Source organism: Mauremys reevesii, linkage group 9, assembly GCF_016161935.1.
Source record: "Mauremys reevesii isolate NIE-2019 linkage group 9, ASM1616193v1, whole genome shotgun sequence".
In the NCBI taxonomy this organism is placed as follows: domain Eukaryota; kingdom Metazoa; phylum Chordata; order Testudines; family Geoemydidae; genus Mauremys; species Mauremys reevesii.
In genome coordinates, this window is record NC_052631.1 from 62,018,306 (window position 1) to 62,145,045 (window position 126,740).

The 126,740-nt window shown below is 48.7% G+C and overlaps 1 protein-coding gene and 1 long non-coding RNA gene across 3 annotated transcripts; one reads left to right on the top strand and one right to left on the bottom strand.

Annotated features, from left to right (window-relative positions):
- Positions 1 to 1,135: 1,135 nt before the first annotated feature.
- Positions 1,136 to 75,397, top strand: ARHGAP36 (Rho GTPase activating protein 36). The gene is made up of 11 exons (XM_039489845.1): positions 1,136 to 1,172; positions 22,079 to 22,235; positions 31,371 to 31,433; positions 34,859 to 35,115; positions 37,571 to 37,766; positions 45,379 to 45,434; positions 49,089 to 49,239; positions 58,597 to 58,745; positions 60,740 to 60,916; positions 68,087 to 68,184; positions 73,836 to 75,397. The coding sequence occupies exons 2-11, from the start codon at positions 22,100 to 22,102 to the stop codon at positions 74,095 to 74,097; spliced, it is 1,545 nt and encodes a 514-aa protein (XP_039345779.1). The 5' UTR covers positions 1,136 to 1,172; positions 22,079 to 22,099; the 3' UTR covers positions 74,098 to 75,397.
- A 6,285-nt stretch (positions 75,398 to 81,682) lies between these two features.
- On the bottom strand, positions 81,683 to 86,391 carry LOC120372220. 2 transcript variants are annotated; one of them, XR_005584798.1, is made up of 4 exons: positions 86,310 to 86,391; positions 85,706 to 85,788; positions 83,860 to 84,109; positions 81,683 to 82,952 (listed from the first exon to the last, which is right to left on the bottom strand). It is a non-coding gene; the product is annotated as an uncharacterized LOC120372220 (long non-coding RNA). The 2 variants fall into 2 exon arrangements; XR_005584797.1 differs by having other exon boundaries at positions 85,706 to 86,380.
- Between the last annotated feature and the right edge of the window lie 40,349 nt (positions 86,392 to 126,740).

Below are 126,740 nucleotides of genomic sequence, written 5' to 3' on the forward strand. Positions count from 1 at the left end.
GCTCGTGGGGCTCCGCGGCATGCTGGCCTCCCAGGATGCCGGAGCCGCGGGAAGAGGGGACCCGCCGCGGGACTGGGGAAGGGCGGCGCAGCGCTCCGCGCTGCTTGGGGCAGCCTACTTTGTAGAGCCGCCCCTGCCCCCAGCTCAGCCAACTGACCATCTCATGCACAGCCTTATCTGTCAGCTCATGAGTGCTGAGGAAGAGGAATCTGCCAGCAGATACACGGCCAGCAGGTTGGTCAGATGGTGTGATCTGTTGGGACAACCAATTATGAGGTTACTGTCAAGGCTTTGCCTGTGAAGTACACTGTGAACCAGATTGTTATGAACTGAAAAGCAGTGAGAAAAGTATGGGATGGAAGAAACATTATAAGATGGAAGAAAGAGAATTGTGGGAAATTGCCCCAAGCTCCCATAATTCCCTGAGTGTAGTGCTGGTATCCCACAACACACTGGCATAGTGTTCCACATGGCAGTGTGCAGGACAATGGCACAGGGAACAATAGGATGCCTAGCCACAGTGTGCCATGTCTTTTGATGACACAACCTCATGCAGTGAGGATGTGCTGCGTCAGCCAAAGCAGCCACATGCGTATACTCTGTCGACGTAGTGACGTCAGCAGATGTATGGCCGCAAAAGTCCTGCTAGTAAAACTTTCTAGTGTAGAAGTGCTGCTTGCATGTCCTTTGCTGCTGAGTGCTCTGTGCCCATTCCTTCTCAGGGAGCAGAGAACAGCCCTAATAAATTTCTAAACATAGCATATAACCCTCCAGTAGCGCGACTGCAATCAACAGTGACTGCTGAAAATCAGCCTATTATGAACAATACTGGCCATTTCAGGAGGATCTTGTAAGTTCTTTGTGCCCATGAATTAATAGGATCTTTGCCCGTTCCCTAATTTTTTATGGCTAATGGTAAGAAAAGAATGGGAGCAATTAAGACTGAGACCAGAAATGAATAATGATCCCTTTGCCTAAGGAATAAACACCAGTAGCCCTGCGAGCTGTAGTTCTCTTTTAAGCTAATCCTCCCCTCTTCTACACATGATGTTTCTGGCTTTTATTTGTCTTGGCAGGAAATTCATCTCTTCTCTTTCCTTTCCCACCCCCTTCTTTCTCTGTTGCCAGATGCTGTTCTTCCCTGCCTCACTTCTCATCCTGCTAAAGTTGGGGTAAGCTCATCTAATGCACGCTGCATGGTGTCTGGGGGGAACGGGGTGGAGACAATGGTTTAAAGCAAGCATCTTAACAATTTCCAGAACTTCACCTTGAGAAAGGAGCCCAGATGTAAGTTGTGAGCTGAAAATGAAGCTGTAAGGTAAACAAAACTCCTTTGTTCCTGTTTGTACGGGGGTGGGGGGGGGTATTTAGCGGCTGAAGGGCAGTGGCAAACGCAACGCTGGGTAAACTGGTCTACAAACAGCTTTGGAAACAGAGGAACTGATGCATCTAAGAGTTTGCTGTTTGATTTAATGAATCTCACAAAGATCCAGCCCTAAAAACAGGTGGAGAGGATTTCATTGTAAAGAGGAGAGAGGTTGTAAATTTCGCTTGGAGGGAAAGATTTGCTCACATTCATCAAACTGAAGTTTGCAGTGGATACTTAGCACTTCTGCTTTTAAAGCTTCCAGGGGCTATTCAGCCATTCAGTTACAGACTAATTAAAGCCTCAGAGCTTCTTGCACACTGTGATGTGAGAGCTGTGCTGCCAGTTAGCTGCTTGGAGTTTATTCTCACCCAATTTTATATCTGCTGGACAAAAATGAGCATCACCGAGCTCGGTGAACATGGGAAGGCAAATGGGAATTTCTTCTGATGTCTCTTTCTTTGCTGCAGGGCTAATGGGGGCTGGAGAGCAGCGCAGACTATTATGGGGTGAACAGAGGCATAGATATTAAGGCAACAAGGTACCCTTAGATTATCTGGTCTGAATCTTTTGTATATCACAGGTGACAGAACCTCACCCAGTGATTCCTGCATCTATCCCAATAGCTTGGATAAAATGGGTATGCTCAATGCGCAGCCTCTCATGTGGGTAATGGGGCACACACTATGGTCAAACTATAACAGGACTGAAATGTTGTGTTCCAGGTTGCAGGTTAATGGAGGTCAGGTGGGTTAGGTCACCGGTGTATCCTTACTGGGGTTACCAAGGGTTTAGGTGGGCAGGACCTATGCACTAGCTCTTACAGAGCTGCTGGGGCTCATGGAGGCAGGCACCATAGTGCAGTCTGTTACAGGGTTAACAGCAAATGGGGCAGGCCCTGGCAGGAAAGCTGTTTTTCAACTTTCCTTGTTACAATGAGTGCCTGACTGTGTTCTCTCTAGTTCAGATTGCTCAAGAGTTTCCATTATAGCCTCCTATTTTCACATGCAGATAACTGGGACTATATACAGAGTCTGCTGCAGCTGGCCCCAAATCTATACTTGTTCTTTCCCCCACCCTCCTCTCCATAGTCTGAGCACCCTCCAGTTATGCAGCAAGTGCATGACTAACATCTGTCACATGTGGTTCATTCTGTCTTTCAGCCTCTTCCCAGGGGAAGTGTGGGTGCAGTGCAGTATTTTGGTTTTGTAGGGTGCTTTTATTATTCTTATATGCACATGCTGCTCTGTGTTTCCATTAGCAAAGGCAGGTTGGAGCAGTGTGTCGTGCACTGAGGAGATTAGTGATGATCCTTAGCTCCTGGAGGAGTTCATTTCTCCAGTCTCAGACCATCCCCAAAGAAAGCTCTGTCTCATGCACAGACTAGCTTTACCCTTGCAGTGGCCCACGGGGGCCTTGGGTAGAAGGAAGGTGGTTTCTACAGGGTAGAAGTTTCTCTCTGGTGGCTTTAAAGGTTATAAATAGAGGAATCTTCACTGGGAAGTACATCTGGGGCAGTATGATGAAGTCAAGAGGGTATCAGGATGGACATTGACTGGCCAGATCTGAGTAGTGGATCAATGGAGAGACAGGCAGCAGAGGTGGATGTGATAGTAGTATACCACTGTGTCATCGATTCTCTTTAGGGTGAACGGTTGGTCTACACTAGTGGAAGCATCATTGCTAGAACAGGTGAAAAATTCTCTAGCCTGGTGCACTCCACTGGCTCCTGAGGCCAAAATGCCCTTCCCAACCCAGTGTGCTCCACTGGTTTCTGGGCCCAGTGCACAATATATCCTCGCTGAATAGCCCAATATCTCCCTTCTGTTTTGGGCAACCAAGTTCCTCTAAAGTAATGTGTGATTTCTCAAGGGGCTGACTCAGGAGATATCTGAGCCATTAGCGATTATCTTTGAAAACTCATAGAAGATGGGAGAGATTCCAGAGGACTGGAAATGGGCAAATATATTGCCAATCTATAAAAAGGGGAATAAGGACAACCCAGGGAGCTGCAGACCAGTCAGCTTAACTTCAGTACCCGGAAAGATAATGGAGCAAATAATCAAGCATTCAATTTGCAAACACCTAGAAGACAATAAGGTGATAAGTAATAGTCAGCATGGATTTGTCAAAAACAAATCATGTCAAACCAACCTAATAGTTTTCTTTGACAGGGTAACAAGCCTTGTGGAAGGGGGGAAGCAGTATACATTGTATATCTTGACTTTAGTAAGGCTTTTGATAGTGTCTCACATGACCTTCTCAAAAACAAACTAGGGAAATACAACCTACATCAGTGGTTGTCAACATGTGGCCCGTGGGATGCTTGTGGTCCAATCAGTACATAGCTGCAGCCCATGTGACATCCTCAGTGCCATACAGGTAGTATTGGATACCATTCACCCTACAAACCTGAAGCCCGTTGTCAGGCCTGTGCCCAAGACACTTTCGGGTGCAACAGCACCAGAAGTCCACTGTAATCCACCTAGAGAGAGAAGGCCTCCTAATAGCTGGATCTTTAGCTAGGGCTAACCCATGGTTATGGGGCAAAATAATCCCTGGGGTTTAGCCTGGAATGGAGGCAGTCTACCCTCCTTCTCTAGTTTAGTGTTTGTTTTATTTAGGGGATGTTCTCATTAATGGGGGAGGAATATATTGTATATTTGGTTGTCGTGGTACTAGAACCTTGTTGTTGCTATGGCAACTGAGTTAGATTATTAGGGGGTAGCCGCCAGTTTTGGCTGGTTTGGTTAGTTCAGTGTGTGGCAATAAATGGCTGCTTTTAAGGTTTACAGCTCTTGGTGTCTCAAGTGATTTCTTCCTAAAACTGCTGCCCCCAAGGATACAACAGAAGTGACTGCCTAGGAAGGAGTACTGAGGAAAGGGATCTGGGGGTTATAGTGCATCACAAGCTAAATATGAGTAACAGTGTCACACTGTTGGGGGAAAAAAGTGAACATCATTCTGGGATGTATTAGCAGGACTATTGTAAGCAAGACACGTGAAGTAATTCTTCCACTCTACTCTGTGTTGCTAAGGCCTCAGCTGGAGTATTGTGTCCAGTTCCAGGTGCCACATTTCAGGAAAGATGTGGATAAACTGGAGAAAGTCCAGGGAAGAACAACAAAAATGATTAAAGGCCTAGAAAACATGACCTATGGGGAAAGATTGAAAAAAATGGGTTTGTTTAGTCCGGAGAAGAGAAGATTTGGGGGGTGGGGTGGGGGGGAGAGACAGACATAACAGTTTTCAAGTACATAAAAACTTGTTACAAGGAGGAGGGTGAAAATTGTTCTCCTTAACTTTTGAGGATAGGACAAGAAGCAAAGGGCTTAAATTGCAGCAAGGGAGGTTTAGGTTGAACGTTAGGAAAAACTTCCTAACTGTTAGGGTAGTGAGGCACTGGAATTGCTTAGAGAGGTTATGGAATCTGTCACTGGAGGCTTTTAAGAACAGTTTAGAGAAACACCTGTCAGGGATGGTCTAGTTATTACGTAGTTCTGCCTTGAGGGCAGGGGACTGGACTAGATGACCTCTCGAGGTCCCTTCCAGTCCTTCACTTCTATGATTCGTCCCCTGCCATAAAAGAGAAATGACAATTCTGATTAGGCTAATACAAATATGAGTATTTAAATAAAGGGATGCAGCTGGGCAGGATAACCACATTTATTACACTGCTCTGTCCAATAGTGACCGAGGGAGGCTCTCCCATCTACTAACATCTTCCCCAATATTTACAGTTAGTTGCCAAGTTATCTTTATACATATCCCTTAATTCTAAAGTATAGAATTTTCTCCTTTGCTTTTCGGGAGGGAAATTCCTAGGAAGGTAGTCTGGATATTCAGATTTGTAATAGTTTATTTTATACTCTGAGTGACTCTGGTTGTGTTATGGAAACAAGCATCTCATTCCCATGCAATGCCACTTCGTGTGCCTACCCAGCTGTTTCGCTACCTCTCACTTTTTCAGAGACTCTTCTGGCTGGGCTAATACTCCTCTTCAGTTGAATATGAGGAGGGGTTGTGGGCAGCCCTGACTTGTAGCTGGTTCTAGCTGAAAAAGATGTGATGTTTTCCACTAAGGAATAGAGGCTTGCGGGGAATTGTGTTGTTCTGTTTCATAGATTAGCCTCCTACATCCAGTTTTTTGCAGTGTGATTATCATAAAAGGCAATTACACCAAATGTAAAGGCCTTTGTGGTATGTGTGTTATCACTGTTGATGGGTTGTTGCAATGTTTTGAGTGGGGAGTTCTGTTAAGTAGCTTACTCAGATCACTGGCTGCTTTTCTCTGTGACAAATCCTGCCCCAGCAATTGTAAAAGCTGTCCCAGGAGATCCGCTATTACCTTTGTTAGAATCTCTGCATTCCTGTTTGATAATGACATAGGCGGACATGCATCGCATAGGGCCTTTGTGTGGCTTTGGCATTAATATTGTATGTGCTTCCCCTGGGAAGCTAGTAAGTAGGTTGCTATTCCCAAAGCTATTTTATAAACATATTCAGCCTGGTTTTTACTGGATATATTCAACCTTTTTGTATTAGTCACTGCTGAATCCATCCGATCTTGGGGCTTTACCTCTAGTCAGAATTTTAATGGCATTTCTAAGAGCCTCCTGTGTGATTTGCTCATAGAATAATTTTATTTTTGTGTTAGGGGTTAAGTAGCAAAGGTCCAGATTTTCAAAGGTATGTAGGCACCTAAAATGCAGATGGTGCCTAGTGGGGCTTGTAACAGTGTCTAAGCAGGCCAGGTGCCTAACTCCCCTTGATTCCCATGGGAGTCAGCAGCCTAATCTGCCCATGTGCTTTTTCAAATCTCACTAGGAACCATCAGCATCTTTAGGTGCCTCCGTACCTTTGAAAATCTGGCCCAAAGTTTCCAATTGCCCTTTTTATGTCTCTATTCACTCAGAGGAGGAGAGTAGCTTTTGTAATAAACTTGAACTATTTGAAGAATGCCTTTAATTTTGGTTATGAATTCCCTTGATTCTGTTTAAAGATAGAATATGCAGTTACTGGCTTGCTTTATTTTCGTAAGATTAGCTAGCAAATGCTGCGATTTGCTGCTGTGCTTGAAATAGCTCTGCTGTTGGATCATATAACTATATTGTGGCTTTTGAAAGACTGGGGAGTCAAGAGCCTTTCTCAGGACATCCAATCCCTTTAGCTTGTCCCTGCCAAGGTTCTCATAATAGTCTTTTTCCAATTTATATAATTTTACTAAGTCTCTTTAACTAACTAACTAATTCAAAACCCCTATCAAACCAGAACATAAGAATGGCCATATTGGGTCAGACCAAAGGTCCATCTAGCCCAGTATCCTGTCTACCAACAGTGGCCAATGCCAGATGCCCCGGAAGGAATTAATAGAACAGGTAATCATCAAGCGATCCATCCCCTGTTGCCCATTCCAAGCTTCTGGCAAACAGAGGCTAGGGCAGGGCCAGCTCCAGGGGTTTGGCCGCCCTAAGCAGCCAAAAAAAAAAAAAGAAAAAGAAAAAGAAAAGTCACGATCGCGATCTGCAGCAATTCAGCGGGAGATCCTTCGCTCCGAGCAGGAGCGAGGGACCCTCCACCGAATTGCTGCTGAATACCTGGATATGCCGCCCCTCTTGGGAGTGGCCGCCCCAAGCAACTACTTGCTAAGCTGGTGCCTGGAGCTGGCCCTGGGCTAGGGCCACTATCCCTGCCCATCTTGGCTAATAGCCATTGATGGACCTGTCCTCCAGGAATTTATCTAGTTCTTTTTTTGAACCCTGTGATAGGCTTGACCACACACTATACTACACACCCCATTCTCCTCTGAGGAAGCGCATGAGAAAAAGAGTGAACTGTTCATGAAAGCTGCTAATCATTTTGCTCCATGAATGATTGGAAGGTGCTCTGGGCTAGATCACAAACTGCTTCTAAGTCCACCGGCAAGGCACCACGGACATTCTCAAGAGCACTGCTCAGCTAGGTGCCCAAGGTTTCACTGGCAGTCATGGACTAAGCCACCTTAGATCTAGGCCCCAGCAGGATTCTCAAACGAAGCATTTCCCCTGCTTATCTTGCCAGCAGGGCCCATTCCTGCAGGCAAAATCAAAGCATGCCTAAGACTGATACCTGTCATAAAAGGCAGCTGGGGCAGAGCAAGTGAGGTGTGTGCCCAAACTTAGAGGTTAGGCCACTTACTAGACTGTGGGAGATGGAAGTTCAAGACCCTATAAAAATAATTAAACATTTGTTCGAGCAAAGTGGAACTGCTCCAGCAGGAAAGATTTAGAGACACGTTCCATGGTATACTCTGTAGCCTGTTGGTCAGGGCACTCTCCCGGGAGGGGAAGAACCTTCATTTAAGTCCCACCTGCAAAGCAGGGACATGAAAGCAGGTCTCCTACGTCCCAGGTGAGCGAGGATTTCACTTAGCATGGTGGCTGGAGGTTTACTGTTGTGGGCTTACCCCTCAGACACTGTGGTGTTAAGGGTAGTGTTGAATCTGTATAGAACAGACTCTTTGAGCAATTTATTTTTAATTAACTATTTCACAGTATTTTTCTCCATCACAGTTTTTAACTCAAGATTTTTTTATTTCTTTTTCTTTTAACTGAATATTTTAACCCTTTTTGGGGAAGCATTCTTATTGAGTGACCTCTGTTCTGGCAAGGGATGTTTTTCTGTATGGCTGATGATGACACTGCTTCCATTCGGTGTATGTGTTCTCAATTTTAACTCCATCTGCATCAAATTTTTGGGGTGGGGATTTTCTTCTGAGTTAGTGACATGCCTTGGGATCAAGGCAGGGAGAAGCTGAGGCACCTTATGGAGCCACTGACTTCCCTACAGCAATGAAACCAGGTGAGCAAGGAGGTTCTATAGAGCACAGGGATCCATGGTGAGGCAGGGATCAAGGAACCAGGAGAGTTAGGAGCTTTCCTGAGTCAGCTTCTGAGTCATTTTCCCACTTCTCCTCAGGCTCCAACATCCCACATCTTGACTCCTACTTCCCCACACAGCACTGCATACTTGTGAACTTCCTGAAGTCCACAGGACCTGCTGCAGACTTTAGTAGGACTGCGCATAAGCCCAGTGTAGACACTACACAGATCCACAGCAGCTCCTCCTCCTTGGTATCTGGGACTGGGAGTAGCCATAATGGTATGGAACTGGGGGAGCTTTAGGCAGGGGCTAGATGACTCAAGGAAGATGGGGGTGAGCCATGGAAACAGGAGAACTAGCCTGGCCAAGAAAAGGCTGTAGTGCCTAGGAGCTCTGCAGATGTGCTGAGCTGAAGTGAGGGGGGAGAATCTGGGAGTTTAGGATTTATGCAGGGTTAGAAGTGTTCCCGAGGCCAGAGGACATCCATGTGGCTGCCTATATGGGGCTGTATACTGCTGATGGCTGCCGTTTCCTACAATTCCCCTTTTCACACAGTGGCATGTTGTAAGGCGGCTCTTCAGAATGGAGTATTCCATGCTTCTACCTCATCCCAGTGCCAGGGAAACAGATTGAGGTGCTTTGACACAGTACGGTTTCTGCACAGGGAAATAGCACCTCATCAGTCCATCCGAGTTCTTCGAACCTGGACATAAAATTAGGGTGACCAGACATCCTGATTTTATCGGGACTGTCCCGATATTTACTTGTTTGTCCCATGTCCCGACCGAAGTTCGGTTGGGATGCGAATTGTCCCGATGTTTTGCCCTCCAGCACACAGGTGGAGGAGGCTTGTGCCCCAGCTCCATCCTGGCCCCACCCTGCCTCCGCCCCTCCCTCCTCCATTGGATCCCTCTGTCATAAACAGTTAGTTAAGGGTTAAGGCTTGTTTTTACCTGTAAAGGGTTAACAAGCAGTACCTGTGAATACCTGACCAGAGGACCAATCAGGGACAAGATAATTTAAAATCCCTGTGGAGGGAAGTTTTTTTCCTGTGTCCTTTGTTTGAGTGACTCGCTAGTTGGAATTAAAGGAGTCCAGACGTCTTAATCAAGTCCTCTCAGAGTTCTGCAATAATTTCTTCTATTCAAGCTAGTGAGTATTAGAAAGGGAACTAGTATTTTTATATTGTTATTTCTGTATTTGCAATTGTGTGTTTTGCTATAGAATTTCCTTAATTCTATACTGTTATTGCTTTTACTGAGAAAGAAGGGAGGGGGAATTCTCTCCAGAGATTGATAAGTTTAGACCCTGTGTATTGTTCCATCTTGGTATTACAGAGATAGTTTACTTTTTTTTTATTCTTTAATAAATCTTTTCTGTTAAGGACTTGGTTGATCTTTCCTTGGGTGAATTCTCAGGGAAAGGGGAGGAGGGAGGAGGACGGCATCCCTCTGTAGTTGAATCCCGGTATCTCTCCTAGGAAAAGGGAGGGGGGAGGAAGCAGGGGGGAATGGTTTACTTCTCCTAGGTGTAAGAACTCCATGGATTTGGGGCTCTTGGGATCCCCAAGGATTTTGGGGAAGGACTGTGTCCCAATACACATACATTATTGGGTGGTGGCAGCTTTTACCAGATGTAAACTAGGATTTTAGTTTAGAGGAGTCCATGCAGGTCCCCATTTTGGAACCGAACAGCTCCAAGTGGGGGAGAGACCTATGACACCCTCCCCAAATCCCTGCCCTGGCCCTGCCTCTTCCCCAAGCACGCCGCATTCCTCCTCCTCCCCCGTTACTCCCAGGAGTGCACTAATCAGCTGTATGGTGGCGCAAGCGCTGGAGGGATGGGGGAGAAGCAGGACGCGGCAGCCAGCTCAGGGGAGGTGGAGGCAGAGCGAAGGTGAGCTGGTGTGGGGGGCGGGGCATGGAGCTGCCCACCAATTTTTCCTATGCTCCGGCAGCTCTTTTTTTTTGCTTTTGTTTTTGTTTTTTCCTCCGCCGCCAGCTCTTGGGGTTTTTGTTGTTGTTGTTGTTGCTCCTTCGGCACCCCCCTCCGCCCCCGCATCCCGATATTTCACGTCTCTCATCTGGTCACCCTACATAAAATAGTAGATCAAAGAGAACTGGGTGACGCTATTTATTCGGACTTTCAAAAAAATCCTGACAAAGTGCCTCACAAGAGAGCAAAAACAGGGCCGGCTCCAGCTTTTTTGCTGCCCCAAACGGCAAAGCGGAAAAAAAAGAAAAAAAAAAGATAAAGTGGCACTTCGGCGGCAGCTCTACCGCGTCGCTTCATTCTTCTGCGGCAGTGGGTCCTTCACTCCAAGAGGGACTGAGGGACCCACCGCTGAATTGCTGCTGAAGACCCGGACATGCCGCCCCTTTCCATTGGCCGCCCCAAACACCTGCTTCCTTTGCTGGTGCCTGGAGCTGGCCCTGACCAAGGGGATGGAGCAGTCTTGAGGAGAGAGGCAAAGTACCATCATGCAACTGGAACTGGCTAAGAGATAGAAAATAAAGACTAAGAAATGGGAGAAGCAGACAGATGTGGAGGCAAAGCAAGGGGAACAAAAAGTTGCTTCCATTTCCTTTTTTAAAATGTAGAACATTCCTTACAAAGTAGCTACATTAAAAGAAATGAAAAGTAAGGCCTGAAAAGTCAGGAAATGACTAAGTTACAATTGCCTGTGAAATCTTAATCCTGCCTCCTTGTGAGTTTGCCTTAGGATACAGCTTTTTTAAATTAACATGATCACATGGTCTTAAAATGAAAAGCCTGAACATAATGCTCTCTGAACATTTTGCCATAATCTAATTGTGGTTCAATAAACATTTTTTCAACCTTCTTGTGCACTTTAGCAGCTTCAGGAATTGAAGTGAATTCCTCTGCGCAGAAACAAGGGGCGTTGCTACTGACTTCAATGTCTGGAGTAATTCCCCAGCCCAATATTTGCTGCCTTCTGGCAACCAACTGATTCATCGATTCCAAGGCCAGAAGGGATCATCGTGATCATCTAGTCTGACCTGTGTAATGCAGGATGCAGAACTTCCCTGAAAAAATTCCTAGAGCATATTTTGCAGAAAAACATCTAATCTTAATTTAAAATTGCCAGGGATGGAAAATCCACCGTGACTCTTGGTAAATTGTTCAGTGTAACCAACTCTTGCAATTTTATCTGAGTTGTGAGATATTTGGTGTTTTTCTTAAAGCCATAGCTCCTGGAGCCATGTGACTTCATGGGAATCTCAACTTTCATTTTTTTTTAAATTGAAGTTTCTAGTCCTTGTGGTTTCAGAGAAGCCTGAAAATGTAACACCTAAATGCTCAACCTCCCCTGCCCCCAAAAGAACCCAAAATTTATTATTTTAAAAATCTGACAACTTTAAGCCAATCTCTATTTTGGGGGCCAGACTTGCGATTTTTCAATACTTGGGTTTGGCCATATTGTAACGTCTTATCTATATTTGGATCACAAATTAGGTATGAGCCAACAATGTGATGCAGTTGCATATAAGGTGGTTTGTATCTGGCAGCTGCAATGCATTTATTGTGAAAGAATTTGCACATACAGGTCCTGATGCTACGGGGGTGATCAGTGCACATGTGAGGGACCCCACTGAACTCCAGGTGCAAATTTTAACAGTAGGGGTAAAAAAACAACAACCTTTGAATGACTGTTCTGGGGATGGGATGGACTCACTGTCACGTGGAGTCTTTCAATCAGGATTGGTTGTAGCTTTCTAAAAGGTACGCTCTAACTCAGTGTTCCTCAGCGGCTGCGGCACGACCCACAAGTGACCAGGAAAGGCAATCGGGGGGGCTGTGAGGTGCAGAAAATTATTATAATTATAAAGCAAAGAAAATAAAATTTCCAGAATAACTTTGGAGCAGCCTAAACATTAAAAACCTATCTCGCTCCCCCCACTACCTGCAAATAAGGCCTTTCAAGACCAAATATTCTCTGGCAAGCTCTCAACATGCACAGGCTAGAATTGTTCTCATTGATACATTTTTACTCTGACTTTTATAGTAAATATAAGCAGGGGAACGGGGCTTGCAAACATTTTTGACTTCCAGTAAGGGGTCACCAACCTGGAAAGATTGAGAAACACTGCTCTAACTTAACCACAGGACTCTGGCTTGTGCTGTGCAGGAGGTCAGACTAGCTGAGTATAATATCCCTCCTGGCCTTAAAATCCTTGACTCTGTGAAAATTGGGCTCTACAGAGGCACCAGAGTCTGGTCATGTACAACCCACTGCTGGATCAGGACCATATCTAGTATCATCTCTCATATTCTTTCTATCCGAGTCTTTTGAGTGCAATTTTAGAGTAAGCCCACAATGGCCCTATGTTACTACATGAATATTTTTCTTGAAAAAGCCTCATCTTAGCCATGTGGGTCTGTCACAAATCTAGTCACACGGCATTTATGCTCTTTCTCGTGTCTTTAGATTGTTATCACTAGTGACTGTACCCAAATATTCCAGTGAACGGGGATGATCAGTTTGTCACACTTGTAAATAGCTCCTCCCTCAGTAGTTATTTTTGCACGCCCAGTCGGCTTGCTGTGTACATGACCCCACCCCTCAGCACTCGGCCCCGCACGCTCAGCAGACAGTATCTAAATACATTCTCTTGGATCACTTCAGCCATTGTTACCCTGACACAGGATGGAGCATTTCAGCTTTCTTGACAAGTGGAAGTTCAGTGTTTTGGAAGACATGTTGGTTGCAAATATAGCACAAGCTATTTGCTTATCTATTTAGTTTTTGAATCAGTCACAGTAAGGATGCTAATGATGCCAGTGCTGCAGAATCATTAATGCTGTTAGCGCTGCTGCTGTTGGAGCTCCAGTTTTAGCTGCATGAGCAGACGGTGCAGCTTGCTGATTCAGCAGACCACCATGTTATGCATAAAGAAAGACCACAGGCTTGGTTCGATGGTGAAGGCGCTCAGCCAAGTTTATTGTCAGCAAAGCATGGTACTAGCGCCCTGTCCAACAGGTCACAGGGACACTAACACATGTATGCCCATGACAAGCTAAAGCTCCATCAACTTAACAGGATGCTGTCCCCTCAGCCAATCCAAAGACACCCCTCCTATGACTTGCCCTTTTGTACATTGATACAAACAAGTTACATGTTATGCTCCTGATGTTAGTTACCACCCTTCTCCCTGTACCCACTAGTTCAGGAGTTCTCAACCTTTTTCTTTCCGAGGCCCCTCGCAACATGCTATAAAAATTCCACGGTCCACCTGTACCATAACTGGTTCTCTGCATATACAAGCTACATTGCTCAGGGTTCGGCTTCAGCCCCGGGTGGTGGGGCTCAGGGCCCTGAATTTCAGCCCCATGCGGTGGGGCTTCAGCTTTCTACACTGGGCCCCAGCAAGTCTAATACTGGCCCTGCTTCGCAGCCCCCCGGTTGAGAACCACTGCACTAGTTCAAACAAAACATCCTCATCTCTTATCCTGTCATTCTATCCATCTCTTATGAGGGATCGCTGCGTTCCTGTACAATCTCCTGGGAATTTGTTTATGTAATTACTTGAGAGATCTGTGTGTCTTTGTACCATCCCCTCCGGTCAGGAATGTGCTTACTCAGTTAGCCAATACTTGGTGTGTTACTATTCTGCCAAGGCCAGGCCTGCTCTGGTTTGCAGCCTTTGGTTCACACTGTTAGTTATGTCTACATCCTGGACTTGTCTTTTTTGGCCCAGATAAGCTTTATGTGTGAAATTGCTTAGTAGAGGAAACCTCTATGTAAAATAGAAAATTCTACTAACAATTAAGAAACAAATTAAAGTGATTTAAGACTATAAAATGGGACGAAAGCAAAGGAATAATGTAAATAATCCATGTATTTAGATAATATCTATTTAAATGAAGAAAAATCTTGATTTAATAAAAAAATACGATTTTAAATTTAAAAACAAAACCAGGATTCAAATGCACCCTGATGGGAAAGTATTAAGATTGCACATCTCTAGGATGAGCCATTTCCTTCTCTATCCCAGTATGTAGGAGGCATGTTGAGGGAGGGAGGGAGGAAGGAAGGGGAATGAATGGAGTGCAAGTCACTCAGGCAGTTGCAAGCTGTTTCTCAGCCTGTAGGAGGCTATTGCAAGCTGTCTTAAGTTAGATCAGTGGTCCTCAACCTTTCCAGACTACTGTACCCCTTTCAGGCGTCTGATTTGTCTTGTGTGCCCCCAAGTTTTATCTCACTTAAAATCAAAACCTTGCTTACAAAACCAAACATAAAAATACAGAAGTGTCACAGCTCACTGTTACTGAAAAACTGCTGACTTTCTCATTTTTACCACATAATTATAAAATAAATCAATAGGAATATAAATATTGTACTTACATTTCAGTGTATAGTGCAGGGGTGGGCAAACTACGGCCCGTGAGCTATTTGGCCCTGCTCCATTGCTCCAGCTGGGGCCCTGGGTTTGGGGGCCCCACTCCGGCCAGGGCCCTGGGTTTGGGGCCACACCACGCGGCTGGGCCCCACTCTGGCGTTCTGGCTGGGGCGCAGGGTCGGGGCCGCACCATGTGGCTCGGCCCTGCTCCGGCCGGGGCGCAGGGTTGGAGGCCGCACCACACGGCTCCCGGAAGCCGCGGCATGGCCCCGCTCTGGCTCCTACGCGATCCAATGGCCCCCTCCGGCACTCCAATGGGAGCTGCAGGGGTGGTGCCTGCTGATGGGGCAGCGTACAGAGCCATCTGACCACGCCTCCACGTTGGAGCTGGAGTAGGGACAAGCCACTGCTTCCAGGAGCCGCTTGAGGTAAGTGCTGCTCAGAACCTGCACCCCTGAGCCTCTCCCCATGCCTCAACCCCCTGCCCCAACCATGGTCCCCCTCCCACTCTCCAAACCCCTCTATCTCAGCCCAGAGCACCCTCCTCCACCCCAAACCTCTCATCCCTAGAGCCCAGAGCCCACACCCCCAGTTGAAACCTGCATCCTTTCCTGCACCCCTGTCCCATTCCTAATTCCCCTCATGCCCTCCGAACCCCTCGATCCCAGCCCAGAATACATTCCTACACCCCAAACTCCTCATCCCCAGCCCCACTCCAGAGCCCGCACCCCAATCCCAATGTTGTGAGCATTCATGGCCCATCATACAATTTCTATTCCCCAATGTGGCCCTCGGGCCAAAAAGTTTGCCCACCCTGGTATAGTATATAGAGCAGTATAAACAAGTCATTACTGTATGAAATTTTAGTTTGTACTGACTTCGCTAGTGCTTTTTATGCAGCTTGCTGTAAAACTAGGCAAATATCTAGATGAATTGATGTACCCCCTAGAGAGAGTTAATGTACCCCCTGTGGATCCCTGGGGCACCGGTACCTCTGGTTGAGAACTACTGAGTTAACACAACCTTGAGGTGGCATCAGGAAATGAATTCTCTTCATGGCACAGCAGAACTCTGTATGCTAAGAGTAAATGTCACCTGGGCAGTAAAAGCTCACAGGCACTACATACACTTGCCCAGCATTCAAACACTAAACCTAATACGCAACAGGACACCACAGTGTTAACAACCACTTCATTCCTTTTTACAGCCTCTTCACACTTGCACACAGGATACCTCCTAAACCAATACATCCCCTTTTCCCCTATCCATTGTTATATTTACAGGCTGCTGTCATGTGCACCCCATTACTGACAATCCCCAGGGCAAGAAGACCCCACTGCCCTGCTACTGACACAACCTATGCAATTCTCTATTGAAATGATGCTGAGCTATTGCCAGGCAAACTTAACTCTGCATTAACTAAGCTTTTTTGCAATTTAATTTCCTTGTTTTTTTTTTTAAACAGAAAGAGAAATGTTTGTCTGTAGGAGTTTAGGGTCATCTAGGCTTTGTCTACACCACAGACCTTACAGCATCGCAGCTGTTACTGCTGCATCTGCGCCACTGTAAGTTCTCCTGTGTAGCTGCTATGTGCCAACGGGAGAGAGCTCGCCCGTCGGCGTAATTAAACCGCCCCAATCAGTAGCAGGAGGTATGTTGGCAGAAGATGCTCGCCCGCCGACATAGCGCTGTCCACACTGGTGCTTCTGTCAGTGAAACTTACGTCACTCAGGGGTGTGTTTTTTCACACCCCTGACCAACAAAAGTTTTGTGGACAGAAGTGCTAGCGTAAACAAAGCCTTAGCCAGTTGCAGTTCTCACCTAGGTTTGCAGTTGATATGCTACTGTGCCTAGGTAATAATCAAAAGACCTACTTTTTATATGGTGCTTTTCACCAGCAGATCTCAAGGAGCTGTACATCCCATTTTACAGATGGGAAACTGAGGCAAGTGCTGCTCCTCCATCCTGTGGTTTAGTTACAGTGGAATGGGGATATTGGCTGTGCTTTGAAATGTTTGCAGGGTATAGTTGCTAACAGGACCAATGAGATAAATCTCATCTGTGGTCTGGCACAAAACCATATAACAGGTTGTTACAGTAACTGTCAGCAGGTGAGAGCAGGCTGGTGTGTCTCCTTCTCCACCCTCTGCCCACCATTCACCTCCAACACTTCTGCCGCCTCCTCCCATTCCTGTCCCACGAAGCCATTGGCTGGCCCTGCAGAACCCATTACCAGGTAAGAAGTTGCTCCTTGCTGTCTCCTGCCATGTGCTGCTGTGTGCAATATCACAGGCAGCAGCTCACTGGAGGCCTGCACCCTACTGTGGGTATGTAGCCGGAGCTACACACTGGGCCCCTCAATCCCATTACGCATCTTCATCTGGCACTCCTGCCTCTGCTTCTGTCACACTTCCCCAGCCATGTCCCTAGCCCCTGCCCCCAACCTGCTCCCTGCCAAACTGGGTCCCCTCCCCCACCCCACACAGGGGCATGAGTATCTTAACTATTCATTTTCTGGATTTCAGATGTTTAAATTTGTTACCTTCATTCCCTGCACCCCCAGATCCCAGCTCACGTGGAGGGAAAGGGAGAGGGGCTGAGACAAGAGAAGCAGGGTCCCCAAGATCCCAGAGAACACAATAAGTGGATTTATAGACTCATAGACTTTAAGGTCAGAAGGGACCATTATGATCATCTAGTCCAGGGGCGGCTCCAGGCCCCAGCACGCCAAGCGCGTGCTTGGAGCGGCAAGCCACTGGGGGCGCTCTGCCAGTCGCCGCGAGGGCGGCAGGCAGGCTGCCTTCGGTGGCTTGCCTGTGGAGGGTCAGCTGGTCCTACGGCTTCGCAGGACCTCCCGCAGGCATGCCTGCGGAGGGTCCGCTGGTCCTGCGGCTTCGGGACCTCCAAAGCTGTGGGACCAGTGGACGCTCTGCAGGCAAGCCGCCGAAGGCAGCCTGCCTGCTGTGCTTGGGGTGGCAAAATGTCTAGAGCCGCCCCATATCTAGTCTGACCTCCTGCACAATGCAGACCACAGAATCTCACTCATCCACTTCAATAACAAACCCCTAACCTATGTTTGAGTTATTGAAGTCCTCAAATTGTGGTTTGAAGACCTCAAGCTGCAGAGAATCCTCCAGCAAGTGACCCATGCCCCATGCTGCAGAGGAAGGCGAAAAACCTCCAGGGCCTCTGCCAATCTGCCCTGGAGGAAAAGTCCTTCCCGACCCCAAATATGGCGATCAGTTAAACCCTGAGCATGTGGGCAAGACTCACCAGCCAGCACCCAGGAAAGAATTCTCTGTAGTAACTCAGATCCCACCCCATCTAACATCCCATCACAGACCATTGGGCATACTTACCTGCTGATAATCAAAGGTCAATTGCCAAATTAATTGCCAAAATTAGGCTATCCCATCATACCATCCCCTCCATAAACTTATCAAGCTTAGTCTTAAAGCCAGATAGGTCTTTTGCTCCCACTACTCCCCTTGGAAGGCTGTTCCAGAACTTCACTCCTCTAATGGTTAGAAACCTTCGTCTAATTTCAAGTCTAAACTTCCTAGTGTCCAGTTTATATCCATTTCTTCTTGTGTCCACATTGGTACTAAGCTTAAATAATTCTTCTCCCTCCCTAATATTTATCCCTCTGATATATTTATAAAGAGCAATCATATCCCCCCTCAACCTTCTGTTGGTTAGGCTAAACAAGCCAAGCTCTTTCAGTCTCCTTTCATAAGACAGATTTTCCATTCCTCGGATCATCCTAATAGCCCTTCTCTGTACCTGTTCCAGTTTGAATTCATCCTTCTTGAACATGGGAGACCAGAACTGCACACAGTATTCCAGATGAGGTTTCACCAGTGCCTTGTATAACGGTACTAACACCTCCTTATCTTTGCTGGAAATACCTCACCTGATGCATCCTAAAACTCATTAGCTTTTTTAATGGCCATATCACATTGGCAGCTCATAGTCATTCTGTGATCAACAAATACTCCAAGGTCCTTCTCCTCCTCCATTATTTCCAGCTGATGTGTCCCCAATTTATAACTAAAATTCTTGTTATTAATCCCTAAATGCATGACCTTGCACTTTTCACTATTAAATTTCATCCTATTACTATTACTCCAGTTTACAAGGTCATCCAGATCTTCCTGTAGGATATCCCGGTCCTTCTCTGTGTTAGCAATACCTTCCAGCTTTGTGTCATCAGCAAACTTTATTAGCACATTCACACTTTCTGTGCCAAGGTCAGTGATAAAAAGATTAAATAAGATTGGTCCCAAAACTGATCAGTGGAGGATGGCTCAGACCCCTACAGAAGGATAGGACTCCCCCTGAGCCCAGAACACACATGTAAGGGGCAAATTCAGGGCTGATAGGGCCCCCACTCCTAAATTTCCAACTTCCTCTGCTACCTCAAATTCACCAGCCCCTCCCATCTTCTCCCCTTCCCTGAGCCCCCAACCCCTCTTCCCACCTCCACCACACATAGAATCATAGAATCTCAGGGTTGGAAGGGACCTCACGAGGTCATCTAGTCCAACCCCCTGCTCAAAGCAGGACCAAACCCAACTAAATCATCCCAATCAGGGCTTTGTCAAGCCTGACCTTAAAAACCTCTAAGGAAGGAGATTCCACCACCTCCCTAGGTAACCCATTCCAGTGCTTCACCACCCTACTAGTGAAAAAGTTTTTCCTAATATCCAACCTAAACCTCCCCCTCTGCAACTTGAGACCATTACTCCTTGTTCTGTCATCTTCTACCACTGAGAACAGTCTAAATCCATCCTCTTTGGAACCCCCTTTCAGGTAGTTGAAAGCAGCTATCAAATCCCCCCTCATTCTTCTCTTCTGCAGGCTAAACAATCTCAGTTCCCTCAGCCTCTCCTCATAAGTCATGTGCTCCAGCCCCCTAATCATTTTTGTTGCCCTCCGCTGGACTCTCTCCAATTTATCCACATCCTTCTTGTAGTGTGGGGCCCAAAACTGGACACAGTACTCCAAATGAGGCCTCACTAGTGCCGAATAGAGGGGAATGATCACATCCCTCGATCTGCTGGAAATGCCACTACTTATACAACCCAAAATGCCATTAGCCTTCTTGGCAACAAGGGCACACTGTTGACTCATATTCAGCTTTTCGTCCACTGTAACCCCTAGGTCCCTTTCTGCAGAACTGCTGCCCAGCCATTTGGTCCCTAGTCTATAGCAGTGCATGGGATTCTTCCGTCCCAATATCCACCTCCTCGTAATACCCCCTCCCTCACTTCAGACTGTGACCAAATGCACCCATGTATTCACACCCTACACACCATTGTAATAATCTCTATCCAGGTGTCAGCAAACTTCATTGGCAATTACCTGTCCAGTGGCCATTCTTTGGCAAGGAAGGGGGCAGGAAAATATTGAGGTGTATTTTAGCAAATAACAGCATGGAACCTCTTTAACCAGGAGATGCCATAGGAAGGAACTTTATGTAGGGGTAAACCTCAGGAAAATGCATTTCAAAGGGGGACTGGAGTATAAAATTGAGGGGCAAAATATCCTTGGGATTCCCTCTCTCTCTCTTGCTCGCTCTTTCACCTGAGAAGACAAAGGAAACAGCCCTTTGGGGGCAGATCCTGATTTAAGAATTTGGTCAGGTATGTTGCTGGAAATATGTGATAAGAATTTTACTTTGAACCAAGTCTCGTTTGTTAAATTTAGTTACTAGAAAACATTTATCTTTATTTCTTTTGTAACTGTTTCTGACTTTAATGCCTTGTACTCACTTAAAATCTATGTCTTTGTAGTTCAATAACCTTGTTTTATTCCTTAATTGAAACTAATCCAGCATTGTGAATTGTTTGGGTAACTCCATTTAAAGTAGCAGACTGTTGTATATTCTTCCCTTACAGGCAATGGAACTAAAATATCTAAACTCTCCAGGAGAGGGCTGGACAATGCAGGACACATGTTTTGAGGGGAAATTCAGGACTGGGGGTGCATTGGGGTCACCCTGCAAGTGGTAACCAAGGCTGAGTGTGACCGGTGTATTGCAGACAGGCTGCTGGAGTCAGAGTTGCTGGACCAGGGCTGTGGCTGTTCACAGACACTCAGGAGGTGACCTGTGAGGTAGCAAGCTGTTTGTGAGCGGCCCAGGTTGGGAGCTACAGCAGCAAAGCACTGTGAGGCACCCCAGGTTTCAGGGCAGGTGGTGACACAATCGCTCGTTAGTCTGGATTGCACCCCTGAATGAGAGACAGACCCAAACCCTTCTTCCCCTATTCCCACCTGTTCTTGCATCCCTGATCACCTTCCCCACCCAGGGAGCATGTGCTTATGTAGTTTGTTTTCAAAACAGTTTTAACATTTTCTGAATATTCTGCTGTATTCAGATTACACGTCACCAAAATAATAATTAAAAAAAACGTCGGTGGAGGCAGATTGGAGCAATATGCTTACTCTTTTACTTCAGAATTCTGCCCAAACTGGATTTGAACTTACAGTGCCAGTGGTCAGATTCAATGAGCCGAATATAACTCCTGTTACACAGAAGTCATTTTCCAGATGGTTAGCCTCTCTCTCTGCACATCTGTTAGGCATGCGAATAGGCAAATGAGCCTTCCCAAGTAGCTAAATGGAGAAGCAAACTCTTTTAATCTGATTTCCTCAAAGGGGCTGGTGGTTGCCAGGCACTCTGGTGGGGTAATCTTTGAGCAATGGAGACCCTGGTGTGAAGATATGAGCCCTGGTTTGCTCACTATCTGTGAGCAAAAAAGGTTACCAGAATCTGTCAACTTTTTTTAAAAAAGTTGTACCCTGGGTGCTGTATTTTGGGAACCCCTTGGTTAAATGCCCCCAAATTTGGATCACTGCCCTTACCTTGCACCTCGGTGAGGCATCCCAGATTTCAAGGCAATTTGATAACTGTACAGATTTTAGAGCATTTAGAACAGAAAGCTGGTTTTGACCTTAACTACAGCAGACCTGTTTCTTTGCTATAATAAAAAATAATAATGGCACTTACTAATAAAACAACACACTGCCAAAAAGAAGACAGTCCACTGCATATGCTTCTTCCCTTGGGAAGAGGATGAGAGAACAACCAACATGTGAGAGATGAATAGTCACATGGCTTAATGCCCTGCTGGAAGGTGCTCAATCTGTGGTATAAAACCGTGTATAGAAGAGAACTAAACTGGCCCTCTGCTGCGCTCAGGATCAGGAATGCACAGCTTGGCTGGACCCAGAGATCTGGGCTTGTACTGTAGTGATACATGTGCCCCAGAAGCCAGAGTTAAGGCTGGCTGCAGAACCTCAGCTGGCCTTCCACACTTCTGAGTGCTTCTCTTTGCAACCTGAACATCATTAATGCATTTTTTTGGTGTAATTGGGGGTAGTTGGGGTTGAAAGTTTCTATACAGTTGTCAGATTTTTACCACTCCTCTCCCAGGCAAAACAGTTTCGATTTCCCACCTTCCATGTTTTCTCATTTATATTTCAGGGGAATTTTACCAAAGCTTCTATGTTGGGACAGAGAGTCAGAATGCAGCCTGTGCCCCTGCATAGCCTCTCCGAGCTGGAGAGAGCCTGTCTGCAAGAACTTGCCTTTTACCAGCTGCAAAAAAAGAACATGATCAGTGGTATCAGCCTTTCTAAAGGTAAGGAGAGGAGACATGCCTTATCTAAGGGCAATGGACTCCATCAGTGGTTCTCAACCAGGGCTCCGGGGCCACCTGGGGGGCCACGAGCAGGTTTTAGGGGGTCCACCAAGCAGGGCTGGCATTAAAATTACTGGGGCCCAGGGCAGAAAGCCGAAGCCCCACTGCATGGGGCTGAAGCCTAGGGCCCCGAGCCCCGCCATCCAGGGCTGAAGCCAAAGCCTAAGCAATTTAGCTTTGTGAGTCCCCTGTGGCATGGGGTACTGAGCAATTTCCCTGCTTGCTACCCACTAACGCGTGCCCTGGCTTTTATATGCAGAAAAACAATTGTGGTGGCACAGGTGGGCCATGGAATTTTTATAGCATGTTGGTGTGGCTTCAGAAAGAAAAAGGTTGAGAACCCCTGGACTACATAACTCTAGTCATTGTCATTATCTATTACGGCTGCTGTTTTTAATAATAGCGATAATATATTGGTTGACATTTTGGACATCTCTGCACAATTGTTTCTTGGTTTTGAACCCAATTGTTACTGTTTTGGGTCACAGCCATCCTCACTGCATCAGCCCTGCTAATAGGACTTGCACTTCCTTTGGAGCATGGGAACATGACCTTGCCTGTTCTCTGCCTATGACATGATCCCTTTAATCTCACACAGATGTAAAAATTTCTGGCAGATTCTTCAAATGGGAACAAATTAATCCATGTTGGATGGGACAGATTATCTCTGCTCTGCTTTGGAGAATCCTGGATTTCAGCACAGAGTCTTGGTTCTAGGAGATTGATGCTTAGTTAGACTTATTAAAATACACAACTAGGAAATGTCACTAATACGATCTGACAGATAAATATAGCAGGTCCACAGAGACAGTTTCTCTGCATCTTGGCATAAATAGGAGCTGCCAGACTAAATGAGACCAGACCAGGGCTCCAGCTACTCAAGTATCCTGCCTCCGACAGTGGCCAGTGAAAGCTGCTGCAGAGCAAGGTTCAACAAACTCTATGGTGGCAGCTGTGGAATAGCCTGGTTGCTGGGAAAGTTTCTTCTTCACCTCATAAATTAGAGTTTGGTCGATGCGCTGAAGCGGGAGGGCTTAGAGCCCTTCCAAAGCATTTGGTTATTTATTTCATCCTTTCTATTACAAACCCTGCTGTTCTTAGCCATTAAATAGCCAGTCCTGCTCAGAACCCTACTAAGATCCTGGCCTCAATGGTATCTTGTGGCAGTGAGTCCCAAATGCTATTTCTGCATTGTGTGAAAATATATTGCTTTGTATCAGTTTGGAATCTGCTGCCTTTCATTCATGGCATCCCCTCGTTCTTGTGGCAGGAGAGCAGGAGTGAGGTGCACACACACAAGAAAGCAACATTAGAAACACTGAGCCTTAAGATGGCTCTGAGTAATCAGACTGTCACTTTGATGAGGGTACATGAAAACTCTGTGATCACAAAAGAAACCAGGAATGATGATTAGTGGAATACATAACCAAATTTTTTGTTGATTGGATTTTTACAGGTACCACTGGATATATATTAATAGTTCGACTAGGGTGTATAGTTACTGCATATGATCTTTTATTTAGGGTAAAATTTACCAATTTTTACCATGCCATTAATTGCTTCTCCCTTTCTGTAACATTTTCCCACAATAACTTTTTTATTTCCAAGGCAAATTTCCTTGCATGCCTTCCTGAATTATTTGAATAACTAACTGCTGACTTATTTCCTGGGCCTGTGTACAGGATACATTTTCTTGTATTGTATCCATAGTCCCTGCTAAAAGTAACAGATTCTTTTTTCCTTGCAGTTGCCATACTGGCGGTATTTTAGAAAATAATTGTTGCCCCATTTCTAATTTTGACAAGGATACACTCATGGACTTTTCCAATTCTTGTATTTTAGCTGTAACATAACTTCGTTTGTTTGCAATTACCTCTATGTTAGTAGCGTCCAGTACTTCAACTCCTAATCCAGTTTTACCCAAAGCAGTTTAATACACTTCTCGGGAGCCCTTTTTTTTAGACTACCCACCCCTTCTGGCTGCCAGGCAAATCCAATAACCTTTAGTAGTTTACACTGAGATAGTATTAGGGCAGCTATACCTTCACTGTGCCTTTATGTACTGCCCCTTATAGTAATCAGGGAAGGTGTTGCACTAGTTACCCATGTCTGGCAAAAAGTGTCTGTCAATTTTGCTACTTTGAATGAAAGATTCAAATGGATTTTAGTGGCATTATTTAAAACAAAACAAAACCAATTCACCTTAAACCTCCAAACCAGGAGTGTTGATTTAGGTCCTTAAAACCTCTCATATCTATCCATCCATCCATCCACACACAGAGATACATACATACTCTTCTGTTTAACATCCCTTACACTGCTTTAATTTGTACACAGCTGTACATAGATTACATTCGGGGGCAGTTAAGTTCCAACAGAAACCCCTTATGTTCTTTTAGCGAATTTTACTAAATTGTTTATAGTCAGATGATTTAAATCAGATTGTCTCTTTGCCTGGCTGATTTACAGACATTCCTTTGGAAAAGGGCCCATTTTTCCTTCAGAATGGCTGCAAAGAAACCAAGAATTCTTTTCTTATAACACTTTTCCTTTTTAACATTTTCACAACATTCAACTGCTTAATTCCCTCCAGCCTCTGCAGAATTAACTTCTCACTCTCTTTCCTTAAATCACTTGCTTATTTCCCAAAATGACACCTTCATTAGCTCAGATTTCACCATTTCAAGTATTGTTCCAGGGATCTGAAATCCCCAGGCCTGTACTTACTCCTTTCCTTACTCCTGCCACTATGCCCCTCAGGGCTCCCAACCTGTTTTCCAATCTCTTTATCTGCCTGCTTGTCTGGGCCTGATCCTGCTTTCCTTGCTGAACCGTCCTTTCCCATGGGCACAAGCTTTGTCCCACTACCCATTTAGCAAGGAGGGTGGGCGCCTCAACTAGCCTCCACCCCTCCTGGTCCCTTTTCTTCATTTCCTTTTTCTCTTGTTGTTCTGGGGTGGTCATTCTGCCAGATAGAGAGCGAACCTTTCTGACAGAAGGCTCAGGTACTCTGCTGTTATTTACTGTGTTAGACTCTATCATAGGGGTGGGCAAACTTTTTGGCCTGAGGGCCACATCGGGGTTCTGAAACTGTATGGAAGGCCGGGTAGTGAAGGCTGTGCCTCCCCAAACAGCATGGCTCCCACCCCCATCCACACTTCCCACCCCCTGAATGCCCCCTTCAGAACTCCCGACCCATCCAATCCTCCCTGCTCCTTGTCCCCTGACCCCCCGTCCTGGGACCCCACGCCCCTAACCATCCCCCTGGGACCCTACCCCTATACAACTCCCCTTCTCTCTGTCCCCTGACTGCCCCGACCCCTATCCACACCCCCACCCCCGACAGGCTCCCTAGAACTCCCATGCCTATCCAATCCCCCTTGCACCCTGTCCCCTGACTGCCCCCGGAACCCCCTTGCCTCTTATCCAACCTTCCTGCTCCCCGCCCCCTTATCATGCCACTCAGAGCACCAGGACTGGAGCCAGCCATGCTGCTGTGCTGCCTGGCTGGAGCTTGCAGCCCTGCCGCCCAGAGCACTGGCGGCATGACAAGATGAGGCTGCGGGGGAGGGGGGACAGCAGAGGAGGGGCTGGGGCTAGCCTCTCTGGCTGGGAGCTCAAGGGCCGGGCAGGAAGGTCCTGTGGGCCAGATGTGGCCTGCAGGCCATAGTTTGCCCACCTCTGCTCTACCAGTTCAGAACAAAAGACTTTAGGCTGCCCGCATTCTCCACCAAATTTGTTACCTGCACACATTAGGGCACCCCACCTTTTTCCAGTCTGTAGGGCTCCAGGCATAACCTGGTTAATTTAGGCACCCCCACTTTTTCCCAATTCGTAGGGCTCCAGGCAAAAAGCACCTACCCTTACCCAATCCGTAGGGCTTAGGGCCACCCGTACCCAATTTGTAGGGCTCAGGGTGTAACTAACCTGGTCAATTTAAGTACCCACACCCTTTCCCCAATACATAGGGCTCCAGGTGTACACTACTTCTGCAGGTGTGCAGGACCTTTTACCGGTGAAAGAGCCTTACACAGTAATATACTACATAACCTCTGTTTATTAACAATCACCAAAAAACAGACTGCACATGCTACACATACAGTGCTCACCGCTACCAATAAGACAGATGAACTTTTCTTAATGGCCAGTCAGAATCAGGTCCATCTGGGGGACTCTAGTTTCCGCACAGTATCATTGGCAGAGTGTTAAAGTCTGGCAGCTCTGATCTTTGGGGCTGTGTCCTAGAGTTGGTGCCCAAAGAACTTCCTTTTGGACCCCAGTTTATATAGTGAAATTTGAGTCCTTTTTAGCTGTACCTTAACCAGTCATTTTACTGTAATCTATCTAACCAATCCTAACATATTGTAACATAATTCTTTGATCAATTATATCCCACTACCCTAATTAACTTACACCTAACAACATTAATTATACAGCAGACAGAAACAATTAAAGAACCGGGAAGAGACCATACAGGTAAACAATAGGGAAGTGGGGACCATAATGACAAAACAATAAAGAAATGAGGATTGCACAACCACAACTATTGATAAGTGATTTCTTGACAGACAGAATGCTATCAAACTAAGTTTTGTTTCACCATCTTAAAATCTGTTTCTTTATCTAGTAATAGTGGTTGCTATTAGGGCGGGTGTGATGTTGCACTCTATATGAAAATATGCTAATGAGTATGAATATAATGTAACTGGAATATGCTTCATACAAAAGGTCTCTTGTAAGGTATCATTACAAAGCTTATAATCTACTGAGTGTGATCATTCTATCTGTATAAATGTATTATTCTTGTATCTGAAACTAGAAATATAAAATATAACTCTGAGGGCCTATTGTAATTATGCAAAGCGTGGGCCATTAATGATGGTTTGGAATCTTGATGGATCCCATCAACCAGGACAATTGACTGTAGATGACTCTGTTTACTTGTAAGTCTTCCTGTACACCTGTGTGCTGGCAAGTGGGTAATGAAGTCTTACAGTGACATGTGATCATGTCACCTGAACTGGAATCCATCTTTAACCTGGTGCTTTTCCATTTAGAAGGAAGGGTGGGAACCCAGAGAGGGACAAAGGATTCCTGCCTTATGTAAAAGATATATAAGTGGGTGGAACAGAATAAAGGGGGCGGCAATCATGAGAAATCCCCTAGCTGCCACCCGAGCTGGAACAAGGACTGTACCAGGAGAAAGGATTGTGCCCAGACTAGGAAAGCGTCCAGTCTGTGATAGAAGCTTATTGAAACATCTCTGAGGGCATGGCTTACAGCATGCTAGGAAGTTCAAGGAAAATGTAGTTCTCAGAAAGTCTGGAAGGTTCCACAATATTCTACAAAGGTCCAGAACATTCTAGGATGTTAATGAAAAATGAATCCACATATGGAATACCTGGAAGATTTTACTTAAAATATTCTATTTTCCCTCTTGTTGCTAACAACAAAAACAGCACCTCGAGCTCAGCGTCCCTCAATCCCGGCAGCCCAAGTGGTCGCCTGGGTAGCCTGCCCCTAAATCTGGCCCTGATCCATCATATCATCTACAAAAGAGTAAAACAAGAAACTTCCTCTCTAAACAACTCTGTACAGCTAAAGGAAGAAAATAAGGAGAAGTGTTACACTGGGAGCCTTGACTTGGGATGTTGCAGACACTCCTTTGGCTGTGTGCATAATAAACGATTAACAATGAGACACACCAGCAATAACTGGATGCAAAGCTCCAAACCTGGCTGTTCATGTTGTAACAGTAAACCAGAGTTTTTTCTTTAACTGGGCCCCAATCGCTTCCCCCTTTATTGACACAAGGAGGTGCAGGATAGATGGAAGAACCAGGAAGCTGGCCCCAGAGGGAGGAGCAGGGTGGGTTGGAGGGGATGTGGTGAATGGAATATGAATAGCTTTCTACTTGTTTCCCTCCCACTTTGAGCTGGGTTCAAATGTCTAGGAGTTCCTCTTAAAATCTAAGGCCTGGTCTACACTACGCGTTTAAACCGGTTTTAGGAGCATTAAACCGATTTAACGCCACACCCGTCCACACTAAGAGGCCCTTTATATCGGTATAAAGGGTTCTTTAAACCGGTTTCTGTACTCCTCCCTAACGAGAGGAGTAGCGCTAATATCGGTATTACCATATCGGATTAGGGTTAGTGTGGCCGCAGATTGATGGTATTGGCCTCCGGGCGGTATCCCACAGTGCACCACTGACCGCTCTGGACAGCATTCTGAACTCTGATGCAGTGGCCAGGTAGACAGGAAAAGCCCCGCGAACTTTTGAATATTTCCTGTTTGCCCAGCGTGGAGCTCCGATCAGCACGTGTGGTGATGCAGTTAAAAATCAAAATAAAGAAAGAGCTCCCGCATGGACCATGCGGATGTGATCGCTGTAAGGGCAGGCAAATCTGTTCTATCAGCGCTCCGTTACAGAAGATGAATTAAAAAACATTTTTAAAAAATCTCCAGACAGACGCCATAGCAGGGACTCAGCGCACTGCTGTGTGACAAGCGTAACGGAAAGCCAAGGAATCAAATGGACGCTCATGGACTGGAGGACTCAAGCTATCCCACAGTTCCTGCAGTCTCTCTGAAAAGCATTTGCATTCTTGGCTGAGCTCCAAATGCTTCTAGGGTCAAACACAGTGTCCATGGTGGGTCAGGGCATAGCTCAGCAATTTACACCCCCACCCACCCACCCCCAGAAGTGAAAGGGAAAACAATCCTCTCTTGACTCTTTTACATGTCACCCTATCTTTACTGAATGCTGCAGATAGACGCGATGCTGCAGCACTCAACACCAACATCCTTGCTCCCCCCTGCCATGGGTGGCTGATGGTGCAAAACGACTGGTACCCGTCCTCATCATCAGCCTATTGGCACATGGGGCAGTGCAAAAGGGCTGGTAACCATGCTGACTAGCATCCATCAGGTCAATCAAGGGCGCCTGGACCTAATTTTTCCTGGTAGATGGTACAGTATGGCTGATAACCATCGTCATCATAGAAACAGGGGGCTGAGCTCCGTCAGCCCCCACCCTTCATGTGTAAAAAAAAGATTCAATTGCCCCTGGACTAGCAGAGGGATGCTGGGCTCCTCTCCTCCACACTCCTTACTGTCCTGTCTGGACTATCATAGCAGCTGGAGGCTGCCTTCCACTCATTTCTCACTAACAAGTCAGTGTGTCTTATTCCTGCATTCATTATTACTTCATCACACAAGTGGGGGGACAATGCTATGGTAGCCCAGGAAGGCTGGGGGAAGAACGGAATCAACAGGTGGGGTTGTTGCAGGAGCATCTCCTGTGAATAGCCTAGAGCTCATAATTTCTGCAGGATCTGACACAGAGCAGCTGTGCTCTCTGATACAGTGGTTTTCTAGTACACTTGCCCATATTCTAGCCAGGACTGATTCTATTTTTAGATACCAAAAAGGAGGGATTGACTCAGGGAGTCATTCCCAATTTTGGCTTTTGCGCCCCTGGCTGATCTTAGCCAGGGGCACTTATGACAGCAGCAAATGGTGCAGTGCAAAAGGACTGGTAACCATGATCATCTTATTACCAATTTATGGTATGGAAGATGGTGCAGTATGGCTGGTAACCATCTCTGCTGTTATGCAAAAGCAAAAGCATGCTTCTGTGTAGCGCTGCTGAATCGCCTCTGTGAGAGGCATCTAGTACACATACGGTGACAGTCACAAAAGGCAAAACAGGCTCCATGATTGCCATGCTATGACATCTGCCAGGGCAATCCAGGGAAAAAAGGCGCGAAATGCTTGTCTGCCGTTGCTTTCCCAGAGGAAGGAGTGACTGACGACATTTACCCAGAACCACCCGCGACAATGATTTTTGCCCCATCAGGCACTGGGATCTCAACCCGGAAATTCCAAGGGGCGGGGTAGGCTGCGGGAACTATGGGATAGCTACGGAATAGCTACCCACAGTGCAACGCTCCAGAAATTGACGCTAGCCTCGGACCATGGACGCACACCACCGATTTAATGTGTTTAGTGTGGCCGCGCGCACTGGATTTTATACAATCTGTTTTGCTAAACCGGTTTATGCAATTCGGAATAATCCCGTAGTGTAGACGTACCCTAACACACATCACAGAATCAAGCACCCCCTGAGAAATCTGGGATTGAGCTGCAAGCGGCCCATGGACTGCAGGTGGAGAACCACTGCTCTGACCCTTCGTCAGTCCCTGCTGAGAGGCTAGCTTCTTCCGGAAGCTCATTCTTATCCCCTGCTGTCAGCTCTTAGCCCTTTGTTCTCAAGCTGGTCTTTGCTCAGCTGCCCTCCTGGGAGGCGAAGGGGGAAATCTTTCCTCTTGGTCACTGATTGCTAGGTATAAATGATCTGGTCACCGGGTCCTCCTATTGTCTCTTTTGGATTCAGCATCGATATAGGTTGTTTTCAACAGGTTCCAGTCAGTTCCTTAACAACCCATTCGTTGCACCCCCAAACAGCCAGGTGCTCCCCCCTCATGTCTCCTGTGCTGCCGCAAGAGCCAATTTAACCCTTCCCCCAACTGGATAGCAATGCTAAGTACAGAAGGAAGCTGAGGCACACACAGGATTCATAAGCATATTATAAAAATTCCCACTTTGTCACACCACTCAGCTCAGAGTTTGTGTTCAGTTCTGGTAAATCCTTGATGTACCACTTGGAGGATGTGTGGGTAGAAAGCTTATGGAACTGATCTCTCTCTGCAGCTTCTCTTCCCCCTGTTCACCACCAGATGTGGCAGGGAGCTCTCTACCACAGGGCTTATCATTAAGACACTTGCTCTTTATAACAAAAAGAGACAATAATGAAGAGTGGCCACAGGCTGCAGGGAAGAGTGAGATGGGGGATGGGAATTCTGGTAGGTCCTGGTGAAATGCAACCCCTACTCCTCTTGTATTTGGACACTTGAACAGAACCCTGTAGTAGCCCTTTTGCTGAGTATGGTGGCTTTATGCTGCAAGAGTGGATAGCACAGGGGTAGAAGGGCTGTGGATGTATTTGGACAGGCCGTGTATTGAAGATGACCTAATGACATGCAGACTCTTCTCACCCCTTCTCCTCACCAGCTGGACCCAAACGCAACAAATTAATCAGAAGGAAACTGGAGAACTCCTCCAAGGAGAAGAAAGGTGAGCAAATTCCACATTTCAGTCTGGCATTGTGCTCCTCAAAGCCATCATGGTCTTTAAAAATAAGCGAAGCCAAGGCACCCTATCTACCTGCATTCCATTGTGAATTTCTCCTTTGTGGCATGTTAGTGCCTCCCCTCCCCCGGTGTGTGCATGTGCATGTATAAGTATACGGTCATGGGTGCGTATGTGTGGGTATGGGGGAGTGCTGGTATGTGAACATGTTACTTCCCAGGGAGCCTGTTCTTGAGTCTCTCCTGCAATGGATTCCCCTTGAGGAGACTGTTCTACAATCCAGGTGCTCCAGCTGTTAAGAACTTTCACCTAAACATTCCTTCTTTCACTTCAGGCACTCGCTTCTTGTCCTGCCTCCAACCAAGCTTGCATACCACTGCACGACACTGACACATACACCCATAACTCTAGTACAGGGGTGGCCAACCTGAGCCTGGGAAGGAGCCAGAATTTACCAGTGTACATTGCCAAAGAGCCACAGTGATACGTCAGTGGCCTGCCAGCAGCTCCCACCACCTGCTTCCAGCGTCTCCCACCCACCAGCAGCCCTGTCAATCAGCACCTCCCTGCACCTCCCAATCAACTGTTGTGTGGTGTGCAGGAGGCTCTGGGGTGGAGGGAGGAGGAGTGAGGGCACGGCAAGGTCGGGGAGGGGGTGGGAAGGGATGGAGTGGGGGCAGGGCCTGTGGCAGAGCCAGGGGTTGAGCAGTGAGCACCCCCCGGCACATTGGAAAGTTGGTGCCTGTAGCTCCAGCACCGGAGTCGGCACCTATACAAGGAGCTGCATATTAACTTCTGAGGAGCTCCGGAGCCACAGGTTGGCCACTCCTGCTCTAGTATATGAGCGCGTCCCTTGGAAAATCAACAGCAGTGGCACAGGCCATAGAGTTTCTGGCACATCTCCTTTTTCAGGGTGGGTGGAGTGGCTCTGCTTGGGATAGGGTTTTGGTCTTTGGTTTGTGTTTGTCTTTTTATGGGTTTTGACTTTGAGGGACATTTGTTTATTTTATATTTGTGTGTGAATAAAAAGACAGACCATTCTTACAGGAATTCTTATAGGAATCACCTGGAAATCAAAGATTCCTCCTGCCCCAAACTGTTTTCTGGAGGTGTCTATAAATGGGTTTCCTCCATCAGCAGGGTCATAAATACAGTATTTCCCGGTTCCCTACTGATATATTCTCAGCACCGCCCTGTGCTCTTCTTGCCCTGCAGGAGCAGCGGCGGCTCCAGGCACCAGCACTCCAAGTGGTTAATCTATAAGAGTCCTGTGGCACCTTATAGATTAACAGACGTATTGGAGCATAAGCTTTTGTGGGTGAATACCCACTTCGTCAGATGCATGACACATGTGAATGGTCACTGGGGGAGGGGAGGGTAATTAGAAGAGCAAAAGTAGGTGGGAAGAGAGCTTGGGTCTTCTCAATGATTGATGTGTAATTGGAATGGATAGCAGTGGAGGGCAGAGAGTTTGGGGTGCAGGTAAGGGAGACAGGAGGGGTTGGGGGAGAGGGAGAAGACAGAGGGGTTTGGAGACTGTGAGGGGTAACGGAGGAAGTTGAGGGTTTAGCGGGTTACCTTGGGCAAGTCACTCAACCCCTCTGTGTCTGTTTCCCATCTATAAAATGGGGATCATTATGTAAACGTTCTTTGAGATCTACTGGTGAAAACATGATATCAAAATAGTGTCTTTGGATTATTACCTAGCCAAGGAGAGAATGACAATGGTCTAAATGATAAACCTTTCTGTCTCTGTTTAAAAAACTGGGCAAGTAAATGGCAAAAAACGTTAACCCAGAGTGAAGGTTGTCTGGTGATACTTCACGCCCCTCCAGAACATTGAACTCAGCAAAACTCTAACTTCTAACATCCAGGAAATAGAGTTAAGGGAAACGCCCACACAACCATGACTCCACCTCTTTGAGTGATGCCCTAGTATGCCCATAACACACACACTCCCGCTCTGCCTTGTCACTGTAATGGACAGACGCTACTTGCACTTGCTTTGCGCTCAAACACTGAGTCTGCTCCCTGACACCACACTTGTAAAATGTAACATCCCCTTCACACAGGATATCACCTAACCCTGTACTGTCCCCTCCCCATGATTAAACCCAGCCTGCTTTTATATCCCATCTCATGACTGAAAATTCCCAGGACAAGACCACCCCAGTGCCCTGCTCCAGACCAACCTCCATTGAAATGGTGCAGACTGGAACCTCAAGGTCTATGTGCACCTCTTTCCTTTGATCACACACATGGGGTGGTCTCAGACCCAGATCTCCTCATGTCACAGTCACAGTTCTCCCAAACTGCTCCAGTTTATTCCTCCACCATTCAGAACCACTACACCCAGCACACTGAATGCAGCTGCAGTGGATTTAGATATTTCCCAGTGGCTATTGCCAGCTTGAGATGGGGGGCAGAGTTAAGGCTCTATAGGCATTCACCTTAACTCAGTTTTGCTGAACTTCCATTCCATCACCTGGCAACCTTAACACTGTGTTAACAAAGTGTTTTGCTATTTCATTGGCTTTAAGGCAAAAAGAGGCCATTAGATGGTTTAGTTTGACCTCCTATATAGCAGAAGCCTTTAAATTTCATCCAGAAAACCCTGTACTGAGCCCAAGTAATTTGTGTTGCACTGTGTACCAGAAATGCATCCAGGATTTGAAGACATCAAGAGGTCAGGTGTTCAGAACTGAAGTCAGATTTTCCAATGTGCCCAGCACCCAATGTGCAACTGATGCACTGACCTCTCTTGGAAATCTGGCCTATCATGGTACTAGACTCTCAAAATTTATCTAAATAAAATGTTTCTGAGCCTCTTGAGGGCAAGAAAAATCTTGAACACATGGCCACAGTGTTACCGATGCAATGACACCTGCCTGAGTCAGTCACTCTGAGCGGGGAGTTGCCCTGTTGCATTGCCATAGGGTGTTAACTCTGAGCTCATCTGATTGGAGGATGCTCCCATCACCACCATCCCAGTATGTGGGCTCACCTTATCGTGGCTCTTCTGTGTTGGTAGGATTCCCTCCCCACGGCCCTCTGCTTTGTGGGTAGGAGTTAAACCCTTGTTCATTCAGAAAAGAGCCTGACTCACCTGCAGGCAGGGAGCTGTGGCCTGGAGGTTGGGGAGACCCCTGGCTGTTTAAAGAGGAGTGGTGGTGAGCAGCCTGCAGCTTAGCTGATGGTTCTTTAGTGTCTGGCTCCCCACTGCCCCTTGAATAGGGTGGGACAACAGGAACCCCAGATTGCCTGACTCTGCTTTTGTTGCTGCAGAGTGTAGTTCTGCTGTGCTGCGGAGTGCACAGGCTCCTGGCTGGAGAGCGGGACTGCTGCTACGTCTCTGTCTCGTTTCTGTCTGCCTACAGGTCACAGTCCCTAACTGTCTCGTGTTGTTACAGACTGTTGTCCCCAGGCCTTTGGGATCTCGCTCTCCCAAGTCATTGCCAATGACTGGACACACAAGCAAATGCAGGAAGCAGTGAAAGGCAGCCGCAGGGACTGCCTGGAGGTGGAAGCAACAGTGACTAAGTTTCGAGCTCAGTTTCAGAAGAAATCCCCTGTCGTCGGAGGCTGCGTGTTGGGGCTCGGTGGAGAGTTTGCCGATGAGCCGCTCTCTCCTACTTTCCTGCACACTGTGTCCCGGAGCCACCGAAGGGTATGGCTGCAAAACAGGTTGAGTGATAACTAAGCTGTGTGCTGGGAGCAAGCTGCCATCAGGCCGGGCAGGAGGGGGGGGGCATGGCACCCCAACCACTGAGGCTGTTTCCCAGGGGCCCTGGTTACAAGGTCAAGTTGTGCTAGCTTGGCCCTCTGGCTGCTTTCAGCCTTGGGTTGGCTTCTGTTGGGGAAACTGCGGGGCTTCCAGCAGCACCAAGTCCTGTGGGCTACTGTGTAAACACAGAATATAAAAGTCCCTGCTCTAAGCAACTTGCACTGTAAGAATAAGACAAGCGACAACACTGGATTCAGATGAGGGAGGAAAAGGAAACAGGCACAAACCTGTTCAGCGTGGGAGACTGCATGAAGGTGCTTCTTTGAAAATGTAACATGAGGGCGATGGAAGCTGGCATCATGGGTCAGTGATAGGGGGAGTCAATCTCTTGGTCAGATCTGAGCAAAGACAGGTGAGTGAGGGTAGGCCGTGCAAAGAGAGGGGTGACATGGTAAAGTGACAAGCCAGGTCTTTGCAATAGCACTCTGAATGGAGACTGGATTTACGGAAGCCAGAGAAGAGGATGTTTCAGTGGTTGAGACACAAGATGATGAAGGTCTGGCCAGGGGTTTTAGCTGTGGATGGAGAGGAAAGGTGGCTCTGAGAACTGCAGAAAGCACTGGTAAGTTTTAGATACGGCTTGGATGCGAGGCTCTTGACAGGGGCCCATGTCAAAAATGACACCCAGGGTATGGGTCTGAGTGACAAGAAGGATGGTGGTGTTGGGAGAGGAGCAACAGGGAAGAACTCAGAGAGCAAGGTTACGGGATCTGTTCTGACGGTCTGAGCTTGAACCGACGGCTGGATGTCCACGAGGAGGTGTCAGAGAAACAGGCTGAGAGTGCAGTTTGGACAGGCACAGACAGGTCTGGAGTAGAGAGGTAGATCTGTGCACCATCAGTACAGAGATGGCAGCTGAATTAGTGTTTGGTGATGAGATTACCCAGAGCTAAAATGCAGAAGGAGAAGAGCTGGGGAACCCAAGCTCTGAGGGCTGTGAGGAGCATCCCGTGGACAACATGTTGAGAAGCGATTGGAGAGGCTGGAGGGGTCACACAGAACACGGAGCCCTGCAAGCTGAGGGAAGACGAGATTTCAATGAGAAGAGCATGGTCAGTGGTGTCAGAGGTGGTCACCAGGTCGAGGAGGACAAGGATTCACTCAGCCTGTTGTAGAGGTGCAAGCTTTTCTGCCTGCTCTGCTGGGCTGAGACAGGGGGATACAGCTGGGCAGAGGAAGCATGTTCTGTTCCATGCAGGATGCTGATATCTTCAGTTTTGTTCTGATTGGGAGCCAAAACCAAACATTTTGAAATTCTCTGCAAAGTAAACAGAGCCCCAGGACCTTTTGTATGTTTGGCTACTCCAGAGCTGCAGATCCTGGACCCTGGCCTGATCTTGGTCAGGCTGTCTAGGCACTACTGTAATGTGAATAACTAAATCCAGCACATTGTACTGCCAGGAGATCACTTAATATATCAGGCGAATCTGGTAACTAGCCCACTTTCCTGCTGTCCCTGCTCCCGACGAAGCCAGTGTGTCACCACGTTGGCTGGTGCCTCAAGCCCAAGATGATAGAGATGGGCCTCCAGGGGGCAGCACCCGGCCTAGAAGGGCATTTTCTGATCCTGCTGCTGCTGCGTGAGTGTGGGCAAGGGCAGGCAGACAGCCCACTGTCCTGTCAGGGCTTCTATGGGTCTGGGGCAGAGGGAGCAACTATTACCTTGTTGTCACCCTGGAAAACTAAAATGGGGGGGGATATGGGAGCCAGCATCAGCCAGCAGCCCCCACAAGGACTCCAGGCCATTGAGCCTTTCCAGAAGATACTCCAGCCAAGTGGGAAAGGCAGAGCAGGGGTAGGGTAAGAGGGAAGTAACTCTTGGCTCTATGGGAAATTTCACTCTGAACAGGAGTTTTGCTGGAGTTTGGTTGGAATTTAGACTGAGGCACTAGCAGCTCTGGCAGCAGTAGGGGTGTGTGTAGAAGGGGGAATTCCAGCAGTGGCAGTGTGTATAAACAAGGGTTTGTCTGCACAGCCACTGGCAGTGTTCTTCCCAGTGTGGATAGATGGACACATGCTAGCTGTGTTCGAGCTAGCACACTGAAAATAGCAGTGTGGCTGCAGCAGCACTGGCTAGCCACCCAAGGATGTACCCGGGGGCTGGATAGGCTTGTACTTAGAGTACCTGGGATGGGAAAGCTCCCTCTGGCTTCTCACTTCCCTTGCTCATCCTGGGGTCACCCATACCTGGACTCTGTATTTTGTTGGCCAGGGTATGGAGTCTTGTGAGGGTTCATTTTAGTGCCGAGGTTCTGGGATTTGTGGGGGCACCGGGGGCTTATGAACTGAGGGCTCCGGGCACCTTGCTTACCCAAGTCACCTCTGTGTCTGATTTCAGGGGGGAGTGTCTGTGGACTCCATCACTGATTTGGGTGACAATACCTCCAGGCTGCTGGAAGCTCTGCAGCTGTCACATCCCAATGAGCTGGATCTCAGGAGAACCTTGGAGAGGAACAAGACGTTGAGCCTCAATCCCATCTACAGGCAGGTCCCGCGTGTTGTGGACAGATGTTGCCAGCACATTGAGGCATACGGTAAAGAAGCTTTTCCCTCTAACCAAAGGGATTTCTTGAGACTAATGAAATGACATCACGTTAGGCCCCCTGAAATCAGTGACAAACCCCCAGTGAGCTCAGGGAACAGGCCCGGTCCTTACCTTCTGAGCTTTGGTTTGCTTGCTTGTGGACTAGCCTTCCCTTTGGCCTTTCAAGGTGGGTGCAGCTCAGGCCTGCAGAGAATCCTAGGCAAGGCTTGGTGAGGATTCCACCTTTTTATTCTTATGAATCTCATTTTTCTCCCATTTAAATTCCTCTCTCCATCCCCCTGCTAGAAGTGGGGAGGAGACAGAGCCTCTCCAACCCCAAGGCCCATAAGAACCTCCGTTAGGGATGGACAAACTGGCTCAGAGTCGTCCCACAAATCTTCACCCCTTTGCTGGATCCAAACCAAGACCTTTCCCGAGTCTCTGATGCTGTTTGAGGTTTCTCTAGCCCCCAAGATTGATGCATTCATTGATCAACAGGGGACACTTTGTGACATTCCAGGGTACAATCCAGACTAACGAGCAGCCGTGTCATCCCTGCCCTGCAACCTTACAAGGTCTTGTTGAAGTAGCTCCCTTCTGGGTCCCTCACAAACAGCCTCCAGCATGCAAGCCACATCTGAGTGTCTGTGGGTAACGGCAGCCTGCCAGCCACACATGGGTTACACTCTGGCTCTCACCAGCTTTGGTTACATTGCAGGGTGACCCCAACACACCCCCAGTCTTAGATTTTTTCCTATAGAAATGTATGTCCTGTACTGCCCAACCCTCTCTTGGACAGGACAAGTTATATTAAATCCATTAATATTAAATCCGTTATTCCTTAACTTGGAGGTTAAGTCCATTAATGACTATTAGCCAAGATAGGTAAGGAATGGTGTCCCTAGCCTCTGTTTGTCAGAGGGTGGAGATGGATGGCAGGAGAGAGATCACTTGATCATTACCTGTTAGGTTCACTCCCTCTGGGGCACCAGTAGACAGGATACTGGGCTGGATGGACCTTTGATCTGACCCAGTATGGCCGTTCTTATGTTCTTTAAGGGCTTGTCTACACTACAGGACTATTTCGAATCTACTTAAGTCGAATTTGTGGATTCGACCTTAATAAGTCGAATTTGTGTATCCATACTAAATACACAAATTCGAACTTCTGAGTCCACATTCACGGGGCCAGCTTCAACTTTGGAAGCGGTGCACTGTGGGAAGCTATCCCACAGTTCCCGCACTCCCCGCTGCCCATTGGAATTGTGGGATTTCCCCCCAATGCATGCTGGGGGGAAAAATGTGTCGTCATTGAACCGTCAATCACGCCCTCCCTGTCTTCCTTGAAAGCACCGGCGGGAAATCTGTTCGCGCCCTTGTCTGGTCGGTTACAGCGCGACGCCACAGCACTGCGAGCATGGAGCCCGCTGCGATCATCGCTGCACTTATGGCGTTGTCAACTCCTCGCACGTTATCGTACACCTCTTCCACAGTCAGATGCTGAGAAACCGGGCGAGGAGGCTCCGCAGCACGGTGAGGAGAGTGGCGCAGACCTCTCAGAAAGCAGGTACGCCGGGCAGTGGAGATCATGGTGGCACTGGGTCACGTTCATGGTGTGGAACAGCGATTCTGGGCCCGGGAAACAAGCACAGACTGGTGGGACCGCATAGTGCTGCAGGTCTGGGATGACACAGAGTGGCTGCGAAACTTCAGGATGCGTAAGGGCACTTTCCTTGAACTGTGTGACTTGCTGTCCCCTGCCCTGAAGCGCCAGGACACAAGGATGCGAGCAGCCCTGAGTGTGCAGAAGCGAGTGGCCATAGCCCTCTGGAAACTTGCCACGCCATACAGCTACCGGTCAGTAGCGAACCACTTTGGCGTGGGCAAATCTACCGTGGGGATTGCTGTCATTCAAGTAGCCCACGCAATCGTTGAGCAACTGCTCTCAAAGGTAGTGACTCTCGGAAATGTCCAGGTCATCATAGATGGCTTCGCCGCGATGGGATTCCCAAACTGCGGTGGGGCTATAGATGGGACTCACATCCCTATCCTGGCACCAGCCCACCAGGCCAGCGAGTACATTAACCGAAAGGGCTACTTTTCAATGGTGCTGCAAGCTGTGGTGGACCATAGGGGATGTTTTACCAACATCAACGTCGGGTGGGCGGGCAAGGTTCATGACGCGCGTGTGTTCAGGAACTCTGGTCTGTTTAGACGCCTCCAGGCAGGCACTTTCTTCCCGGACCACAAAATAACGGTTGGGGATGTGCAGATGCCTACAGTGATCCTCGGGGACCCGGCCTACCCGCTAATGCCCTGGCTCATGAAGCCCTATACAGGCGCCTTGGACAGTGAAAAGGAACTCTTCAACTACCGGCTGAGCAAGTGCAGAATGGTGGTGGAGTGTGCTTTCGGACGTCTCAAGGGGAGATGGCGGACCTTACTGACTCGCTCGGACATCAGCGAAAAGAATATCCCCGTAGTTATTGCTGCTTGCTGTGTGCTCCACAATCTCTGTGAGAGCAAGGGCAAGACCTTTTTGGCCGCTTGGGAGGTTGAGGCAAATCGCCTGGCTGCTGTTTACGATCAGCCAGACACCCGTGCTGAGAGAATATCCCAGCGGGAAGCGATATGCATCAGGGAGGCTTTGAAAGCGAGTTTCCTCACAGAGCAGGGTAACCTGTGACTGTCCACTTGATTTTAAGAGAGCCTGATCATAAACCAAGTTTCCCCAACTTCCGAAGGACGTTTTAAAACTAAGGACATGTTTTAGTAATTAATAATAAATCTTTCGTTGACTTTGCATTTCTGTTTCTTCGTTGAAACATGGAAGCATTCTGTGCTGGGTAAGGTGTGCACTGATGGGTGGGTTTGCAGGAAGGGGCGAGGGGTGCCGTCTTTGGATAGGGGTTAACATGACGGCTGTGGGTTTGGGCGTTGGAAGGTGAGGGTGTGGGGGAAGGGTGAGTATCTGCCCCTGGATGAGGTCTCTTTTTGGGGCTCAGGGCACCGGGGAGGATCGTGACTACGGTCCAAATGCATGTGAAGGGAAGCCTGCCTTTACATTCGGGGATGGCAGGCACCAGGACCCTGCACAAGCATACACATCAAGGAGAGACCCGGGGCAGCATACACCACACAGACTGTCCCTGGTGCCTAGTGACTGCAGTCTGTGTGTGCCCTGCAGTTGACCCTGCAGCCAAGTCTGTAGCATGGCACTGTGGGCTATGCACTGAAATTACAATCCCCCCCCCACAGAACAACAGAAAGTCTTCTGACACCAGAAACGTGACGGAAACAGTCAGTAACACCAAACCGCTTTTAATAATGTAGTACACAGTGGGGGGTTTGAACTTGGAGTTGGGACTGGTTGATGCTGTAAGGAAAGAGCTTGTACAAATTTACAGCGCGAGAGTTGTCTTGAACATTATCGGTGTGCTGCGGTGCAGGGACAGTTCTCACGGCCCCTACCGCCCCTCCGTCTTGTAACTTTGGGTGAGGGGGGGACAGGACTTCTTGGCGTTGGAGGGCGGTTGCAGATGCACTGCAGGGGGGCTCTCTCCTCCTGACTGCGGTCTTGCAGAACATCTACAAGGCGCCGGAGCGTGTCCGTTTGCTCCCTCATTAGACCAAGCAGCGTTTGAGTCGCCTGCTGGTCTTCCTGCCGCCACCTATCCTCCCGTTCCAGGTGTGTGCGATGCTGCTGACACAGGCTCTCCCTCGACTGTCTCTGCTCTGCCGCCTCCGCTCTGGAGCTGGCCATCAGTTCCTGGAACATGTCGTCCCTAGTCTTTTCTTTGGCGTCTAATCTGAGCCAGCCTCTGCGTGGGATGCCGGGCAGTCTGGGAAGGAGCCGAAGCTGTGTGATGCGAAAAAGTAGGTGATTTCCTTGAACAAATACATGTTTGCCAACAGTAAACACAGTCTAGTCAGTTTCAGTTAAGAAGACCAAAGAGGGAACCAAGTCTCAGGAGATCTCGGAACTAGTCCGAGATTTCGGAATACGCTCTCATTGGCGGCGCCATTGCACTGGATAGCGCACAAGCGAGGAGAGACAGCTGCATCCCTCTTGCACAAAGTCCTGGTAAGCCTTACAGTACAGAGTGCTTATCAGTTAGTGCTTAGCTGTGCTCTCCTGCTGGAGGCAATGTGCAAAGCAGAAAAAATGACCGTTTTGCGGCACCTCCCGCCAGTGAACGGGAAAGATCACTGTATGCTTTTCCTCTGTGGCCTCCAACACGTGGCTGTTAAGCGAGGGTCATTCTTATGCAAAGTAAAACTCTGTTAAGCGAGGGTCATTCTTATGCAAAGTAAAACTCTGTTAAGCGAGGGTCATTCTTATGCAAAGTAAAAGTCTACCATTCACAATAGTAACAGTACACTAATTCCACTAATTAGATGCAGCACTTCCACAACGACATCACCCTGAGGCGTGTCAGGAGGACTCAGAGAGAGCGGATGCTCACAGAAGCCCTGCACAGACCAGGACCATACGCTGCCATGCTCGTCGAGGCGATGGTCCCCCTTTACCTGAGGATGGCCTGGCGCGGAAGAGTGTGCTTCAACGGAGCACCCAACAAGGCACCTCTACCACAGAACCTCCTGCTGAGGCTTTTCCAGCTGCTCTCTGAGAGCTTTTTTGAACTGTCCCCAGAGGACTATTGCTCCATTCCTATCTGTGTAGACCTGCTGTTTGTATAGTTTCATATTTAAAATTTTTTATATAGTATTTCTATTTTTTATATATATCCCTGTTTCTTAAAAAAATAAATGTTTCCCTGTTTGTAGCACTTACCGCCTGATCCTTCCCCTGATTCCGAGTCCGGGTTAACGGGCGGGGACGGTTGGTAGGGGATCTCTGTGAGGGTGATGAAGAGATCCTGGCTGTCAGGGAAAGCGGGAGTGGGTTCGATGTCGCCTGCGCCGTCCTCAAAAGACCCTTCCTCATCTTCCCCATCGGCGAACAGGGAGGAGGAACTGTCCCGGTACACTATTCCGTCCTCGGAGTCCACCGTCACTGGTGGGGCACTGGTGGCAGACCCACCTAGAATGGCATGCAGTGCCTCGTAGAAGCGGCATGTCTGGGGCTGGGCTCCGGAGCGTCCGTTTGCCGCTCTGACTTTTGATACCCTTGTCTTAGGTCCTTCACTTTCACGCGGCACTGCATCGCATCCCGGCTGTATCCTTTCTCTTTCATGGCTTTAGAGACCTTCTCGAAGGTCTTCGCGTTCCGCTTGTTGGAGCGCAGCTCCGAGAGCACAGACTCCTCGCCCCACACAGCGATCAGATCCTGGACTTCCCGGTCAGTCCATGCTGGGGACCTCTTTCTATTCTGGGATTGCCCAGACTCCTCTGCTGGAGAGCTCTGCATCGTTGCAGGTGCTGCAGAGCTCGCCCCGATGTGCAACCAGAACGTCAGATTCAAACCGCCCAGACAGGAAAATGAATTCAAATTTTCGCGGGTCATTTCCTGTGTGGCTGGCCAGAGAATCCAAGCTCGGACTGCTGTCCAGAGCGTCAACAGAGTGGTGCACTGTGGGATAGCTCCCGGAGCTGCTAAGTTCGATTAGCATCCACACCAAGCCTAATTCGAGCTAGCAAGTGCGAATTTAGCGTTACTCCACCTGCCGGGGTGGAGTACCAAATTCGAACTAAAGAGCCCTCTAGTTCGAATTAAATGGCTTCCTGGTGTGGACGGTTGAGCGATTAGTTCGAATTAACGCTGATAAATTCGAATTAAAGTCCTAGTGTAGACCAGGCCTAAGAGAATAATATCCACATAACTTGTCACTGCAAGTGGAGATGCCCAGACACTTCAGTTTAAACACAGTGGATTAGATAAAACAATAAAACAAGTTTATTAACTACAAAGAGAGAGATTTTAAATGAGTACAAGTAGGCATATAGGAGGCATAAAAGTCAGAAATGGCTACAAGAAAAATAAAGATAAGACATTTATTAATACCTAACTTAACTACATTATCAGAGGAGTAGCCATGTTAGCCTGGATCTGTAAAAAGCGACAAAGAGTTCTGTGGCACCTCATAGACTAATACATCTGTTAGTCTATAAGGTGCCACAGGACTCTTTATCACTTTTAACTACATTAGAATCAAAGCAAAGTTTTCTCACCACATGCTTTCAGCAGTCTTACTGACCAGACTCTCTAGGTCAGGACCTCTCCCTCAGAGTCCAACAGCTGCTTCCTTTGTTGCTTCAGGACAGGGAGGGGATGTCTTGTGGTGTTTGTCTCTCACATTTATAGTTTCAGTTCATTTCCAGCTGAGAACCAGGAGTCAAAGAGTTGATGTGGAAGGATGTTCCCTGCTGCTTTTTTCACCTGTTTGAACTTCCTTTGTCTTTCCTTGCTGCTTGATGGTTCTGTTTATGGCTTAAGTGCAACATACGCAGAGCACACATTCCTTTGTTTAGGACAGACCTGTTTGACAACTTCTGTTTGGGCAGGACTATGGGGTTTAGAACTTGTGTCAATTTCACTATACCAGGAATTGCATAACTTTACATACAATGTTGCCACACATATTTTAGCAGGACAATATAGAGCAGCAGATTATGGGTTTTCAGATGATACCTTACAAGGCATAACGTACACAAACATTATTACAATAGTGTGTAGGTGTGAATACAGGGTACATTTGGTCTCACTTGCATAGCCAAGAGAAACTGAGTCACTAACCCCCAATTTTCAAATCTCCGTCAAGTCACCTTTGCAACACAGCTCAGGTGTTAAAAATTACATCAACCTAGTTACATTTGCTCAGGGGTGTGAAAATGTCACACCCCATAGCTCCGTAGTAAGCCAACCTAGCCTCTGGTGTAGATGAAGCCAGGTCAACCTGGCTACTGCTGCTCAGAGAGGTGGATTACTTATATTGATGGAAAACCGTCTTCTGTCACTGTAGGAAACATCTACACTATTGTGCTACAGGAGCACAGCTGCAGCACTGTAGCTCTGTGGTTCTAACGCCTGTAATGTAGACATGTCTTCGGCAGGTGGAACTGAAGTTAACTCTAGAGCTACTCTCAAAACCAATCTTTGTCCCCAAACTCAGTTTGAGTCTGGGCTGTGCCACCCCTGGCACTCAGATAATAGAGGAAGTAGCACAGGCTGGAGGCCAGGGACCCAGGAGATTCAGGGAGTGGTTAATTAATTGCAGATGATACCCTAGGGACGAAGGATGGGGTTGCATGGAGGTGGCAGATTGTAGGACAGCACAGGGAGAAGCCATTCATTTACCTATTCTTTGTGGTAATAAAAGGTAAAGGTAATAATTGGAGATATACCAATCTCCTAGAACTGGAAGGGACCTTGAAAGGTCATTGAGTCCAGCCTGCTGCCTTCACTAGCAGGACCAATTTTTTGCCCCAGATCCCTAAGTGGCCTCCTCAAGGATTGAACTCACAAGCCTGGGTTTAGCAGGCTAATGCTCAAACCACTGAGCTATCCCCCCATTGTGAGTTAACAAAGTGAAGCAATGTCTTCTCTTGTAGCTAAAGGTAAAGAGCCCAGTGTTCCACATGGCCCAGACAAGTCAGGGCTGTGGACAAGTAAAAAAATTCATTTGAATACAGAGCTGTTTACAGACCTATTTTTCTTTCAGGACTCCAGACCGTGGGCATTTTCCGTGTTGGAAGCTCTAAGAAAAGAGTTCAGCAGGTAGAGTGCCCAAGTCACCAAACCATCTGTATAGGTGACAAGTGCCACAGGGACCTAGAGGGAGAATGGGAGATGGGAACACAGACTTGCCTACTCTACAATAAGAACCAGATTTAAATGTGGCTGTATCCAGAGCTGTGAGCCCCATGTGCTGTAACACATTTTATTCTGGCTTGTGTGCACAGCAAAAAAATGGTCTCCCCATGTGGCAGGATCAGGAATCCTCCTGAAGGATCTGCCAGGGCTAGAAGATGCTTCCCTGAGCCAGTTATACTGTATCTCCTCTCTATCACACAGGCAAGTTAAAAATCAGTATGGCTGGTCCTGTACAGAGAGCATTGCTGGGAGGCAGTTGGGAAGAGGAAGGCAAGGAGAGGAAAGAAAACACAATATAGGAAACAGAGTAAGAAGCTGGAGTGAGTCTGTCTCCTGTGTGTCCAGGGCAGCTGCCCCTGCAGTCTCTGTGCCCTGTGCCCATGAGAAGTATGTGCAGAAGGAAGAGAGAATGGAGCTGAGGAGTGGGGGAGAGAGAACGGGGTAAGGGCAAGCGCCTGGGAAGGAGAGAGGAAGAAAGTGGGGTATGGCCCAGCGAAGGAGGGATGAGTACAAGACAATGAAGGGAGGAGACGAGACTAAAGCTTAGTAACTTGAGAAGATCAGAAAGCGGAGGAGAAGGAAGCCAGAGTATATGTGAGGGGCAGGGCCGCCCAGACAGGGGGGCAAATGGGGCAATTTGCCTCAGGCCCCCCAGGGACCCCCACGAGAGTTTTTTGGGGGCCCCGGACCAGGGTCCTTCACTCGTTCTGGGGGCCCTGGAAAACTCTCGCGGGGCCCGGGCCCCCAGAGCTTCTTCTGCTCCGGGTCTTTGGCAGCAATTCGGTGGCGGGGGGTCCTTCCGCTCCGGGACCCACCGCCGAAGTGCCCCGAAGACCCGCGGTGGGGGGTCCTTCCGCCCCGGGACCCGCTGCCAAAGTGCTGGGTCTTCGGCGGCAATTCAGCGGCAGGGGCCCCCCCACTGCTGAAGACCCCAGGCCCCCTGAATCCTCTGGGCAGCCCTGGCGAGGGGTAGAGAATAAAGTAGGGCTTGGAATACCTGAGTCTAAAATTACATTGACATAGTCCTGCAGGAGCAGAAAATGCAGTGCAGAGGCTGGGCCTAGGAAACCAGTGACAAGGGCTCAGAGGGAAACACAGGCCTAGATCCTTGGGTCCAGCTGAGCTATCCTGGAGGCAACTGGGGGCTGATTTGGCCCTTGCCATAACTTAGAGATGCCTTGGGGCTACTCTAACTTACTTTGGCTCATAACAAGTGGATTGCTATGTGCTGTGGCCATGCCTCCATCATGCCCTCTACTCTGGGTGGGACTGTGAAGGGTTGGTATAGCTGGCTCCATGCCAGCTGGCAATTCCCCTATGTAAGGTGAACCCCAGCTAGTCTTTCTTCTGATATGTGGCCCAAAGGTGATTTATTGGGGCCAGAGACATCACCCCTACTATGTTCTTCCACCCCTCGCTTTATTGTATTATTTCTTGGAACTGATTCATAGATATTAAGGCTAGAAGGGACCACTCTAATCATATAGTCTGACTTTCTGCATAACACAGCCCAGAGAATTTTACCCAGTGATTCCGCATCAAGCCTATAGCTGTTAGTTGAGCTAGAGCCTATCTTTTAGAAAGACATCCAACCCTTACAGATTTTAAGTGATAGAGCATCCACCATATCACTACGTAAGACGTTTCAGAGATTAATTATCTTCATTATTAAGAGTATGTTCCTCATTGTGAATTTGTCTAGCTTCAACTTCAAGCTATTAGAATTTGTTCTGCCTTTGCTACATAGACGCCCTCTGCTATCATAAGTGAAAAATGTCTGGCCCGTAGAATGAATGGCAATTAAAAAGGAATTCTTTAAATACTTCAGGAAAAAAAGAAATCCTAGTAATGTTATACATAGGGATGGTAAAATTGTCGATAATGATGCAGAAAAGGAAGTATTCAAGAGATATTTCTGTTCTGTATTTACAGTCATATACATACAAATATTTTCTATTCCAATGTTATCTAGACTGGAGGTTAAACAGCTACTACTGAACATAAACATTTTTAAATCTGCAGGATCAGATATCTTACCTAAGGGTTTTAAAAGAATTGGCTGGAAGTTGTTTGAGCCATAATGTTGATAATTAACAAGACTTGGAATATTGGGGACCCAGGTATAACTTTTGGTTGGTTAGCCTGGGCAAACCAGTGAAATGGCTGATACAGGATGCCATCAATAAAGAATTAAAGAATGGTAGCATTGTTATTTTAGTAATCCACATGATTCTGTGAAAATAGATCCTGTCAAGTGAACTTGACATGCTTTGATGAAATGGCAAGTTTGGTTGATAAGGGAAACTGTGTTTACACCATATACTTGGATTTCAGTAAGGCATTTGAGTTAGTGCCACATAAAATTATGTTTTAAAAAAACCCAGTACCCTACAAAATCATTGCAGCCCATGTTAAGTGTATTAAAAACTGGTTAACTGATCTCAGAAAGTAATTGTAAATGGGGAATCAGCATTCAGTGGTGGTGTTACTAGTGGGGTCCTGCAAGGATCTGTTCTCGGCCTGATACTATTTAATATCTTTATCAGTGATCCGGAAGAATACATAAAATCATTGCTGATAAATTTAGCAGGTGACACAGAAATTGATGGAGTGGTAAAAATGGATACAGGGCAGTTGTACAGACTGATCTGGATTGCTTGGTAAACTGGCCTCATTTGAACAGTATGTGTTTTAATACAGCCAAATGCAAGGTCATACATTTAGTGCCAAAGAATGTGCATCACATATACAGAATGGGGGGGTGGTTACATCCCGGAAAGCAGTGGCTCAGAAGAGGACTTGGTGGTCTTGGTGGATAGACAGCTGAACATTAGTTCCCAGTGCATTTTTGTGGTTAAGAGGCTGAACGTGATCCTTGTGTATATATAAGCAAGTCAATGTGTAAGATCATCACTGACAAACCATCTGGTTCTTGTATTCACAGTTTAAAAAAAAGATATTGAAAAAATTGGAAAGAACCAGAAATAATTTGCTGGCTGGACAATCTGCCTTAGAGCAAGCAACTTAAAATGGTCAATCTATTTAGTGTATCAAAGAGAAGGTTAAAAGCTGACTTGATCATAGTCTAGAAGTCTCTGCATGGGGAGAAGATTCTAACAGCAAAGGGCTCTTTAATAATAGCAGACAAAAGCAGATCAAGATCCAATTGAGCCAATTAGATCAGACTAGAAAAAAGTGCCCATTTTAAGTGGGGGTAATTAACCACTGGAGCAATTTCCATAGAGATGTGGTTAATTCTCCATCACTTGTCATCTTCAAATCACAATGGGTGTCTTTCCAAAAGGTATTCTCTAGTCCAACCAGCAGCTTTGGCCTGCATTACACAGGAAGTCAAACTAGATGACCATAAAGGTCCCTTCTTACCTTAAAATCTATTAATCATTCTGCGAACCGAACACACTCCAATCCCCTTCACTACAGTGGGAAATGCATGCCCACAGCCTTCATGGGGATGGGCCCCAGACTGCTAGATGGAGGAGTGACTGATTGCTTCTTGCCTTTTTCCTCTTTCTTTTTCTCTTTTTCCTATTATTTAAGCTGCGGGAAGAATTCGACCAGGGATTTGATGTTTTCTTGGATGATAGTTATTGTGTCCATGATGTGGCAGCTCTGCTCAAAGAGTTTTTCCGGGACATGCCTGATTCCCTGATTCCCAAGGAACTCTACTCAGCCTTCGTCAGTACAGCCTGTAAGTAGCCAGAATCCCAGCACCCCAGGACCCACTTCACTAGGTTGGGGACTAAGGGCTTGAGTTTCTTTTTTAAAGAAGAAATCTGTAAATCAATGTAGTTCTTATTAAAGTGATCGGCTAGTTACTGGGCTCAATACAGGAGTAGCTGGAGTAGGTCAGACTAGATCAGTGGTTCTCAATCCACTTGCGGCCCAATCAGTACACAGCGGCAGCCCATGTGACAGCCTCAGGGCCATACAGGTAGCGTATATATTGTGTGGATGGGGCCCACATAACACAGAGAGCTGCATATGTGGCCCACAATGGTAAATAGCTTGAGAACCACTGGGCTAGACAATCTCATGGTCCCTTCTGGCTTTAAACTCCATAACTTGACAAATAATATCATGTGCACCTGTAATTCAGAAAGCACTTGTGCAAATTCCTCCACACAGCTCTGTCACTGGCACCTCAGTCCACAGCCACAGCCCTCCCCTGACCATGTTATTTTAGTCCTGGAACCCCCATGCCCTTCCCAATCCTGCTATTCCAGCTCTCCTACTCCCATATGGCTTTGCCAATGCATCTCAGCGCTGACTAGCAGCACCCCCTGTTATTCACTGGTGCTGGATGAGACCAAGGCATGGCAAATGAGTCATGGCTTTGCAGTGCGGTATGACATTTCTAAAGGTCATTTTCATTTGGAGGTGCCCATGCAGAGACACCTCCTTGAGAAGTAGGGAGGTGAGAGTCCCTCTCTATACAGCTCGTACACAACCAGATCTGCAATCTTACAGTGGCTTCTTGACATCTTCTGGTTTCCTGAGCAATAAGCTAAAGAGATGTCAGCAGCTATCTACGGTATTTGGGTGACCAATTCCCATTAGAAGTAATGGGGCTTTGGCAGTCACCTCCTCTCTCTGGCTTTGGAAATCTCAACTAACGTGCTGGCTGCAAGGTAAATGAGCAGCCATTAGGAGGCGACTCTTTTGATGGCTGAAGGAACCAAGCATTTTTGTACAGATGTTGCCTGCATGACACTGATGAAAATGATGAATATGGGGAGGAGGGGGTTTTCAAATCCCCTTCCTCCATGTCCTACTGTAGCAATGTTGCCAGGAAAACAAGTTACCAAAAACCTCGTCCCATTGGCTGATAGCCTGTGAGATATATCTGAGAACTGCTGCATTGCAGAAAGTGCAGGAAGCCTGGAGAAAAGCTTTCCAACCTCTCGTTTGGTTGTGTCAAGGAAACAGTAATGATGCTTCTAGGACATTTCATTACACTACAAAAGCACATCCCATTTCAGCAGCAGATAATGACTATCTGGAGAAACCTTTGTGAACTTTACTCTAGCACTGTGGGGCTGTGCAGCAACCGGGGAGCTGGCTCTATCCCAGGATAATGTGATCTGAGATGAGTTGCCTGAGAAAGCAGTGCATGGGTGAATTCAGGAGTGCAGAAACACAGTTTGCATGCCCTGGCTAGAGCTGTGAAGCTGGGATACACCTAGAGAAGCATTTAAGGAGACACAGGGCTTGATTCTCAATTTGTCCCTGCACTTGAGGCAGGGAGCAAGTGAGTAGAAAGGGGATGTGATGTTTTGGGGTCCAACCCAGAGCAGTGAAGGTGCCACCTTACTTCTGCACTGCTGCCTGCAGAGTTGGGCCCTCAGTCAGCAGCCGCCACTCTTCAGCTGCCCAGCTCAGAAGGCAGCAGCGCAGGAGTAAGGGTGGCATGGTATGGTATTTTTGCCCTTGCTTGTGCGCTGCTGCTGGCTGTGCTGCCTTTAAAGCTGGGTGCCCAGCCAACAGCTGCCGCTCTCCGGCCACCCAGATCTGAAGGCAGCGCAGAAGTAAGGGTGATAATACTGTGACTACCCTAAAATAATCTTGTGACCTCCCTGCAACTCCCTTTTGGGTCAGGACCCCCAATTGGAGAAACACTAGTCTCTCCCCTGTGAAATCTATATAGTATAGGGTGAAAGCACACAAAAGATCAGATTTCATGGGGGGAGACCAGATTTCATGGTCCGTGATGTGTTTTTCATGGCCGCGAATTTGATAGGGCCCTACCAATAGCCCAAATCACATAGCTAAAGAAGGAGGAGTCATTGCTCCACATGCTGATCACTGCAACAAAGGTTGTCTGTGGCAGGGAGGTATGGAGAAAGAACAGGATCACCCATGCTCCGGCTAAGGGTACGTCTACCTTTGTGCTGGGCGGTGTGATTCCCAGCTTGCATAGACATACCCCCGCTAGGTCTGCTCAAGGTAGCACCTAAAAATAGCAGTGTATCCACGGCAGCATGGGCAGCCGCAAGGGCTAGCCACCTGCGTACAATCACACCTGACCACCTGGGTACGTACTTGGGCAGCTAGCCCAAGTTGTTGCCTCTCCCACCCCGGACACACTGCAAATTTATCCCATATACCAGCTCCAATGTATATGTACCCTGAGTCTTCAGCTTCTATCTGCAGGGGAGTTAGCAATGATTTTCCCCCTCTTTGCTTCCTCAGCTGGAGCATATCCTCATACTGGGGCTAGTTTTACTGACCAGGAATTTAACAAGCTTAACCAGATTACATCCCAAATACAGGGGAAAGAGGCACTTCTTTTGCCACTGTATGGGGGTCATAAGGTCATGATGTCACCAGATATCCCCTTATATGATTGTTGTGCTAATGTGCTGCCATTATAGATCCTGGTTGAATTTGCACCAAAGAAACATCTGAGCATCCAAATAGGTGTGGGGGAGGGGGCAATACTGAAACCAAACAAACAAACAAACAACCCACTCACCCACCCACCCACCCTTTGGAAACCATAAAGGAGTCCTGGAGCTGGAAGTATCGCTGCTGCTGTCTGAGCCAGGCCCCACACCATCATAAAAGCAGGCCCTCGGGGCACAGGCTCCTGACATCTGTTACCAACCCCCTCTAGACACATGTAGAGAGTCCCTCCCACATGTAGAAGCCCGTGTACTCCCAGGAGGTCAGGGCAGCCCGGGAGTCTCTTGATTAGTGAGGCAGCCTGGAGAATCCCATCCCATGGAGCAAGGAATCTAGAAGCCTGGAGAGCCCCAGCTGGAGTTCCCAGGGGCTTTTGGGGCTTCTAGGTTCTCCACTCCATGGCAGGGAGCCTGGAAGTGCTGGGGGCCCAGCACAAGATGGGGAGCCCTGCAGCCAGGTGCCTGGAAGCCTTGGCAACCCTGGGAGCTCAAGCTGGGACTCTCAGACTTCTAGGTCCCTGCTCCATGGCAGGGGACTCTTCAGGCTTCCCCCCACTCCAAGGGCTCCTAGGTGGTCTGCAACTCCCTAGGGGCAGCCCAGAGCATCTCCCAGAGTTGGAGCAACCAGATGCTGAACTTTGTTTGGAATAATTGAAGTGCAACATTTTGGGTTTTTCACAAGACATTGTCCAGGAATTTCTGTTCCTCGGGAAACATAGACATTTCTAGTTTTTGTTCTAATTTGGAACAAAAGCCTTTTTGAAGTGTAGAATTTCCCATGGAATAGAAATTCTGAGCTCTGACCAGCTCCAATCAACATTCCCTTTACCTCAGCCCTCTCTGGGGCACGCATTGCAGACAACCTGCCCCCTTTAACAGGGAACCACAATCCCTTATTTCCCCAATTCCCCACAAACACCCCCCCACAGTTCTGGGCACATGTCCTATTGCTCCTCTCCCATTGGTCTGCATGCGACTGAAGCGCCCCACTGGCAGGGTGGAGCAACTGGGCATCTGGAGGTAGAAATACTTGCACACTGATTCTCAGCTCTTACTGTCACCCTGCTCTGCGGGTGAAGGATGCTCTCTGCACTATCAGAGCCTTGCCTCACCTTTAATGCTCATACAGCCTACTGCTGCGGCTACCACAGCAAAATGGTTTTGCTTACACTCTGGTGACATTTCACTCCAAGTTCAGTCATTCCCTCTTCCCTGGAAGGTTATAACCTGCAGTTACTGTCAGTCGCCTGTCTCTGATTGCTGGGGCATTGCTCCAGTTCTGCTGCTGCACATGTACCTTCACTTCGAGCCCATCTGCATGGAGGCATGACTCACTCCTCCTAAAGCCTTGCCATTCAATTTTGGCAATGCGAAAGCCCGCGGAGTAGGGAGAAACAGCCTTCTTCACACTGAGATCCTCCCCGAGCCCTTCTCCCAGCCCCCAGCACAGGATGGGGACTAGGCCAATGTCAGGATGTGACCAGAGTGCTCTGTGGTACTAGTACTCTCTGCTTCCCAGGGCCTGCAAGCAGGTCACAGGAAGTAGAGTGGTAGCTACAGCAGACCTGAGGCTGCTCTAAGTTACACTGGGAGTCAGGCAGGGACTGTGGAATATGGTGTCTAAAATCTCCCTGTGACTGTAAGTGCCTCCCTCTGCCAGAAGGCAAGGGGCTCCCTGACCTGCTCAGTGTACCCCAACTCACTATTGCTATAACCTGTCTCTAAAATACCATACATCATAGGCTGCAATTCCCACCATCTCTCACAGATGAAAGGATGCCAGCAAGTCTCTAAAAGGTGTCATGTATCATGTCATTTGAAAACTAAAGCAGGCAGGTCACTGGGGAGTTGATAAACGGGTTCTTTCCAGACAAAGGAATAGGGATCCAGCTTGTATGTGCCTCCCATGGAAATTGAGCAAGGTGGGACAAAAGACAAAGGAAAGCACATGTTCATTTCAGGTAAACAAAGCCAAAGAAGAGCAAGTGAAAGAAACAGCAAAGAATCCTGTGGCACCTTATAGACTAACAGATGTTTTGCAGCATGAGCTTTCGTGGGTGAATACCCACTTCTTCGGATGCAAGCAGTGGAAATTTCCAGGGGCAAAACATCTGTTAGTCTATAAGGTGCCACAGGATTCTTTGCTGCTTCTACAGAACCAGACTAACACGGCTACCCCTCTGATACTTGACACCAAGTGAAAGAAAGGCATCACTTAACGCACTCAGTGGGGGATGGGGACTGCCCCCCCAAGAAGCCTGCCTGCCTCTGGAAGCAGGGTCAATGAACTTGGAGAAAGAGACTTCGCAAAGGTTTATTGGGCTCTACCGAGAGAGGCAGAGAACCCCTACATTATCCTCCACCCGAGGAGACCAGGAAAACCAGCACCTTGCACTCTGGGGAGCCTAACAGCTACTCAGCCATGGCTGGAAAGGGAAGACTGGTGAAGAAACCACCTGGAACAAATACTGTAGCTTGTTACGCTGGGGCTGAGCCATTAGAAAGTGTATTTTTACTTCTGGTTGTAACCCTTTCAATCCTTATCCCTTGTACTTGAACTCACTTAAATCCCTTCTCCTTTTAATTAAATAAATGTTTGACTTCTTACCAAAGACAAGTCCGTGCTTTGATTGAACTGAAGTGACTGTCATGACTCATGATAACAAGCTGCTGTTTCTGTCTCATTAAAGGAGCAGCAAACCTAATTACTTTCAGGAGAGGCCTGGACACTGCAGGGAGACTGTCTGGCTGGGGGAAATCTGAGAGTGTTGGAGTCACTCTGCAAACAGGAACTGGGTAGAGGCAGTGTGACCTGTATGCATGTACACTGGCTGTTGATATCTGGGCTGCAGCATAGCATTTAAGTCATATCATCTTTACTTCTGTGCTGCTGCTGGTGGTGTGGCTCTGCCTTCAGAGCTGGGATCCCGGCCAGCAGCTGCCGCTCTTCATCTCTGAAGGCAGCGCCACCACAACCAGCAGCGCAGAAGTAAGGGTAGCAGTACTGCAACCCCCCCACTACAATAACTTTGCTCCCCCCCCACAACTCCTTTATGGGTCAGGACCCCTAAAATTACAGAACTGTGAAATTTCAGATTTAAATAGCTGAAATCATTAAATTTACAATTTTTAAAATCTTATGGCCATGAAATTGACCAAAATGGACCGTGAATTTTGTTGGGTCCTAGCTATTGTGGTGGCAAAGGCCCTCTGACTATACTGGACCCATTTGGACAGACTCTGACACCTGCACCCACACTGAATCACCAACCCCAAGAACTCAAAAATCACGAGTTTGGCTTAAAAATCAGGAGATTTCTAAACAATACTGACTATTGGTTTTCCTTTGCCTTCTGGTCTCTGAGCATTTTGCCTCCATTCAGGTCACATTTTCCAGGTTTTCTTTACAGCCACAAAGGCTAGAAACATACCTACTTTAGCAACATAGGAACTGCCTGACTGGATCAGACCTAAGATCCATCTCATTCAGTATCCTGTCTCTGACAGAGACCAACCACCTGCTGCTACGGAGGAAGGTGTAAGGACCCTGGAGTAGGCAGATGTGAGATAATCTGCCCCATGGAGCTCTCATTTTGATCCCTAATAGTAAGAGATTGGGTTAAACTCTGAAGCATGAGATTTAATTTTCCTTCCAAAACTTGTTGACATTAATTATGGTAACTCTTGATATTCCTGTTGTCCATACAAATGTTCACTTCTTTTTTAATCATGTTAAATTTTGGCTGCAGTGACTTCCTGTGGCAGCGAGTTCCATAGTTTAATCACATGTGTGAAAAAGTCTGTCCTTTTAGTGGTTTTTAATTTTCCAGCCTTCATTTTCATTATTGTCCCCTTGGTCTGGTTTTGTGACACAGGCAAATTTCCCAACCTGCTGTATCTAGACCAGTGAGTATTTTATATACTTTTATCATGTACCCTTTGATTCATTGCCTTTCTAAGGTAACAATCCCAATCTTTTCAGCCTCTCTTCAACTGAGAGTTTTTGAGACACTTGATCTTAATTTTGCAAGCATCTTATGGACACAGGTGACGATACTGCATGCAATATGCAAATGAGGCCACCCTATATAGAGGCATTCTAATATTCTGCATATTACTCACCATCCCATCCCATATGCATCCTAATATCTTATTAACTTTTTAATCTTTTTGGTTTAGACGATTTTAAGTGAAAACAGATGACTGAATAAATGTAAAATGCATAACTAAGGTAGGGGCATGAAGCCTTCGTTAATGAGGATTGTGAAACACACCGAAATCCTAACAGTCAGTGGCACAGCAGACACAAAAACTCATGGTCTCTGGGTTTGCAGCTCAGTACACCTTCCCCAGAGCTCCTGGGAAGGGAAAGGAGGAAGAAAAGATGACTGTCTCTCAAAAATACATGGCATTTTACAAGTTCTATGGTAAATGAAAGACCTGGAGAGGAGTGAGCATCCTGTGACACCGGGCAGCCCTGTAAAGACACAGAGAGCAATTTCTCCCTTCTTGCTATGTTATTTACAAAGGCGTTACATTCAAGAATAAATGGAACAGACAAGTATTGATCTCCAGATCAGAAGTGCAGCAGAACAGCAGAAGGCATAATGTTTCCTCTTAAAAAAGAGGAGGGGAAAAAAAGGCAAAAGAAGGCAACAGGGTCTTCTTAAATGTCAGATAAAATAAGCTGCAGGAAGATATATCTGTCTTCTCCAATATTGAGTTTAACCCCGAGAAAACAGCCTGTACATCGAAGAAGATGCAAAAGACACTTATTGAAGATAAGGTCTATAAAAGTGAAATTCAAGCCATCATTAAAAATCTTTGAAGTGTCATAGAAGAATTAGCAGCCTGAGTCACCAGACCACTAGCTGGCTGGAATAAGCAGGCAGACACCATCACAGGCATGGATGAAAGGTTGGAAAAGAAAAAAAATATTGACCAAAAATAGCTGCAAAAGACAAAACAACTTGTTGCTGAGAGAACAAAAAAGAAAGGAGCAGAAAACTCCTCTGTGCAGACTTATAGAGCCCATAATTCTGGTTCCTCCCATTCTGCACCAACAGTCTTCCCTAAAGGCTATGAGCCTGATCCTACTCCCATTGAAATCACTATAATTTTACCATTGACTTTTATGGGGTCTGGATCAGACCCTTTGGGCCTGATCTAACAAATATTTAAGCATATACATAACTTTAAGCATATAAGTAGTGTCACTGACATCATCAATGCATATATTTTAAGGCCCAAAGGGACCATCACATAGGCCAAATAAATTCATCCAGTGATTCCTACATCAAGCCCATATCTGGTAGTTGAGCTAGAGTACCATATATTTTTTAGAAGGAGACAATGAATCTTTATTCAAAGACTCCAAGGGATGGAGAATACACCACATCCCTAGTGAAGTTGTTCCAATGGTTACTTGCCTTAATGGTTAAAAGATTATCTCTAGCCTGAATTTATCTAGTTTCAGCTTCCAGCTGTTGGATCTTTTTCTGCCTTTGTCTGCTAGATTGAAGAGCTCTCTTCTGTCAGAAATCTTCTCCCATTGTAACTACTTACAGACAATGATCAAGTTGCCTCTGGACTTTTTGCTATGATAAATAAACCAAATAGATTGAGGTTCTTTAGTCTCTCGCTGTGAGGCTTGTCCAGATCTCAGATCTTTCTTGTGGTCCTTTTCTGAACCTTTCCAATTTTGCAACATCCTTTTTGAAGCCTGGACACCAGAACTGGATGCAGTATCCAGAATCGGTCTCACCAGTGCTGCATATAGAGCTACTCCTGTTTGATATGCCCATATTTATAAGGCTAAGTTTCACATTAGCCCTCTTAGCCACTGCATTGCACTGGAGCTCATGGTTAGTTGGTTCTCCACCATGATCCCTGAGTCATTTTCAGAGTCGCCACTTTCCAGGACACAGTCCCTCCTCCTGTAAGTGTGACCTACGTTCCTTGTGCCTAGCTGTATGGCCTGAAATTTGACTGTATTAAAATGCAGGTTGTTTAAATGAGCTCACTTGACCAATCAGAAAGTTAGGAGCTATGGCTGCTTGGCCGTGAGGTGGTTGGAGCCCAGCTGAAGTGGGTGTATAGAAGGGATGGGTGGAAAGTTGGACAGACAGGTTATTTCTGGTGTTAAAAATGCTTGTTACTGGCACAGATACTGTGTAGAGAGGGAAGAGGAGCTCATAATATGGGATAGTTCATATTAATCTTAGTGGAGGCAATAAGGGACTGCACTGGCAATACGACTTTTCAGTTACCTTACGACTGTCCCTCCCTGTGAGTTTTAACAATCAGGGTTGTGGGAATCGTCCTGCTGAGAATGATGGTCCTCAGAACCGCAGGATTCTCACCCCCAGACTGCTTGCTTAGGCACAGAAGAAGAGAGAAATTGACAGACTGGATCCAGCCCAGTCTCCTGTCTCTAACAGGAAGGTGCATGAAACCCTGCAGGGGGCAGTTATGGGATCACCTGTCTATGGGAAAGCCTGGGTTCCTGTTACTAAACTGGTAAACAACAGATATGCTGCTTGTTTGGCTGCTTAGGAAATCTGATGTGAGAGTGAAATGTCTGGAACATTCAGGCTGTTTTGTCAGTCGCTGGTCTCTTGAATTGCTCATTTTTCTCTGAATAGTCATGGAACGCATGGCCCAGCTCTCCATGCTGCAGCTGCTGGTGTACCTCCTACCTCCCTGTAACAGTGACACCCTGTACCAGCTATTGCAGTTCCTGAACAAGGTGGCACAGCATGCCCAGGATTCCACAGGTCCAGAGAGACAAAAGGTACTGGCTTCAAATGCTTGTGCACTGAGACTGTATGTATCTTATTATATGGAGATATACCTATCTCATAGAACTGGAAGGGACCTTGAAAGGTCATTGAGTCCAGTCCCCTACCTTCACAGCAGGCCCAAGTACTATCCCTGACAGATTTTTGCCCTAGATGGCTCCCTCAAGGACTGAGCTCACAACCCTGGGTTTAGTAGGCCAATGCTCAAACCACTGAGCTATCGCTCCCTGCAAGTGTCCAACCCGCAGCACCCCTGCAGCACAGCTAGGGCCTGAGAAGGAGGCCTGGGACCTACAAGGAACAGACTGTGAACTGCCCTGACATCTTCTGTAGGGATGGTAACATAGGAAGGACAGTGGCAGTTGCTTGCCAGTGATCTGTGCCTCTTTACTTTTCCAGTTTATGCAGCATCAGAGTACAGTGTTCTAAAAGGATTTCCCATGTTTTCTGAAGAGTGGCTTTGGGTTGTGATGGGATCCCATATAAGCTACATCCTTCCCACATTATGCCATGGCCTCAAAAGGCATTACTCTTGTATTTCTATGCCTCTGGTTTCCTGTACTGTATACTGGCTGGCAATATATGTCAAAATTGAAGGGCTCTGGTTAATTATTCTGCACCCAGCACTCTGCAGTCCTTCTTCTGCAGGAGTCCTGTTCACATTGCTCAAGGACTAGGGGGTTTGAAAACAGTCAGTTTCAGGGATAGTTCTAAATGGTTAAGCTAAACATGGAAATCTGGACTCCCCCCATACTGAAAACAACCTGAGCCATCCCAGCTCCTCGGTGTTCCTCCAGCCATACCACCTTGTGCTGTGAGCCTGTCAGATCTAGCAAGCTAAATGAGGTTGGGTTAAAAATTCCCAGAAAAACCTACACAAAGTAGCATTTGGTGTTAGTGACTAGGCAGGAGCACCCTTTCTGCTGTGTCAGCACAGAGCCACTTGACAGCACAGCACTGAGGTAGCTGCAGGAGGTGCTTTGTACCAGATGAGATACACAACTGAAGTCCTGACCATCTGTGGTCATTTAAAGATCCCATGCAAGAATTGGGAAAGTATCCCTGGTATCCTGGCTAAATTTCCATTTAGAGGCTGTTGGCAAGATGAATTACCTGCAGCATCCTTAAATTGCCTGTGCAGCTACAATTGAGCATAATACATATTATATGACATTGTCTACTTCCTGTCCTGAAGTGTTCTATACTGTTTCTGTGTATTGTTTAACAACTGTCATGTTCACCTCAGAGATGGCGGGTGAAGTTGTTCTTGTATATAGGCTGTAGAGCAGGGGTCCCCAACGCGGTGCCCGTGGGCTCCATGGTGCCCGCGGGGGCATCAAAATGTGCCCACATCCTGGCCGGCGGTCAAGCATCCGCCGAAATGCCACCGAAATTTGGCGGCATTTTGGTGGCGACACCTCTCGATGATGCTGCTTGCCGCTGACAAGTGGCGTCATCAAGAGGTGTCGCCGCCGAAATGCTGCCGAAATTTGGTGGCATTTTGGAGGATGCTCAACCGCCGCCACAGTCCTTTGTCTGGCGCCCGCCAGACGAAAAGGTTGGGGACCACTGCTGTAGAGTGACTTGGGATGGAACGGGCTATGGAAATGTTATTTGTTACTTTATTATTTGAGCTGTGAAACTGAGATCCCAGCATGTGGGACAGGTAGAAAGGTCGGACTGATGCTTATAGAAGGTGGGAGGGAGGGAGCTTTCAGACACTGCAAGCCAGCTCAAAAAATTCTCCTTGGCCTGCTTGCTGATCTAGTGGAAGCACAATGGCAGATAGAGTCTTTGCTTACAGGGTAGCAGAGACTAGGGTGGAGAAGGAGCGTCTCACTGTGCTAAGAACAAACCCTGTTCTTCTCCTGGGAAGTGGTACTCAGCAGCCTTCCTTTTGCCTCAGTCATGGGGCAAGGGAGAGCACCTGGAGCGAGTTGTGTTACTGGGTCGATGTCTGAAACTAATTTTTGTGTTTGGTTGTTAGATTCCTGGAAATAAAATGACAGCCTCAAATTTGGCTACAATTTTTGGCCCCAACCTGCTGCAAAGAGAGAAGCTTCTGGAGAGAGACCCCAGTGCCCATGCCATGGAAATCGAAAACAGCGCTTCTATCATCCTCGTGCTCCAGAGTTTAATTGAGAACTATGAAGCCTTGTTCATGGTAGGGAAGGAGGCATTTACAATGAACACATTTCCTAATCTTCCCCTCCTCTTTGCAGTCTCCTGTCATGGCAGTCAGGGGCGGCTTCGGCGGACCTCCCTCAGGTGTGCCGCCCCAGATGGCAGTGGAACGGTGCAGCGGCCACAGCCTGCCTTCTTAGTAGGGAGCTTTGTAACTGGCCTCAGAGACTTGATTTGTTCATTATGTAAGCGGGAGAATGGTCCTGCTATTGTGGGGAACCTTCCTAGCTTCTGCACTACCCCGGTGAAATGGGCTAGTGGATGGATCTGAGTCCTCGCTCCCACTTCCTTTACCCAGAGGCCTCCCTGCCCTTGAGGACTCCCCTTGCACTCTCCTGTCTGGCAGAATCCTCGTAACCCCGACAAGGCTGGGCCCAGGATTCCTGGGGGCCTCGGCCTCCAACCCTGGTGTGGTCACCTAGGACAGGGACTAGGGTGTCCCCACTCCAGGGTGCTCTCTCTGCACTGGGCACCTCCCTGACCCACTGATCATTTCATACAATTTAAAGCAAATATAAGTTATTTAATCAACAATTAATTGAAAAAAGAATAAGGAAAAATGGGAAAGATTAAAGGAAAACACATCACTCCGCTCTGTGGCAGGGAACATTACAAACAGTGTCTCTGGAATGTCAGGGCCATTCACAGTCTGTTCCTTGTAGGTCCCAGGTCTCCTTCTCAGGCCCTGGCTGTGCTGCAGGGATGCTGCGGGTTGGACACTTGCTCTGGTGGTGGCCACACAGCTCCGGGCTTTGGGTGGTGGGACCCTTCTTCCCAGCATCAGCCCCCCGTCGGGTTAAGAGCCCCCTCCCAGCCTGGGCTGCAAGGACCCTTGGCTGGGGGTGTCTTTCTGTGCTGGGCCCTTTGCCCAGGGTCCCTCCTCGGCTGGCCCCAGTTGCTCACCACACCCGGCTTCAGACTGCTCCAGCTCCACTGTTCTAGCTCCGGCTCCACCTTGCCTCAGCACGGCTGCTGCTGCTCTTCTCTGCCTCCAGCCCCCGGGATGCTTCTCTGGCCCCTCTGGCTATGTGGCTGCAGCCCTGCTCCCAGCACAGGGTCTGCTCTGTGGGCTGCTTCCGTGATTCTGCTCCCAGCTCTAGGGTGAACAGATCACCACACTGAAATATGTGCCATCAGCCCTGCCCATAGTCCACCCCCGCTCCTCCCAGGCTCCATCCCCACTCTGCCCCAGGTCCCGCCCCCTCCCCGCGCCCTTCCTCATCCCCTGGCCTGATGCTGGCTTGCTGCATCCCTCCTCAGTCCCCCCACCCACTGCTTGCCTACCTGCCCGCTTGCTCGCCTGCCACTCACCCACCCCCCACCTCTTTCCGTCCCTGCACTGCCCTCGCCCCGCCCCCATTCCATCCCCTTCCCCCAAGTCCCAGTCCCTGCCTCTTCTCCGCCTCCTCCCCTGAGCACACCATGTCCCCGCTCCTCCCTCCTCCCTCCTGGAAAGTGCTAAGTTCCACCAAACAGCTGTTAGGCGGCAGAGAGTGCTGGAGTGGGGGAGGAGCGAGGATGCGGCGTGCTGGGGGGAGAGGGGGTGAAGGAGGCGAGGAGGGGGGGACGTTGGCTGCAATTTTTTCCCATGGGTGCTCCAGCCCCAGAGCACCCACAGGGTCTGCACTTCCCCTCCCACTCGCTTCCTTACCTGAGTATCGGGACAAACCGCATCCCGATCGTACATTGATCGGGATGCGGGACAAAGGGTTAAATATCGGGACAGTCCCGATTTTATTGGAACATCTGGTGACCCTACCCAGCTCTGACTTGTTTCCCGGACTACTTTTCTGGCCCCTCTGGCTCGGCCCCATTCTGTCTGATCCAGGCAATTCCAACTCACGTGGAGGACGGGACCCACCCTGGCCTCCTTACTCCCTGATTAGCCTGCCCACCCTGTCAATCAGGCTGACCTGGAGCATTGGCCTCTCCCCATTCTTTAGTATTGGGAGCTAGCCAACCAAAACACCCCCACTGAATGTTAGTAAGGGGAAAACAGTCCCCTTACACTTGTATTGATATGAGTTGTGTGGTAGAGATTCATTCTGGGTCACATCGTGATTGGTCCAGGCAGGGGAACAGGGGCAGAAGGTCGTACAAGGAACTCTCTCCCTCTTTCTCTTCCCCTCTCAACTTCTGCAGCTCATGCAAAGACCAATCACAGAGCAGGCTCTGTGACCAGGAACTGCTCACCTCTTACCACTTTCTGAGACCAATCACCTGGATGCGGGAGAGGAGTGGCAGGACCAAGGGTTCAGCCCCATTGCACTGCCCTGCCAAGCCGTGCCAGCTCCCTGGGAGAGGGATTTGCACTATCCTCATTCACAGATAGGCCAGAAGGGACCCTTATGGCCATTAGTCTGAGTTCCTGCAGGCACAGGCCAGAGAGTCATCCCAGAATTTCTCCCTGTACACCCCCCGCTGCACAATTGGCCAGATCTGTTCTGGGGTTTGTTTGTTTTTTACCTTCCTCTGAAGCATCAAACATTCTCCACAGCTGCAGCTGAGACACCAGACAGGGTGGAGCAGTGCTCTGAGCTGGTACAGAGAATTCTCTTTCTAAGTGTTTGGCTGGTGTGCCTTGCTCACATGCTCAGGGTCAAACTGATGGCCAGGTTTCTATTTGGGAAGAAACTTCCCGCCAGGTCAGAGAGACAGGGACCTTGTTTTTCCCCCCACTTTCCTTTGCAATATGGGGTGTGAATCACCTACTGGGATCACCTGGGCATCTCACATTTGGGTGAAATTTGATGGCCTGTGATATACAGGAGGGCAGACTAGATGATCTAATGGTCCCTTCTGGCCTTAAATTCTATGAAAACTATGAAAATCGGTGAAGATCATTTCCAGGCTCTGCAGAGTGACATGAAACAACTCTGACCAAATGTTCCACCTCAGTGAGAAAATCAGGACTGCTTTTGAAAGACAGGACAGATTCAGGCACAAAGAAAGAACTTATGATGGATTATTTCAGGACCAAGAAAGAGCTGACCCATGAGGACAGACAGGGTCAGAGGAAACTACCTAAAGGCTCAAAGGAGATGACAACACAACTGTCATAGCAACTAGCTTCTGCACATGTGCCTGTATCACCCGCCCAGTGATGCAGGTCAATAATACATGTGGAGCTGTCGCCTGCTCTCTAGCTTACTCACACCTATTCCAAAGGCATTCCACTTCTGCACGGGGACAGGGAAAACAATTGGCATCTCCAAGACATGCAGCCCTATGTGTTTGGGTTTGTATAATGAAGTCTATTCAGAAAATATATCTCTGGGTGAAGAGGACATCAATCATACGAAGGCATTTGATTTGGTTTGGAGGGAAGCATTATGGAAAGTAGCAAAATCATATGGCGTTCCAGATAAGATAATTGCAATTATAAATGTTCGGTACAAAAAGTCCTGTAGTGCTATAAGAATTAAGAAGCTGGTTTAAGTCAAAGTTTGGTGTAAGACAAGGGGGCATGGAATCACCACTGCTTTTCATCCTGTTCTTTAACTGCATGGTAAGAATGTTAGATGAGTGGGAGGGTATGACATTGGAGGATCTAGAATCTTTTGCTTATCCAGATGACATTGTACAAGTGGCAGACACATTTGAATTAATGATAATACTCTTTGCTCCCTTGGAAAATTGTTATAGTCCTTGTGGACGTACAATAAATGCCAAGAAGATGAAGTGGTTGTTCCTTGGAAAAGGGGTAATAGATAAAGTGTTGAAAGGTAGCAGTGGTGATGTTGCAGAACAAGTAGAATGCTATGTGTATTGAGGAAGCCTGGTCACTCCACCAAGGGTTCCATCAAGGATGAAGTTAAAAGGCAATGTGCCTTAGCTACATGTGCTGAACTGATGAAATTTATGGATTGATGAAAACATTCTGTTTGGTTCCAAAGTGCTGTCAGGGTTACTCACTGGTCTGGAAGCAGCATCATTAAATAAAACAGACATCAGAAAGCTGGAGGCAGTCGAGATGAGTTCTTTGAAAGATGGCGGGTGTAAGGTGGAACAATTTAAAGACAAATGAAGAAGTTAGAAGGAGAGTAGGAAGTGAAATCAAGGTATGGGATTGGCTACAATTGACAAAATTATGATGGGGAGGACACTGCAGAAGACAAACAAATGAAGGGATGACAAAGAAAATAATCCAAGCAGAACCAAGGTCAGTTCAGCTTAAAGGCCGGCCAATGATTAGATGATGAAACATGGTATGCAGGGACATGACCTGGCTAGGCAGGGGAAAGGTATCTACATAGCAAAAGTATGAGCCCACCCATCAGTTTCCTCCTCTTAAACATCAAATCAAAGGGAAAATGTAAAAAAGGTTGCATCTAATACATAAGGAAAAACCCACAACAAGCAATGAGCTGTAATAGCAACTGGAGGTAACTTGTACCTGTATCTCAGTGATCAGTATGCTCCATCCCCAGTTCCCAAGTGCACACAGTGTTTCTAATTGGGCTGCATGCTAAACGCAGGCTCTGGCAGTTAGAAATAAGTCTTAGGGGACATGGCTTGTCTTTTTGCTGCTCATCAACTGCATCAAGTGTGGTTGGCTCCTGACTCCAACTCACCTTTGTTTTAACACATATGATACAATCGGAAGATGTATCAATCACCACATGAGTCCCTGAACTGTTACAGCTCAGCCATCTCCACTTGACTTTCAGCAGCCCACACCAGCTGTGCATATAAGTGAATCTGCAGTGCCACAAGGTATGTAATCTGGGGATGGCTTCATGGGCCATGGCAAAAGCAGTGATGAAGACCCCATTAATGTTGTGCTGTGGGAAAACAGTTCCAGTCTCAGCCCATTTTTAATAATTCTAGTATCATGCACTTTGTCTCGTACTCTATGTACATGTTCAGGAACCTGCTGTGATGATTCATTGAGGCCTACGTCACTAAATAGTACCCTTTTGGCCATGTTCTCATGGGCTTGTGTCAAGGTTCCTTCCCCACTCTGAACTCTAGGGTACAGATGTAGGGACCTGCATGAGAACCTCTAAGCTTAATTATCAGCTTAGATCTGGTTTTACTGCCACCACCCAAATCCTTTAAGAGTTATTTGGGAAACTCTGTCTACCTTCCCCCCAGACTATCTCCCTCCCAGTAGCCTTGAGAGACTTCTCCACCAAGTTCCTGGTGAACACAGATCCAAACCCTTGGATCTTAAAACAAGGAAAAATCACTCACGTTCTTAAAAAGAAGACTTTTAATTAAAGAAAGAAAGAAAGAAAGAAAGAAAGAAAGAAAGAAAGAAAGAAAGATAAAAATCATCTCTGTAAAATCAGGATGGAAAATAACTTTACAGGGAAATCAGATTCATAGAGCCCAGAGGAACCCCCTCTAGCCTTAGGTTCAAAGTTACAGCAAACAGTAAACCCTCTTAGCAAAAGGAACATTTACAAGTTGAGAAAACAAAGATAAAACTAACATGCCTTGCCTGGCTGTTACTTACAAGTTTGACATATGAGAGACTGGTTCAGAAAGATTTGGAGAGCCTGGATTGATGTCTGGTTCCTCTTAGTCCCAAGAGCGAACCACCCCCAAAACAAAGAGCACACAAACAAAAGCCTTCCCCCCCCCCCCCATACCTTCTTGTCCCCTTATTGGTCCTTTGGGTCAGGTGTCAGCCAGGTTACCTGAGCTTCTTAACCCTTTACAGGTAAAAGGATTTTGGTGTCTCTGGCCAGGAGGGATTTTATAGTATTGTACACAGGAAGGCTGTTTCCTTCCCTTTATAGTTATGACAGCTTGTCTCTTTGGGCACATGAGTTCAGTCTCTAGTGCAATACAGATTGGGAAGCCCAGTTATTTAAACCCCTCAAAGACTTTTATTGGCCTTCCTTGATTTCATGATTTTGGGCTACTTCTATGTAATGCCATCCAACTAGAGCTGAGCAAATTGATTTTTTTTTTTGGCTCAGGAGGCCAAACCAAACAATCCTGAAAATATTTCAGTTTAGTTCAAACAAAAACTTGCATTTATTTTTGGTTTCTCTCACTGAAATGAGAAAACTGGAAAAAAATCATTTCAGTTTGAACAAAACATTTTGTTTGACTCTAAACAATTTTTTCTTCATTTTTTTGTTTTCATTTTTACAACATAAATTAAATTTCTAAACAAAATGCCGTTTTTATATCGTAAGTCCAAACATTTAATTTCAAAATGGCTGAAATGAAATGTTTGACTTTTTTGAAAAAGTTTTCCATTTTTTTACTGCCCGAAACTATTTGCTGAATTCGATCTGAATTTACTAGCCTCCATCCAGCTCTAAATGCAAATTTCCATAACAGCAGCACCCAGGAGGCACTGTCTGGGAAAGCTAGTTTCCACAGCTCAGTCCTTCCAGTTGTGGTCAAGAGGCAGATCCCTAAGCAGAGCTCCACTGCCTCAGTGACTACCATCCTGGAGTGCGGTACAAAATAAACTGCTGCATGAGGAGGTGTGGGGGTGGAGTTGCAACAATAACTCCCTTCACTGCTGGTCTCACTCTCTGGCTCTCCACAAGTCCTGCAGCAACCTCCTCCGCCACCATGCTGCAGAACCACAGATACCTGGTGATGACTTTCAAAGCCCCAGCAGAAATCTCTCTGGGTGACAAGGCATGCAAGTTGAGCCATCTTCCTGGCCTTTATTTTGAGACAAAGACTGAGAAATTATACCTTATATGAGTGTCCTATGGACTTACGGGAGTTTGACATCTTCTCCAACAATTCCACAAGGGCTCCCAGAAGGCCTTTTGAAATCTCCCAGAAGCCACGGCTTCAGGAAGATGTGCTGGAAAGTGCAACCACAACAGTAGAGTTAGTTTGGGCCCATGGTGCTCCGGAACCACACTGGTCAGTCCTACTAGTTCAATGATCAATTCTTTACCGCCCACCTTGCCCATTGTCTAGGAATCTCTGCAGAGTAATCTCCCAGTTTGACAACGCAGCCTTGTTCTCTGCTCAGACTCGCTAGGAAAAGTGTGAAGTAATATATTCATGTAAAGTCAGTGCATTGTGTTTGTGGGTAAACAGCACAAGTCTTTAGGCCTTGCAGCAAACCCTTGTGTGTTTGGAGAGTAGTGGCTTAGTTGTTTCTGCTTGTTTTTCCTCTGAGAGGAGCAGGTGCCATATTTACCTGTCTCTGTGACTCTTGCAGGTGTCTTCAGAGGTGCAGCATGACATCCTAAGGAGGCTGTTTCAGACAGAGCCTGATGTCATTGACTATCTCTTGCGCAGGAAGTTCAACACCACTCTGTAAGTCCTTGTCAAGAAAGAATTTGAAGTGCTGCTGCTGGGGTGCCTGGGCCATTAGCTTTGCAGAAACCAAGCTTTTTGCAAAATGGCAGCAAATTCACATCAGTGACAATTTTGCAAATTATTCCTTCTGTTCTCTTCCCTGCCACCCTCACTCTCTCCCTCCTCCCCAACAACCCTTTCTGTCCCTTCCCTCTGAATTCCCAGTCTTTTGTCCCCCAGGCCCCTCCTTCTTGCCAAAATATTCCCTACCCCTACTGCTTCCTGTCCCCCTCAAACAGCATGTTCCCCCTCCATCTTCCCCAGGCCATTCCCTCCTTCCTGCCCTAAAAGCTGCCCTCTTCATCCCCCCACAAAAATTCCTCCCATCTTCTGTTTGCTCCTCCTCCCAAATATTCCTCTGCTCCCAGTGTCTCTCTGAGGCAAGCACCTACAGTGCCCCCCTCACTCAGCCCTCCTGTCTCCATACCTCTCAGGGCACATCTACACTGCAATAAAACATCTGCATCTGGCTGTGTCAGCTGACTCAAACTTGCGGAGCTCGGGCTGCGGGGCTATAAAATTGCAGTATAGATGGAGCCCAGGCTATGGTACCCTCTCCCTCTCCAACCCCTTCCACAAACCCATTCCAGACTACCTTCCTGGATGTTGGCTGTGCCTGTATGCATGCACCTGTTACTGTCTGCCTATGCCTACATGCGTGTGCACCTGACAGTGTCTATGTGCTCCTGTGTGAAGCATGCTTGTGCCTGTGAGTTTGGCTGTGTATGCATACGTAGACTGTGTTTGTGCCTGTATCTGTGTATGTGCAGGCATCTGTGCCTCTGTGTATACGTTCATAGATTTCTAGATTCCAAGGCCAGAAGGGACCATTGTGATCATGTAGTCTGACCGCCTGGATAACATAGGCCAGAGCACTTCTCCCAAATTATTCCCAGAAAAACATCCAAACAATTTAAAAATTGCCAGTGATAGAGAATCAACCATGACCATTGTTAAATTGTTCCAATGGTTAATTTCTCTCGCCATTAAAAATATATGCTTTATTTCCAGTCTGAATTTGTCTAACCTCAACTTCCAGGCACTGGATTGTGTTTTACCTCTCTGCACTAGATTGGACAGCCCATTATTAAATATTTGTTCCCTGTGTAAATACTTATAGACTGTGATCAAGTCACTCTTCAACCTTCTCTTTGTTAAACTAAATAGATTGAACTCCTTGAGACTATTACTATAAGGTATGTTTGCTTAATCATTCTTGTGGCTTTTCTCTGACCCTTCTCCAATTTATCAACATCCATCTTGAATTGTCAATACCAGAACTGGACACAGGATTCTAGCATCGGCCGGCCGTACCAATGCCAATTAGGAGGTAAAATAACCTCTCTGCTCCTACTCGAGATTCCCCTGTTTATGCATCCCAGGATCGTATTCGCCCTTTTGGCCACAGCATAGCACTAGGAGCTCATGTTCAGCTGATTATGCACCATGATCCCTCAAGATCTTTTTCAGAGTCATTGCTTCCCAGGATAGAATCCACCATCATGTAGAGATGCCTACAATCTTTGTGTAGATGGATACACTTACATTTGGCTGTTTTAGAACACACATTGTTTGCTTCTGCCCATCTTACTAAGTGATCCAGATCGCTCTGTGTCAGTGACCTGTCTTCTTCATTATTTACCACCCGCCCCACTCTTTGTGCTATCTGGAAATTTTATCAGTGATGATTTTATGTTGCTATCTTCCAGGGCATTAATAAAAATGTTAAATAGCGTAGGGCCAGGAACTGATCTCTGCAGGACCCCACCTGTAACACACCCACTCGATGACGATTCCTTGTTTACAATTCATTTTGAGACCTATCAATTAGCTACCTTTAAACTATTTAATTTGTGTTGAGTTAATTTGATATTGTTTTAGTTTTTTAATCAAAATGTCATATGGTACCAAATCAAATGCCTTACAGAAGTCTAAGTATATTAACTATTATCTTTACCATCCAAATTTGTAATTTTCATCAAAAAAAGATGTGTTAGTTTGACAGGATCTATTTTCCATAAATCCATGTTGATTGGCATTAATTATAGTACCCTCCTTGAATTCTTTATTAATCAAGTCCCACATCAGCCGCTCTGTTATCTTGCCTGGGATCGATGTCAGGCTGACAGGCCTATAATTACCCAGCTCATCCCGTTTACCCATGCACCAGTGGCTGTGTCTGCTTGTATCTATGTGTTGTGAGACTCATAGGCCAGTTAGCTCAGGTATTTTTAGGTTGACAGTCTGCTATCCACCCAGGGCTTCAAAGATTCTCAACCCATGTGGCTTATTAAAAGAAATGTGACTGCATCAAATTTATACACTTTATTAAAATGCTTAAACTAAAATTAGACCAAGAAAACATATCACCAAACCTAAACTATTATTAATAAATATTAATTTAACTTAAAAATAAAGGAGCTATCAAATCATGATCTAATCAACAACCCAAACAAGTTAGTCTCTATATTGGATTGGTATGCAAGCATAAAATTAGTTAAATCATCACATTAATAACAAAAACAATCAATGCTTATAAATTCGACAAAAGAATCTGAGAGATGGCTGTCCACTTGGTTAAATTTATGTAAATTCCAAGTAAAGAATTTCACTGATGTCAATGAAATCTATAACTTAAAGCTGGTTCAACCTCTTAATACTGAAACCAAATTATTATCTAATGTCCAAACCACAACTTCAAAGCCAATTATAAGGATTCATTTTTAGACTTAAGTTCTACCTCCCCATGCTCCTCCTCTTCCTCAAAGATGTTATAATACAGACTTTAGCAGCATATTTGTGAAAAGCAGAAGTTTGATGATTATTTACCAGAAATAACAGATGACCACTTCAAATTTCTCAGGACCGTTCGACATAGAACACACTTTCATGAGCGTTTTTATGAGACAATATTTAGGGCTGTTGAAAGCTGGGAACTTTTCTTTCTGGGGTCTTCCCCGTGTGGGCTTTACGGGTGATTAAACACAGGCACACAGTCACATGTCCACCTTCACTCCCTAAAAATAAAGAAAATTAAAATGTTGGGATGTCTCCCAGTTAATAATAAACAAAAGATTTTTTTTTTAAAGAGAAGAAAAATAAGATACTTATGATCACTGGGGTTCCAAACCCTCCAGCTCTCACTGTCTTCTGGAATCTCCTAGAGCAGGAGCTGAAGCTGCAGTCAAGGAGCCAGAGAGTGATGATCTGCTGGTTGAGTGGTCCTGGCTTGTAGGCCTCCTTCAGGGTAGGGAGGCTGATCCAAGACTGGAGTGGCCTGGCTGTTGATGCCATAACTATCTCTCCCCAAGGAGGCCAGTCATGGATGTTCAGCAAGGTTAGCCTGCCTTTAGGGAGCTTGTTGACTGGAAAGGTAATGCTTCTTGGACTCCCCTTGGTTCTTCTGGTGTATAAACTCCACTTGCTGCACCTCTCCTTCTGTCTTCAGACAAACCAGAAGCAAGGCCCAGTTTGCATGGGCGGCGAGTTATATACCCACGTGGTGCCCGGGCACCAGCAATATTCAGAGCCCAGGGGCCCAGCTCCACCAATGTTTGGGGCTGGGTCTCCCCCCCAGCCCCACCTGCCGCCGCCCCCCCTGCACCTCCCCCAAGTGTCCCCTGCCCCGCCCCCCCCTTGCTGGCCCCATGCATGTCCCTGGGCCCTGGAGGGAGCAGAGCATCCCTGCCTCTTCTGTGCAGTTTCATGCTGTCTCCCTGCAGCAACTGCTGCTGCAGGGTCCTAGTCCCCCACATATCGACTGCCATATCATCCTCCTCTCTGGCCCCTGTCCCGGAGAAGCCTGCCTGCACCCCAAACTCATCCCCAGCCCTGCCCCACCCCAGAGCCTATACCCCCAGCCAGAGCTTTCACCCTCCCACCACACCCTCAACCCTCTACCCTAGCCCTGAGCCACTCCAACACCCCAAATGCCTTATCCTCAGTCCCAGCCAGAGCTCTCATCCCCCTGCACTCCAACCCTCTGCCTTAGCCCTGAGCCCCTCCAGCACCCCAAACCCCTCATCTCCAGCCCCAGCCAGAGCCCTCACACCCCACACTCCTACTCTCGCCCTGAGTCCCTCCCACACCCCAAAGCCCTCATTCCCAGCCCCAGACAGAGCCCTCATCCCCCTGCACCCTAACTGTCTGCCCCAACCCTGAGCCCCCTCCTGCATCATGAACCTCTCATCCCCAGCCCCACCGACACAGCCCTCACCCCACTCCCCACCCCTCTGCCATAGCCCTGAGCCCCCTCCCACACCCCAACCTCTCATCGCCAGCCCCAGACAGAGCCCTCACTTCCTACACCCCTACCCTCACTCTGAGCCCCTCCCACACCCCAAACCCCTCATCCCCAGTCCCACCCAAGCACCCCCTCCTTCCCCCAAACTCCCTCCCAGAGCCTGAACCCCTCCCTCCACACCCCCTCCCATCCCCAAACTCCCAGCACCTGCACCCTGCACCCCAGACCTCCTCCCTCACCCAAACTCCCTCCCAGAGCCTTGGGCAGGTGGGGGGCAGAATTTTGGAGGGGGCGGAGTTTGGGCAGGAGCGAGTTCTGGGCACCACCAACATTTCTACAAACCTGCCACCCCTGCCAGTTTGACACCATGTGAGCTGGTCTAGTCAAGTTTGAACTAGGACAGCGTTAGCGAGCATCAATTGGGAAAGTCCAACTTAGCCAGCAATCTAAAAAATATCTGGTGGTTGCTTATCACAGAGACCACCCAGAGGGTTGGTCTCTGACCCTCCCGAAATACTGAAAATTCAGACAGGTGAGACAACTTTTGGTTTTATTGAGTGAAAGTTCAATATACAAACATTTATAAAAATAGCTAATGGGAAAACCCTAGCAACAGAACCAGTCGCTGAACAATAAATTAATTCATCAGCAAAATTAAAATGAATTCATACTTAAGATAAATGTAATCATCTACAGTTTCTTCTCTTATTCTAAAAAACAGACAAATGCTCTGATTCTTCTTGCAAACAAGGCAATTACAGGAAAGTGTCTATTTTGGAACTGGTCTCTAGGTCAAACAGCTTGTCATCTGAAATCTATATAGTGACAGAAACAAGTATAGCTCATCAAGATGAAATCCATTTTAAATATGTGTGTATTTTATATAAAGTCTGTATGCCTATACAAGCTATTTTCCTTGCAGTATGCATGCAGTGTGTGTGTGTGTGTGTGTGTGTGTGTGTGTGTGTGAGCACTGCTTGCACGCGTCTGGCTCTGTGTTTGTGTGTGCATATGTCTTTGGGTGCATTTGTCTGTAGTCATTGCTGCTGCCTTGCTGATTAAAGTGAGGGTGCTTTGTGGGTGAGCCCGACCCCTGGACTGCAGTGGGATGGAGTGGGAAAGTTCAGTGCTCCAAAAAGTGCTGACCAGCACCACAACAGCAAAGATAAAAACAGTCAAGCAGGCTAGCCAGTAAGGGGTAGCAGCAAGCTTTGCCAGTGCCCCATACGAGCTGTGCCATCTGACTGAGCCTGCCCAGTGGGAGGAGACAGCCCACTGCTTGGAGCCACTCCCGACAGCCTTTCTGAAACTTGCTTGAAGGTCAGAGTGGTTTGAAAGGTCACCCATGGTTTCTCTTTTCTCCTAGAAGCACAGACAGTGATACATCTACAGAGAAGCATCCTCGCTCCCTACTGGCCAGCCAAAACTGCATGCTGGCAAGCGATCAGGTTTCCTCGCATCTGTACAGCCACGTCTCATTCCTAAACCTGCACATTGAGAATAGGCAGACCCAGGGCAGCTCAAGCTCCAACCTCACCTTTAATACGTACCAAATGGGGCAACTTGTCCACCACAAAGAGAGAGACTTGGTCACCCAGGAAAGAGTGGGGACATCTTGGGAAGCATAAATCTCTGAGGGGACTTCTCCATTTGCATTTATCAGCCTTCTAATTCATATCAGTGCAGCTCCCCAGGTGGGATGCACTAGTATAAACTGCACAGATGTTTCACTGCCATATAGCAGAGCTAGACCAGATAGTGCTAAACATGTAGGAACCCTGTCTACATTAGTACTCTCACTGCTGCTGCCCCAGGGAATTACATTCTGATTTTTGCCAATGTAGACAAGCCCTAAGGATACATTACGCTGAATTCCTGCCTGGCCTCGCCGATGATTAGCAAGGACGTATAGAACATGTAGAGTTATTTAAAGGGTCTTTTGTAAAATTCTTGTTTGTTGCAGTCTGCTGGAGAGTTAGCATACCACAAAGCTCTATGCACATGTGTGTTCAGGAGGCAGTGTGCGTGCAATGGCAGGGAAAGCACAGTTTGTGTGTCTGTGAGGCATGATGGCAGTGTGTGCCTGTTGCTGGTAGCAAGCCTAAAAAGCCCTGGGGCTGCATTTTCATCTATCGAGAAACCTAAGCTGGTGCAGAATATGGCGCCTGCTTGCTAATGTAAGCAGTGCATCTAGTGGCAGCTCACATTTCCTGCGCTCCAGGATCTGCCCGTTGGTTTCTGGGTAGAGTTTAAGGTGTTGGTTTTGGCCTATAAAGCCCTGACCTGCTTGGAGCTGCCTACCTGAAAGGCATCGCTGCCCATGCTGTGCTGCCACTAGCAGAGGCCCTTGAGCTGGAGCGCACTCTCTGCTAGGGCCCCTTTCCTTCAGATCACTCACTGACAAGGTCCCCAGTAGTCCCAACCTGTCGACCTTCCAAGGCATGTTGCAAAGCTCATTGGATGGGATGGGCACAGGGGTAAGCAGAGGCAGCTAAAGCCAGGTTTGTCTAGGAGGAAAGTGCACTGGGATTTTCAGCTAGACAGGCCATACAACATGGGGGGCTGGGGGTTAGACAAGGTGAGGAAGGAGAAGTGGTGCTGCTCTGGATGGTGCTTTGTAACTCCCAGGTTTGTAAATGTGTGGTAAGCATCTGCAGAGCTTTAGATGGGAGCTCTTTTGGCTGAATTTTCTTTTAAGTCAAAATAAATAAATATATATGCAAACCAAAAATAGTAACTTTAATATCTTCTAAAAGGCATAGTAGCACCTCTGTGTTAAGATTAGATGCAGTTTTTCATTTGAAGCAAAATTTCAACCTCTTTGTTTTGTATGGAGAATGCAATGTATCTCCCCCAAATTTACAGCTCATGAAGTGTGGGTAAAGACTGAATTTTCTGAGCATTTTCAACTACATCTGTGTATGAGTTAATTACAAATTAATAATAATTAAAATTGAAACTTTGAGATGTTTTTCAGACTCTGCCCTTTTTTCATAACCCTTTTCCTAACAAATGGCGGGTTTGTGTCATTCACAATTTCTATCTAATTAAAACTCATTGCCAATTATCCTCAAATGGATATTTATAGTAATTAGACTGGAATAAAAGGTAACATTTTTTTCTATTTTCCTTATAGTCATATTTTCCTTTACTCAGAAGAGGTGCCATTTCCCATAATTTACAGTGGGATTGAAGCGACCAGTAATAATGGTTACTACTCTGAGGGGGACGGGGGGAGGAAAGTGAGGGGAGACAGAAGGACAGTGCCCCTAGTAAAGATGGCCACCATTTCCCATTTTTAACAATGGAACTGAAGCTGACCAGAGCTGAGCTCAAGAAAAGTGGCCCTCATTTTATTAAAGGCTTTGCTATCATAATTCTCAATCTTCAGACTTGCCAATGTGTGACAGAAGGCACTGCAACGTATGAAAAATGTCTGATATTGGGAACACTTGTGTTTGTTCACTGTGCTATAATCTACAGAGTATAAAATGTTTAAGGACATTCTCTCTGTTTAATTAATACAAACTCCTTTTTAAAACAGGAGTTTTATCATGTGTCACCACCAGGCACCATCCCGCTCCTCAGCACCATTTGAACACTGCACTTCTATATTCTTAGCAAGAGTGTTACTACTTGAGCTACAGTAACCACCTTTGTGGAGCAGCCACTAGAGGAGAAAGTCACATACACACACACACTCTGAGACCACTACAGGGGGAAGCCTGTCTCTCTCTCTCTCATCCTCCCCCTGCCCCCCCGACTCCTTGAACCAAGGACTCTGTTTAATTCTCAGCTGTCTGAGACGGCTGTGGTCTTGTGGTTTAAGCAGGAATAGGAGCAAGACATTTTGGCCTGTATTCCCAGCTTTGGGAGGGAGATATAGTGGTAAGAGCAGCAGTTACAGGCAGCATATTCAGATTCTGTGTGAGGGGCAGTGTGGAAGCAAAAAGGCTCAACTTTATTCTTAGCTCTGCTAGAAATGAACTTGTTCAATTTCTCAGTTATCTTATTCATAAAATGAGGTGGCTGATACTTGATTGCAACATATGGGAGATGTATGAGGTTGTTGCTGAGTAACAAGCTCTGGGAAGTGGAACAGTTGAGCTGTGATTGTGTGGACCCAGTGAACCTTCCCCGAAAGGGCATTTCCATGAGGGTGTCTCCTTGTCTTCTAACGTGGGAGCCTGCTTCAGCTGAAATGTAGTACACTTGAGAGCGCTGCTTGTCATGAAAGTCAGGCTGCTACTAGTCAAGAGGGCCTTGCCTCTTGGCTCTTTTGTTAGCAATGGGACCAGAACCACAAGGTATGTGGAGCAGCTGTTGTTTTGTAAGGAGCTGGAATGTGCCTGGGGGGTTACCAGGGTTTCTCTCTATATATGTCTATACTGCACGCTAAGCCCAGATCTGAGGGACTCCAGCTTGTGGACTCATAGTTTGAAGCCCAAGCTTGAGCATCCACAGTGCAGTGGGAACCCAGGCCTCACAACCATGCTGGCAAAAGTACAGGAACGCCATGGAAGAGAACCATTGCTCTTGGTGAGGGAATTAGAGCAGGAGTGAGATGACCTTCAGGCCCAGCTCTGGCAAATCCAGAGTAGGAGGCATCCATGCCCCTGAGGGCTGCAGTCTTGAGGGGGAGAGTAAGTGATGGGGTGTTCACCACACACCAGCTCTGAAGGGGTTAACAGGGCTCACCAGGGACTAATGAACCTGGTAGGCTACACCTAGAGGAAGATTTAAAGATAGAGCCCATCTAGGCAGGAGTAAGCAGGGGCTTGTATCAAAGCAGGAATGAGAGCAGAAGAGGCTGCAGTGTGGAGGCTCATAGCTACTCTAGTCTACTGAGAAGAGAGGCATGAAAGGGCTGAGGGGAAACAGCAAGAACTTGAGCAAACTATGGCTGCATAGTGTTCAGGGCATAGTGTCCCTGGGCTGGAACCTGGAGTAGTGGGAAGGCCGAGGTCCCCATACCAGCCACTGGGAAAGTTTTACAGATGTGGAAGTTGCTCTGAAGACTGACTGAGGCAGGTTATAGGTAGTTTGTTGCAAAGAGACAGCAAAGTGAATCCTGGAGAGCAAGCGAGGGCAAGCAAATGATGGAAGGGGCAATAGATTCTATGAGAGCGGATTCTTAGACCCAGTCACAAGGAGATGTCCCCTGTGGTGAGTAAACCCATTTACACTCACCCTCTGCTGCTCCCTAGCACCCACTGTACAGTCAGGGGCGGCTCTAGAAATTAGGCTGCCCCAGGCAGCGCGGTGTGCTGCGCCGCCCTTCCTCCGTCCCGCGGCGGGTCCCCTCTTCCCGCGGCTCCGGTTGAGCTCCCGCGGCAGGTCCACCGGAGCCCCGGGACGAGCGGACCTGCCGCAGGCATGACTGCGGGAGCTCCACCGGAGCCGCGGGAACAGCGAACCTCCCGCGGGCACGGCTGCGGACGGGTCCGGCGGCTCCGCTTGACCTGCCGCAGTCATGCCTGCGGGAGGTCCAGCCGAGCCGCGGGACGAGCCCCCCTCCGCAGTCATGCCTGCGGCAGGTCCGGTCGTCCGCGGCTCCGGTGGACCTCCCGCAGGCATGACTGCGGCAGGTCCACCGGCCCAGCCTGCCGCCCCCTAGATTTGGCCGCCCTAGGCAACAGCTTGGTTTGCTGGTGCCTAGAGCCGCCCCTGTGTACAGTATAGCCATCCTAGTCGCTCATCCTCTGCCAGTCCCTAGCACCCATAGCTGCTCCATCCTCTGGTCTCTTGCCCTCTAGCGCTCATACAGTTTAGCTGCCCCAGCATCTGTCCTTCACCCTTGGTTGCCCCCTAGCATGCATTATGCAGCATAGCTACTCTGACCCTTGTCCTCTGCTTCCCCCTACTGTCCATTGTGCAGTATAATTGTCCAATCCCTCACTCTCTGCAGCACCCTAGTGTCCATTATACAGTATAGCAACCCCAGCCCCCTACCCTCTGCCACCCCCTAGCACCCATTATACAGTATAGCCACACTGTCCCTGTCTTCTTCCCCATAGCATCCATTATGCAATACAGTCAGCCTGGTCCTGATCCCTTGTCCTCTCCTGCCCCTAACACTCATTATATAGGATAGCCATGCCAATCCCCTCATACCATCCATAATACAGTATAGCCATCCCATCCTGCACCCTCTGCTGCTCCCAGAGACCGCTTGTGACATACCCAGGGTACAGTCTAGACTGATGAATAGCTGTGTCACCCCAGCCCTCTTAGCTGGGGTGACCTTTATACTGCTTTGCTGCCGTAGCCTCCAGTCCAGATGGCTCACAAGCAGCTTCCAGCACCTAGCACTCCCAGCTACATCTATGTGCACTTGTGACCTGCCAGTCACACCAAGGTTTTTACTTGCATGAATTATTCTACAGGGTGACCCCTGTACACTCCCAGACTTTCCCCCAAAATGTGCATCTTGTACTGCCCCCACCCTCTCCTGCACAAGCTCATATAAAGTCTTATTTTATTAGGGAATTGCTACAATTAGGAATCTTAAACCTAGCCCAGGAAGCGGCTATAGTCCCAGGCCTAAACCTAGCCCACAGACACCTACCCTTAGTAACCCTAACTCTAGGTTGCGGAGCCCTACTGACCCCAGGTGTAACCCTAGCCTAGAGAGGCCTACCATTAGTAACCCAATCCCTACCTTGAGGATCTTACTGGCCACAAACCTAATCCTAGGCCAGAGATCTCTACCCTTAGTCATCTTAACCCTAGTCTGGTGAGCTCTAGTGACCTCAAGTATAGCCCTAGCCCAGAGAGACCTACTCCTCCAGTAACCCTCACTCTAGACTGAGAATCCTTACTGGCCCCAAGCTTAATTCTAGCCTGGGAAACTCTACTGGCCACAGGCCTAATCCTAGCCTAAGAATCCCTACCCTTGGGTCTCTAACACTAGCCTGGGAAGCCCTATTGGTCCCAGATCTAAACCCAGACTGCAGAGCCCAACCCTTAGTAAGCCTAACCCTAGGTTGGGAATCCCTACTGACCTGATGCCTATTCTTAATAACCATAACCCTAACCCAGGGAGCCCTACCGTAGGGCCCCTACCCTTAGAAATTTTAATCCTAACCTGGGGAGCCCAGCTGGCTCCAGGCCTAACCCTAGCACAAAGACCCCTACCCATAATAAACCCCGTCCTAGCCCCAGGAATTTTACCCAAATTACCCAAACCCTAGGGTGGGAAGTCTTACTGACCTGAGGCCTAACCCTAGCCCAGAGACACATACCCTTTGTCACCCTAACTCTGGCCCAGTGATCCCTTCAGGCTCAAGACCTAAATATAAGATGGGAACCTTTACCCTTAGTAATGTTAACCCTAGCCCGGGGAGGCTTAGTGACCTCAGGCATAGCCCTAGCCCACAGAGGCCTGCCGTTAGTAACACTAACCTTAGTGTGAGGATCCCTCCTGGCCACAGGCCTAATCCTAGCCTGTGGAGCCCTATCCTTAGTAATCCTAACTCTAGTGCCGGGAGCCCTAAGGGGCTCAGACCTAATCATAGGCCAGGGATCCCTACACTCGGTAACCCTAAGCAGGGGACCACTACCCTTGGTAAGTCTAACCCTAGCCTGGGGAATCATACAGACCCCAAGTGTAATCCTACTCTAGAGAGGCCTACTATTAGTAACCCTAACCCTAGCTGGAGTGTCACTACTGGCTATAGTTCTACTCTTAGCCTGGGGATCCCTGGCCTTAATCACTGTAATACTAATTGAGGAAGCCTCAGGCCTAAATCTAGCTCCTAGAGGCCTATGCTAAGTAACTCTAATCCTAGTCCAGGGTGTCCTACCCTTAGTAAACCTAACCATAGCACCACAAACCCTACTGGTCACAGCCTAGGGATCCTTACCCTTGGTAACCCTAGCCTGAGCCCAGGGAGCCCTAACCCTAGCTCGGGGAGCTGTACTGTTGCCAGGTATGACCCTGGCCTAGAGAGGACTACCATTAGTAACCCTGACCCTATCTTGAGGATCTCTGCTGCCACAGGTGTAATTCTAGACTGGGGATCCCTATCCTTAGAACCCCAATTTTAGGCGAGGAATCTCTAGTGGCCCAAGGCCCCTAGCGCAAGTCACATCAGCTGCAGCCTGCCAACCCCTTAACGTTGTCCCACTGCACCTCAGGAGTTGCCTGCCAACACCAACTCTACCACCCAGAGCCAGCCAACTCAGGAGCTGCCCGCCAACCCCTTAGGCCTGCCCTCTTTGTGCAAACTGCCTCATGTCACCCACCAACCAACTTACCCCAATGCCAAACACAACCCCTCTCAGGAGCGGCCTGCTAGCCCCACCCCCACTGCTCCACAGAAACTGAGCCAGCCTTCTAACCTTCCCCTCGCCCAGCACAAGCTACTTCAAGAGATGACCACTGACCTCCTAGCACCATCCCCTGTGCAAGCCTAACCTTAGCCTGGGGAGACCCTCCTTTAGGGTACCCCAGCTAGGGTTACTAATGAGCCGCAGGCCTAACTCTATCCTAGAAATCCCCACCCGTAGTAACTCGACCACTACCCTTAGTCACCAAAACTGTAATCCAAGGATCCCTATCAGCTCAAAGCCTATGTATACCCTGGGGACCCCTAACCTTAGTATCCCTAGCCCAGGCAGATCCAGCAACCCCATGTGTTGCCTTATTCTGGAGTGGATTCTCCTTAGCAACCCTAACCCTGCATTGAGGCTCCCTAGTGGCCATAGGCCTAATCTTACCCTGGGAATCCCTACCCTTAGTAATGCTAACTTTAGCCACAGGAGGCCAACCTTTAGTAACCATAAACCCTAGCCCAGGAACCCCAACCATTAGTAACCCTAACCCCAGCTCAGGGAGCCCTTTAGTAACCCTAGCTGGAAGACCCCGGTGGGCCTCAGGCCTAACCTTAGCAAGAGAGAACCCAAGTCTCTCTTCCCCCAAATAAAGTTGCCTTCACCACATCCACAAAAGGGAGATTCATTCCCATCCTGCCAAAAGCATGAACTGCTTCTTGACTGCCCAAGCCTACCCTGTCCCCACACCTTCCCCAGGAGTCAGTATAATCAACTTTTCCCTATGCAGCTGCTAAACTGTTAGCTTCCATCCTGCCAAGAAGGGACAGTGTGGAACTAAAGTTAATATAAAAATATAATACAAGGCATACTGAAATGATTGGGTTCATTTTCAAGTTTAATTTGATTTAAAAAAACCCTCATTTAAAGAAATCTTCCTGTCTGCCTGTATGAGATTGGAGCAGTGTGTGTGTTGCCTGAATTAGTAGGAAAATAACACCAGAATACGTTATTATGAAGTGGCAAAAGAGCCTAATTACATGAGTGCTTAAAAAGTAAACCCACTTTCAGTTAAATGTGGGAAGTACTTATAAATTACATAAGGAGACTTATGTAAATAAGTTACACATGAAAAAGATTTGATCATCCAATATTTAATGCTTCTGCATGCACTATCTGTACTGCTGACCTCTCCCTCAGCCTTCCCTCTCTCTTCTTCAGAAATGCATCCTCTTACAGAAAGTGCCATGGGATTTCAAATGTCCATGCAGCGTAGGCAGGACTTCAGTTTTTAAGGCCTCAGCCCATTATTAAATGGCATGATCATACAGATGGATCTTGAGAGGAAGCAGGTACCAGTGGCCAGGTGTGTACTTTGACCAGGCCCACTGCTGCAGAGGGTGTAAATCAGTGCAGAATTTGCCCCATACATTCTCTATCCTGTAACTTCTATTCACATTCCCCTATACAAGACTGCAACACTTACGAAATTCCATCTCCTCTGCAGTTCAATACAAGTAATGCAGCATACTGAGTTTCTAAAGGTTAATGTTGCACTCTCTCCATCAGCTGCACTGTTAGAAAAGTATCACAATCTCTGAAGCACACAAATGGCATGATTCCAGTACATCTTGCTATGCTGCCTAGTCACATGAAGTGTTGACACAGCACAGGATGCATGAACATACTTAAAAAACAAAACACAGCTGGTTTAAATTCAAGTTTAAACATAGCCACTCTACGCCACCTCTTTAAAGAAAAAACAATACATAACTTTGGATAGGGGTTTCATGACAGGAATGTATTTCCCACCGAGATTTCTTGTATATATTGCTGTAGTCTGCCAGTAAACTTTATTTGCTAGAGAGTTTATTTTCATCAAATCTCAGTGCGGGGAAATCAGTACTCACACAAAGCTGTGAGCAGGCCCATCACGAAGGCAGCCACGGAGAGGCGCAGTTTGTCCTTCTAATTAGTCCTCAGCTTGTCTTCTCTGGAATCACTAGGCAGGGTGACTGTCAGACACTGCTTTGGGTACTCGCCTGTCTGGAATGAGTCCCCTGGCCTCTTTGGTGATCCATCTGTTAAAAGGGTGGTGGCAGGGGGCACAGGCAGGAAAGACGCTTCTCGCGCGGCAGTGGAGGGGAGAGAGCGCAGCTTCCCTGGGTGGCTGTCCTTCCGCCCACAGAATGCAGCAGTAGGATTTCTGCTGCAATGAAGGAGGCTTCTGTTTATTTCATTTACCTTCTTATATTTGAGCTTCTCTCCATGCCCTGATGGAAGCAACTCAAACACCGAAACCCACAGAGAGATCCGGGCTAGGCTGCCCTCGGAGCGCCCCGTGCACAGCCCCACGGGATGGGGGGCGGGGAAGGAGACTGCCCCGGAGCACGGCAATGCTGTCCCAGACGAGCTGTGCAGGCACAGGGGGCACCTCACCCCCAGCCAGGCCCAGGCTGATCGGCGCTTCCCGGGGCTGAACTCGCAGCCCCGCCACCAGGGCCGGCTCTAACATTTCTGCCGCCCCAAGCAAAAAAAAGAGCGCCACCCGCCCCCGCCCCGAGCGTCGCATCGCCCCGCCCAAGTCCCCGCTCCCCCAGCATCGCATCGCCCCGCCCAAGTCCCCGTCCCCCCAGCGTCGCATCGCCCCGCCCAAGTCCCCGCCCCCCCCAGCGTCACATCGCCCCGCCCAAGTCCCCGTCCCCCAGCGTCACATCGCCCGCCCAAGTCCCCGCCCCAGCACCCCGTCACACCGCCCAAGTCCCGCCCCAGCGACGCATTGCACCGCCAAGTCCCCAGTGCCGCCTGGCCAAACCAAAAACAACAAAAACAAACCCCGATCGTCGCCCCCTCCCAAGGTGCCGCCCCAAGCACGTGCTTGATAGGCTGGTGCCTGGAGCCGGCCCTGCTTACCACGCAGCTCCGAATGAGGAGGAGCTCAGGCCCCGCCCGAGCCACGCCGCTTTAGCTCTGTCCAGGGCCGCTTGTGGGTTACCCCCGCCTCTCCTCTCTCTCGGAGCCTCAGTGCACCGCATCCAGAAGCTACCCTGGCCCCTGGACAGTGCTGCAGCGGCATGGCTCCAGTGGGACCGGAGCTCGCAGCCCCGCCTGCTTACCATGCGGCTCTGAGCAGGGAGGAGCTCAGGTCTGCTCCCTGATAAAATCCTGCAGGCTCCATTGTTGTTCCACCTGCCAGGTCAGGAAGGCCTGCTTCTCGGTCTGTTGGGCCAACTGGAGATTGACCACGGTCTGCTTCATCTCCTCCTGCTGCTTCACCAGCCATTTTAGGGTCTCTTCCATCTCCAGGGTCACCAACCACAGTCGCTGGCGTCAAATCCTGGATGAGTCCCCACGTGTAACACCAGTCTAGGCACCAAAAACACCCAGAGACCAGCTGAGGCACCGCACCCGTGTCATTTTATTGTTTGTGTCCGTTCCCACCACCTTTTACAAGTATTTACAGAGACCAACACTCTTGGAGACTACTAGCCTCCCAGCCAGCAGGGATCTCGACCCCAGACCCCTCCCTTTCCTGTCTCTTAGCCAGCTTTATAGGGCAGGCTGGCTACCCAGACCTGCAGGTGGAGCCACTCTGGTAATTAGGGGATGGCCCCTCAGCCAGCCCAACTAACCCTTTTTCCTCTTGAACAGGGCTAATGGGCCTGGCTTGCCTTTCCTAGCCAGCACCCTGTTGTAGGTGCCACAAGTACTCCTGTTCTAAGCAACTGAAGCTCTTCGAGTTCCACTGAAGTCAAGGCACTTTGCTGAAGTGGGGACCTCAGTAAACAACCAGCTGGCTGTAACCTTGGTCCTTCTTTATCCATCTCCTATGCACCGCTGTTTGCCCCTGCCCCCTGCCATGTGCCAGGCTGGAAATTACATTGCCAGCCCATTGGCACTAGGACCAGGGTCTAAATCTTATCATTGAGCGTTAGTTGCCTAGACACCCTTTGAAGATATAGGCCCATGTCATTATATCTGAGCCTGGCACACTTCTCCCTGAGGCCCTGACCCCACCACTTCTCCCCAAAGCCCTGCTTCCACCCTGCCCCTTCTCCCTGAACCCCTGCCCCCATCCCACTCCTCCTCCTCAATCCCCTGCCCCCACACGGCCCCTTCTCCCCGAGGCTGTGCCTCCATCCTGCCCCTTCTCCCTGAGTCCCCCACCCCACCCTGCCCCTTCTCCCCAAGGCCCTGCTGCCACCCCACCCCCATGGGGGCCTGCATGTACCTTAAAAATAGCCTTGGTTTAATGATGTCCCAACATGCAGGTCTAGTACCCAGAAAAAGTGTATGATTGTGACCTAAACCTGACGAGAAATGTTACGCTGAGTTTTATATTGCCTGCTCCGACCAGAGTACAGCGTACTGCCAAAGACAACGGCAACGCCTGGCAGGTTGTGTCAGGCAGAGTTGTACCCCATGAAGGGGTACCTGCATGCACTGTCTGCCTGTCGCTCTCTCACAGACACACACATACACGCTACACAAGGTAGGCTGTGCATCAGCAGACATGTCTCGTCAAGCGACCTGGCTCTAGGCTCTGTGTTGTCTTGGCCCAGTCAGCAAATTCAGCAAAAATAGTTCTTTTGAAAATTTGGACCAGCTCTAATAATAACACAGGAATGGCTGTCGCTCTAATTCCCAGATTTATCAAAAATAAAACTCCGCAACTCAGTTTACTTTTATTTATTTAAACTCTATATGAAAAATAAGAGGGTTATCAAGAGGTCACATATGTGTTGCAAACAGAAGTTTGTACTATATAATTTCAGTATTATGACCCTCCAGAGTGCAAAAATCTTGAGTCAGGTCCCATAAAAATCGAGAGATTGGTTCCAAAACCATGATTAAAAAAATAAATTTGGATTCTGTTTATTCACCTTCTGGGTTTTCAATCTTTAGGATGCACTTGGGTCACATTTTTTCTTTTCTGAACAACCATGAATGCCAGAAACTTACTTATTGTTGTCATGGAAGCTGAGAGTCTCATATAATCACGTTACTCCAGCAGTTGAGGCTTTGCATCAAATGTCACCAATCTCCTGATAAAATGCAAGCATGCGCAATGTTGTGTGAATGTGTACAGTAAATGGAGATATCCTTAGTCATACTGAGCAGAGAATTGCTTAATCAGATTTTCTTCTGAAAATTCTCCTCTCCCTGTCTCTAAATTGAACAGTGCCAGGGTGGAAGATGGTGGCACATAAGAACGACCATATTGGGTCAGACCAAAGGTCCATCTAGCTCAGTATCTCGTCTTCTGACATTGGCCGGTGGATGTTGACAGACAGACACCCGGTCTGGGGACCAGTCCCATCCAGAGCCTCACAGCACCTGCCTGATTCACTGTGGTGTTACTCCAATTTAATGCCATTCTCCAAGGGCTTATGCTGGTGAATGCCCTTCCAGAAGGATGTTATCAATGAAAGAGAAGTCAGAAAAAAGCCTCAAGACTGATTCAAAGGTTAGAAACCCTGCCGCCTAGTGAGAGACTCAGGAGCTCAATCTCTTTTGCTTAATGAAGAGAAGGTTACGGGGTGACTCAGTCACAGTCTCTAAGTACCTTCATGGGGTGCTGGGGAGGGACTGCAGGGAGCCAGGGTCTTGCCCACCTCTGATGCCTGCAGTCCTTTTGTGATGTCAGGACCCGCCTGGTCCTGGCCCTTTATGATGCGTCACTGGAACAAACAGCCCCTCAGGAGAGATCCAGCCACAGCAGCAGCAGGGAGTGTAGCATCTCCACCCCCAGTGCGTGTCCAGACCGTCCTTCCCAGCATGTTTGACACGGTAGTGGGGATCATGCAGAGCTGGTTCTGTGCCTGCTGGGACAGCTCCTGGGTGATGTACACCTGCGTCCTTCTGGTCCCGGTCATCTGGGTGGCCATGGTGACTCAGCACAGCTTCTCCTGGAGAAGCAGGATGGTAGGAGGACCCTCCCCAACCCCCCTCAGCCGCAAGCCGTGCTGCGCTCTCAGCAGAGCTTGCCTGGACACAGCCCCATGGAAGGGACGGCCCGAGGCCCCCTGTTCTGACCAGGCCCTGTTGGGCTGACGGGGCACATCCACAGAGAGAGACAGGGCCACAGACAGAGCTCGTGGCTCCATTCATTGGTTGTTCCTTACTGCTCCGACCACCGGCTAGTGCTCGAAATGCCAGGGCTCTCCCTCGTGGTCCCAGGGTTCCTGGCACCCCTGGCACTAAGCCGGCTCTGGCCAGTTATTTCCCTACACTGGGGGAAGCTGAACAAACCCTCCAAGCTCCCGCCCAAAGCCACAAGCTTTCTGGGTCCCTGGCCTCCCAGCCGGCCAGGGAGCGGGCAGGCAAGAGGTGTGGGGAGAAAGGGGGAATCCAGGACAGATCTTTGGGTTTGGTCAGTTGGGGATCCTGCCCAGGGCCGGCTCTAACATTTCTGCCGCCCCAAGCAAAAACAAAGAGCGCCGCTCGACCCCTCCCCGAGCGTTGCGTAGTGCCGCCCAAGTCCCCGCCCCCCTGAGCGTCGCATCGCGCCACCCAAGTCCCCGCCCCCGAGCGTCGCGTTGCACCGCCCAAGTCCCTGCCCCCCCGAGCGTCGCGTCGCACCGCCCAAGTCCCCGCCCCCCGAGCGTCGCGTCGCGCTGCCCAAGTCCCCGCCCCCCCGAACGTCACGTCACGCCGCCCAAGTCCCGCCCCGAGCTTCACGTAGCACCGCCCAAGTCCCCCCCCCCGAGCGTCGCGTCGCGCCGCCCAAGTCCCCGCCCCCTGAGCATCCCGTCGCACCGCCCAAGTCCCCGCCCCCCCAGCACCCCGTCGCGCCGCCTAAGTTCCCGCCTCCCAGCGTCGCATCGCACTGCCCAAGTCCCCGCCCCAGCGCCGCCCAAGTCCCCGCCCCCCCCAGTGCCGCCTGGCCAAACCAAAAACAACAAAAACAAACCCCGATCGCCGCCCCCTCCCAAGGTGCCGCCCCAAGCACATGGTATTGAGCCAAAGGTGTGGCATAGCAAAAATGATTGTAAATGGACACTTGCAATGAATTTGTTGTTATTGCTAATGGTAATTTTTGTATCTAATGTGCTGCTATTACCAAGAACTGTAAAAATGAACAATGTGCCTAATCTTTTGGCAAGAGTTTATAAAAGGCTGATGCCTCAACTCCATCTAAACATAGCACTGATGACCGATCCCTGCTGTGGATGTACACCAGAGACTTGATTTGAACCTCCAGTTCCGCCAGTTCAGCCAGCCCCAGAGAGAGACTGCCATATTGGAAGGGCGCTGAAGATCTCTTCCCCGAGGGCTGATGTTCGCAGGCCTGCTTTGGCTACCTGCAGCAAGCAGATAACTACCAGGAGAAGGATCCCAGCCTATTCAAAGAACAGAGTGCTTGCTGCTTGGTCAGCTCAGGAGGGTGTGAGGACATAAATGCCAAATAAGCAGCGCATGCTTTCAGTGCATAGGATTAGTGGCCCGTGTACCTTTCAGTACTGAAGAAATCTGTATGTTAGATACTGTTATTTTTCTTTGACAGGTATGTGCTGTATTGCTGTAATGATAAGAGCATGTTTCGATTTATGAGGCGTCTTAGTTAACCCACAGATTGTCGTCTTATCAACAGAAGGATTTTTTTTTGTTTAGTCTGAGCAGCTTTACTACACTGTGGTGTCTTTCCTCCACATCGGAGCAACTCAGGCTACTGGCATCCCCAACTGTCCCAATTTGCATATTTGTGGTGGTCTCCACAGGTGGGAGTTCCGCTGTCAGAACAGACTGAACCTGCTCACTGTCCCTGCAATACAATGGAATTATTACGGGTACGGGTGTAATCAAAGTTTGGTGGGTTACACTCAGGCCAGGCCCTTGTCTCTGGCTCTTTAACGGAGCCCTGACTCTACTCTCCCAGGAGCCCCTCTCTGCCTGAACACTGGTTGCTCTTACAGGCCCAGCTCACTAGGTGACAACTCCCCTGTCTTTCCATCCAGACTCCATGGAAGACTGGAGAACTGAGCAGGATTATGACATCACAGGTATCAAGGAGGCTGAACAGCTGTAACATAAGAATGGCCACACTGGGTCAGACCAAAGGTCCATCTAGCCCAGTATCCGGTCTTCCGACAGTGACCAATGCCAGGTGTTTCAGAGGGAATGACCAGAACAGGGAATCATCAAGTGATCCATCCCTTGTCATCCATTTCCAATTTCTGGTAAACAGAACCTAGAGACCCTCAGAGCATGGTGGGGCATCCCTGCCCATCTTGGCTAATAGCCATTGATGGACCTATCTTTCATGAAATTATCTAGTTCTTTTTTGAATCCTCTTATAGTCTTGGCCTTCCCAACATTCTTTGGCAAGGAGTTGACTGTGCATTGTGTGAAGAAATACTTCCTTTTGTTTCTTTTCGACCTGCTGCCTATTCATTTCATGTGGTGACCCCTAGTTCTTCTGTTCTGAGAAGGAGTAAATAACACTTCCTTATTTACTTTTTCCACACAAATCATGATTTTGTAGACCTCTATCATATCCCCTGTAGTTGTCTTTTCTAAGATGAAAAGTCCCAGTCTTATTAATCTCTCCTCCTATGCAAGCTGTTCCACACCCCTAATCATTTTTGTTGCCCTTTTCTGAACCTTTTCCAATTCCAAGTATCTTTTTTGAGATGGGGAGATCACATTTGCATGCAGTATTCCTACGCTTTGTTTCCTATGGTTCTGCCAGTTACTGATCCATGAGAGGACCCTTCCTCTTATCCCATGACAGCTTACTTTGCTTAAGAGCCTTTGCTGAGGGACCTTGTCAAAGGCTTTCTGAAAATCCCAGTATGTCAGTGCACTGCAAGGCCTTCAATGGCTTTTAAACTTTCCCATGGGGACATCGGAGACATGGTCCAGTTAACTTGTGTTCAGGCCTAACAAGAACTCAGATGCAACCTGCTGTGAGAAACTCATTTTAACAAGGATGCCCCTGTACCAGCACAGACCACAGGTCAAAATGTGTAACTTCAATAACGATGGTATTGGAAGAGCCCAAAATAACCGTTACAGGAATGTATTGACTATGACCCCTTACTTCAAATGCACTGTGGCCTAGTGGATAGAGAACTAGATGGAACTCAGGAGACTTAAGTGCTAGTCCTGGCTCTGCTATTGTCTTCCTGGGTGACCTTAGGCAAGTCACTGCTCTTCTCTGTGCCTCAATTTCCCATCTCGAAAAGGGGGCTAATGCTACAGACCTCCTTTGTAACGTGCTTTGAGATCTACTGATTGAACATGTTAGATAAGAGGTAGGGCTCTTTATTATCTTATGATATAGGGTGCTTTTCTTAAAGCGCCCACTGCTGGAGTCAAGTGATTTATCTGAGAATCTCTGCTCTTTATTTTATTTTATTTTATTTGTTAGCCAATTTTAAGCCCTCGTGGTTGCAAAGAGAAGCTGGAGAACATGAATTGAGTGCACCCTAGTGGCTCTGTCATAAACAGATAGTTAAGGGTTAAAGTCTCTTTTACCTGTAAAGGGTTAACAAGCTCAGTAACCTGAGGAACACCTGACCAGAGGACCAATCAAGGGACAGGATAATTTCAAATCTCTGTGGAGGGAAGGCTTTGTCTGTGTTCCTTGTTTGCTCTGTGTGCTCTCTTTGGATCTAAGAGAGGCCAGACATGTCTCCAAGTTCTCCTGGAGTATTTCCTACTATCCAGTATAGTGAGTATTAGTTAAAAAGGCGGATTAGTCTTTTGAGTTGCTTTCTATATTTGCAATTGTGTGTTTGCTGGAGGAATTCTTTATTTCTGTTTGCTGTTACTTTGATTATGCTGAGGAGGAGGGAGGGGAAGTCTCTCCAGTTTTTATAAGTTAGACCCTGTATTTTTGCTTCCTGGTAATACAGAGAGAGTGTACTTTTTTTTCTTTCTTTAATAAAATCTTTTCTTTTTAGAACTTGATTGATTTCTTCCCTTGTTTGGATTTTCAGGGGAAGGGGAGGGGGAAAAGTGAATCCCTCTTTGGTTGATTCAAGGAGTTTGAATCAGGTATCTCTCCTAAGCACTAGGAGAGGGGAGGGGGGAAATGGGTTGTTTCCCTTTGTGTTGAGATTCAAGGAGTTTGAATCAGGTATCTCTCCTAAGCACTAGGGGAGGGGAGGAGGGAAATGGTTTGTTTCCCTTTGTGTTGAGATTCAGGTTTGAATCTGTGTTCCCCAGGGAAAGTTTTGGGGGAACAGGGAGTGTGTCAGACACTTAAAAACTGACTGGTGGCAGCGAGAACCAGATCTAAACTAGAATTTTAGTTTAGAGGAGTCCATGCAGGTCCCCATCTTGGAACCCAAAAGCTCCAAGTGGGGGAGAAGACCTATGACAGGCTCAGATACCAGAAGGCAAATGAAGAGGTCCCCAGATGAATGTTTTTTGAAGATCTCATTATTTTGAAGCCAATCTCATGATTTTGGTGGGGCCCAGCTCATGGTGTTGGAATGCTTGGGCTGGCGATACCAAGAACGTTTTTCTGCACTGGTAGCACTAGAGAATCACTTCAGGGCTGCTTCTCACTTCAGACTGGGAGATTCTGCCTCAGTCACAAGGGTTTTAGGAGTTCCCACAAGTAGGGAAAAAATGTCCCTTACCTAAGGACTTGAGAGTCATAGAGCTCGGAAAAGACCCAGGGTTTTCCTGGGAAACCTGATGCCCTCTCTCCTGCCTTATTCTGAGCTCAGCCCACTTGGGCGGTTGCCCCATCCCATCTCCTGATCTAAGTACAGCATTGACACCTCACAGACTAGAGGGAGATTGCAGGAGGGCAGCCCCATTCTGACCTAGAGATGACATCAGTGCCTGCCTGGTCCCAGAGCAGCAACCTGCCCTCAGGTGTAGCCTGGGTACTTGTTGCTGCTTTGAGAGTGCCTGTGTTGAGAGTGTCTTAGTGCCTGAGCCCGGGGAAATGAGTTCACTCCTCCTCTGTCTGCTCTTTGTAGTCTTTTATGCTGTGCTGAGGCTCGCCAGATCTGAGGTAAGTGAGACTCCTAGAGAGATAGAAAAGCTGGATTGATGCCAGCTGAATGCAGGAACGAAGCATAAGTATTTTTCAATCAGCAGGCTCGGATCAAACTGATATGGGAATCAATCAATAAAGAATTAAAGGACGGGAATATATTTAAAGCAGGTTAACAATGTTTTATGGAAAATGGGCCATGTCAAACATAGATGTGACAAACTTAGACTTGTGTAAGTTGTTTTTCATAGATTCCAAGGCAAGATTGGCCCATTGGGATCTTCTAGTCTGACCCTCCTGTCTAACGCAGGCCAAAGAACTTCCACACAATAATGCCTACTGCATACCTTTTATTAAAATGTCCAATCTTGATTTAAAAAATTGCCAGTGATGGAGAATCAATCCACCATGATCTTGGTCAATTGTTCCAATGGTTAATTCCTCTCACTGTTAAAAATGGACGCCTTCTTTCCAGTCTGAATTTGTCTAGTTTCAACTTCCAGCCATTGGACATGTTAGACCTTTCTCTGCTAGATTGAAGAACCCATTTGTAATTGTTTTTTCCCCAGGTAGGTATTTATAGACTTTTCCTCAAACCACCCTTAACCTCTTTAAGCGACATTGACTGAGCTCCTAAAGTCTATCACTACAAGGCATGTTTCTTCTTCGAGTGATTGCTCCTATGCATTCCATGTAGGTGTGCGCACCGCGCGTGCACGGCTCTCCGGAACATTTTTACCCTAGCAACTCCGGCGGGCCGGCTGGGCGCCCCCTGGAGGGGCGCCGCTATGGCACCGAATATATACCCCAGCCGGCCCGTCCGCTCCTCAGTTCCTTCTTACCGCCCGTGATGGCCAGTTGGAACAGTGGAGTGCTCTCTGTCCTCCACAGCCCTAGCGTTTTCTCCGTTCTTTAGCATAGTTCGTTAACTTAGTTTAGTTGAATAAGTTTAGTTAGTTGTAGTTTCAGTAGGGAATTAGAGGGATTAACCCCTCTTCTTCCTCAACCAGTGCGGGCTTATGCCCAGGGCACCGGGATTCAAGCCCTGTGTGGCTTGCCAGCGGCATATGCCCATGGGTGACCCACACGACTCCTGCCTGCGCTGCCTCGGGGAGTCTCACAGAACTGATAAGTGCCCGATCTGTGCAGCCTTCAAGCCCCGAACGAGGAAGAAGCGGGACTCTCGATTGAAGCAGCTCCTCATGGACGCTTCGCTCCAGCCTCCCGCGCCGTCCCTACCAGCACTGAAGTCATCCTCAGCATGCAGCACACCGGTGGCACCGAGCCGCCCCGGTACCGAGGCCTCTCGACACCCGGCACCGACATCCCGGCACTGCTCCCTCTCCCCAATGAGGAAGCTCAAGATGCCGAAGACGGCCTCAAAACATCCTCTGAGGCCGTTAGCCCAGCCACCTCCGAGGCAGACGGTTCAGGCTGTGGCGGTGCACAAACCGTGCATGGTGCCGCCGACTCCGGCACCCCAGAGGCCGTCGAGTCCGGCACCACCCTGCTCCCCGGTACCAGCCGAGGTTGAGCTGCAGCTCCCGTCCACGCCTGAGGCGTTTGAGACGGCGAGAGAGCTTATCGAGCTCGCAGAGGCTCCGAGCCTCCGGCCCCCGGCACTGCCGGTGCGGGCTGTCCAGTCGGTGGGCAAGCCGGCAATGATACGGCCCCCAACCCCCGACAGATGGGATGGACGGCGCTCCAAATCTCGGACCCGGTCCCGATCTCGGAGACTGTCACCACCACGCCGATCCCGATCCCGGTGCCGATCACCGTCGCGGCACCGATCCCCGTCCCGGCGCCGGTCGCAGTCCCGGTACCGTTCAGCATCGCGGTACCGGTCGCACTCCCGGCGCCGTTCCCACTCCCGTTCCTGGTCACCGAGTCGCCGGCACCGCTCTCGATCACGGTCACCGAGTCGCCGGCACCGCAGGAGATCCGGCTCCAGAGCCCATTCTCGGCACCGAGACTCCCGGAGCCGCTCCCAACGCCGTCGGTCACCGTCGCGGTCGAGCGCCCGACGCCATTCGAGCTCCCGGCACCGTCGGTCGAGCTCCCGGCACCGGTCGAGCTCCCGGCACCGCAGCGCACGCCGGTCCCGCTCTCCGATCCGGTACCGCAATGACTGGCACCGAGCCTCGGCACCGCTCAGAGTCCTGCCACCGGCATCGGAGGCACACTCGGGTGTCGCCTCAGCTTCACCCTGGCCCTCTCGTCAGCCCTTGATCGCTTCTCCCGAGGGCAGTGGTGCTGACTTTGGAGCCGAGTCCCAAGGCCGGGAACATGGACCCCATCAGTGGGGATTTTGGGTTCCCTGGGACTACCATGACCCTCGAGGGCTTCCCTTTCCCCCGAGGCAGGTGGGAGCGCAGCGTCGGGAGCCAGAGGCCACAGTCAGCAGGCCGCCCCCATCACCGACGGGACAGACCACATTGCCACAGGAGCCGACTCAAGATCCAGGCTCCGTGGCGGCTGAGCACCCGTTGGAGGAGCAGGCTCCTGACGAGGTACTCCCAGGTCGGTCCTCGTCATCTTCTCCGGACGAGGCAGTGGCGGGGGCATCCACCACCGACCCCCCGCCTATTGATTTACAGGCACACCAGGACCTTCTCCGCCTGGTGGCGAAGGCCATTAACCTGCCCGTCGAGGAGGTCCCGGAGGTCGAGGACCCAGTGACTAATGTCATTGGAGCAGAGGCCCCGATGCGGGTGGCCCTGCCCTTTATCCGGACGATACAGCGTAATAGCACTACCATCTGGCAGTTGCCGTCGTCGGTCCCCCCACGGCACGTGGGGTGGAGAGGAAGTACTCGGTCCCGCCCAAGGGGTACGAGTATTTGTACATGCACCTAACTCCGGACTCTCTGGTGGTCCAGTCGGTAAACGACCGGGAGCGGCATGGACAGCCTGCGGCAGCGCCGAAATCTAAGGAGGCACGGCGCATGGACCTGTTGGGGCGCAAGGTCTATTCAGCGGGTGGTCTTCAGCTCCGAATCGCGAACCAGATGGCGCTGCTTTCCCGGTACACCTTTGACATCTTGGTGTCCCTGGGGAAGTTTTCGGAGCTGACCCCGCCAGCCTCACGCCAAGAGTTCTCGGCGCTCTTGGAAGAGGGCAGGAAAGCCTCCCGGTCCTTAATTCAGGCCGCCCTGGACTCCGCTGACTCGGGAGCCAGAACCGTGGCCTCCGGGGTGACTATGAGGCGCATTTCGTGGCTGCAGTCCTCCACCTTGCCGCCTGAGGTGCAGTACACCCTCCAGGACCTCCCTTTTGACACCCAGGGTCTCTTCTCAGACAAGACTGACTCTAGAATCCAGACCCTGAAGGATGGCCGGATTGCCATTCGTACTCTGGGCATGCACACGCCAGCTATCCAGAGAAGGTCATTCCGTCAGCAGCCCTACCGGCCCTTTACCCAGGCCAGGTCAAGGCCTTTTAACAGTCGCCGTACAGCGTTACACCACCGCAAGCCGTCGGGGAGCAGGCGTAACCAGGCCCAGGGCCCTTCCAAGGCCCCTCAAGGTCCCAAACAGGCCTTTTGATGGGACGCCCGGGGACGGCCCATCAGTCTCACTCCAGGATCCTACCCTGTTATTTTCTGACCGTCTTTCCCACTTCCTCCAGGCGTGGTGCTCCATAACATCAGACAGCTGGGTCCTCAGTACCATCCAGCACGGTTACCGCCTTCAGTTTATTTCGCCCCCTCCCTCCCACCCACCTTCCCTGTCCCTCTTCAGGGACCCCTCTCACGAGCAAGTCCTCTGTTGAGCGTGGGTGCCATAGAGGAGGTTCCGCACAGCAGGCGGGGCAGGGGATTTTATTCCAGATATTTTCTCATCCCCAAGGCGAAAGGAGGTCTTCGTCCCATCTTAGACCTCCGGGAGCTCAACAGACACCTGTGCAAGCTCAAGTTCCATATGGTCACCCTGGGGACCATCATTCCTTCCCTAGATCCAGGAGACTGGTTTGCCGCCCTCGACATGAAGGATGCATACTTTCATGTGGCAATTTACCCTCCCTACAGGCGCTACCTGCGTTTTGTGGTCAACGGTGAACACTACCAGTTTGCGGTACTGCCCTTCGGCCTATCCACCGCACCAAGGGTTTTCACCAAGTGCATGGCGGTGGTTGCCGCAGCCCTCCGTCGGCGTCGAATACATGTCTACCCATACCTCGACGACTGGCTGATACGCGGGCCATCCCAAGAGCTGGTAGCAGATCAAGTGGCCGAAATACTGTCTCTGTTCCGGTCACTAGGCATCCTTATCAATGCCGAGAAGTCCTGCCTGACTCCAACGCAAAGAGTGGAGTTCATAGGAGCGGTCCTCGACTCCACCTTAGCCAGGGCCTGCCTTCCTCGTCCTCGGCACCAGACCATAGTCTCGATCATACGGGACCTGCATGCCTTCCCCACAATGACGGTGCGGTCCTGCCTACGCCTACTGGGTCACATGACAGCGTGCACGTTTGTGACTGCGCACGCGAGGCTCCGCCTTCGCCCATTCCAGATTTGGTTGGCAGCGGTGTACCGCCCCCATCGCGACCCCGTAGACATGGTGGTGACGGTAGCAAAGCCCACTCTCCAGACGCTCAACTGGTGGCTAGACCCGGAGGTCATATGCGCAGGGGTCCCGTTCCGCCTTCCTCGCCCGTCGGTCACCCTGACCACAGACGCCTCGGCGCTAGGATGGGGGGCTCACATGGGCGACCTTCACACGCAAGGTCTATGGTTGGCTCAGGAGCTCTCCCTCCACATCAACGTCTGGGAGCTGAGAGCGATCCGCTTGGCATGTCTCGCCTTTCGGTCCCACCTCCAGGACCGCTGCGTAGCGGTGTTCACAGACAATACGACAGCGATGTTCTATGTGAACAAGCAGGGCGGAGCCCGGTCCTCACTACTCTGCAAAGAAGCGATGCTCCTGTGGGACTTTTGCATGACCCACTCGATTCGCCTAAAAGCGTTTTTTCTGCCGGGAGTACAGAACACGCTGGCCTACCACCTCAGCAGGTCGTTCACCTCCCACGAGTGGTCCCTACGCCCAGATGTGGCCCACACAATTTTCCGGAGGTGGGGGTTTCCCCAGATAGACCTGTTCGCCTCCAGAGAGAACAGGAAGTGCCACAGGTTCTGCTCGTACCAGGGTCGAGCTCCGGGATCCCTGTCAGATGCATTCCTCTTCACATGGACAGATCACCTCCTCTATGCATTCCCTCCGTTCCCGCTCTTACACCGGGTGCTACTCAAGCTTCGGAGGGACAGGGCCCGCGTAATACTCGTCGCTCCGGCCTGGCCGAGACAGCACTGGTACACCCTGCTGCTCGAGCTCTCGGTTCGGGATCCCATTCCCCTCCCGCTATGGCTGGACCTCATCACTCAGGACCTCGGCAGGCTTTGTCACCCGAACCTGCAGTCCCTGCATCTTACAGCTTGGTTCCTGAGTGGCTGACCCGTGCAGAGAGGGACTGTTCGGCGGCAGTGCAGCGAGTCCTGCTCGAAAGTAGAAAGCCGTCGACGCGCTCTACCTACCTCACGAAGTGGAAACGTTTCACGATCTGGTGTGACCAACGAGGCCTTAATCCATTCCTAGTCCCCATCCCGACCATCCTGGACTACCTCTGGTACCTTAAAGACCAAGGTCTAGCGATCTCCTCCTTGAAGGTGCACCTGGCAGCCGTGTCGGCGTTTCGACCTTCTATGGGTGGTCGGTCCATCTTCTCCAACGAGATGGTTTCCCAATTCCTTAAGGGCCTCGATCGTTTGTACGTATCTCGATACGTCGTCCTACTCCAACGTGGGATCTGAATCTGGTTCTGGCCCAGCTTATGAGACCACCCTTTGAGCCCCTGGCCACGTGCTCTCTGCTTTATCTCTCTTGGAAGACAGCTTTCCTCGTGGCAATTAAATCGGCCAGACGAGTGTCGGAGCTCCGCGCCCTGACGGCCATTCCACCGTATACCGTCTTCCATGGTGACAAGGTGCAGCTTCGGCCGCACCCAGCCTTCCTTCCTAAAGTGGTGTCGGCCTTCCATCTCAACCAGGAGATCTTCCTTCCGGTCTTCTTCCCGAAGCCGCACGCCTCATCCCGTGAGCAGCAGCTCCACACCCTGGACGTTCGCCGAGCCCTCGCTTTTTATATCGATCGGACGAAGCCCTTCGACCCAGCTGTTTGTGGCGGTTGCCGATCGCATGAAAGGCGAGCCGGTCTCCTCGCAGCGAATTTCCTCCTGGGTGACGTCATGCATATGGACATGCTACGAGCTTGCTTGCGTGCCACCATGCCGCTTCACCGCTCACTCAACCAGATCTCACGCCTCGTCGGCCGCCTTCCTGGCCCATGTCCCTATCCAGGACATCTGTAGAGCGGCCACCTGGTCTTCTGTCCACACCTTCACTTCCCACTACGCGTTGGTGCAACAATCTAGAGACGATGCAGCCTTCGGCTCAGCAGTCTTGCACTCTGCCACGTCTCACTCCGGCCCCACCGCCTAGGTAAGGCTTGGGAATCACCTACATGGAATGCATAGGAGCAATCACTCGAAGAAGAAAAGACGGTTACTCACCATAGTAACTGTTGTTCTTCGAGATGTGTTGCTCCTATCCATTCCAGACCCGCCCTCCTTCCCCACTGTCGGAGTAGCCGGCAAGAAGGAACTGAGGAGCGGACGGGCCGGCTGGGGTATATATTCGGCGCCATAGCGGCGCCACTCCAGGGGGCGCCCAGCCAGCCCGCCGGAGTTGCTAGGGTAAAAATGTTCCGGAGAGCCATGCACGCGTGGCGCGCACACCTACATGGAATGGATAGGAGCAACACATCTCGAAGAACAACAGTTACTACGGTGAGTAACCGTCTTTTTCTAATCCTTTAATCATTCTTATGGCTCTTCTCTGAACCCTCTGCAATTTAGCAACATCCTTCCTGAATGTTAGACACCAGAACTGGACACAGGATTCCAGCAGTGGTTGCACCAGTGCCAAATACAGAGGTAAAATAACCTCTCTCCTCCAACTTGAGATTCCCCTGTTTATGCATAGTACCGCAGGACATTTGGATTAAAAATCAGCACTATACAATATCAATGGAGCACAGGTTAAAGGGATTAAGAACAGGCTAATGGCTAACTGACAGATCTTAAAAAGTAATTGTCAAAGGGCTCCTCGAATGAGGGTTTTTCTAATGGGGCTCTGCAGGGATCAGTACTAGGTCTGAGGCTAGTCCAATGACTTGGAAGTAAATACAAAATTGCTGCTGATAAAAATGTACTGATGACACAAAGATTGGCAGAATGGTAAATAACGATGAGGACAGGGCAGTCATACAGAGAGTTCCGGAGAGTTGGTTTGGCAAATGGGGCCCATTCAAACAAAATGCATTTTCACACAGCCCAACACAGAGTTATACATCTGGGAACAAGGAGGGCCTATTCAGATTTGGATTTCACGATCTTTAGTTTTGTATCATCTGCAAATCTGGCCACTTCACTGTTTCCCCCCTTTTCTAGATCATTTATGCATATGTTGAACAACTCTGGTCCCAGTACAGATCCTTGGGGGACCTTGCTATTTATCTCTCTTCATAAACTCACCATTTATTCCTACCTTTGGTTTCCTATCTTTAAACCAGTTACTGGTCCATGTGAAGACCTTCCCTCTTATCCCATGACAACTTACTTTGCTTAAGAACCTTTGATGAGGGAACTTGTTAAAGGCTTTCTGAAAGTTCAGGTACACTATATCCACTGGATCGCCCTTGTCCACATGCTTCTTCACCCCTGTGACATTACGCCCCATATTCTTCATAGAAATATTGTTCTATGAATATGGCATAACTAAGGTATGTTTTATGCAAGATGGGTTATGTGAGATATCATTGGAAAGGTTCTGATTTACTGAATGGGATTATCCTATCTGTATGGATGTATCATTTCTGTATCTGAAGTTAGGAATATGGGCTCTGTATCAATTACAAAAGTGCTTGCACCGGGGGAATGCCCCCAAACAGTGGGCAATCAGCCTGGATGGGCCATTAGGAAGGACAATAGGACTTGGAAGATACTAATCTTCCTCCTTCCTGAGAAGTTTCCTGGGATGCTGCTTTGACACTGCAGCGTCATGTGATCATGTCACCTCATAGAATCATAGAAGGCCAGGGTTGGAAGGGACCTCAGGAGGTATCTAGTCCAACCCCCTGCTCAAAGCAGGACCAATTCCCAACTAAATCATCCCAGCCAGGGCTTTGTCAAGCCTGTCCTTAAAAACCTCTAAGGAAGGAGATTCCACCACCTCCCTAGGTAACCCATTCCAGTGCTTCACCACCCTCCTAGTGAAAAAGTTTTTTCCTAATATCCAACCTAAACCTCCCCCACTGCAACTTGAGACCATTGCTCCTTGTTCTGTCATCTGCCACCACTGAGAACAGTCTAGATCCATCCTCTTTGGAACCCCCTTTCAGGTAGTTGAAAGCAGCTATCAAATCCCACCCCCCATTCTTCTCTTCTGCAGACTAAACAATCTCAGTTCCCTCAGATGGACATCATTTGGGACTGGTGGTATTTTTCCACTAGGAGGGAGTGAGGGGTCAAACTGGGAGACAAAGGATTCCTGTCATAGCCAAATCCTATTTACGGCTTGGAAGGGAGTTAATCTAGGCTCTTCTCCACCACCTCCCTGCCCCAAAAGGAAGACTGCTGAAAACACCTGGAGAAATAAAGGAACTAAATTGTGGGGGAGGGGGACAGGGGCTGATCCCAGGCGAGAAAGATCTAGCCTGTGAAAGGAATACCTGGCTAGTTAAGCTGCAAGCAGTGCGGTTTACCTTCAAGAAACTTTGCAGCTCCCAGGCAAGTGGGCTGAACTCATGCCAAACTGTTGTTGTTGTTTTTTGGTGTAAAAGAGCTGCCGTTTAAGGATGATATTGGGGTTATATCAGCACTTGTTTGGGTGCATTTGCATAACCCATTCATGGCGTCACACTCAGGAGTAGCATGGCCATCCCAAATGCATGCAGATAAAACCCCGATAGCATGCATTCCCTAAATATGTATCTAGGAAACACTGTTGTCCAGAGGTCGGATTTCTCCCCCAAGGTCTGAATTCTGTGCATGGTATCTGGGGTTAGTTGCATACCCTGCAATCCTAAAACCTGCAGAGTTTTGTCATCTCTGCAGGAGAGAGAACTTTGCAGGCTCTCTCCTTCAATGCTTATAAACTCTGCAGGCTCCGGGTACCAGCAATCGCTGTTTCTCTAACCCCTGGATTGTTCCAGTGACCCCTGTTATGGGTTGTGCTGTGTGCCCTACATTGTCTGCATCACAGGAAAGCACAATGCCTACCCATGAGGCCTCATAGTGCAATACTCTTCCACAAAGAAAAACTTCCCCCTGGCCCCACATGGCAATCACCTCTGGCTCATTGTTCTCTCAGGTTTATTGAGGAGTTCTCTTCTAACCCTGCTGCTTTCTCTGTGTGTGGCAGGCTCTTCGGAGGAAGAGGAGACACAGAAAGAAAAAGCAGAAACCAAAAGGTAAGCAGCCCCTGACCCCACAGCTGCGGTGGCAGACTCAGGCCCCATGCAAAGCAGAGAAATAGGGTCTATTCCCCCACCTGCCTCCCCTCTTCCTGTGAAGGCACAGTCATGCCCAGAGTCGTGCAGAGGCACTGGCTGGGGCTCCGTTCACAGGCTGCCTCTGAAATCTGGGGCAATAGGCTGCTAGGAAGCAGAGGGTGCCCAAGCAGCTCAATGTCTCCTTTATGTCTCACTTCTGGCAGCTTTTGGGTGCTGTGAGGAAGAGCTGGAGGAGGCTGGTGCATCCCTAGAGACATGGTAAGCAATGCCCCCCTCCATAAATCTGCAGTGGGTCAGTCCTCTCCTTTAGCGTCATGCAATTCACCCCCACCCGAGTAATCCCTCCCCTGCCCCGACCTATGTACCACGCAAGGAACTCTTCTCCTTTAGACTCATGCAATTCATTCCCACCCAGCAGAAGTTGCCATCTCTAATCCCCCCCTCCCCCCCCCCCCCCCACATCATACTGGGGAGGGATAGCTCAGTGGTTTGAGCATTGGCCTATTAAACCCACGGTTATGAGTTCAATCCTTGAGGAGGCCACTTAGGGATTTGGGGCAAAAAATTGGTCCTGCTAGTGAAGGCAGGGGGCTGGACTTGATGACCTTTCTAGGTCCCTTCCAGTTCTAGGAGATTAGTATATCTCCAATTATTACCGTGGGTCATTCCCTTCCTCAAGCATCATACAGTTCATTTAACCTGGGGTGGTGGTGGAGGGGTAGATTGTGTTGACTGGACTGGACCATCCTCCCCTCTTGGGAGGGGGAGAAAATGTTTTCTGGGAGCAGCCCCATGCACCCCAGGGAGGTGAGGTGGACAGATTGGGCAGAAGGCTGGCCTTTCTGGTACGGTGAAAGGGATCCAGCAGCACTTGTGTAATGGCCCCTTCTCCAGTCTCCCAGCAGGGGTTCCCAGCAGGATTTGAACCCTGGACCTTCAGCTGTGCAGCATAAAACACCCCTTGGAGCTGAAGAGGTAGCTGTAGTAGTTGGCAGCTATAGTAGGCTGTTATCCTATATGTTGATTAGCTTCTGTGGGCGGGACATGACACACACGCTGCCAGTAGGATACACTCTCACCTCCTCAGCACTAGACAGGGCTCACCTAACAATCCAGCTAACCCCAAACCAGAACATCCAAGGCCCGGGTATTGCAGGGGAGGAGGCTGCCTCAGTGGAGAATGGGACAGGGAGCCTTTCAGTGCCTCCCCTCTGGGTAAAAGAGGGCCTGAGGGCAGGGCCTGCACTCAGCTATCTGCTCTCTCTATTCCACAGCTGCCCTGTGCACCTGGAGAAGTTCAGCTTGGCTCAGTGCCTCAGGCTGGTTGAGAGGAGGCTACAGTACGTGGCCAGACACCTGGATGAAGTTCTGATACTGTAAGGCAACTGACCAGGGGGCACCAGACTGGGGGCTGGGTGGGAGGGGAGAGTGAATGTAGAGAGGAGGGAGCAGGGAAAACCAGACACTCCAGGATCCTAAAATAACAGGGAAAAAGTCACTAAGAGGCTTTAGCTTCCAAGGTGAGATACCAGTGAAAGTGAGGTGAGGGATTATCAGAAATTAAATGCAGAGACTACAAGTTGGGGTTGTGAGTAGGATCAAATCCTTCTGTACGGCAATATCTGCCAGCAGGCAACTGTCAAGAACCTGCCCATGCTGTGTTTGAAAGAAAAAGCAATCAAATGACACCCTGTGAGGGGGTGTCCACCCCACATAGCACTGGAAGGGGCTAAGGTGGCCAGGCAGGCCCATTAACTCCACAGGGTGCACCTGCAGGAAGAGCCGGGGAGCAGGGAATTGATTCCAAGCAGGCTCAGCTGGCAGGAACAGATGGGGCCTATAAAGCCAGGAAGCTGGCAAGAGACAGGGGCTGCGGCTGGGAAAGGGCAGCCCCTCCCTGGGAAGAGAGGGAGTGTTTGGAGCTGGTGCACCCAGAGCAAGGAGGGGAACCAGGAGTAGTAGGAAGCAGTCCAGGCTGGGAGAGGAAAGCCCAGAACTGCTGGGTTGAGGGTCCCTGGCCTGGACCCCAGTGTGAAGTGTGGGCCCAGGTTTCCCTACCAGCCCCCGAGGGCATGGCCTGGACCGGCAGGGCAGTGAACAGGAAAACTGTCTGGGTCATTGTGGGAGTGACAGTGACCACATGCGACAATTGGAAGGGGCATTGACACCGAGAGCTAATCCCATCCCCAGAGTAGGCATCAGACAAGCAGTAAGTGGGACACCACGTGATACACCCTAAACACGAGTCATCAGCCAGGACTTTCAGGACCATAGCACAGACCTCCACCACCGGAGAAACTCCATTAACTGGGAGCAATAGTAAGTTGTTAGTCTCTAGGGTATCAGCCATTAGAACAGGACAGTTTTCCAGTGGGTTAGAATGTAAGAACATAAGAATAGCCAGACTGGGTCAGACAAAGGTTCATCTAGCCCAGTATCCTGTCTTCCAAAACTGGCCAATGCCAGTGCAGCAGAGGGAATGGCCAGAACAGGGAATCATCAAATGATCCATCCCCTGTTGCCCATTCCCAGCTTCAGACAAACAGAGACTAGGGACACCATCCCTGCCCACCTTAGCTAATAGCCATTGATGAATTTATCTAATTCCTTTTATAGTTTATAGTCTTGGCCTTCACAACATCCTCTGGCAAGGGTTACACCCACATGCTCACATCTTCCTCCCCGAAACCAATTGTTGTTAGCTAATCTTTCTATTAAAATAGCAGTAGATCCCCGATCATGCTGAAGGCCCCATTGTGCTAGGTGCTGCACATGTGTGTGTGACGAAGGGGTTATCGTTCTAGATAAAACGAGTGCCAGCCCCCCTCTCAGTCCTTCGTTACCCAGCTGATGTCCTTGTGTCAGGGTGTGGTGTGCAATGCATGCCTAGGCACTGCCCCACTGCACTACTGTTGGAAGGCTGTGCCCAAGCCCTGCCTTTGCTCAGGAGAGCCATGTCCCATCTGTCCCTGTCTGCTCTTTCCCACAGGCCGAGTGTGTCGACATCTGCCATGAGCCAGTTCTCCTACTCCTCTAGGGAATCCACCACCTCTGCCCTCTGGAGTCCCAGCTCCTTTTCCCTGAGAGAAGACGCCATGATTCAGTCAGAGCCCCTCTGCCACACGGGGGAGATCATGCCTGTCGGGGGCTGGGAAGGATCCGCTCATCCCATCCAAGCCCAGCCTCTCACCAGGCCTCCTGCCCACAGCAGATGAGACCGGGGAGAGCAGACCATGGGTCTGGACCAGACGTCAGTCCGTGGCTTAGACTTCAACATCCGCCAGAAGCATCTGCAGAGTCAACTGGGGGCTCCTACCCCATACACAGAGTCGCTGGCCAAGATGATCCCTAACGTCCCTGCTCTGCGCCCACCGGACAGAGACCCCAGGGTGAAGTTCAACATGAGCAGGGTCCCTTTCCTAAGCTGTGAAGTCCTGGAGGAACTGGACTGTCACATGCACACAAAGAGACTCCAGCATGAGCAGGGCTTACCCCTCACCCCCCAGAAACCCCACACAGCTCTTCTGCCTCCAGCTCCACAAACCCCCATCCAGGGGGAGCCATTGCTGGGTGAGCGGGACACCAAGCAGCAATTGATATTAGACACAGATCGGCCCAAATGTGGATTTCCAGCAAAGGTCCCGGAGCCCCTCAGATCCAACACCAGCCCTCAGCATGCACAGGTGATCCAGGAGCCATGTGTCTGCCCCTCTGGACCCCTGCCTCAAAAGGCTCACAGGATCCTGGCATCCCCTGATGCCATCCTGGCCAGGCTTGTGCCCACGGTGGTGGTCAAGCTGCAGGATCACATTGCTCAGAAATGCTCAGAGATCCAAATGGAGGCGTTCCCAAAGATGGTGAGAGAGTCGCACAGAGATGCTCCCCTCGTGAGAGAGACGGCAATAGCAGAGAAGACGCTCACAGCCACACTCCACCTCTATAGGACCGAGTTGAGAAAGCCCCTTACCAGTGTGAGCGGCACCAAAGGGACTGAAGAGAAGCTGGAGCTGCACATGGAGAGGAAGTTTCTCTTGGGAGAAGGCTCTTGTCTGGGGCCAGGGGCACAGGCAAGTGAGGGCAGGGCAGATCATCCCAGGACCCAAAGCCACCAGGTTGCCCCAGAGGCCCCAGGCTCTGAGCAGCTAACAAGATCCACCCTTGACTCTCTCATTGCTGGGCAGGCTGCACACGACCTGCAGCTGAAGCACCTGATGGAAATGTTGAGCAGCTCCCACCCCTTGGCGGGCCAGGTCTCAGTCTGCCAGCAGTGCCGTAAGACATATCCAGGAAAGATGAAGGGTAAGAAAACTCAGGAGGAGACATCTGCTGAGCTGCATGGTCTTCGAGACATCATGGATCCACATGGGCTCGATGGAACTGTGAATTCAAAGCTCTTCAGGGATCAGCTGCCAATTAGAGTCTGCAAGAAGTGCAGTAAGCTTCAACGGAAGAGACCAGCTGGCTCTGCAGGTGCTGACTTGCCCGGAAGATCCCATGGAATTCCACAGCGATGGACTCCAGGAGACTCCTCAGCATCATCCAACCACAAAAAGATGCCAGTGGTGTGGCTCCTTCCAGCAGACAGGAGAAAGACGCAGGATGGAATGGGGAAAACGGCTTCCAGTAAGCAACCAAAGATGGTGTCCATTGCTACAAGTACAACAGGGCTTTCGCAAGCTGGGGAGAAAACAACTGGGAGTCCTGACGGTTCTCCCCCAAAGTCACCAAAGGCCTCTAGAGCTAGGACATCATCCCCTTCAAGGAGCAAAGTTCCAATTCTCAAACGGATGTTAATGTGCCTCAAGAAAACCTGCACTAAGCTTCAAAACAAAGTGAAGTCCCAAATGTCCAAGGACTCTCGTTCAAGAACACCTGATGCTAAATTTACAAAGCCATCCCTTGGGAAGGCAAGGGCCTCCAAGGGTGTCTGATAGTAGTATAAGGGCCCTACCGTCAATAAAACACTAACCCCTCCCCTTGACCCCTCAAAACCCGCTCCTTGACCCCTTAAGCCCCAACCACCTGTCACTGGAAGTCCCACCCATGGCGGACACATGACCGGAAGCAAAGTGTGTCATGTGACCCCTCTAAGAACTCCTCCCACTGCCCTCTACCAATCAGGATGGGTTTCGCCCCCGTAGGCCCGCCCCGAGAGGAGATTTGACCAATCAGGGGGTGTTCCGGGCCAGGGTGACCTGTCCAGAAGTGATTCGTGTGACCCATCTAAGAACTCCTCCCACTGCCCTCTACCAATCGTGATGGGTTTTGGCTGCATAGGACAGCCCTGAGAGCAGGTTTGACCAATCGGGGGTGTTCCAGGGCGGGGTGACCCCCCAGGAGCAGGTCCTGTGACCCCTCTAAGAACTCCTCCCAGTGCCCTCTGCAATCAGAGTGCAGTACCATCACCCCATAAGTCCCAGCACCAAGGCAGAAGAGGCCCTCTTTTACTCAGAACACGTGCTCTAGAGATCATGGAGACATGGACTCTTTCACCACCCCCGTGAGAACGTCAGACTTTGTTTTAGCCCCGAGGGCCTTTGGACTTGTGTGGGAAAAGCGCTACATCAGCGAGAGTTGCGACGAGGGCCCTTTGACTCAGCCGTTGATGGATACGCTGGAACCTGAAACCCAAACCCTCGTGAGGCACCCCAGTGAGCGTGACCGCCTCTCATTGTCCGCTCCCCTAGAGGAGGAAGGTGAACGCAGCTTGGGGGAGTCACCGGAGGACAAGGTGAATGGAAAAGACATCACTCAGGTAAATGAATGATTAAGAAGTGACGGTTGATGATGGGGTGTAATGGGTTAGGAACCGCGGGGTTGCGTAAATCTAAAAACAAGCAGTGGGGGGTTTACACTGTTTCTTTTCTGAAAATCTCTCAACAGCTCGATGATGCCTTTATCAAAGCCTTTGAGAACCAACCACACAAACACAACTCCAGTTCCTCAGCGGCCACCACCACACCAAGCCCTGAGAAAACTGTGTGTGCAAAAATGCCCATATTCACAAACCCGGAGCATGCGCTCTAGGGGGTTGTGAATAAAAAACCAAGGACTGACAAACCATTCTCCGAACACCATAAACTCGTCACAGCTTCCCCATACTCTAGTGTTTGGGAAAAGTATGATGCTTCATTCAGAAAACTGATGAAGATTTGGGGAAAATATGATGCTTTGTTCAGAATACTGGTGGCTGCTATATCCTCAGGGGGTCTAAAAGAAAGGAGGGCTGGAAAGACCCTACTTATAAAGCCCAAAATGCCGTTAGCCTTCTTGGCAACAAGGGCACACTGTTGACTCATATCCAGCTTCTCGTCCACTGTAACCCCTAGGTCCTTTTCTGCAGAACTGCTGCCTAGCCACTTGGTCCCTAGTCTGTAACAGTGCATGGGATTCTTCCATCCTAAGTGCAGGACTCTGCACTTGTCCTTGTTGAACCTCATCAGGTTTCTTTTGGCCCAGTCCTCTAATTTGTTTAGGTCCCTCTGTGTCCTATCCCTACCCTCCAGTGTATCTACCACTCCTCCCAGTTTAGTGTCATCTGCAAACTTGCTGAGGGTGCAGTCCACGCCATCCTCCAGATCATTAATGAAGGTATTGAACAAAACCAGCCCCAGGACCGACCCTTGGGGCACTTCGCTTGAAACCGGCTGCCAACTAGACATGGAGCCATTGATCACTACCCGTTAAGCCCGACGATCTAGCCAGCTTTCTATCCAGCTTATAGTCCATTCATCCAGCTCATACTTCTTTAACTTGCTGGCAAGAATACTGTGGGAGACCGTATCAAAAGCTTTGCTAAAGTCAAGGAATAACACGTCCACAGCTTTCCCCTCATCCACAGAGCCAGTTATCTCCTCATAGAAGGCAATTAGGTTAGTCAGGCATGACTCGCCCTTGGTGAATCCATGCTGGCTGTTCCTGATCACTTTCCTCTCCTCTAAGTGCTTCAGAATTGATTCCTTGAGGACCTGCTCCATGATTTTTCCAGGGACTGAGGTGAGGCTGACTGGCCTGTAGTTCCCCGGATCCTCCTCCTTCCCTTTTTTAAAGATGGGCACTACAGTAGCCTTTTTCCAGTCATCTGGGACCTCCCCCGATTGCCATGAGTTTTCAAAGAGAATGGCCAATGGCTCTGCAATCACATCGGCCAACTCCTTTAGCATCCTCGGATGCAACGCATCCATCCCCATGGATTTGTGCTCATTCAGCTTTTCTAAATAGTCCCGAACCACTTCTTTCTCCACAGAGGGCTGGTCACCTTCTCCCCATACTGTGCTGCCCAGTGCAGCAGTCTGGGAGCTGACCTTGTTCGTGAAGACAGAGGCAAAAAAATCATTGAGTACATTAGCTTTTTCCACATCCTCTGTCACTAGGTTGCCTCCCTCATTCAGTAAGGGGCCCACACTTTCCTTGATTTTCTTCTTGTTGCTAACATACTTGAAGAAACCCTTCTTGTTACTTTTAACGTCTCTCGCTAGCTGCAACTCCAAGTGTGATTTGGCCTTCCTGGTTTCACTCCTGCATGCCTGAGCAATATTTTTATACTCCTCCCTGGCCATTTGTCCAATTTTCCACTTCTTGTAAGCTTCTTTTTTTGTCTTTAAGATCAGCAAGGATTTCACTGTTAAGCCAAGCTGGTCGCCTGCCATATTTACTATTCTTCCTACACATCGGGATGTTTTTTTCCTGCAACCTCAATAAGGATTCTTTAAAATACAGCCAGCTCTTCTGGACTCCTTTCCCCCTCATGTTATTTTCCCAGGGGATCCTGACCATCAGCTCCCTGAGGGAGTCAAAGTCTGCTTTTCTGAAGTCCAGGGTCTGTATTCTGCTGCTCTCCTTTCTTCCTTGTGTCAGGATCCTGAACTCGACCATCTCATGGTCACTGCCTCTCTGGTTTTACTGCAGTTTCATACCGGAGCTCTGAGCAGTCATACTGCTCTCTGACATACAATGCAACTCCCCCAACTTTTCTGCCCTGCCTGTCCTTCCTGAACAGTTTATATCCATCCATGACAGTACTCCAGTCATGTGAGTTATCCCACCAAGTCTCTGTTATTCCAATCACATCATAGCTCCTTGACTGTGCCAGGACTTCCAGTTCTCCCTGCTTGTTTCCCATGCTTCTTGCATTTGCATATAGGCACTTAAGATAACTCACTGATTGTCCTGATTTCTCAGTCTGAGACAGGAGTCTTCTCCTCTTGCACTCTCCTGCTCGGGCTTCCTCCCGGTATCCCATTTCCCCACTTACCTCAGGGCTTTGGTTTCCTTCCCCCGGTGAACCTAGTTTAAAGCCCTCCTCACTAGGGTAGCCATCCTGCTTGCAAGATGTTCTTCCCTCTCTTCGTTAGGTGGGGCCCGTCTCTGCCTAGCACTCCTCCTTCTTGGAACACCATCCCATGGTCGAAGAATCCAAAGCCTTCTCTCCGACACCACCTGCGTAGCCATTCATTGACTTCCACAATTCGACGATCCCTACCAGGCCTTTTCCCTGCACAGGGAGGATAGACGAGAACACCACTTGTGCCTCAAACTCCTTTATCCTTCTTCCTAGAGCCACGTAGTCTGCAAGGTCATTCTTGGCAGTATCATTGGTGCCCAAATGGAGAAGCAGGAAGAGGTAGCGTCTGAGGGCTTGATGAGTCTCGGCAGTCTCTCCGTCACATCGTGAATCCTAGCCCCTGGCAAGCAGCAGACCTCTCAGTTTTCTCGGTCGGGGTGGCAGATAGATGACTCAGTCCTCCTGAGGAGGGAGTCCCCAACCACCACCACCACCCTTCTCCTTCTCTTCGGAGCGGTGGTTGTGGAACCCCCATCCCTAGGACAGTGCATCTCGTGCCTTCCAATTGGTGGAGTCTCCTTCTGCTCCCTTCTCTCAGATGTATCATTGTGACGGTGCTGCCTGTGGGAGCCAGCTGAGGTCACTCAGTCAGGGTGAACTGGAAACCAAACCGGGCAGACAAACCCCAAATGCTGGTGGTTATTCCAATACTTAGATTTACCAACCAGCACAAAACAGCTACTGTAGTACCTTACTGGTTACTCAGAAGTCCAAACCACGCAGTTCCCTTAAAGTGCCCAGCCTTAGGCCTCCATCCAGACACACCTGTCAGATATGCTGATGATTCCTGAAAATCTTATCTCATCATATAAAAGAAAAGGTTCTTCCAATCCCAAAGGATCAGCCACACACCCAGGTCCAATTATAACTTAGATCTTACCCAAAAGACACGCTACAGCCAATTCTTATTAACTAAGCTAAAATTTATTTAAAAAGAAAAAAGAGAGAGAGTGTTGGTTAAAAGATCAAGATACAGACAGACTTGAATTCAACTCTTGAGGCTCAGATACATAGCAGAGATGAGCTTGTAGTTGCCAAAAGTCCTTTTAGAAATAGTCCATAGGTTATAGTCCAATGTCCGTATTCAGGGTGACTCCAGTCAGTGACTGGGGATCTCAGTCCTTGTGGCTTAAGGTTTCCCCCTCTTGAAACCCAAAGCAGATCTGAGATGAAGCAGGATCGTGTCCCAGGGTTTTTATACATTTCCAGCAGCCTTTTGGCCTGAGAAAACAATAGGCTTACCTCTCCTTCTCCCAAACATCCTGGCAATTAGCACAGGGTAATTTATCCATTAAACAGTTCAGATACAGGTTACCACAACCTTCAAAGAGACACATAGACAATAATACTATTTCACTCAAGTATCTTCCTAAATGTTAATATTCCTTTTTTGATCTTTGAATTCAAACTATAGCAATAGACAAGACTTGTTTGCTTACATCACAAGCCCTGAGCAAACATCTACCCTTTTACTGCTAACAATGCAGACTTGCATTTCAAAGCTCTATTAATTTACATATCTTCCTAACCAATCCTTAAGGTTCACCCATGGGTCAGGTCAGTCTGTGAGTTGATTAACTCTTTCTGGCCCTGTCACCTTTCAATGAAATATTATACCACACTCATAACGTCACAATCGTCTAGTCCACTCTCCACATTAGTACCTGTGGAAAGAACATGAAAACGGTTGCTCATCTGCATCTCCATTGCTGGTACATGGACGCTCCTCTTTCTTCTTCTGGAGGTCACATGCTGCCAAATTTCTTCACCGTCCCTCTCTCCCCTCTGCCCAACCTGCTTCGATTCTTCAGGATGTTGTGCCTGTAGAAGCATATCCTGACGTCTGTCCAGGAAATCTTAGAATCATAGAATCATAGAATCTCAGGGTTGGAAGGGACCTCAGGAGGTCATCTAGTCCAACCCCCTGCTCAAAGCAGGGCCAAACCCCACTAAATCATCCCAGCCAGGGCTTTGTCAAGCCTGACCTTAAAAACCTCTAAGGAAGGAGATTCCACCACCTCCCTAGGTAACCCATTCCAGTTCTTCACCACCCTACTAGTGAAAAAGTTTTTCCTAATGTCCAACCTAAACCTCCCCCTCTGCAACTTGAGACCATTACTCCTTGTTCTGTCATCTGCCACCACTGAGAACAGTCTAGATCCATCCTCTTTGGAACCCCCTTTCAGGTAGTTGAAAGCAGCTATCAAATCCCCCCTCATTCTTCTCTTCTGCAGACTAAACAATCCCAGTTCCCTCAGCCTCTCCTCATAAGTCATGTGCTCCAGCCCCCTAATCATTTTTGTTGCCCTCCGCTGGACTCTCTCCAATTTATCCACATCCTTCTTGTAGTGTGGGGCCCAAAACTGGACACAGTACTCCAAATGAGGCCTCACCAGTGCTGAGTAGAGGGGAATGATCACATCCCTCGATCTGCTGGAAATGCCCCTACTTATACAACCCAAAATGCCATTAGCCTTCTTGGCAACAAGGGCACACTGTTGACTCATATTCAGCCTTTCGTCCACCGTAACCCCTAGGTCCTTTTCTGCAGAACTGCTGCCCAGCCATTCGGTCCCTAGTCTGTAGCAGTGCATGGGATTCTTCCGTCCTAAGTGCAGGACTCTGCACTTGTCCTTGTTGAACCTCATCATATTTCTTTTGGCCCAATCCTCTAATTTGTCTAGGTCCCTCTGTATCCTATCCCTACCCTCCAGCGTATCAACCACTCCTCCCAGTTTAGTGTCATCTGCAAACTTGCTAAGGGTGCAGTCCACACCATCCTCCAGATCGTTAATGAAGATATTTTCTCTTATGAAACGCAGGGTCGATACTTGTTTCTCCAGACCTCGAACCTTCTCTTCCAATATGGAGACCAGCTTGCACTTTGTACAGACAAAGTCGCTTCTGTCCTGTGGAAGAAAGAAAAACATGGCACAACCTGTGCAGGTTACAACACCTGAATGCTCACCTTCCATAATTTCTTCCTTTTAAGAGCTTCCTCAGCTGTTGCAGCAACTTACAGAAGCCCGCAATATGAAAGCCTCAGTGGGCTCTCCCCAGGCAAACTCCCTCTGTTCGCCGCTCAGCTGCTTCGCTGCTGACTGCCTTTTTATAGCAGTCAGGCCCACTCAAGGCCCACCTGGAACAAAGCCCTCCCAATTCACACCGTTCAAACAAACAATCAAACAATGAAGCACACGGTCCAACTGACAAACTGTCCCCTGCAACAGACACTCAGATACTCACCAACACAGCCCCCCAATGCAGCACTTAGCGGACCTCCTCTCAGACAGATCCCAGGCAAACGCCCTCTGTTAGCCTCTGCTGTTCGCCGCTCAGCTGGTTCGCTGATGACTGCCTTTTTATAGCAGTCGGGCCCACTCAAGTCCCACCTGGAACAAAGCCTCCCAATTCACACTGTTCAGACAAACAATCAAGCACACGGTCCAACTGACAAACCCTAAACGCCAAATGGCTAAACTGTTTTTAAATTCTCTGTGGGGTAAATTTGGCCAAAGAACAAACCTACCCAACAGCTGCATGGTGAGAGACCCTGATGAACGCTTTCAGTACCTGAAAGTGGGTACGAAGTGGGTATTCACCCACGAAAGCTCATGCTCCAATATGTCTGTTAGTCTATCAGGTGCCACAGGACTCTTTGCTGCTTTTACAGATCCAGACTAACACGGCTACCCCTCTGATACTCTTTCAGTACCTGTTTTCCCCCAGTTACGAGGTTTCATCCTGCGAGTTTATCGTCGATGAAACCGCATGTGTGTCTTGGAAGCTCGCAAAAGACCAGTACTCTGTCTCTGGCAATACCAACGTCTTCATAGCTTGTTTCACCACCGCTTATGCCCGCTTAGAACTATACAACCTCCTAGACAGGTTGCAAGAGCAGTGCCTGTACCACGACACTGACTCGTGATATTTGTGAAAAGGGAGGGTGACTGGAATCCCCCTCTGGGGGATTATTTAGGGGACCTCACAAGTGATTATTTTTATTAAAAAAATAATAATCTGTGTCCTTTTTTCTGAATTGGTCATTTTTATTTTTTAAAAACAACCCCCAAACATCAATTGTCTTTAATCCCCTCACCTGGGGGGCTTTATTGGGTAATAGGGCTATGAAAATCATTGCAAAATACACGTCTGGGCTTGTTGAAGCACGTGTTGAGCAAGGCTAGGCATGCCCAAGGACTATCTCATCGGTTAACGTCTGTTCATAACCTTTTGAAAAGCTCCTTTGGTTTTAAATAGTCTCACATGGTCGCCTTTTCTAAAAGAGGCAACAACCGGTTTTATTTTAAAACCATCTCTGTAAACCATTTTCCATACCATCAGAGAATTTGAAGGGCTAACATCAGCGGGTCTGGTACGTAGAGTTCTGTGAAAACTCTGGTTGTAACTCTTTATAAACTCAGGTAACACGTCAATGCAGCAAAAGGTGATATGGGCTGTAAAATATCTCCACATCCTCTACAACCCCTGCTTTGACTTCCTTATTAGTAACAAACTGGTGAACTCCATGCCGCTTTAACAATCTGCTTAAAGGTTTGTTTAAAAATTCTTTCCCCCGATCGGTTTGTAATTTTTGAGGCATGCGACCTTTGCTGAAAATAGCTTTAAAGGCCTTGGATACCTCACCATGCGTCTGGTCTTTTAGGCCTAAGGCCCAGGCAGATTTGGATAGAATGCCTATCACTGTTAAGATGGACTTAAAACCGATGTTGCATTTGGAGAACCAATGCATCTTCACCGAATCTGCCTGCCATTGCGCATCCACATCTGACCCAATGGTCTTGTTTCTTTTAAAACGTATTCGAGCCGGTTTATGTAAAGTGTAAGCGTTTTACGAGGCTTTTTGGCCACTTGAAAAAGAAGGGTCACCTGCCGAAGCTCCCAACTTCCCCAGGGGTGTAATATATTTTCTTTAACAGAGCTGCCGGTGTAGACATGACTGTTACTGGCACCGTCTTTTACTAACACAAATATGAAGGGGGACACATTCATATTGACATATTTAAATACGTTTTATTAATCGCCTGGTTTAACACGAACTTTTACAGCCACCTGCCTGTAAAAACGGACACCACGACCCCTGCCATAAGGGAGTCTGAGCTGGTTCATTCTTCCATTTTGTCCTTTTCTGGATTTTCCTCTTGAGATCTGTGTCTCAGACATGAGCAAAAACAGCTGATGCATGATATATTTACTCCCACGGGGCTACCGATCTGTAAGTTCTCAAAGGCCTGTAGAAAGACATCGAGCTATTGAGAGATTTTCAGAAAAAGAAACAGTGTAAGCCCCCCACTGCTTGTTTTTAGATTTGCGCAACCCCACTGTTCCTAACCCATTACACCCCATCATCAACCATCGCTTCTTATTCATTCATTTACCTGAGCGACATCTTTTCCGTTCACCTTGTCCTCCAGTGACTCCCCCGAGCTGCATTCGCCTTCCCCCTCTAGGGGGGCAGACTATGAGAGGTGGTCACACTCATTGGGATGCTTCACGAGGGTCTGGGTTTCGGGTTCCAGTGTATCCATCAATGGCTGAGTCAAAGGGCCCTCGTCGCAACTCTTGCTGATGTAGCTCTTCCTCCACACAAGTCCAAAGGCCTCGGGGCTAAAACAAAGTCTGACGTTCTCACGGGGGTGGTGAAGGAGTCCATGTCTCCATGATCTCTAGAGCACGCGTTCTGGGTAAAAGAGGGCCTCTTCTGCCCCGGCGCTGGGACTTATGGGGTGATGGTGCTGCACTCTGATTGGCAGAGGGCGCTGGGAGGAATTCTTAGAGGTGTCACACGACCCTCTTCTGGGTGGGTCACCCCAACCCAGAACACCCCCGATTGGTCAAACCTGCTCTCGGGGTGCTCCTATGTGGCTGAAACCCATTGCGATTGGTAGAGGGCAGTGGGAGGAGTTCTTAGAGAGGTCACACGATCCACTTCTGGACGGGTCACCCCGCCCCAGAACACCCCTGATTGGTCAAATCTCCTCTCAGGGCAGGCCTACAGGGGCAAAGCCCATCCTGATTGGTAGAGGGCAGTGGGAGGAGTTCTTAGAGGGGTCACATGACACACTTTGCTTCCGGTCATGTGTCCGCCTCGACCCTGGAAGTAATATCCCCCATGGGTGGGAATTCTGGTGACAGATGTTCGGGGCTTAAGGGGTCAAGGGGCAGGGTTTAGGGGCCAAGGGGCAAGGTTAGGGTTTGATTGATGGAAGGGCCCTTATACTCCCTCCGGTTCCCATGCTACTGAATCCCACCCTGCCAGCAGGCCCACTAACAGAAGGGCCCACAAATTCCACCATCTCCCTACCATCCAGTGGGCCTAGTAAGCATGGGCCAAAGTGGCTGAGAACAATGGCGTGTTGTCCTGGGACACAGAGACTGACGTATAAGAGACTCTCCTTGGGGTGTGACGTTTAACCCCGGATTCCAAGATGAAAGCGGGGCCTGGGGCTTGGATGAGACTGATGGTGTGAACAGCTCACTGGATTTGTTACTTGACCTCCTCTGGTTCAAGAATCAATCCTTCCTTGGCAGATGCATGGCCAAAGTCTCTTCCTTACAGATGTTTTGGCTACATGTGTGAATAAAAGCCAACAATCCATGGAGGAGGAGAACAGCAAACCCTCTAAGTTTTCAGAAGCTGACCTGGTGTTAGACATCGAAGGGAGGCAGCAGTGGGGTGAAATGCCCCAGAGATGTTTATACTAGAGGGTGGAAAGCAGGGGACTCCATGGGGCACTTGGTTTGCACAGGGCTCAGAAGAGAAACTTCCTAGGAGATAAGGGGCAGGGCTTTCCTGGGATGATGGAAAGATGGCGTTTGGCATTTCCAAGTTGGCAGACACAAGACCCGAGGAAGGGGCTGGGGCAGGAAGGAAGTGAGGCCCTTGACCCAAAGAGCGAAAGAAGGCTAGATCTGCCACAGACCCGAGGGGAGTGCCATCCAAATGGAGTATATGTGTTGCCGGCCCAGAGGGCCCGAGGGGGCAACAGCGGGGTTCGTTGCCCGGTGTGCGTCGCACTAATTAACACACCAGGGTGGAGAAGCAAACCAAGTTTATTCAAGATCTTGAAAAGGCACTAGGAGAAGCAATATCTCAAATCAAGCGCACTGATAAAAGCAAGTTCCCCTTTTTATATTCCAAGTTGTCTGTACTGGCCTTCGTTTCTTCCTGTCTCCTCCTTCCTCCCTCCCCTTGCAGCAGATACATTAAGCAATAAATTGTAGCTTGTTAGAAACCTTCCCATTCGCATGTTTATCTCTGGCCTTTACGACACAGACACATGCAGACTTTCCCCCCACCTTCTCCCCCGTATCACTACCGCTTTTTGCTGTTTCGAGCTGTACTGCAGCTGCGAGCTAAGAAAGCTGACAATTACAAATTTTTGCTTTTTGGCTGTTAGCAGTTTCGGCTGGTTAAAGTTCACAACATGGAAGAACTTTGGTTCACTCAGGCCTAGAGCAAGAAGACTTCATCGACACTCGTGGTCTTTCATCCTCCCGAGTTACCTAGATTTATGCCTAGTGACACCAACAACTGTGACCCCCATTTCCCCTCTCTACAGCACGCCGTCCAAGAGCTGAGATGTCATGGGGCTGCGGTGTCGGAACAGGGGAGGAAGTTGCTAATAATTAAAGGAGGCTTTAGTATAATGAATGGCCACAGTCAAGCTGTGGAAAACAGATCGCAAGACCTGAGGCTTGGATAGTTGAGGTGCCCTGCAACTTAAACCCCAATCCACTGCGCCTGCATTCCACATATTAGCTGAGCTTCCTGGGCTCGAGTACCTGCAGCCCAGGAACAGAGCAAGGCCGAGGTCTGGAGAGCAGAACGTGGGCCATCTACCGAGTGGCTGGAAAGAAGGTTCTGCTAACCCCCTTCGAGAGGCAGGTACTGTTACAACAGGACTCTCCGGCCTTAAAGGGACAGCAGCCTCAAGCACAAGCAACCCATTGGCTAGCCATCCCCAGCATCACTGGGCGGAGGGAGAGGCTGGATGGGGTGGCACTAGGTCCCAGGGAAGGTGTTGTAGCTGATACCTCTACAAGGAGCTTCTCAAGCCTGGGAATTATTGAGGTATCTAGCCCAAGGAACCTGATGAGATCAATTTATAACAACACCAAGTACTGCTTGGTTTGCCCCAAGCCATAAAGGCCTGGGAAGGTTATGGGTCTATTACAGGAGGGGATGGGTGAGGTTCTTTGGCACACAAGGTGAAGGAGCTCAGACTAGATGATCCCAATGGTCCCGCCTGGCCTTAAAGTCTATGAGGAACTGTAACGATGCTGGTTCTGGCGGGACCCAACTGAGAGTGCCAATTCAGGACAAATTGCTTAACACAGGGCAGTTACAGCCCAAGGCTGGGGTTTTTCCACCTCTAAGGCAAACCAAACCAGCCAGACAAAGAAGACTTTGGTCTCACCCCACTGGCTAACCACAAGTCACACAAGCAATTCCCTTAGACACTCCAGTCTCCCAGTATCACCATCAGTGCCACTCATCCTGGGGATGAATGGTTATGAAAACCAACACCCCAATAAAAGAAAACGGTTCTCTCGATCCCAAAGAATCAAGCCCCAGCCCCAGGTCAATATACAAATCAGATCTTACCCACAAATCATGCTGTTGCCAATCCTTTAGAATCTAAAATCTAAAGGTTTATTCATAAAAGGAAAAAGATCTAGATGAGAGCTAGAATAGGTTAAATGGAATCAATTACATGCAGTAATGGGAAAGTTCTTGGTTCAAGCTTGTAGCAGCGATGAAATAAACTGCAGGTTCAAATCAATTCTCTGGAACATCCACAGCTGGGATGGGTCATTCAATCCTTTGTTCAGAGCTTCAGTTTGTAGCGAAGTCCCTCCAGAGGTAAGAAGCAGGATTGGAGGAGCCAGGTATTTTGTGTTTGCGTCTGTCTTTGGGGTGCTTGTGTCTCTCTCTGTCAGGGCAGACTGCTGAGCCCTGATTAGGGGGCGGAGCTAGGCAGAGGAGGGGGCCTATAAAAGCGGCCGCCCAGCCAGGCAGCGGCACAGCTGATCGCAGCGGCCCAGGAGCCGGCCAACAGGGCTGCTAACAGGGGAGTTTGAGTGGGAGTTCCCATTGGAGGAACCAGGTATTTTGTGTTTGCGTCTGTCTTTGGGGTGCTTGTATCTCTCTCTGTTGGGGCAGACTGCTGAGCCCTGATTAGGGGGCGGAGCTGGGCGGAGGAGGGGGCCTATAAAAGCGGCCGCCCAGCCAGGCAGCGGCACAGCTGATCGCAGCGGCCCAGGAGCCGGCCAACAGGGCTGCTAACAGGGGAGTTTGAGTGGGAGCTCCCATTGGAGGCGGAAGGGGGCGGCGCCGTGTCCCCTGAGTTCCCCAGGTAGGAACACTGAGCGAGGCTGAGACAGCAGCAGCCATGAGCCAAGCAGCGGAGGATACACCGAGGATGAGAGCATGCAGCAGCTGCGGTATGTACATGTTTCTAGCGGGGGACCCAGAACAGTACTATGTATGCATGAAGTGCTGCCTAATAGAGCTGCTGGAGGAAAAGATCCAAGGCCTAGAGCTGCAGGTAGAAACCCTGGTAGAGCATAGAAGTGGGTTTGAGCAGCTGATGGAGCAATGGCAAGCAGTGACCGAAGGGGAATGCCCAGGGATACAGGGGGAAGGAGGGGCTAAGGCCAGTGAGGGGGGACCGCCGGATGAGGAAGATGGGCGGTGGAAGCATGTGACCGTGAGAAGCAGGCCGAGAAAAAGGAGAGCCAGTGACGGAGAAATAGAGCTAAGGAACAGGTTTGAAGGTCTGGAGAATGAGGAAGGGGTAAAGCAGGTGGTAGCTGACGGTGGGAGGCCAAGGAAAAAGAGAAGAGCGGCTAGTCCGATAGAAAGAGGGGAGGAGTCTATGGAGGCAGCACCAAGTGTGGGCCAAGGGAGGATGCAGGATGGCTTAACGGGAACCACAAGGAATGATAGGAATGGAAGGAGCTTGCAACCAGGGGGGACGGAGGATAGGTTAGAGGACCGCACTGTCCCCAGGCAAAGGCAGGTCTATGTGATTGGGGATTCCATACTGAGAAGGTTGGACAGGCCTGTGACCAGGGCCGATCCGGAGAACAGAAGGGTGTGCTGTCTACCGGGTGCTAAAATACGGGATGTGGACCTGAGGTTGAAAAGGATCCTAAGAGGAGCAGGTAAGAACCCTTTGATCATCCTTCATGTAGGAATGAATGACACGGCTAGATTCTCGCTAGAGAGGATCAAGGGAGACTATGCCAGGTTGGGTAAGACGGTCAAGGAAATTGAGGCTCAGGTGATCTTCAGTGGGATCCTACCTGTCCCTGGGGAAGGGCGCCAAAGGGGTGACAGGATCATGACGATTAATAGTTGGCTGAGGGAGTGGTGTTACAAGGAGGGCTTTGGGATGTATGGGCACTGGGAGGCTTTTGGGGACAGACAACTGTTCTCACGGGATGGGCTCCACCTAAGTAGGGAAGGAAGTAGACTTCTAGGAGGGAGGCTGGCTCATCTGATTAAAAGAGCTTTAAACTAGACACTGGGGGGAGACGGTTGGGAGAGGTCCAGGTGCTCTCCACGCCAAATTTATACATTGGGAGTGAGAACAACAGGATAACAACAGATATAGCCAGAGGGGGACGGTTAGGTGTAAGGAAGAGTGGGGGGGACGGATACTAGATCGACAGGTCATACTGGTAGTACTGTGTCCCTACCGAGTTGGGTGAAAAGGGTGAGAGGAGCCAAACAGCAAAAATTAGGATGTTTGTTCACCAATGCGAGAAGCTTAGGTAACAAAATGGAGGAACTGGAGCTCCTGGTCCGGGAATTGAAACCGGATATTGTAGGAATAACCGAAACATGGTGGAACGGTAGCCATGACTGGAGTACAGGTATGGAAGGGTATGTGCTGTTTAGGAAAGACCGATGCAAAGGTAAAGGTGGGGGAGTAGCATTGTATATCAATAATGAGGTGAAATGTAACGAAATAACTAGCAATGCAATGGATAATACGGAGTCTGTTTGGGCAATGGTGACATTGGGGAAGAAAACTACTAGAGCGTCCCCTGGGATAGTGATTGGAGTGTGCTATAGACCGCCGGGATCTAGCCTGGATATGGATAGAGAGCTCTTTAATGTTTTTAAGGAGGTAAATACTAATAGGAACTGTTTGATCATGGGGGACTTTAACTTCCCAGATATAGATTGGGAAACAAATGCTAGTAATAATAATAGGGCTCAGCTTTTCCTAGACGTGATAGCTGATGAATTCCTTCATCAAGTAGTTGCTGAACCGACGAGGGGGGATGCCATTTTAGATCTGATTTTGGTGAGTAACGAGGACCTTGTTGAGGAAATAGTTGTAGGGGACAGCCTTGGCTCGAGTGATCATGAGCTAATTCATTTCAAAATAAATGGGAGGATAATCAAAATTGCATCTGAGACTAAGGTATACAATTTCAAAAGGGCTAACTTTACTATATTAAGGCGACTAGTTAGGGAAGTGGATTGGACTAACATATTTAGGGATCTAAAGGCAGATGACGCCTGGGGTTACTTCAGGTTGAAGTTGCAGGAGTTGTCAGAGGCATGTATCCCGAGAAAGGGAAAACGGCTCGTAGGTAGCAGTTTTAGACTGAGCTGGATGAGCAAGCGTCTCAGAGGGGTGATTAAGAAAAAACAGAAAGCGTACAAGGACTGGAAAATGGGAGGGATCAGCAAAGAAACCTACCTTATTGAGGTCAGAGGGTGTAGGGAAGCAGTGAGAAAGGCAAAGAGCCGGGTGGAGATGGACCTAGCGAAGGGGATTAAAACCAATAGCAAAAGGTTTTTTAGCCATATAAATAGGAAGAAAACCAAGAAGGAAGAAGTGGGACCGCTTAAAACTTTAAACGGAGTGGAGATTAGGGATAATCTTGGAATGGCACAATATCTGAACGAATATTTTGCCTCGATCTTTAATGAGGCTAATGAAGGGCTAAGGAATAGTGATAGAGGGACTGATGGGAATGAAGATATGGGGGTAGACATTACGGTATCTGAGGTAGAAGCCAAACTTGAACAGCTAAATGGAAGTAAATCGGGGGGCCCGGATAATCTACATCCTAGAATATTAAGGGAATTGGCGAGTGAAATTGCAAGCCCGTTAGCGATGATTTTTAATAAATCTCTAAACTCGGGGGTTGTACCGTTTGACTGGAGATTAGCTAATATAGTTCCTATATTCAAGAAGGGGAAAAAAAGTGTCCCAGGTAACTACAGGCCTGTTAGTTTAACATCTGTAGTATGCAAAGTCATGGAAAAATTTTTAAAGGAGAGAGTGGTTACGGACCTTGAGGCCGATGGCAACTGGGACAAATTTCAGCATGGATTTACAAAAGGTAGATCGTGCCAAACCAACCTGATCTCCTTCTTTGAGAAAGTAACAGATTTTTTAGACAAGGGAAATGCGGTGGATCTAATATATCTTGATTTCAGTAAGGCGTTTGATACGGTACCGCATGAGGAATTACTGGTTAAATTGGAAAAGATGGGGATCAAAATGAAAATCCAGAGGTGGATAAGGAGCTGGTTAAAGGGGAGACTGCAGAGGGTCGTATTGAAGGGGGAACTGTCGGGTTGAAGGGGGGTTACCAGTGGAGTTCCTCAAGGTTCGGTTTTGGGTCCGATTTTATTCAATCTATTTATCGCTGACCTGGGAACCAAGAGTAGGAGTGGGCTGATAAAGTTTGCGGATGACACCAAGTTGGGAGGTATTGCAAATTCGGAAAAGGATCGGGATATCCTCCAGGGAGATTTGGATGACCTTGTAAACTGGAGTATTAGTAACAGGATGAAATTCAATAGTGAGAAGTGTAAGGTTATGCATTTAGGGATGACTAACAAGAACTTTAGTTATAAGCTGGGGACGCACCAGTTGGAAGTAATGGAGGAGGAGAAGGACCTAGGAGTCCTGGTTGATCGTAGGATGACTATGAGTAGGCAATGTGATGTGGCCGTTAAAAAAGCTAATGCAGTCTTGGGATGCATTAGGCGAGGTATTTCTAGTAGGGATAAGGAGGTGCTAGTCCCGTTATATAAGGCATTGGTAAGACCTCATTTGGAGTATTGTGTGCAGTTTTGGTCTCCCATGTTTAAGAAGGATGAATTCAAACTGGAAGGGGTACAAAGAAGGGCCACTAGAATGATCCGAGGAATGGAAAGCCTGTCGTATGAAAGGAGACTTGAGGAGCTCGGTTTGTTTTCCTTAACCAAAAGAAGGATAAGAGGAGATATGATTGCACTCTTTAAATATATCAGAGGGATAAATACCAGGGAAGGAGAGGAATTATTTCAGCTCAGTGCTAATGTGGACACGAGGACAAACAGATATAAATTGTCAGTCAGGAAATTTAGGCTTGAAATTAGACGAAGGTTTCTAACCATTAGAGGAGTGCAATTCTGGAACAGCCTTCCGAAGGAAACAGTGGGGGCGAAGGACCTCCATGACTTTAAGATTAAGCTAGATAAGTTTATGGAGGAGATAGTATGATAGGATAACGGGCTTAGTCAATAGGTCAATTAAGTGCCACACTGGTAATTAGTACAATGGGTCAATGATAGGATATTGTTAGCCTTTTTCCAGAGGGTATGGCTGGAGAGTCTTGCCCGCATGCTCGGGGTTCAGCTGACCGCCATATTTGGGGTCGGGAAGGAATTTTCCTCCAGGGTAGATTGGCAGTGGCCCTGGAGGTTTTTTGCCTTCCTCCAAAGCATGGGGCAGGGGTCGCTTGCTTAAGGAGTGGGTGGATCGGCTTATGTGGCCTGCATCTTGCAGGAGGTCAGACTAGATGATCATAATGGTCCCTTCTGATCTTGAATTCTATGATTGAAGACAAGATGGAGATGAGGCATTAGCCTTATATAGGCTTTTCCAGGTGTAAGAACCTCTTTGTTCTTACTGTGGAAAATTACAGCAAAATGGACTCTGGAGTCACATGGGCAAGTCCCTGCACTTTGCTGAGTTACAAGGCGTATCTGCCTGCTCGCCATGGGTCAGTTGTAGCTGATGGTCCTTAATAGGCCACCAAGCAGGCTAGGCAGAGCTAACACCAACTTGATTTGCAATAAATACTTGCTATAAATTTGTTATTACTAATGAAAATTTTTGTAACTAACGTGTTGCTATTACCAAGAACTGTAAGAATGTGCAATGTGCCTAATCTTTTGGAAAATCCCTTGAACACGTTAAGAGGAATACACAAGAACACACTTTATGTTAGAAGGCCTTGTAATGCTAATGTTGCACTGTTAATGCCTGTTAACCGTCTTGGAACTTTTCACAGGGAAAAGACGTTCCAGACCTGATGTGCTGTATGATCTGGAGAAAGGGGTAAACAGTGAGGTGGCAAAGTTTGCAGATGACACTAAACTACTCAAGATAGTTAAGACCAAAGCAGATTGTGAAGAACTTCAAAAAGATCTCACAAAACTAAGTGATTGGGCAACAAAATGGCAAATGAAATTTAATGTGGATAAATGTAAAGTAATGCACATTGGAAAAAATAACCCCAACTATACATACAACATGATGGGGGCTAATTTAGCTACAACGAGTCAGGAAAAAGATCTTGGAGTTATCGTGGATAGTTCTCTGAAGATGTCCACGCAGTGTGCAGAGGCGGTCAAAAAAGCAAACAGGATGTTAGGAATAATTAAAAAGGGGATAGAGAATAAGACTGAGAATATATTATTGCCCTTATATAAATCCATGGTACGCCCACATCTCGAATACTGTGTACAGATGTGGTCTCCTCACCTCAAAAAAGATATTCTAGCACTAGAAAAGGTTCAGAAAAGAGCAACTAAAATGATTAGGGGTTTAGAGAGGGTCCCATATGAGGAAAGATTAAAGAGGCTAGGACTCTTCAGTTTGGAAAAGAGGAGACTAAGGGGGGACATGATAGAGGTATATAAAATCATGAGTGATGTTGAGAAAGTGGATAAGGAAAAGTTATTTACTTATTCCCATAATACAAGAACTAGGGGTCACCAAATGAAATTAATAGGCAGCAGATTTAAAACAAATAAAAGGAAGTTCTTCTTCACGCAGCGCACAGTCAACTTGTGGAACTCCTTACCTGAGGAGGTTGTGAAGGCTAGGACTATAACAATGTTTAAAAGGGGACTGGATAAATTAATGGTGGCTAAGTCCATAAATGGCTATTAGCCAGGATGGGTAAGAATGGTGTCCCTAGCCTCTGTTCGTCAGAGGATGGAGATGGATGGCAGGAGAGAGATCACTTGATCATTGCCTGTTAGGTTCACTCCCTCAGGGGCACCTGGCATTGGCCACTGTCGGTAGACAGATACTGGGCTAGATGGACCTTTGGTCTGACCCGGTACGGCCTTTCTTATGTTCTTATGTTCTTATGTTCTTATGAAAGGGAAAACTGAGGCACGCGACCATATTGCTTTCACAGCCAAATGCCAAGAATCCTGTACTATGAACAACAGGCGAACAGGAGCTGCTAACAGAGAGTTTCGCAAGGGAGTTTGGAAGGGCACTGGGAAGGGAGCAGAAGTCCCTCGTCGGTCCTAACCCTTCCCCTGTAGTCCCCCTTAAAACCTATAAACCAAACCACATTTCAAAACCCCTTTCTGTAAACCACCCTTCCATTAACTAGGAGACAATGCAGGCTGAAGCCCAGCAGCAGAGTGGGGGCTATCCAGTTTATTGCGCTGAGTGTTGCATGTATGATTACCTGCCCTGTGGGCGGGTGGTGTATGTGTGCAGTCGGTGCAAGGAGCTCCTGGCCCTCAAAGACCACGTACGGACTTTGGAGGCCAGGGTGGCGGAACTGGAGGAGCTAAGAGAGGCAGAGAGGTATGTGGATGAGGCTTTCCGGGACACTGTACAATTGTCCCACCTCTGCTCAGACAGCCCCTGTGCTGTTGAGGAGGAAGAACGGCCCAGGGAAGCAGAGCAGTCAATGGGAGCAGAGGGAAACCTTCCCGTAGTTGGGACCCTCCTTCCAGAGGGTGCTGGGGTTGCCTCTCACACTGAGGTTACCTCTCCGGGGGAGGGAACTCCAGTTTCTAGGAAAAGGCAGGTGTTAGTAATGGGAGATTCGATTATTAGAAACATAGATAGCTGGGTTTGTGATGACCGGGAGAACCGTATGGTGACTTGCCTGCCTGGTGCGAAGATTGCGGATCTCTCGAGGCATCTAGACAGACTTATGTGTAGTGCTGGGGAGGAGCCGGTGGTCGTGGTACATGCAGGTACCAATGACATAAGGAAGGGTAGGAGAGATGTCCTGGAAGCCAAATTTAGGCTGCTAGGGAAGAGACTGAAACCCAGGACCTCTATGGTGGCATTCTCAGAAATGCTCCCAGTTCCACGCGCAGGGCCAGGTAGGCAGGCAGAGTTTCAGAGTCTCAATGCGTGGATGAGACGATGGTGTAGAGAGGAGGGGTTCACGTTCATTAGGAACTGGGGAAACTTCTGGGATGGGAGGGGCCTATACAGGAGAGATGGGCTCCACCTAAACCAAAGTGGAACCAGACTGCTGGCACTAAACATTAAAAAGGTTGCAGAACAGTTTTTAAACTAGGAGATCGGGGGGAAAGCCGACTGCTGCAGAGGAGCATGTGGATCGGACACAGACTTCTCTTAGGGCAGAGTCTGATGATAGAGAATCTCCAGGTTATAGCCAGGAGCAGAGGACGGAAGAGTATTATGTAAGGGCCGGGTCAGATGATAAACAGTCACATAAAAAAGAATCTGGCACATCAGAAAAGGGAAGACAAATAAACAGGGGCAAGTTTTTAAAGTGCTTGTACACAAATGCTAGAAGTCTAAATAATAAGATGGGTGAACTAGAGTGCCTGGGGTGATAAAGGAGGATATTGATATAATAGGCATCACAGAAACCTGGTGGACTGAGAGCAATCAATGGGACACAATCATTCCGGGGTACAAAATATATTGGAAGGACAGAACAGGTCGTGCAGGGGGAGGAGTGGCACTATATGTGAAAGAAAATGTAGATTCAAATGAAGTAAAAATCTTAAGCGAATCCACATGTTCCATAGAATCTCTATGGATAGAAATTTCATGCTCTAATAAAAATATAA

Excerpts from the sequence above, each read along its gene's own strand:
- ARHGAP36 (XM_039489845.1), top strand. The coding sequence starts at position 22,100 with ATGTTGGGACAGAGAGTCAGAATGCAGCCTGTGCCCCTGCATAGCCTC. Across the intron at positions 22,236-31,370 it reads TGGTATCAGCCTTTCTAAAG|CTGGACCCAAACGCAACAAA; the intron begins GTAAGGAGAGGA and ends TCTCCTCACCAG. Across the intron at positions 37,767-45,378 it reads CCAGCACATTGAGGCATACG|GACTCCAGACCGTGGGCATT; the intron begins GTAAAGAAGCTT and ends TTTTTCTTTCAG.